Source organism: Pongo abelii, chromosome 2, assembly GCF_028885655.2.
Source record: "Pongo abelii isolate AG06213 chromosome 2, NHGRI_mPonAbe1-v2.0_pri, whole genome shotgun sequence".
Taxonomy (NCBI): Eukaryota; Metazoa; Chordata; class Mammalia; order Primates; family Hominidae; genus Pongo; species Pongo abelii.
Genome location: NC_085928.1, coordinates 113,590,346 through 113,734,524, shown reverse-complemented (window position 1 = coordinate 113,734,524; position 144,179 = coordinate 113,590,346). Strand labels below are relative to the sequence as shown.

General features: G+C 42.1%; 1 long non-coding RNA gene across 1 annotated transcript; it reads left to right on the top strand.

Moving 5' to 3' along the window:
• Positions 1-76,253: 76,253 nt before the first annotated feature.
• LOC129058587 (uncharacterized) lies at positions 76,254-116,879 on the top strand. The gene is made up of 5 exons (XR_008523781.2): positions 76,254-76,388; positions 111,435-111,501; positions 112,638-112,839; positions 114,233-114,374; positions 115,336-116,879. It is a non-coding gene; the product is annotated as an uncharacterized LOC129058587 (long non-coding RNA).
• The last annotated feature ends 27,300 nt before the right edge of the window (positions 116,880-144,179 follow it).

Here is a 144,179-nt window from a genome sequence, read left to right as displayed (position 1 = left end):
TCTTAGTCCACAAAGAACTGATAAACAAATTCAGTAAAGCTGTGGCATACAATACGAACACATAAAAATCAGGAGCATTTCTATGTGCCAAGAATGAAGAATCTGAAAAAAATTTAAAAAGTAATCCTGTTTACAATAGTCACAAATACAATTATGTATCTAGCAATTAACTTAACCAGAGAAGTGAAAGATCTCTATAATGAAAACTATAAAACACTGAGAAAGAAATTGAAGAGGACACCAAAAATATGGAAGAATATATCATGTTCATGGATTGGAAGAATCAATATTGTTAAAATGTCCACAACTACTCAAAGCAATCTACAGATTCAATGTAATTCCTATCAAAATACCAATGACATTCTTCAAAGAAACAGAAAAACAACCCTAACATTTATATGAAACCCCAAAAGACCCAGAATGGCCAAAACTATCCTAAGCAAAAAGAACAAAACTGGAGGAATCACATTACTTGACTTCAAATTATACTACAGAGCTACAGTAACCAAAACAGCATGGTATTGGCATAAAAGCAGATATATAGACCATATAGAACAGAATAGAGAACCCAGAAACAAATCCACATGCTTATAGTGAACTCATTTTCAACAAAGGTAACAAGAACATATACTGGGGAAAAGACAGTTTCTTCAATAAATGGTGCTGGGGAAAATGGATATCCATAAGCAGAAGAATGAAACTAGACCCCATATGTCTCACCATATACAGAAGTCAAATCAATATTGGCTGATGACTTATAGCTAAGGCTTCAAACTATGAAACTACTACAGGAAAACATTGGGGGAAACTCTCCAGAACACTGGTCTGTGCAAAAATTTCTTGAGCAATACCCCATAAACACAGGCAATCAAAGCAAAAATGGACAAATGGGATCACATCAAGTTTAAAAGCTTTTGCACAGCAAAGGATACAATCAACAAAGTGAAGCGACAACACACAGAATAGGAGAAAATATTTGCAAACTACCCATCTGACAGGGGATTAGTAATCAGAGTATATAAGGAAGTCAAACAACTCTACAAGAAAAAAACTCTAATAATCCAATCAAAAATGAACGAAAGATTTAAATAGACACTTCAAATGGCAAACAGCCACATGAAAAGGTGCTCAACACCATTGATCATCACAGAAATGCAAATCAAAACTACAATGAGATATCATGTCACCCCAGTTAAAATGGCTTGTATCCAAAAGACAGGCAATAACAAATGCTGGTGAGGATGTGGAGAAAAGGGAACTCTCATACATTGTTGTTAGGAATGTAAATTAGTATAACCACTATGCAGAACAGTTTGGAGGTTCCTCAAAAAACTAAAAATGGAGCTACCATGTGACTCAGCAATCCCACTGCTGGTTATAGAACTAAAAGAAAGTAAATCATTATATCGAAGAGATATCTGCACTCCCATGTTTGTTGCAGCACTATTCACAATAGCCAAGATTCTGAAACAACCTAAGAGTCCATCAACAGATGAATGGGTAAAGAAAATGTCATACTCATACACAGTGGAGTACTATTCAGCCATAAAAAATAATGTGATTCTGTTATTTGCAACAACGTGGATGTAACTGGAGATCATTATGTTATGTGAAATAAGCCAGGCACAAAAAGACAAACATTGCATGTTTTCATTTATTTGTGGGATCTAAAAATCAAAACAATTGAACTTATGGAGAGTAGAAGGATGGTTACTAGAGGCTGGGAAGGGTAGAAGTGTGGTGGGGCATGGGGACGTAGGGATGGTTAATGGACACAAAAATTAGAAAGAATAAATAAGACCTAGTATTTGATAGCACAACAAAGTGACTATAGTCCAATAATAACTTAATTGAACATTTAAAAATAACTAAAATAATATAATTAGATTGTTTGCTGTACAAAGGATAAATGCTTGAGGTGATGGATACCCCATTCTCCATGATGTGATTATTATTCATTGCATGCTTGTATCAAAACATCTCATGTACCCCATAAATATATCCACCTAGTATGTACTGACAAAAATTAAAAATATAAAATTAAAACATTAAAAAAATTTTAAACTTTCCCAAAGTTACTTTAAAAATATTACTCAGTACAACTAACAAAGTAATACAAAGTAACACATATAGAGAAAAAAGTTTAACCATTTCCACTTGCTTGCCTCTCCATTCCTCCCTTCTCTGAAAATGTCACTTCCTTATTCATACTTCAAATCAACTATTAACTATTGTAGAGATTGCTGAAGACTTCTCAGTATCCATTCTGACTCTTCATCTTAGTTTAACAAACCGCATATTTTTAGCTGGTACATTGCTTCCCAAATAAAAGACTACGTTTCCCAGCTTCCTTTGCAATATCATATGGTCATCTTTCTAAGTTCTGGCCAATGAAATGTAAGTGGAATTGTCACATGGGGCTTCTCAAGCCCTCCTTTAAAAGCGAGACTTTCTTTCTAGCATCTTTTCCTCCTTCTTGCTTCTTTGAATGTCAGTATGATGGCTGGACTCTAGCAACCATCTTGGACCGTGAGGAAAATAGCCAGGCCATGAGGATGAGGACTATATCATGGGACTTTGCAGTGGTGACCCGAAGAAACCCCATCCCTGGTGACTTTGTAGAGCCACTATACTGGACTGCCTGGCTCTAGGCTTCTTTGTCATATGGAGAAATGAGCTTCTATCTTGTTTATGTCACCTGTTGTTCCAGTCTCTGTTGCTTATGATCAAACCTAATTCTACTTGATAGCAAATATTGGCAACCTTGGTGTTTCCTTTCACATATTTCTGCAGGCCGTACAAACATGTACAAACACATATACATATATGTAAAATTTTTTATGCCCATTGTTTAAAAATGGAGTCAATAAATGTCTCTGCTTCTAGCTTTTCTCTTTTGATAATGTATCATAGATATTGAAGTATTGCTCAAGTGGTCCAGAAAGAAAAAATAAGCAAAACTTGAAACAACTTGAAAGCCATCAATAGGTGACTGATTGAATAAATTATGAGCCATCCATACTATAGAATATGCCAACATTTAAAAGAATCAGTTGTATCTATATTTATTGATCTTTTAAAGCTTATCTCCCTTGATAAAACATTTTTTGATCAATAAGGTTCTAAAGGACCCAAGAGGTTTCAGTTTTACCCCCATCTCAGGAAGCTCAAAGCTCCTGATTAAAGCAACTCTCTTCCTTAGTAAATGAAACAACGATCCTCTTTGTCCACATAATACCCAGTATCTTTCTTATCTTTATTACAGTCTTCCCAAACTACCCTGTGTGCTTTTATTGTAAGTTCTTTTGAGTCTTTTATGGGAGCAAGTGGAACACAAACAATACATTAACCAGTAATTCTGGCGTTTAGTTTCCCACTGAAACTCTCCAAAGCAATTGGAAAGATCAACTGCAAAGTTGGGTGGATGGAGATATCTTTTCACTCTTGATCTAAGAAAGTGAATTGGTTCATAGCCCTGGACATTCTACCCTGGGCTCATCTGTTCATGAGATGAACAGTTCAAGAATAGAATGAAGAATTTTGAGTCTTGGATATACCACAGAATGGTGGTTCTCACTGGGAGGGTGGGATGTCTATGCATCAGGAGCATTTAGGAGTCCCTGCCTTGCCTGCGTAAGATTCTCGTTTGTGTCCCAGCTCTTATCTTGCAGAGAACCACTGCTGTAGCGTGCTTTCCAGATGCCAAAAGAACAAGCTGAGGGCTTTTAGCCTGCTTCTTCATTCCCTCCTTCCATTCCATCCTTTCTTTATCCTCAGGCTCCTCCTGAAATTTCTCTAAAGAACCAGAAGCAGTTATTGTCCTCAGAGAGTTCTAGAACCAGAGCAGGTGGTTCTTAGCTTGAATTATCAAACCCATCCATCTATGTGGATCAGATTGACCAAATGCTTGCTGGGTCTCTGAATTGGTGAGGCTCAGTGGTTAGTGGAACACCCATGCTTCTACATTGGCTAAGCCTCCCTTATTGACTCTGGACACTGTTCCCAATCTTGAGGATATTGGGTTAGAAGATCCATTCTTGCTCCTTCCTTGGAAAAGTTGAAGCTTTGATCGGGTCCTAAAAGAATATGCAAAGGCTGATAAGAAAGAAAAATACATGTGATCATCTCTAGTGAAGATTTTTTGATTAAAAAATTATTTTTATGAAAGAGAAGTGTTTGGCCCTTGGAAAGAAGAGAACTTAATTGATAGATCTGTCTAAATGAAGGAAAAGAAAGGCTTGAAGAAGAAGAAAAGGATTTTAGTGGGTTGATAGGGTGTGACAAATGCTTGATTAACTGAGTTAAGGGTTTCCAAAGATCTAAAATCAGCAGCTGCTAACTCGACATGTGACTCAGAGTAAACCACTTTCCCGGTAGGTCTCACTTTGCCCAAAAATATAATAAGAGGATCTCTTGGGACTCTTGGCTTGAATACTGTTGGGTTGTGAGTAAGCTGTACTCATTTCAGGACTCTGAGCAGAGTTCTCAGGTCTGTAAGCCAAGCCACTTCTGTTTCTCTTTGGGTTGCTATAAAGTACAGATGATTCTACCAACCTTGACACAAATGCCCAGCTGCCCCCTGTTCAGTCCCACAGAGAAAAGCCTTGCAGGACAGGTTGAGTTTGTGGATGGGCATGGGGTAGAAGGTATCATCTCTTCTCTATCAATGACTTGGGTGATACTTCTGGCAACAAAACAGACAGGTAAGTGTTCCTAATTTGGTGTGATGTGAGATATGTCTGGGTATGGTGGGACCCCAGATGGGATGCTGAGGATATATGTGCTGCCTCAGGGGAGATGGACCAGATCATGAAGGGCTGTGCCAGCAATGGACAGAAGGGGTTTTTTGTTGAGGGAGGCAGGAAGAGAAAGCAGTAGCAGGTTCACGACTGGGGCTCTTTTTTGCATATGACAGAAATAGACTCTGAGTGATATGACCAGGAAAAGAAATTCACTGAAAGAATATTGGGTAGCTGACAGGATCCCTGAGAGCTCTAGAGACTCAGGCTTGGGGTTGCATGTGGATAGATGGTAGCTTCACTGACAGAACCACAGCCAGTTTTGTGCCACAGAAATAGGTCTGTAATGGGGCATGCCCCTGCTAATGTGAATGGGTCACTGGCTTCTGAATTCTGCATTCACACCACCCCCATCATCAACAAAAGAAATTTTCCTCTGTTTCTGCTTCTTTGGGTGGCCAACTTCCAACTGAAACTCTAGAGAGTGTGGGTGACCAAGCCCTGACCACCGGCTTGTGCCCTACCTGCATGGCTTATTGGCTTCTATTGTGAGAAATAAAATGGTGGAGAAGACCCTAAACATAGGACAACGAGCTTGGGATACTCACAAGCTTTCTTCCTCCCAAAAAGAGAGAAGCGGCATATAGTTATTAAACATGTTAAATTAAGTTAACATGAACTTAGAAGATCTTTCAAGGTTTAGAGGAAAAAAAAATTGGAAGAGACTAAAGGTCAAGTTACAAAGAAGGGAAAAAGTGATTTTGAGGGGCCTCAAGTTTCCATACATTAGTGTCTCCTTAGTTCGGATTTAAAATCAGAGCTTGGATATAAAAATGTGATCAAACCTTGTGTCCACCAGTGTTCTATATGATTAGGGTGACACATATTTTGAAATGAAGTATGACCTGGGGTGCATTTCTGTTTGAAATGTTAGGGAATTAACAAGGGTGACCTGGCACAGGGACCTGTCATCACAAAACTTGGGAGACCCAAGAGAGCTTGGCAGGTCAGGTGTCAGGCAAGGAACTTTCAGCCACTTTCATGGGGCAGGGGGAACGAAGTAACTTCCCATCCAAGTGGCAACCAATCACATGCTTATAAACAGATAGCACTTTTATGAGAAGCATGACCCCAACCTATACCTTTCTCCTAACCTTCTGATAGTGTGGGAAGGTCTTCAGGCGCTGTGCTCAGGTCTCTTAGCAAAAAGAACCACACATATGTGTATGTGCTTGTACACACCCACACACATACAGCCAGGTCAACCAAGGTGGCCAGGTCTACTTTGGGACAAAGGAAACACAAAGATGGCAGGTTAGGTCACAGGATGACCTTGAAGGGCTGTACTCATGACCTTGGACTCCCAACTCACTCTCTGGATTCCTGAGACAGAGGAAGAGGACCTCCAACAAAGAAGACATCTGGTCCTGCCCAGGAGAACATGGATTGGATTCAGAAAGGTGCTATCTGCAAGTGAACCTTGAAAGAGGGCAGGATATTTCTACTTGAGGGAGCAGGAGAGATGGCGGACCACATTGGGCGATGGGCATGGAAAAACTCCAAGTCCCCTGCCCTTCTCTTACAGTGATATTCAGTGAAGGTCTGGGCCTTCCAGTTATTCACTGAAATAATGAATTCCTGCTACTCTGATGGCTCTCCACGCCATGATTTGAAGACAAGTTAAGCAATAAAAGGTATTTATGGCAGCATGAGATTTTATACTCGGAGTTGTAAGGGAAATCTTAAAAATGGAAGAGGTTGCTATGAGATTTTCCAAAGCACCTCTGAGTTTTCATGAGTCAAGCATGGTGATGGTGTGGCCCTTCCAGAGATAAGGGCTGTACCAAGAGAATTAACAGATCCAGAATCTTAATCCTGGGATTTTCTGCCATTTCTCTGAAGGGTGATATAGCACTGGGACTCAAATTGTGGAATGTCCCCACTGGAAGAGGCCTCTGAGAGGCACAACAGGAGTGGAGGTCTTGGAGGGTGGGAGTCAGGATTTTACCTAAGGTTACACAGCTAGCTGTGGCAGGAGCAGGTATAATGTGAACACAAATATGCTAGACTCAATTCTTCCAGATGCAAGACACAGAATGTCTTGAGGAAAAAAGGTTATTTGTTGGCTTACATCCCTGAAAAGTCTAAGGGTAGGCACAGTTATCAGGGACAATTGGATCAAGGCCCTTGAAAAATGTCCCTAAGAAGCTGCCTCTCCCCTGCTCTTGGCTCTGCTACCTTTCAGATTGCATTCATTCTCAGGCAGGCTCTCTCTTATGGTGACCCCTGAAAACTTCACATGCTCATCCTTACAGCTCCAGGTTTAGCATAAACAAAGTGTCTCTTTCCTGGTTGACTCAGTAGAAGTCCCAGGATAAACTCTGATTTGATGACTTAGGTCATGTGCTCATCTCTGAGTTAGTCATTGGACTGGAGTTATGAAATATGCTGATTTGGCTGGGATCAGGTAGGCCTCACTGTCTCAAACCTTTGGGATTAAGAAGAGGGAGGTCCCTACAAAGGATGTGAACTCATCATTTTTTATGGCTGCATAGTATTCCATGGTGTATATGTGCCACATTTGCTTAATCCAGTCTATCATTGTTGGACATTTGGGTTGGTTCCAAGTCTTTGCTATTGTGAATAATGCCGCAATAAACATACGTGTGCATGTGTCTTTATAGCAGCATGATTTATAGTCCTTTGGGTATATACCCAGTAATGGGATGGCTGGGTCAAATGGAATTTCTAGTTCTAGATCCCTGAGGAATTGCCACACTGACTTCCACAAGGGTTGAACTAGTTTACAGTCCCACCAACAGTGTAAAAGTGTTCCTATTTCTCCACATCCTCTCCAGCACCTGTTGTTTCCTGACTTTTTAATGATTGCCATTCTAACTGGTGTGAGATGGTATCTCATTGTGGTTTTGATTTGCATTTCTCTGATGGCCAGTGATGGTGAGCATTTTTTCATGTGTTTTTTGGCTGCATAAATGTCTTCTTTTGAGAAGTGTCTGTTCATGTCCTTCGCCCACTTTTTGATGGGGTTGTTTGTTTTTTTCTTGTAAATTTGTTGGAGTTCATTGTAGGGACATGGATGAAATTGGAAAGCATCATTCTCAGTAAACTATCGCAAGAACAAAAAACCAAACACCGCATATTCTCACTCATAGGTGGGAATTGAACAATGAGAACACATGGACACAGGAAGGGGAACATCACACTCTGGGGACTGTTGTGGGGTGGGGGGAGGGGGGAGGGATAGCATTGGGAGATATACCTAATGCTAGATGACGAGTTGGTGGGTGCAGCACACCAGCATGGCACATGTATACATATGTAACTTACCTGCACGTTGCGCACATGTACCATAGAGCCTAAAGTATAATAATAATAATAATAATAATAATAATAATTTAAAAAAAAAAAAAGAAGAGGGAGGTGTGAGATTTCCAAGGAAAATTTGGGAACTGTTTCTGACAAAAGGGTATCTGGCTACTTAGAAGATAAACCCATGGATGCCCACTACATTAGTTTATCTGCATGTGAGCCTCATGGATTTCCTCTACACCAGCTGCCCTTTCCAGTACCCTGGGAAAGCCTGGGTTTACTTTTTATGACCAGGTGCCCAGAAAGTTCAACCAGCAGTCAGTGGTCATTGCCAGGCTGTTCAGGGAAAGGGCGGGAGGTAGGAGAACAATTAAGTCTGCCCTAATGCATCATCCTACCCCAAATGAAGAGCTTAAGCAGCTTATTGTTTTAACTGCATAGCTCATTAAAAGAAAATGTATAGTTTTATAGTCCTCCTTGATTGAGACTACATGGCTCATTAATGTTTGATACACCTGCCAAGGACTTAGAGGAAGGCAGTGAGCCTTGTGCATGTGGGCCAGCAGGCTGAGAGCCCCACCCAGGATGCCCACCCCAGGGAGCCTGAGAGCAGTGGAGCACACTGCTTGGCACTCTGGGGGCAACACTTGCCTGAGCAAAGTGGTACCTTGCAGGGAAAGACTGGGCAGGGGCAACAAATGTGAACATTGGTGCTTTCTCAAACCTCTGCTTTCTCAGAGCCCTGGTTGGGGCTGAACGTTTTCACAGGCTGTGACTGAATGTGATAACTTGGATTTAATTGTCAGGCTGCAAGGCTTTTGTGAACAGAAAATTGAGATTTTCAAGACAGGCATGACCTTGGAAATCTTCCAGCTGGGGTCCTAGAATGGGTAAGAGATTTGCTTGAGGTCACACAACCGTGAGTGCAAGAGCAGCTGGAACACTAGTGCTTTTTTTGTCACTATGGTTTAGTGTTCTTTCTGCCTCCCTAACTAGGGTATTATGATCTGGGGCCACAGATACACTGTTCCTTCAGGTGGTGTGGCCCCAGCACTCTCTGTTCTCTGATGCTCTGTGGCTCCTTACAGCAGTGCCTGAGTGCTTCCTCTGGCTTCAGGGCTATGCATGGCGAGTACACAAGGCACCAAGGAGTTAACCATCCCAGGAGTAGCCTTCAGCCAATGAGAGATGAGAAGTGGCAGATGAATATGCAACTCTTTACCCCTAGGCAGGACCACTCTGAGGCACGTGCTTCACTGTTACTCTCAAAAGTACAGTCCCAGGGCCAGCAGCATCAGCATCACCTGGGAACCTGAAAGAAATTCAGATTTTCAGGCCCCACTCACTTCAGACCTACTCATCAGAAACTCTGAGGGTGGGGCCCAGCAGTCAGTTTCAATATCCCTTCCAGGTGATTCTGACGCATGCACGAGTTTGAGGATCTACCCTTTACAGTCTCCAGCGCTTCCTCAAAGCCCTGTTTGCTCCCGTGATAACCTGCTTATTTATGTACCCTGCTTGTTCTCTCTGCTTCTCTTACTTCCCTAGTTTTTGACTGGTGCTTTCTGAGATCATTTCCTGAATAAACAACTTGCCCTCAAATCCTTGTTCCCCTGCTTCTGCAGGAAGATGAATAGTACCAAGGGCTCCAAACACATCTGAGGTTTCTTTTTCTTTATAGCCACAGCTGGTCCTAGAAGCAATGCAGGCTGATGCAAAGCCCTTGATAAGTCATATCATCTTGGGCCAGTAACTTAACCTCGTTGAGCTAAAGTTTTCTAACCGAGAGCCTAAATTTTGGTGACTGAAGGCCTAAGAATCAAAAGATGTGGGTGAGTGGAGTACAGTATTCTTTTCTAGTACACTCGGTATTTAGGGACTAAATGATGCCTCCTGGAGGAGGGCAGATCTCCTTTCCTAATACATTTCTGCTGCAAAAATTTTCCCAGAGGACATGAAAACTCTGGGAGAAAGGGACCGGGATGCTGGTCACTCACTTGACATCGAGTTTCAAAGGTAAATCGAATTATAGGAAAGTAGTTACAAGAGAGGGCTGCCTCCCTGAGGGCTTAGGACATCAGTATCAGTAAACCGCATTCCTTGAGGGTTCACTGGAGAGGACTGCTGGTCCCAGATATAGCATATGCCCAGATCCACCACCCCAGGGGCACATGCCAGACCAAATGGCCACCACTGTGTACTGTAATTGTTGTAACCTGTGTATGAGCTGTGACACTAGGGGCTCAGGCAGTCAGCTGTGGAGCACCCCTCACCGAGGGTGATACAGAGGGATGAGTGTCCTGTTTCTCACCATGGGAAATCCTCAGGATAAGAAAGAAGGATCTCTACCTGAGCTTTCAGAAGCAGGCAGCTTAGCAGTAAATGTGGGGTTGAGGAGTAAGATCTCAGTGCCAGTGGGAGGGGATGGTTTGGTAAAAACCAAATTCCTGTGATCCTGCCAGAAGGTTTAAAAAGCACCACAGATCGCTGACTCTCCCTTCCCCCCAGCAGCCTGGCACACACTGAAGTAACTGAAGCCAGAGGCTGGCAAGGATGTTGGGAGCCAGAAGTTGCTGAGCTCAGTTTCAAGTAAGGCTACCGCCATCCAGCCCTTCCGCAGGCCAAAGCAGTGAGCACTTTGTATTTTGGAGAAAAAGTTATGAGAATTTCTGGCAATAAAGTAGGTAGAGTTGTCGCAATTTGGAATATTCATGTATACATATACACACAATATACATTCATGTATATATATTCACACACATACACATATATCTGCATGTATACATACACAACCCCACTGAGACCCTCAATAGATATAAAGGCAGACAAACCTCAGCTGGCTGTAGTGGGAACTGAGTAAGTTAACAGTAGTGCAACAGCTCAACACAGTGCCTGGCATAGAGGAGACAATAAATGTCAGAAGTATCCCCATAAAGGCAGAGGGACAACCATATGGAATACAGTGAGGAACAAGAATGTCTCAGACTCATGGATGCAGGAATCTGGAACACAGACATCCAGTCAGCCAGTCTGACCTCTCGGCCCCCTCCCTCAGGTCCTCCATGGTCAGCCCAGCAGGCTCCATTCACAGATAAGGAATGCAACAGGCACCCCTGAGCGTACATGTGGTGACCTGGGCCCCCAAGATTTTCCACTTTAATCCTGGTTTCACTCTCCACTGGAGACACAGGATTCCTGGTGTTAGGTCAATGGTCATTGCTATCAAAGCCAAGAAAAAGAAAAGCTTACAGCTTCTCAGTGTTAGCCTTTAAGACCCTGAAGATACACTTCATATCTCCCAGGGCTGTAGTAATATGCTGTCCCACATACCAACATTGAAACTGGCTGTTCCAACCAAAGGCACCAACCAGTACCAATGTGTGGCCAGGCCACTTTGAAAAATGTACCAGGGTCACCAAACCACAAAAATCACTTCCTTTAAGCAACAACAACAACAACAATGCTGGGCGCGGTGGCTCACGCCTGTAATCCCAGGCCAAGGCAGGTGGATCACGAGGTCAGGAAATCGAGACCATCCTGGCTAACATGGTGAAACCCCGTCTCTATTAAAAATACAAAAAGTTAGCCGGGCGTGGTGGCGGGCACCTGCAGTCCCAGCTACTTGGGAGGCTGAGGCAGGAGAATGGTGTGAACCCAGGAGGCAGAGCCTGCAGTGAGCCGAGATCGCGCCACTGCACTCCAGCCTGGGTGACAGAGCGAGACTACATCTCAAAAACAACAACAACAACAACAACAACGAAGAGTTGCTTTGTCACATTTTCAATTACAATTAAATGAAGAAATGGAATCAGCCACCACAAAATACTAACTATAAACTTCATATTTGCAGCCCTGCGAGTGTTGCTCTTCCTCAAAATACAACCTTGCTGGAATTTTCCCCTTCTCATCCTTTATTGGCGAGAATTAGTGATGAAACACTCCCATATGTTACTGACAAGAATGCAACCTTCTAAAAGGCTAGTATTCGGCCAGGTGCTGTGGCTCACACCTATAATCCCAGCACTTTGGGAGGCCAAGATAGATGGATCACATGAGGCCAGGAGTTCAAGATCAGCCTGGCCAACATGGTGGAACCCTGTCTCTACCAAAAATACAAAAAAATTAGCCAGGCGTGGTGGTGCTTGTCTGTAATCCCAGCTACTTGGGTGGCTGAGGCACAAGAATTGCTTGAACCCAGGAGGCAGTGAGCCCAGATCGTGCCACTGTCTTTCAACCTGGGCAACAGAACAAGACCCCGTCTCAAAAAAAAAATTAAAATAAAAGGCTAGAATTCATCCAGCTAGAATGGGGATATGAGAGTGAGGGTTTCTGCTGCACAATTGAAGTCCAGTGGACTCAGTAGCCCTGGGTTGGTATAAAAATGCTAATTGCCTTGATTTATTGAGTGTCAGACAGAGTGGTACATGCCTTCATACAGTATTGCTAGTTGTCACAGCAGCCATGCAGACTGCTAATTCCTTATCCTGTGATCTTAGGGTAGGTAGGAGTTTCCAGATCTCTAACCCTGCTACTAGTGAGAGCCCACAATGTGCCACCCCCTGTACCTGCTATTAACAAGTGGTACTTCTAATATTGACCAATCTCATGGCTGCCAAACTGTAGTCTTACAAATGAGGAGAATAAAATGGAGCCGATATTAACTGGGTTGCTAATGAATGGTTACTGTAGAGGAAAGTTGTCCCTTCTATTTTTTCAAATCAGTAATTACAGAGCACACATGTTAAAGGAAATAAACTAATATGAATTACTTCCAAATATGATTGGTAAAATAGACAGTTCTTTCTAAGAAAATATATATTTTGTAATCTTGGCTTTTTAAAACAGCTTTAGCAAAGTATATTTTACATATCATAAAATTCATACATTTCTGGTGTATAATTCAATGCATTTTTAGTAAATTTATAGAGTTGTACAACAATCACCATAAATCAATTTTATGAGGTTTTCATGCCCCAGTATGATCCCTTGTGCCAACTTACAATTAATGTCCATTCCCACCCCAGCCCCAGGCAACTACCAATATACTTTCTTTCTCTGTAAATTTGAATCTTGGCTGTTCTTTATTGCAGTTGTCGGCCTCTGTGTTTTCATTTGTCCACCTGAAGATTAGACAAGAGGCAGCATGGGGTAGTGGATAAATCGTGGACCAGGATTGAAGCGAAGATCTGCTCATCTGGGACACTCACCAGGTAAGTGAGATTGAGAAGGGGACTCCTCTTGGATCTCAGTTTCTTCACTGACTAGCAGGCATTGCAAGACCAGTTTTCCAAGGCTGCTGAGAGTCAACTGTGCAAACATGCTGTGAACTAGGTAAGTGGCATCATCCTTATTTATAGACGAGGTGACCAAGGCTTAGCACGTTAATTAATAGTCCCAATGTCACTCAGTTAGAAAGTGATGGTGTTGGGATACGCACTCAGTCTTTCTAGCCTTGAAGCACATGTGTTTTCTAGTTTACCTCACTAGTCCCCAAAACTCAATACAATATCGAGCTGAGTAAATTTTCTCAAGTCTGTCAGCTGTATGGAGTAATTCCCCCTGAGCTTACTTACAGTCAGCCTTCAGTGTGAACCAGAGACTGCTGCCTCCCCAGCAGCTCTCATTGGCAGCACCCCTGGTGATGCACATATGCAGACAGCAAGCACTTCAAGTCTCTTCTAGGTTTACAGTTTCGTCTGTGGGTTCTCTAGGGTCCCAGGTATGTAGCTGCGGACCAGGCATCCAAGCTGCCTCTCATCCAGCGTGTTTCTTCCCATCACTTGGAATTTCCATTTCAAAGTGGGTTCATGGCAACTGTTCCTAATCAAGGAGAGTCACTATTCTCATTTTTGACTCTCCAGTCTGTATCCAAACATACAGGACTCACCTTCCCACAAGCACAGGCAACTCTCATAAGAGGCAGACTCACATCCTGCAATTCTGACCTTGATAATTGGACTCTAAAGTTGTTCTGCTAATAGTCATTTGCCAAGGAGTCAATCAACAGATTCTGCCCTGGGAAACAAAGGGGCCATGGCTCAAGGTTTCTGGGACTTGAAACCTCCAAAATGACTATTTTGCTCAGTTCATTTTCCAAAATGGTTACCTGAAAAATATTAAAAGCTCTAGACTCAAGGTCTCCGTGAAATTCTGAACTTGCCTGCAAGGAGTAAGGTAGGAGGTGCTGAATTCTGCTGTTGGTTCTATACTAATGCACACTTCTTTGCAAAATAAGTTTGGTCAGGTCAGTTTTTGTTATTTTGCTTTGTTTGTTATTTTTCATAGCAATTCACCCTCCACCCACCAACTCACACTTATCAAGTTCTGTTTTTATGCATTTTATATATTTGGGTTTTATGTAAGACTTTATTCAAAAAAGAATTCCACTACAAAAAAGAACGGAAAAACACTGGGTTTGTTGCTTCCAGCTCTAACAAATAATTGAAGACTTTGTAAAAGATTTCTTTCAAAACTGAGAGCCATCCCTATGATTGATGTGAAGTAGCACTTAGTCGACAAGCATTCTATTACAGCTTTCTTTACAAACAGTGTTTTAGGAATTCACCAATCCGTGATCCTTCAGGAATTTTACTTGGAACAACAGATAAAGTAATAAACACCATGGACATCTGTGCAGGACATTCAGCCATCACATTTGTTAATTTGTTTTGGTCCTGTCTCTTATGTGCAGGTTATTGAAGGAGGACTCAATAACAAGAAAGTCTCAAGAAAGCCAGTGGAAGGGATGTAGCACAAAAAGCAGAAGGCACTTCGATAAAGCTGTACTCATGTTTAAGCTAGGGACCTTGTTTATTTCTTCAGATCCAAGTTCATACACTTTCAGCCACAGGTGTGTGCAGGACTCCCTTACAGGATATCCTGGCTGTGTGTGTGTGTGTGTGTGTGTGTGCGCGTGCATGTGAGACACAAAGACAGACAGGGCTTGGGAAGGAGGGAGAGAGAAAGAGAGAGGAGAGTAAGATACAGATAAAGGCACAGAGAGACAGAAAAATATTCACAGAGAGATAAAGTTACACAGAAACAGACATAGACAGACAGAAACCAAGCCTGCAGAAACCAAGATGTTTATAGAAGGGAAGACAGAAAAATAGAAAGACACAGAGAAACAGAAAAAGATGTGGTCAGCCAAAAAATATTTGGTGATGATAGCCTAACGAGACTTATTAACACAGCACAATATATGAATCTTATTTAGATGTTGATCTGAATGAACAAATGGTAAAAAAAAAAAAAAGTAGAGTCAGTTGAATAAATCCGAAGCACTGATTCAATGTTTGATAATAGCAAGAAATTATTGCTAACTATTGAGTGTGTTAATGGTATTGTTATGTTTTAATTGAGCCATTATCTTTTAGAGACACTTTCTGAAATGTTTAGGGGTAAAATGATACAATGCCTGAGCTTGTTTCAAAATAACATGCAGGGAGGGGTGGGTGAGGATGTCAATGAAAGATTATTAAAACTGGGTGATGGGAACATGGGGGTTCCTTATATTATTCTGTAACTTTTGTGTATGTTTGAAAATTTCCGTAATATGAAGTTTAAAAAATTGTTAAATGCCTACCATGAGTCAGGCAATAGTGTAGGGAATGGGAAATACAGTGAACAGGATAGAGGCAGGGATGAGAGGGACAGACAATGGAGATGGAGGGATGGTGACAGAGGCAGACAAAAATCCAAATAGATAAAGGAGAGAGGGAGGGAGGGGGTGGGGAGGATGAAGGCGTGAGTGCTGTGCTGACAGCCATGTACAGAAAAGAGGCTTCATCCCAATGATATTAGGGTAGTGACAAATATTTCAGCATTCCAGGAACCCCAGGGTTAAAAATGAGACTTCAGCAGAAATCACTCCACCCACCACCAGCCATGACAGGAGTTCAGGTCCTGTCAAAGCCTCCCATATTGTATTTATTGGAGTCTTTTGGGAGCTTGAGCCCAAGTCCATTCAGCTGCCACACAGCTTTCCCCCAGGCTCCTTTGTCTCTTTCTCTGGCTTATGGTCCAGGCTGGGCCTCTGCAGGGCACTGCTGTTCTTTCCTCTCACTGGTCACTGGGGTTTCTCCTGGTCACCACTCCCACTTCCAGTGGGTCCTTCTCTGCATAGTGGGCACCTTCATCCTTCCCTCCTGCCGGGCACCGCAGCCTGTCCTGTGCACTGCCATGCTTTCTGGGCATGGCCACCTCTTCCAGGTTTTGCTTCTGCCTTAAACTGATAGGCCACCCTAGCCAGAGAAAGTGCTAGAGCCTTCCATATGACAAAATGCATAATGGCCTGTGGCAACATGGAGAAGATGAAGGCACCTCTCCACTCTGCCTCACACGGAGGCCAAGGACAGCCAGAGCTGGGCTGCTCATGCTCCAGTGCCTCACCAGTCTTCATTGGACAGCCCCTTCCATTTTCCCTCATAGCACTCTTTCTTCCAGCGATCACATGAATCCATGGGGCTGGGTGGGGCCAGACCCAGGGCCAGCCACTACACTGTATTCCACATCACTCTGCTTCTAATAATCACTCCACATCACACTGCTTCTAATAATCAAGGCAAAGCATGACCCGCCCTGCAGATGGAGTAGTAGTCAGGGTTCTCTAGAGAACTAGGACCAATAGACTATATCTAGATATACAGAAAAAGATGTATTAGGAAGGATTGTCTCATGCCATTATGAAGGCTGAGGAGTTCCACAATCTGCTTATTGCAAACTAGAAGCCTAGGTCACGTAGGTCCAGTCCAAACTTAAAGGCCTGAGAACCAGGAGAGCCAGTGGCATAAGTCCCAGTCTGAGTGAGAAGGCTCCAAAACTAGGGGCACTGATGTCTGAGGGAAGGAGAAGATGGAAGTCTCAGCCTAAGCAAAGAGCAAATTCAGACTTCTTCTGCCTTTCTGTCCCAGCAGGGCCCTCAATGGATTGGATGATGGCACATTGGTGAGGGGAATCTTCTTTACTCAGTGTACTGATAAAAATGCTCATTTCTTCCTGAAACACTCTCACAGGCAAACCCCAAAGTGATGTTCTACCAGCTATCTGGGCATTCCTTAACCAAGTCAGATTGAGATAAAATGAGCCATCACAGATGGCTTTCCTCCCTTGAGGTTCTGTGGTCTTCAGAAGGTCTGCCCCACTACTTCCCATCCCAAAATGTCTCCAGACATGCAGAGACCATGCTTGGCAGAAAGCAGATCCCTCCTACACACAGTTTTCAGGAAGGAGAACTCCAAGAGGGAACACTGCAATTCCTTGTGCCCTGTGCTATCACATTCCAGAGCCATGGCTCCTGCCTAGCTCCATCCTTTCCCTAGAAGTCTTCCTGTGTATTTAAATTCAAAGAGACACTCTGAGCCTGCTGGACTTACTCCTCCAAGACTTAAGGGGGAAAGATGTGTTTTCCAACAAAGGCAGAAACTTCCAGTGATGAAGAAATGATTCCTCAAACCATACTCTGAGAGCATGGATGTGTGCAAAGGGTGTTATCATGCAAAGGGAGGTATTTCAGCTTAAGAAGCAGATGCTGCCCCTTCCTTTGTATGTAAGGAGGAAAGGACACTGGCATTGACTGAGATAATATCTATAAAGCACCTGGTATTGTCCTCTTCACTTACAGGGTCTCTGTAAATAAGTGCCCCTTTCCCAAGTCCTATCCTTTCCTCCCCCCCGCCCCCGACCAGGAAGATCTCTTTTCTGTAAAGCAGGCAGTTGTCACACTTCTTCCAGGAGGAATTTGCATTCTAAACCTTCTCTCTGCATTTGCAGGGTGATTAAAGAAGGGACAGGAAGATGGAAACCAACTAAAGGCTGATAGATACCCTAAGAAAGCAAAAGAGAGCATAAAAGAAAAACTTATCTTTGGCTTAGATTTTGCAAGTGTTTATTGCACATCTTCTATGTGCTAAGCATTATGCTAGCTTTCACATTCTATGAGATGAATATTATTTTAATAATAGTATTATTATAGCAGCTAGCATTTATTGAGCATTTACTATTTGCCAACTGTTGTGCAATGTGCTTTATACACACTATTTAATTTTCATATAATCTGAAAAGGTATATACTTTTGTTACGCCCATCTTACCAATGAGAAAATGAGGCTTGGGGAGAACTATGAGTCCCAAATCCCACCTGTGTCAGTGCCTTATTGCTTTGGTCCTTTAGACCAGAGGGTTTGCTATTGTGGCTCAAAGAAAGGCTCTGGATTTTGTGGCAGTGTAACTCTGAGAAACCTGTTATGAGGCTCTGATGTTATTTGTATTTTTGAAGGCACTGACTAGCTCTGAATCAGAACGGAAATAGCCAACAAAAAGGATTTCCCTGTTGTAGACAGAGCACGTCAGCTGTATTTGAAACACCGAGACACCCTGAGAGGAGGAACCACCTTTGCCTCATCCCCCTCATTGCTTGAGCTCCCTGAGATCCCATGGTCCTCTTCAGGCCAGACGGTTTTTGACAATCCCAAATAGGGCTTTATGTCACTCAGTGGGTCAGTGTAAGACTGTCACTATCCTTAGCGTTAGGCAAAGAGCTGGAAGGTAGGAGGTGATTTCCTCCCATGTCAGTTCTCTTAACCTAGCTTTGAAGAGTGAAGTTTATATTTTACTCTAACCCAAATTCAGACACAATCCCACTGACAACCAGATCTCTCCACCATTGAAGAGATTTCCCAAATGCATGGATGTGACTTCCATCTCAGCAATCCCTTCAAGACCTAGAAGTCCGCAAGTCCTCTGTAGACCCTCCCATCCTATCTCCTTGTTGTTTCTGCCCATTCAACCAGGGAGAGGTACTGGGTATCATTAAAGACTCTTAGGCCTGGCTACTTGAAGTGTGGTCCATAGATCAGCGGAGTCAGCACTCCTTGTTAGGCCTCCAGAATCTCAGGCTGAACCAGAACTTATGTTTTTAACAAGATCCCAGGTGGTTCACATATATATTAGAGTTTGAGAAGGACCGCTAAGCCAGTGGTTCTCAAACTTGGCCGCATGTTGGAACCATCTGGGGAGTTTTTTTAAAATACCAGTGCCTGGTCCTACCCCCTGGAGATTCTTATTTTCTTGGTTTGGAGGTTGCTTGGGTAAAGAAGTAGTGAAAGGTCCCCAGTGATCCCGGTGTGCCGCTGGGGTTGAGAACCACTGGCTTAGAGAATTGGATAACACCTACTTTAGCTACACTGATGAAATCTAGACGAGTGACCCCCTTGCGGGCGTCCTATCACTTGGAGTGCCGAGGGTGACTACCTTCCAGGACTCTGATTCCAGAGTCAGCCCTGCCTCCTCTCTCCCTGGCAAGGAGGAGCAGGGACCTCTCTATTCTGCAACAAAGGGGGCTTCTTTGGCTTGTTTCATGGGAAGATGGGAGGTGAGGGAGCAGTAGTTTCCAGATGGAGTGCTTTCATTGCCCTGTGGCCAGGTAGCCACAGTCTCTGTCGAGAAAGAAGGCATTACTGGCCAGTGCATCTCAAGGTCAAAAGTACTTGAACACCTTTCCTGAAGGATGGAAAAGCAGTGAAAGGAGTCAGACTTGGCTGCTGCCTGGCCTTGCTTTTATGGGAAAAACAGAAGTTATGGGATGGGAGGAGCGTGAAGAGTGGGTGTTGCCGGCCCTCCTGGCATCACAGCTTGTGAACCGTAGCAGTGATGGGCAGTCGCTGTCTTCACTGGCCCTGCCAGGTCCGGAGATCCATGCAGGGGCGCTAAGAATTCACCCACTGCAGAGGCCCCACCTCGAGGCAGTTTCCTGTGGGCAGTTATTTTGGGAACAGGAACTGGATGTTTGGGAGGAAGAGGGGTAGCCAAGGGCCTGGAGGCAGGCGGTGGAGAGGTGAGGCCCAGCAGCTCAGCAACACTGAAAGGGCCCCAATGTCCAGACACCCAGGCAGCTTCCACTTGCCTCCACTCCCGGCACAAAGGCGCAGTCACGTGGCCGCTGGGGCTGCGACTTGAAAGAGCTCCCATTGTCCACGCTGCCTCAGGTTTCAGGGAACCAGACGCTGGGAGGACGGACTTTTCTTTCTTTTCTTTCTTTCTTTTTTTTTTTAAAGTAACAGGGGCGAAGGCCAACAGCATTTTCGACTCCGGAAGTGGGGTCTGCACATGCACACACGCCAAACAGACTTCTCCAAGTTTGTTTTTCTAACACATTGGAAACCACACAGTTCAGGAGAAAATTCATCTCACATGCTGTAGCCTGCTTTCCCGGAACGTGTCCAGAGACTGCTGTGTCAACACTGCCAAGCTCAACAAGACGCCCTCCCAGCGGAATGGTGTGATTTGCCAAGGAAAAAACTCAACCCAGAGCCTGGGAGGAGGGAGCCGGGGGCAGGCGGCTAGGGGGGATTGCGCATAGTTCAAAGGGAGGGTGGGCTTCCAATTGGACAAGGCACTTCCCCGATTACACAGCTGTCACTGACCCCTCCAAAGGCCACCGCTGCATCCCCTTGGGCTCCCTGTTCCCAGACAGGGCTGCATTTGTGTGCTCAGCTGCTGACTGTCCTACTCTTAAAGCACTCAGGGTGGGAGTGTGCGGAGGGAGGAATGAGGATGTTTCTCAGCCTTTCTAAGTTCTGCCCCGAGGCAGCTTGACGGAAGAGGAAAGGGCTTTGGCATCACTGAGACCGGATATTAACGTAGCTCATAGGTCCTAGCTGCGTTTCCCTAAAACAAGGATGAGCTCTTTCTCTTTGCACAGATATTGCAAATAGAAAAGACGCTAAGGATGGCGAAGGTGTTTACTACAGGGCAGGGACATAACAGGCGCCCACTGAATATCCGTTTCCTCCCACCGGTTTGTCCCTGGAGGTTGAGTGTGGGGTTCTATCTCTTTTAGTTGGTTTTCAGGAGATAGAGGACAGCTCACCCATAAAGGGAATGTCTTGGATATGGAATTTCACAGTTAAAGCAGCCCCCTAGACACCAAGTACAGCGACGAAACTCCTTTTCTTTCTCCCCATGGAATATAAGCCCCAGTTCTACTGGGTGGCAGGAAACATCATCCAGTTTATGTAATGACTCCAGTCATTATTAGGGTTAACTTAGGATCTGCAATTTGCAATTTGTTCACAGTCTAACCCAAAATGACTGTGGGATTTCTTGCCTCTCCCCCTGCTTTTGTCCTAACTTAGTCTCTGAGGAGCAGGTGGTGAATGGAGGTCTTCGTGACTGGATGTGTGGGAGGGAGCAGCCACCTTGACCTCTTCTACTTTGGGTGCCTGCATGCAGCATGGTAACCAGCTTCTCCATGCAGGTGGACTGGACGTGGGCAGCCTGCTGAGGAGTGTTGCTCATGTAATTCACACTCTGGGTGTGGCAAGTGGGTGGTCTGGTTTCCAAAAAGTTCTCTTAGAATCAAATCAGTCATGCTTCCTTTCCTCTACCCATCCCAACCACCATATAAGGTGCACCCTTTTTTGGTGTTTGTCTCCCTGAATTACCTCACTCATCTGGCAACTTTCAAGAGTGTGCTGACTCTTTCTGCTGGCTATGTGGGACCTGCAGAGTCTCCTCCACACCACTTGGGGGCTGAAGACAGCCTGATGCCTGCCTCCTGTACCTCTCCTGTACCAGCTCTCTAACACTCTGCTGGCTCCAATGAGGTAGTTCCATGAGATTGCCACTGTCAGAAACCTCTGGAAGAGAAGCAAAGGACTTCCTCTTCTCTCTCAGCTGTCCTCACCCCTCATGAGGAACCCTCTCCCATTTCTTGCTCCTTCCTTTGATGATGATGATAATGATGATGATGATGATGATGATGTTGATGATGATGATGGTGATGATGACAACCTCTGTGTGTGTACGATGGAATATATTGCTCCTCATTCTTGATCTTTAAACTCTTCTCTCCTCAGGCAGAGGGAAAACCTGTCTCTTGCTACCTCTTTGCATCAGGTCTGTCTAGTCTCAAACTCAGAGCTGTGTTCTTAACGACTTTAGTGTTAGGAGTCTCTGCTCTCAGTGCTGGGGAGGATGTCTGCAGAAATGGATGATCTTGATTTTAGTTTCTATTTGGTGGAGAGTCCCAACAAGAAGCCACCAGGGATCACGAAGGGGCACATTTAATTAATATCTCACTTATCAACCTGCCAGTTACATCATTTTAAAATTGACTGGTTTCAGGTCCCCTCTCAAGTTGTTCACTAGCTACTGGCAACCATCTCATGGTATGACCTTGAGCACATTGCTGCAGATTTCTGAGCTTCCATTTTCCAAGGCTGGATCATCTGTAAGTCCCCTTCCAGCTCCAAACTTCTAACATGTATATGTTTGAGATTCTGGACAAGCCTCTATGTGCTGAGCTCTGGCATCCATATGAAATACAGAGAGTCCCCATCAGACTCCAATTTCTCTAGTAATGGAGGGGAGGTCTGGTATAGATTAAATATAATCCACTGATAATCCAAAACCCCACGTTAGCCTTTGGTTTTGATCTTTTGTATTAGAGGAGCGAACAAGCTACAAAATTGACCAATTTGAATTCTACCTGTCCCTTCCCCTTCTATCCTCTCAAAGACATGCTAATTTGATCTGTAATGTGGCCAAAGGGCAGACAGTAGAAGGGAGGAGAAGCCAGAGGCATGAAAAATCCCCAAACTGGATCATCCACCCCCTGGATAATGGGCAGCTGCCTGAACAGAATGCTCAATGAGGGCTCATCTTTTTTCAAGCCAGCCCTGTCCCCATGCTGCAATAGCTATAATCTCCATGGCAAAATGCATTAAACCATTGAGTTCCTTAGACAAATTCCACCATTCCTCACTCAATTCACAGGCAGGCTAGATTTATGGAAATTGAGAAATTGGTTAATTGTCATTTGGAAGTAGCAGACTATTTAAAAGACCTAACCAAAATGCCTGTCTGGGGGCCCAGGAACCTGGTTTTCTGCTATCTGGATAAGTACAAGCAAACAGAAACTTGCATAAATTTTTCATGATTGCCTCCATAATTATAAATGTTTTTCTATGAATACCCCTTAAGCTATAAATGTACCTGACTTGTAAATATTGCTAAAATCCCATATGACCTCCTCTGGTCTCTCTCTACACCATAGTCTCTTTGGAGTGTTGGGAATACCCATTTTTGCTAACCATAATATCTCTATATATATCTCAGTTCATATCCTTGAAGGAGGAAATTTGATTGACTCTTGGCTTGACAATGGATAGGCTGCCTTTGGGTCAGAGGAGGATATATTCATTGCCTGCTGTACCCACAGACCCTGCCTGGACAAGGCTGCTCCATGTACCTTAAAATGATGACAACAGTTACTTATACTAGGAGTGGACATCTGAGCTGGTCTGTGCTTACAAAATTCTTGGACTCTATGGCAAGAGACTAAACCAGCATGTAGCAATGTCCTTCCCTACTGTGAAGAACAAGTTAGACTACATGAGACTTTGAAGGTCCCTGAAGTTTGAATGTTCTATAATTTCTTTCCTAAGCCTAAAGATTCTTACAGCCTCTTGAAACCTGATTCCAGCAGAGATGAGGACTCACCAGGATATAGTGCCTGCCATGGAACAGGCTGGAGGCCAAGAGACTCTAAGCCAAGGTTAAGGTGGTAGAGAGGACTGGGAGTTAACAGGAATGCATACAAGTCAGGGCCAGAACTGTGATGACTGTGGCCCTCAGGAAGGGGTAACAATCAAAGATCAGGTCTAAAACTGGTGTCATAGGTGCCTTGCTGGGGCTGGACACCTGTATGCTTCTGGCATATGGAATTGGATATCCCTGGTCTCTATCCTCTGATTTATCTGGAGGTTGAGGAAACTCCTGGGAAAAGATTCAAACTCTGCTCACAGTTGGAGTTAGACCCCACTCAGATTTCCTTTACCTGCTTGTGCACTCCTCCCCCAGCTCCTATGAGTGGCTCGAGAGAATTGCCTTTGGCTGAACCAGAGGTTTTGCATCTCAGCCCCAAAATGCAGCATAACTAACTTCTACAGGGCTACAAAAGGCTAGCTCCCAGCCCATTTTTGGGACTAGACTGAGGCTGGTATCCATCTGAGACCACATCCTTGATTAGCTGCTTTCTCACTCCATCCTGTTCCCCTTCTCCTGAAGAGTTTCTTTCAATAAATTGTGTACCTTGAAATTTCTGTCTCAGCTTCTGTTTCTAGAAATCCTGACCTAAGTGATATTTTGTTGTTTAATACTAGGGAAGACTTGTATTTGAGAGATTCTAAGGAGACCACCTTTTTAATACCTGCTTCTTTTATGTCTTTGGGATCTTTCATTCTAATAAGGGGAAAATGTGTTAATTCACCAAAATGGTGGATTTGTTGACTGTTACAGAATAAGATAACCACTGCTCTACAAAGTTAATTTATTTAAAGCAGAAAGATAATTTTTTTTGGTGTTAAGGGATGTTTTAATTTAGTATGCAGTAACAAAAATTTGTACACTAGCAATTGAGTTTAAAAAAAGTATTTGTGTTATTTTGAATTGCTTCCCAAACACACAAATTAATAGAAATTGCTTAAAGACTTTAGTACGGGTATTTTTTTTTTTTTTTTGACGGAGTCTCACTCTGTCAACCAAGCTGGAGTGCAGTGGCGTGATCTTGGCTCACTGCAACCTCCGCCTGCTGGGTTCAAGCAACTCTCTTGCCTCAGCCTCCCGAGTAGCTGGGACTACAGGCATGCACCACTACGCCCAGCTAATTTTTGTATTTTTAGTAGAGACGGGATTTCAACATATTGGTTGGCCAGGATGGTCTCGATCTCTTGACCTCATGATCCACCTGTCTTGGCCTCCCAAAGTGCTGGGATTACAGGCCTGAGCCACGATGCCTGGCCCTGTATAGGCATTTTTATTGTGGACACCTTCTTTTTTGTTTTCCTTATAGCCCCCTTCCCCTCTCCTTCTTCTCCTCCTCCTCTTCTTTATCTTTCTCTCCTTCAGGTTAGCTATTACCTTCTTATTGCTATACTCATCTCAAAAATTTCAGCTGCTTGAGTCATCCCAGTTGTATATTTTCTCACAAAAGTCCTGTATTCGCCGCGTCTCTTCCTTCAAATAGTGATCTCAAGCATAGTTCTTGCTCTTAAGAAAGAAACCCCCTTTTCTGACTCACCCCACCAAGCTGCTGCCAAGCGTTCCAACGACTGCTTTGGGTTCCAAGTGGTTCCTCTGCTTGTGCAGCTGTTTCATCCAGTTAGCCAGTACAGCCTTACTCTGCCTCCCTTTCCTCTTCATTTCAATCCCCTAATCCTGCCTCATACCCAAGGCTTTTCTTCCTACTTGGTTCTCCTTATAGTGGTAATGGCTGCTCCTTGATAGTCATTGGTGACCATTGGTGAGAACAAGTGCAAACAGGTCTAGAATTGCTTTATGAGTCAGTGTATCCGTTTTCTATGGCTGCATAACAAATTACCACAAACCGAAGGATTTAAAATATTTAGGTTGGTGCAAAAGTGATTGCAGTTCTTGCCATTACTTTTAATGGCAAAAACCGCCGTCAATTTGCACCAACATAATAACACCCATTTGTTAGCTCATGGTTCTGTAGGTCAAAATTCCTGGCCCATCTTGACAGAGTTCCCTGCTCAGGTCCCACTTTCAGGGGTCTTCTTATCTGGAGGTTTCAGGGTGGCGGGGAGGGGTGAGCAGAAATCCAAGCTCATTCTTATTGAACTCATTGGCAGAATCCAGTTCCTCAGTTACAGGACTGAGGTCTCCATCTTCTTGCTAGCTGTTGACTGTTGACAGGACTTGTTCTCAGCTCCTAGAGGCCAGCTGCCCGCTGCATGCCATATGACCCCTTCACCTTCAGGTATGCAGTGGAGACTCTCCCTTGCAATGATTCCCTCTTATATTAATATATTGGGTGTCTTATGTCCCCTGTCTCTAATCTCAAGACCCAGATTTAAAGGACTCATGAGATTAGGTCAGGCCCACTTGAATAATCTTCCTTACTTAGAGTCAACCGTGGCATATAATGCAACCTAATCACATGAACAATACCTGCAATCTTTGCCTGAGGACTTCAATCAGTCCATGTGGGAACAAGCAAGAAGTGTTAGGGACCCCCAAGAGCAGCCAGCAACCAATAACAGACTAAAACTCCAGCTTTCCTGCCCTTCAGTTCCTAACAGGGCATGGACTGGTACTGGTTTGTGGCCTGGGGGTTGGGGACCCCTGACCTAGGGTATCAGGTTGAAGAAATTGCTAAACAGCAAAGGATTCAAGATGTGATCTGGCTGCTTCTAATGGCCTACAATCAGATACAGGAGCAAATAAATGAGTTAAAGTTGGAACTTAAAGTTAAAAGAGAAGGAGAATATAAAAATTTGGAAAATTTAGAAATTTTGCAGACTGGCCATGTGACAGACAAGGAAAAATCATTTTCAGGAGAGGAATTCAAGCAGTCTGTGGAGCAACCACTTGCTGGAGAGATCAGCGTAACTAAAAGGGAACCAAGTGCTAATATCCAAGAGAGTGAGGAAAAGGCCTCAAAGGCATTTCAGAAATCTTGGAGACAACCCTTCCCGTCATAGGCCCAGAGGCTTAGGTGGACTGAATGGCTTCCAAGGGCCAAGCCCTGGGTGCCATTGCCCTGAGCCACTTTAGGAGTCTTCCCTCCCTATCCCTGCTGCTCCAGCTGCAGCTCAAAGGGCCTTAGGCACAGCTCAGGCTTCCACTTTGGAGAGTAATCCTTGGTGGCTTCCATGTGGTGGTAAGCCTATAGTTGCACAGAATACAAGAATGAAGTAGGGTTGGCAGTTTTTAATGTAAATTCCAGAGTATGTATGAGAAAGCTTGGCTGCCTAGGAAGAAGCCTACAGCAGGGTGGGAGCCCCCACACAGAATCCTCACCAGGGCACTGCCTAGTGGAGTTGTGGGAAGGGAGCCATTGTCCTGCAGACCCAAAAATGGTAGAGCCACCAGCAGCTTTTATTCTGATCCTGGAAAAGCCACAGGCACTCAACTCCAACCTGTGAGAGCAACCATGGTTGCTGCACCCTGCAGCTACAGAGGCAGGGTTGCCCAAGGCCTTAGGAGCTCACCTTTTGCACTAGTGTGCCACGGATGCAGGACATGGAATCAAAGGAGATTATTTTGGAGCTTTAAGGTTTAATGTCTGCCCTGCTGAGTTTCAGACTTGTATGGGGCTTATTGCCCCTTTTATTTGGCCAACTTCTCCCATTTAAAATGGGGATATTTACCCAATTTCTGTTCCACCATTTTATCTTGTTTTTTACTTTACAGGCTCACAGGTAGAAGGAACTTACCTTGATTCTCAGATGAGACTTTGGACCTTAGACATTGGACTTTGATTTGATGCTGAAACAAGTTAAGTCTTTGGGAAACTATTGAGAAGGGATGGTTGTATTTTGCAAAGTGAGAAGAACATAAGATTTGGGACCCCAGGGGAAGAATGATATAGTTTGGTTTGGATGTTTGTCCCCTCCAAATGTCATGTTGAAATATGATCCCCAATGTTGGAAGTGGGGCCTAGTGGGAAGTGTCTGGGTCATGGGGGCAGATCCCTCATGAATGTCTTGGTGCCCTCCTTGTGGTAATGAGTGAGTTCTTGCAAAATCTGGTTGTTTACAAAGGGTGTGGCACCTCCCCACTCTCTCTCTGTCTTGCTACGTGGTATGCTGGCTCCCTCTTCACCTTCCACCACGATTGTAAGGTTCCTGAGGTCCTCACCAGAAGCCAAGCAGATGTTGGTGCCATGCCTGTAATAGCCTGCAGAACTCTGAGCCAAATAAACGTCTTTTCTTTATAAATTACGCAGCCTTGGGTATTCTTTGATAGTGATGCAAAATAGATTAAGATACCTGCTGAGCCACCAGCTTGAGCAATGTGGATGGCCAAGCTCTACTTTCCAAAGGAAGCACTTCATTATAAGACAGACTTACATGCTAGAAAATCCTTCTTTGGAATGATCTGAAAGCTACCTTCCTGCAATTTCTGCTTGTTGGTACCAGTTCTGTGCCCTGGGTCAGAGGGAGGGGCAAATCTGTGTCCTTTGCCACACAGTCACTAGAGAAGACCCTGAAATGCTGAGGGGAACAATCTATTTAATCTGTGTAGCATCCTTTCCCAAGCATGTAGATCCTGACTGACTCTCTCTACTCTTCCATGCCATGTGATTAGCTGCACATAAGTCCCTTTGCTTTAAGTTCCTGACTCAGATAGTGAAGTTAATTCTTCCCTGGAAGGAGAGACAAGAGGTCATCTGATCAGGAAGAGGGAATTGTCTTTGGGTCCTCTGGAGAGGCAGCTGCAGAACAGAGTGTGGTAATTAGACAGGAAATCTCAGTATCCCTAAGAAGCCAAGGAATGCATGTGGCCCCTAAAAGCTGGAAAAGGCAAGGACATGAATTCTTCCCTTAGGCCTCCGGGAACAACAGCCCTGCCAATACTCTTGAATTTAGCCCAGTGAGAACTCTGACCTACAGAACAATACATTTATGTTGTTTTAAGCCAATTAATTTATCGTAATTTGTTACAGCAGCAATAGGAAACTAATACAGTATACAACCATGGTTCCGGCTTGCTTGGTATGAACCAAGGCACACATGAACAGATAACACATGTCAGCTTGTGTCTTTGTCTGGGTTCTGCAGAAGCAGATCCTCAAACTTATGTGAATGCAGTTGCTTATTTGGGAGTGTAAAGAAGCAAAGAAGACAGAGAGGCAAGGAAGTTATTCTTGCTGAGCAAGTTACCACTGTGGTTAATTGGGGGTGAGGCTGATGGAGGGTCTTTGGGAAATAGTGTGGGATAGGCTGCTGAAATGTACCACCTGAAGGGCAGGAAAGCTAGAGTTTTCATCTGTTATTGGTTGATGGCTGCTGTTGGGGGTCCCTAACACTTCTTGCTTGTTCCCACATGAACTGATCAAAGTCCTCAGGCAAAGAGTTGCAGGTGCTCACATTAAGAAGTCATTGGTGTACAGGGGAATGTTGAGTGCTGAGGCAATATGGTGGGCCCATTAATGTCTGCTGAGGCTGATTTCATTGAGAGTTTGCCAGAAAAAGACAGGCTGCTCCTCATTCTGCAGACTCATGTGGATCCTTTCGGAATTAACTTGGAATGTTTCCTTGGGGTCTGAAATCTCAATTAAAGAACTGAAGGGCTTGGCCAGGTGCCATGGCTCACGCCTGCAATCCCAGTACTTTGGGAGGCCAAGGTGGGTGGATCAAAAGGTCAAGAGATCAAGACCATCCTGGGCAACATGGTGAAATGCTGTCTCTACTAAAAATACAAAAATTAGCTGGATATGGTGGCATGTGCCTGTAGTCCCAGCTACTCAGGAGGCTGAGGCAGAAGAATCACTTGAACCTGTGAGGCGGAGGTTGCAGGGAGCCGAGATCACTGACAACAGAGTGAGACTCTGTCAAAAAAAATAAATAAATAAAAGAACTGAAGGGCTTGAAGGCTCAGCACTTTTACTTCTTCCACCTGTCATACCTAAGGAATAACTGGATCATGTGGGCTGTGAACAGCTGACTTCAGCCACCAGCAAGGAGAAGGCATTTTTTTTCCCGGACTGTGACCTTTGATAACCCAGCAGGGAGTTCCTGGTTTGGGATAGGGGGCATTTAATGAAGAAGAGGAGAAAGGTGTTTCCTAAGGACTTGCTTAAAGAGGGAGCTAGACGGCGTCTTGACCATGGGAGGGAGGAATAAAGCTCAGGGAAAATCAAGATGACCTAAAATTTTCATGTAAAGAGGGAACAAGAGTCTCATAAAATATACTCAGCTCTGGTAAATAAATCACCTGAAATACAAATAGAAGGACACTGTGTTCAGAAGGGCAGACAGAATCACACTATAGAAGATGACCCAGAAACTCATGGATCCATGTGGAGAAACACAGTGGAGACTATTCTGGTGAGACTAAAATGTGGGAAGAACAATTGTTTTAGGGGTTTTAGCAGCGGGGCTGGGGCTGGGGCTGGGGCTAGAGTGTCAGCTCTCCAGCATTCTGCACAAGCCTCATTCTGCTGAAAACAGGGCACATTCCTACAGTGCCCTGCTGACAACTTCCACTCCTAGACAGGCAGGGGAAGTCACAAGGGAAGAAAGATTATTCTGGAATTGATTATGACCACCAACAAAAAACTAATTGGTAAAATGGAAGCGATAAAAGCTTTGCATAAGGTGACTGTTTTACCCCAGGATTCATAAACGAAATATTAAGGATGGTAAGAAAATGGATTCTAGATTTCAGAAGGCAGATTTCCAAAACGCTCCCCCAAAATGGATATAATCCTGTGGCTAGAAAATCTAACTGGTGATATGACATAAGAAAAAATGGAGACTTTAAATCTAAAATTATTACAATCCAAGAATATGTCACCTCCAGGAGAAATGTGCCTGTACATCACGCTTTCAGATAAATTCTACTCTAGAGTATATAACGAAAAGCTAGAAGAAGGGGCACAGCCAAGGTATATGACAGAAGTAAGACATGGGCCAGGAGGGCTTCAGGAAGACTAAATTCCAGGAAAACCATTGACTACCCCACATGCTCAAACTAGTAATAACAACTGAACATTTATTGATCTCCTTCTATATTCGAATGACTGTGCAAAGCATATTATCCCATTTTATCCTCATATCAATCCTATGAGGTAGGAAGAGGAAACTGGGGCTCCGAGTGACCAAGTGGCTGGTTCAAGTCACACAGCTAGTAAGCAGATTAAACAAAAATGTTGACAAGTAAGATGGACTGACAGCTAGTTCAACCTGGCTCAAAGGGCACTGCTTCCTGCCTCCATCTGAACCTGGAGAAAGGTTTCTAATAGTTGCCAATAGGCTCTGTCTTTGGCATAATTGTGGCTAACATTTGAGTAAATGACCCTAATCTACATATCATAAAGCCAGGAGGCACAGAGAAGGAATGTTGATAGATAAAGTTTCAAAATTATTGCAAGCTGGACTTCTTAGACAAAAGTAAACTGGTGCTCATGCACAGGTTGAAGGGCCTTCTGAGGAAATTTCTGGGGTGGTTTCCAGTGGGGGCCTGATAACCACAACCTCACATGAGACAGGGTGTTGTGGCCAGTCTCATGAAGGCCTGGTGGTCTGAACATCTGCTTGGATCTCCTGCACTCACATTTGTGATGGGGTCGCTTAGGCCTGGTGGTGGCGAAGAATGTCTGGGGTACCCCATGTGGTAGCTCGATGGCAGTATCCCAGCTGAGGGTCCTCCTTCTTGCTCCTGGATTCCACTATGTTGGTCCTCATTCTGCCTTCCCTTTCTGCGGCCACACTGTCTTGCATACCCTCCCTCCTGTCTTCCTTTTCAGTGTGATCCTCTACTTTCTGTTGTTGGTGAGTTTCTCTTAGCTTTTCGTCCATTGCAAACCCCTCTTCTTATTTTTTAATGTGTTTATGTAGATATGTAATATATTATTTTTATGTTTTCTATCCTTTCTAGGATTTGGCCTAGGAAGGGCAAAATGTAATGTTTGCCCAGTCATTGAAAGCAGAAGTTGTTGCCTAAAATATACTGTTCAAACTATCTCTGAAGTCTCTGTTTGAGAGCCATGGAAAATGGGAACATTAAATTATTTAATTTCAAATCCAACTCAAAAAGCACAGAGAGCTGCTTATGCTCATTGCTCAAGTGACAGCCTTTTTAACAGACCCACATAGGTGCCTCTCTAGTCAAAGACTGAAGAGACAGTCACTATAATACTTCATCAAACACCTTCTAGACTTGGGGCAAATTTTTTCTTCATGAAATCTCGGAGGAAGCATTGGAATATCTCCCAGAACAACTTCTTATAAAATATCCAGTGAAATTATAATAACTGGAGGCTGCAAAAACTAATCACTTATTTTGATGATTACATAATGTTTTTATTTTTAAATGTAGATTACAAAAGCCAAAACTTAATTTTTTCTGCACACTTATTTGAGCTATTAAAACTTCTTATAAATGCCTTATTTTCCTTCCTTCATTCCTTTTCTCCTTCATTCCTTCTTTTCTCTTTTTCTTTCTTATATTTACAAGAAAAAAATAAGAAAAGGGAAATTAAATCAAGTCTTCCTTATCTCGTCTTATTATCAAGAATATGTTCTACAAATATAATGTGGCATAGTATCCAAATGTGGTTTTGCAGTTAGTGGAACTAGCAAGATTCCCAGAGTCCAATTTCATCCTTTGATATAAATTTCAGGAGATTTTTTTAAAAAGACAAAACCACCTTGGAGAGCTAAATTCATCAGAATCAACCATGAAAGATAGGTAAGGAAATGTGGATAATGCAGTGAGGGCCAGAACTCTTATCATGCATACAAGAGTTTGAGAATGTCTTATAGTGTGGAGAGGCCTCTTGTTGCCTGCCCAGGATTTAAGGTTCTTGATGAGCCAACATCAACTTCCCTTCCAGGCTTATCTCTCATTATTTTCTCTTGCTCTCCCTTTTTCTCACACACTCTTTTTCTCTCTACTTACGTGCATGCACACACACACACACACACACACACACAGAAAGGGGAAGTTAAACAATTCAGAGAACAGTCCTACAAATTAGGACCATATCTGCATCATGAGTATTAATATTCCGTGACTGTCATGAACCTTATTCATTTCAGGGATAAGCTGAAGTTCACCAAGATTCCCAAAATATTTTCATAGTTGATGGCAAGGCTAGGGTTGCCAGATAAAAATACAGGGTGCCCGGTTAAATCTGAGTTTCAGATGAGCAATGAATATTGGGAACTGTTTATACTAAAAAAAATTATTGTTCATCTGAAATTCAGTTATAACTGGGCATCCTGTCTTTTGATTTTGCTAGATCTGACAATCCTAATGGGGTGGTATGTCAATCAGGGTCTTGCCAGAAAAGAGATGAAACACTTAAACGGGGTAGTTTAAGGAGGGTTTTGAAAAGAGATTATTTACAAAGGTGTAGTCAGCCCCAGGAAAGCAAGGGATGATGCAGTACCTGGAGTTAGAAACAGCAGGTTCAGTTTCTGTCCCCACAGGAGCAAGGAGAGGGTGAGGCTTTCAGAACCGGAAGACAGGGAGGCTCCATGGGGATGGCTGCCTGAAGAGCAATGACTTCAACATGAGAGGCTGGACCCAACTGGTGGCCAGCTGGAAGTAAGAAAACCCTGTAATGTGGCTCACAGAGATCAGTGTCTTGGCCAGAGAGCTGATAAAGGCAGGTGGATATTGGATCTAAAGAGGCAAATAAAACACTTCCAGCATGAGACATCTTGGGGGCTCTGGACATCCAGATGACATGGATCCAGCATATAATTAGGCCACAACACTGGGGGTAGAACCCACTTGACTGTGAAATGCCTTCTTGGGAAGGGTCCCTTTGCTCTGGGACAGCCTCAGGGTCCCACTCCATGGGCCTGTGTTTCTTGGGTTTTCCTTTTCTGTGTGTGTGTGTGTGTGTGTGTGTGTGTGTGTGTGTGTATGAAGTCTGGCAAATCCAAAATCTGCAGGGTGGGCCGGAAGGCTGTAGATCCAGGAAGAGCTGATGTTTCAGTTCAAGACTGAAGCCTGTCTGCTGACAGACTTACTTCTTGCTGAGGGGAGTTCAGTCTTTTGTTTTATTCAGCCCTTAAACTCTTTGGAGGCTCACCCACATTTGGAAGGCAATCCATTTTAATCAAAGTCCACCAATTTAAATGTTAATCTCATCCAAAAACACCTTCACAGAAACATAAAAAGTAATGCTTTACCAAATATTTGAGCATTGTGGCCCAGCCAAGTTGACACATTGTGTTAGTCCATTCTCACACTGCTACAAAGAACTGCTTGAGATGAAAAGAGGCTTCATTGACTCACAGTTCCACATGGCTGGGGAGGCCTCAGGAAACTTACAATCATGGCAGAAGGGGAAGCAGGCACATCTTACATGGCAGCAGGTGAGAAACAGCAAGCAAAAGCAGGGAAAACTGCCTTATAAAACCATCAAATCTCATGAGAACTCATTCACTGTCATGAGAATAGCATGGGGAAACCGCCCCCATGATCCAATCACCTCCCACCAGGTGTCTCCCTCAACACCTGTGGATTACAATTCAAGATGAGATTTGGGTGGGGACGTAAAGTCTAACAATATCACACATAAAACCATCACAGCTGACTTTTAGTGTAGCCTTGGTCAGATGCACAAAGATTGTCCTTGTCACCCTCTTGTGGTCCAGCTCAGCTACCAAGGTTGGACTCTTCCTATATGGTTTTGGGGACAAAGCAAGAGAAAACTTGCATTTTTTTCACCCTGACCTCTTTCTTATCTCTCCTCTAGGAACCTGAAGTAGGTGCAAGCAAGTGGCCAAGGAATGGGGGGTTAGGAGTCTTGGTCCTTTCTTCCTCAATTTTAAATAGATCAGAGGAATTTTGAATAAGAATCTGCCATGGTCAAAAAGCTGTTTATCTGAAATGGTTGTTATGAGTTCTTGATCAGAGAAAATATTAGATGCCAGTGTCATAAGTCCACTAGCATAAGATATATGCCTTGTAAGTGTTTGCAATATTGGAATTAATAATGGGACATCAAGCCTAGGGTTTCTCCAAGCTTTCATGTGGACATTTCCTAGAAGGACCACTTGTATGATGGCTAGACTAACATGGTGAGTGTCTTTTGGAGAAAATGTGATGCTTTAGGGGCAGATATAAACTGGTCCTAATATTTAAGAATGACTTAAATCCTTTGTATTAGATGTAATATTCAAGTGACATTATGAACCAATTTTGGATTTCACAGAATTAACTGCAAAATGATCACCTGGAGAATATCTAAATCTGGGACATGCTGTGACCTTCAAAGTTTTATATTAGGAATTCCTCCTCTAGGTGTGTCACTAAGTCAAAGGATTTCAGCATTGCATAGATCACAGCAAAAATTAAAACTATGGCATTTTCTTTAGATAAAAGCTTGTGATCAGTGCTACCTGTAGTGTTCCAGTTGTCCCAGGAGCTACAGACGTTTTTAACTACTGAGATGAGAATGAAGGTTTTACACTGTGTTCCTGAAGAATGAATAATGGGAGCTACATTGTCATTCTTACATTTTGTGGCAGGAACTTCCTGCCATCTTGCCATGAGCTAATTATTGGTTTACCTCATGAATGGGCAAAGTCAGTTAATACATTCCCAAAAGATGGTACCCTCCACCCCCTGCCAATATTCTAGATGGCAGGATGTTCATAAAGTATTAGAAAATCCCAAGGTCAGTAAAATTCCAAATCGAGAACTCAGAATATAGTATGTTGAGTTTGATTGTGTTTTTGCAGTAATATCATTAATAATCAGCTGTTGATAAGTTTAGCCAAGTCAGATTTTACAAAGATTTAAATTCCCCAACAAGATCAGCAAGAAGTTCAATGACTCTCAGTAAAGGTAATGTGTAAGTGTCTCAGTTAAATTGTATTTTCAGTCTCTATAGAGTCTTACCTCACTCAGACTAGAGTGCTGGAATAAAGTATGTTACCAGTTCAAGGGCATCTTGTTTGATTAAATGTTGAATCAATCTCTCATACAAGGCAAGAGCTCCATTTATAGATTTCAAGGGAATTGGCAAAATCATTATGGAAGGCTTTAAGCAGAGGATTGACATGTTAGATTTGTAATTTAGAAAGGTCTTTCTGACTGTGGTGTGGAAAAAGGCTTGGAGGGATAAAGATTAACAACAGGGAGACCAGCTGGGGTTCTACAGAGAATGGAAGGGTCTGAACTGGGCCAGGAGTTGTAGAGTTGATGAGGAGCTATGTACCTGGGCATCAGTCTAGACTCACAGCTCCCCAGTTACAGGGCACATAATGGACCATGGGCACTATTGCTGTGATCTAAATCCAACCTCACATTTGTGTTGAAGCCATGCTTCCTATGAACTAACGTCAGCCAGTTACCAAGGGTGGCAGTAATATAAGTACGGGGATGTTTCTGGGAGACCTGGAGCTCCCCTAATGGTGTTTGTGGCTTAAAACTCCCCAGTGGCTTTGTGGAACATTCCTTGCACTGCACAACAGTGTGACACTTCCACCCAACCTTCTCTCCCTCTTTTCTTCATTCAAGGTCGCACTCATTGTGAGCTTCTCCTGGCTTCCTCCACATTTTCTCTCATAGATATTTTCCTTAACAAAAATCCTTGCATGTTTAACCTCACCTTGGTGTCTGCTTCTTAACAAACCTGGAACAACACAAGGGCAATTTCAAAAAATTTTTGTGTGTGTTTGACGGAGTCTTGCAATATTGGTCAGGCCTCAAGTGATTCTCTTGCCTCGGCCTCCCAAAGTGTTGGGATTACAGGCATGAGCCATGGTGCCCAGCCAAAAATATTTTAAAAGTAGAATTGGCAAAGGAATGAGGGAGAAATGAGTCTACTACCACTCCCCTGTTTCTGAGTAGCAGGAGGGTGGATGGTGGAACCCAAGAGAGGAGCAGGTTTAGAGTTGAGGATTTCTTTATGTCTCTATGGTTTCTGTGATGACGTAGGAGACACTAATGCCCGAGAGACCACTCTTTGCCTTTTCTTACTTCTAAAATGTATAAAAATGTTGCTGTTGCTGCTTCTTCATCACCTGAGGTTTGACTGTAATGGTGCAAGTATTACACTACTGTTATTAATTAACTCCATTCCACCCTTCAGTTGTAATCCCTGCACTCTTCCAAGAACATGACCATTCAGGTCTCCATGCTTTTTCTCTTGCTGTCCTCCATACTTTTTCTAGGCTGTCCTCAGCCTGGAAAGCTCACCCAGAATTGCCTTCTGAAATATTTGACCTGCTGGAAGTGGCTGTGTAGGAGAATGGGAAAGCATAGGGTTTCAGTCGCAAGCTGGGCTCTTCAGCTCCAGCTCTGCTGCTAAGAGAGGCAGCTGTGTTGGTCCTGGAGAGGACTACAGGGAGTCAAATTCTTGTTCTGTCACCCATGAGCTATATGACCTTGGACAAGTTGTGTCATCTCTCTGTACCTCGGTTTCTTCATCCATAAAATGGGGATGGCAAGAATCTCCATCTCGTAGGGTTCTTGTGAAGTTTAAGAAGTCAAGCTTACAAGATCAGGAGATTGAGACCATCCTGGCTAACATGGTAAAACCCTGTCTCTACTAAAAATACAAAAAATTAGCTGGGCGTGGTAGCAGGCGCCTGTAGTCCCAGCTACTCCACAGGCTGAGGCAGGAGAATGGGGTGAACCCGGGAGGCGGTGCTTGCAATGAGCGGAGATCATGCTACTGCACTCCAGCCTGGGTGACAGAGCAAGACTCTGTCTCAAAAAAACAAAAAAAGAAGACGACGACGAAGAAGAAGAAGTCAAGCTTAACAATGACTGGCACATGGTCTGTGGTCAATATGTGAGTGGAGAATTTTTAACCTTTTTTTAACCTGTCTGGGTCCTTAGTTGTAAAGCAAAGGTGTCAGACTAGACGACCTTATCAGATGGTAAAACCTAATTCACATGCTGCCTGACCTGCTCCCCCACTCCCACTCTGAGAGCTCATCATTCCTTCCTAGGCCTTCCCACAGTGTGCTGAGACACCTCTAGTTGGTTCTCATGCCAGTTTTGCTTTATGTTTTACTTGGTTGTGTGCAAATCTGTCTACTCCACTGGATAGGAGGCTGTTTGAGTGAAGGGAATATTTTTCCTTATGACCCCAGAGTGACCAGCACAGCAGGAACACAAAAATTCTTGCAATTAAATGATTAAGAATGGCTTCTAGTGGCAGATGATCAAAAGTGGGGTTCTTTTTAATAACAGGCATGTTGATTAAATTCTCACTTGTACCAGTCACTGTGCTTAAGTAGTTTTTAAACATTATTTCACTTAACTCTCATCAGCCCTAAAGATAGGCATTATATTCCGATTTTGCAAATGAGAAAAGAGGCTCACAGAGATTTAGGAACTTGCTAAATAAGTGGCAAAACTGGGATAGAAACCCAGCTCTATTGGCTTCTGAAGACCATGTTATTCATGCTACATTGCCAGAGTCTTTGATGCTAAACATTCCTCAAACTCTTGTAGACTAATTTGTGTTCGTTATGGTCTGAATGTTTGTGTCCTCCCAAAATTCGTGTGTTAAAGTCCTAATCAGTGTGATGGTATTTGGAAGTAAGGCTTTTGGGGGGTAATTAGGGTTAGAACAGGTCACAAGGCTGGGGCTCTTATGATGGGATTAGTGCCCTTGCAAGAAGAGAAAGAATCTTTCTCTCTTTCTATGGTGATACATGGAGGAAAGAACACGTGTTGACACAGCAAGAAGGTGGATGTCTATAAGTCAGGAAGAAAGTCTCACTAGGAACTGAATCTACCAGCACCTTCTTAGACTTCCCAGCCTCCAGAAGTGTAAGAAATGTCTATCATTTAAGCCACCTAGTCTATGATAATTTGTTATAGTAGCCCAAGCTAAGACAGTGTTGTATTTCACTTCCACCTTGGCCACACGCTCAATAAACACTATGTTGTCACCTGCCTGCCAATTGCACACCTCCCCATCCATCCCTGGCAATTTTGGTTGTCATTCCAGGGTGGCTCTCTCCAGTGGTCCATGCACTAGACCTCTCCCTCTCCATCAAAAACATCCTGTCTGCTCAGAACCTTGCCAGTTGGATGCGTTAGTGCACATTAAGGTGTTAAACACTTCAAAGGGTTGTTTCTTTGGGACAAGACTCTTGCTCAGGCTGTTGATAACTTGAACCACACATAGCAGCTCTTTGAGTTCAAGGCAGGCTGGTGGGGAGATAAAGGGGAGCAGAAGGACCTTTTTGTCCCTCCTGAATAAGATCTCAGCTCTCAGACACTGTTACTTATGCAATTCCATCAGTTTCTTGAGAGAGGTATGATCCTGGGGGGAATCTGTTAATAGAAACATAAATCTAGGAAGGTCTCAGAGCCTCCCATTTCACAGTTAGGTCACTAAAGCCCAGCAAGTTTACTCACAATGACACATCCCAAGTGGCAGAGCCAAGGCCAGAAGGAAAGCTCCGTCAAGGAAGGCACATCCTTCTTAGAGCAGGGCTCACTCATGCATGCGTTCCCTGCTTCCCTTTCTTTCTCCTCCTCTCACATACTTCCTTGTTGCTTTTGTTGAGCAGGAGGGCTAAATCACAGCCAGTTTTCAGAGGTCAGTTTTCAGGGTAGGCAGGTGCTGAGGTTATGCAGCTACATGGTGAATCATTCTGGAAGGACAGCTCAAGCACATTCTCATGTGGTCAGCTCCACGGGATGTGGCATTTTTCTACAGCTGCAGAGAAGCCAGAACAATCCTATCTGCAGGATAAAACCCCTCTTAAGAGTTTTAACTGTTTTAACCAAGCCTTTGAGGAGCTCTCCGTGCAGCAACTACAACAATCCTATGGGCAGCCACGGGGGATGTAAAAACCCTTTACAAAGATGATTTAACCCCCAAGTTTGGGTAAATAAAATGTGGATCTACCAGGAGAAAATGAATATCCAGGAAAGGAGCCATTCCTTAGAAAATTATAAGTGACCCAAATTGGCCCGAAATTAGAAAACCTGTTCAGACCAATAATTATGGAAGACCCAGAAATGTTGTCCAAGAATTAACTGAAAGAAAAGTCACCAGTTCCTGGTAGGAATATAATTGAGTAATTAAAAAAAAACTTTTAAGGAATCATTTTTTGTTATTGTATAAATTATTTTAGAACATAAAAATGTGAAAAGCTCCTCTGATTGATTTCACAAAGCAAATTTAACCCTGGTACTAAACTATGACAACTGGCATTCCCAAAAGAAAATGCTGAACCAATCATCTCATTTACAAGTATAGATATAAAAATTCTAAATAAAGAGGCTACCACTCAAAAGTATAGTGAAAAGAATATGAAGGTATGCAAGTAGGGTTCAGGGTACTAGGAATGCAAGAATGCTTCAAAATCAGGAAAGCTAGAAATAGAATGAATCATGTAAGTAGACCACAGAGCATTAACACAGTCTACATCTATTCCTGATGTTTAAATACGAGTAGAATGATATTTACTTGAGGTGCTGGTTATTCCCAGTTTTTGCTCCCAGATTTGTTTTTCTCCTCCCTTTTCAATTCCTGTTTTGTGTCCTTCTGTGGCTGACCTCCACAGACCACATCTTTCAGGCTCTCAGATCCTCTGTTTCAGACTGTGCTCAGCCATTGGGTATGGGCGGAGGAAGGAAGGTGAAGGGAAGGATGCTTGGAGTGTTTGTCCCCTCTATCCCTTTCATCCCCTGCAGTTTCAGCAGTGGCAGTGTTCAGAAGTGGATGTGTTCCTCCTCAACTGCAGCTCCTCTAGGCAGACCTTCTGGCATGGCTCTGACTCTCACAGGCTCCGGTGATATTTTTCCCTCCCTTTGTTCCTTCAGGTTTACGGGTATTAACAGATTCCCACAGTCGTTATTCCCTGGACACCTCACCATCTTTTTGTGGTTCCCTTAACCCGCCCAAATCTCTATACTTAGTTTCCTTGTTCAATTCTGTTTAGTTAAGTATTTTTCGGCATATTGTCTTACTGCCAGGATCTTGACTAATACATCCAGCATGATGAATACTATTTATCATAGATCAATAAACAGTATTATATTTATTAGAGTAATTAAATTATCTCATAATGTAATAATAGATGGAAAACCCTGAATTTTCCTCTTTGACAATTTTTGGGTCAATGAGAAAATTGAAGCTGAAATTTCAAACTCCAAGACTTGGCAATAATAAAATACTGCATGTCAAAATTAATGAAAGATGGCCAAAGCTGATTTCACAGAAAAATAAAGCCATAAACACCACATATATTAGACACCACAAATGAAAATTTTAAAAAATGTGCTCCAGAAGTTAGGAAAAAATATCACGAGTAGCATATGGAAAGCATAAAAAATAAAGTAAAAGCAGAAATTAATGAATTACAAGACTGAAAAAGAAGAAACAAATTTTAAAAATTTGAAAAAATCGTATTTCAATACGATTGAATATTGAAATAAAAAATAAAAAATTAGAAAGAAGAATTAATGAAATATACAGAGGACATTCAAAAAAGTTTCAGGGAATGTTTGGCAAACCTGGGTACAAATTAAGTTGGAACTTGGATGAAATAATTTTTTTTTTTTTTTTTTTTTTTGAAGCAAGCAAAAATGGTTTATTATGGAAATAAAAGTACACTGTAAGAGAGGAGTGGGCTGACCTGGCTGGGAACAGCCCTGAGAGTTCTGCAATGCAGTTTTTATTATGTTGGACTTTTTGTTTAAATTCTGGCCTCTGTCTCAACCCTTTGTCTTTGTCTAGTTTCCTGGCTTCTGTCTTAAGTCTCTGCCTTTGTCCCCATCTAGTTTCCCAACCAGGCTTGTGGGACCCTCCCTTACTGTTGGTTAATGTGCGTGATTGGGGCCCAGTGATCCATATGAATCCTACCTAATGGCAGTATGTCTCATAACCACCACCCCAGGAAGGTCAAATCTGTATTTATCGCTCCTGTGCATCTCTTAGGAATTCCCCTTTTGCCCTTTTTCCCCTCCTATTAGCATGTAGCTAGCTACATTCTTACAGTTTAACCACAAAACGAACGATTACTGGGCTTTTTTTTTTTTTTTTTTGACAGAGTCTCTCTCTATTGTGCCCAGGCTGGAGTGCAGTGGCACAATCTCGGCCCACTGCAACCTCTGCCTCCTGGGTTCAAGCGATTCTCCCGAGTAGCTGGGATTATAGGTGCCTGCCACCATGCCAGTCTAATTTTTTTTTTTTTAATTCTTTTTTTTTCTTTTTTTTTTTTTTTTTTTTTTTTTTTTAAATTTATGAAGTATTTATTGATGATTCTTGGGTGTTTCTCGGAGAGGGGGATATGGGAGGGTCATAGGATAATAGTGGAGAGAAGGTCAGGAGATAAACACATGAACAAAGGTCTCTGGTTTTCCTAGGCAGAGGACCCTGCGGCCTTCTGCAGTGTTTGTGCCCATGGGTACTGGAGATTAGGGAGTGGTGATGACTCTTAAAGAGCATGCTGCCTTCAAGCATCTGTTTAACAAAGTACATCTTGCACCGCCCTTAATCCATTTAACCCTGAGTTGACACAGCATATGTTTCAGAGAGCATGGGGCTGGGGGAAAGGCCATAGATCAACAGCATCCCAAGGCAGAAGAATTTCTCCTAGTCAGAACAAAATGGAATCTCCTATGCCCACCCCTTTCTACACAGACACAGCAACAATCTGATCTCTCCTTCCTTTCCCCACACTTCCCCCCCCCTTCCTTTCAACAAAACCGCCATCGTCCTCATGGCCGGCTCCCGATGGTCGCTGTCTCTTCGGAGCTGTTGGGTACACCTCCCAGACAGGGCGGCCGGGCAGAGGCGCTCCTCGCTTCCCAGACGGGGCCGCCCGGGCAGAGGCACTCCTCGCTTCCCAGACCGGGCCGCCCGGGCAGAGGCGCTCCTCACTTCCTCCCAGACCGGGTGGCAGCCGGGCAGAGGCGCTCCTCACCTCCCAGATGGGGCGGCCGGGCAGAGGCGCTCCTCACTTCCCAGAGGGGGCGGCCGGGCAGAGGCGCTCCTCACTTCCCAGATCGGGCGGCCGGGCAGAGGCGCTCCTCACTTCCCAGACTGGGCGGCCGGGCAGAGGCGCTCCTCACTTCCCAGACTGGGCGGCCGGGCAGAGGCGCTCCGCACCTCCTAGACGGGGTGGCCAGGCAGAGGCGCTCCTCACTTCCCAGACGGTGTGGCGGCTGGGCAGAGGCGCTCCTCCCTTCCCAGATGGGGCAGCCAGGCAGAGGCGCTCCTCACTTCCTCCCAGACGGGGTGGCGGCCAGGCAGAGGCGCTCCTCACTTCCCAGAGGGGGCGGCCGGGCAGAGGTGCTCCTCACTTCCTCCCAGACGGGGTGGCGGCTGGGCAGAGGCACTCCTCACCTCCCAGACGGGGCGGCCGGGCAGAGGTGCTCCTCATCTCCCAGACGGGGCGGCCGGGCAGAGGTGCTCCTCACTTCCCCCCAGACGGGGTGACGGCCGGGCAGAGGCACTCCTCACCTCCCAGACGGGGCCGCCAGACAGAGGCGCTCCTCACTTCCCATACGGGGTGGCAGCCGGGCAGAGGCGCTCCTCACTTCCCAGATGGGGCAGCTGGGCAGAGGTGCTCCTCACTTCCTCCCAGACGGGGTGGCGGCCAGGCAGAGGCGCTCCTCACTTCCCAGACTGGGCGGCCGGGCAGAGGCGCTCTTCACCTCCCAGACTGGGCGGCCGGGCAGAGGCGCTCCTCACTTCCCAGACTGGGCGGCCGGGCAGAGGCGCTCCTCACCTCCTAGACGGGGTGGCCAGGCAGAGGCGCTCCTCACTTCCCAGACGGTGTGGCGGCTGGGCAGAGGCGCTCCTCCCTTCCCAGATGGGGCAGCCAGGCAGAGGCGCTCCTCACTTCCCCCCAGACGGGGTGGCGGCCAGGCAGAGGCGCTCCTCACTTCCCAGAGGGGGCGGCCGGGCAGAGGTGCTCCTCACTTCCTCCCAGACGGGGTGGCGGCTGGGCAGAGGCACTCCTCACCTCCCAGACGGGGCGGCCGGGCAGAGGTGCTCCTCATCTCCCAGACGGGGCGGCCGGACAGAGGTGCTCCTCACTTCCCCCCAGACGGGGTGACGGCCGGGCAGAGGCACTCCTCACCTCCCAGATGGGGCGGCCGGACAGAGGCGCTCCTCACTTCCCATACGGGGTGGCAGCCGGGCAGAGGCGCTCCTCACTTCCCAGATGGGGCAGCCGGGCAGAGGCGCTCCTCACTTCCTCCCAGATGGGGTGGCGGCCGGGCAGAGGCGCTCCTCACTTCCCAGACGGGGCGGCCGGGCAGAGGTGCTCCTCACTTCCTCCCAGACGGGGTGGCGGCCGGGCAGAGGCGCTCCTCACCTCCCAGACGGGGTGGCCGGGCAGAGGCGCTCCTCCCTTCCCAGACGGAGTGGCCAGGCAGAGGCGCTCCTCACCTCCCAGAGTGGGCGGCCAGGCAGAGGCGCTCCTCACTTCCCAGAGTGGGCGGCCGGGCAGAGGCGCTCCTCACTTCCCATAGGGGGTGGCAGCCAGGCAGAGGCGCTCCTCACTTCCCAGATGTGGCAGCTGGGCAGAGGTGCTCCTCACTTCCTCCCAGACGGGGTGGCGGCCAGGCAGAGGCGCTCCTCACCTCCCAGACGGGGCGGCTGGGCAGAGGCGCTCCTCACCTCCCAGAAGGGGCGGCTGGGCAGAGGCGCTCCTCACTTCCCATATGGGGTGGCAGCCGGGCAGAGGTGCTCCTCACTTCCCAGACAGGGTGGCGGCCAGGCAGAGGCGCTCCTCACCTCCCAGATGGGGCAACCGGGCAGAGGCGCTCCTCACTTCCTCCCAGACGGGGTGGCGGCCAGGCAGAGGCGCTCCTCACCTCCCAGACGGGGCGGCCGGGCAGAGGTGCTCCTCATCTCCCAGACGGGGCAGCCGGGCAGAGGTGCTCCTCACTTCCTCCCAGACGGGGTGGCGGCCGGGCAGAGGCATTCCTCACCTCCCAGACGGGGCGGCCGGGCAGAGGCGCTCCTCACTTCCTCCCAGACGGGGTGGCGGCCGGGCAGAGGCGCTCCTCACCTCCCAGAAGGGGTGGCCAGGCAGAGGCGCTCCTCACCTCCTAGACGGGGCGGCCGGGCAGAGGTGCTCCTCATCTCCCAGACGGGGCAGCCGGGCAGAGGCGCTCCTCCCTTCCTCCCAGACGGGGTGGCAGCCGGGCAGAGGCGCTCCTCACATCCCAGACGATGGGCGGCCGGGCAGAGGCGCTCCTCACTTCCCAGATAGGGCGGCCGGGCAGAGGGGTTCCTCACATCCCAGACGATGGGCGGCCAGGCAGAGATGCTCCTCACTTTCTAGACGGGGTGGCGGCGGGGCAGAGGCTGTAATCTTAGCACTTTAAGAGGCCAAGGCAGGAGGCTGGTAGGTGGAGGTTGCAGCGAGCCGAGATCACACCACTGCACTCCAGCCTGAGCACCATTGAGCATTGAGTTAGCGAGACTCCGTCCGCAATCCCAGCACCTCGGGAGGCCGAGGCAGGCAGATCACTCGAGGCCAGGAGCTGGAGACCAGCCCGGTCAACACGGCGAAACCCCGTCTCCACCAAAAATACAAAAACCATTCAGGCGTGGCGGCGCGCGCCTGCAATCCCAGGCACTCGGCAGGCTGAGGCAGGAGAGTCACCGGAGCCCGAGGCAGGGAGGTTGCAGCGAGCCGGATCATGGCAGTACAGTCGAAATAATTAATTGTCTTAGAAAACATAGAAATTACCAAAATTCACCCTAGAGAAAATAAGAATTCTAAATAGACCAATAATCAGAAATTGAGACTAAAACATCCCCTAATCACCAGGCCCAGATGGTTTCTCAGGTAAATAATTTCAAATGTTCAAGGAACAAAGAATTCCAATACTTAAACTGTCTCAAAGCACAGCAAGATAAGAAGAGCTTCCACGGGAAGCCAAAAATAACACCACCACTCAAATCAGAGTACAAGGAAGATGACCAAACTCATTTATGAATATTGCTGTTAAAAATTATGAATAATAAAAATTAGCAAGTAGACTGAACAGATAAAAAAAGAAAAGGTCTCTGTCATGAAAGCAAAAAAGAAGATGGGATACCTTGGGAATAAAAATTCTGCAAGTTACTGGGATCCAAGCAGTCCATTTTGATACCCAGAGATTTGCAACAGCTTAAAAAAACTTGCAGATGAATCATATAGCCTACAAATATGGAAAAAAATTAAGTAAAAGTTAGGTATGTAATCGATGCAAAAAATATATATAGATGGTAGTCTATTTTTGTCATTTACTATCATAAATTATACTCATCTATTATTAAAAGTTTAAATCTATCAAAACTTATGCATACACATACAGACCATACATGGAGCCTTTTGAAGTTGAGAGAAATGTACATATACAATATTAAATCATAACTGCATGAACTTAATTATAATACATACTATGCTACTGTAATAATTTTGTGTTTACCTCGTGTTACTATTGGGTCAGCTCCAGTGTTGGGAGTATCTGCTTAAAACACCATGTGCTGCTAATCATCTCCTTGTGAACAGTTTGTCTCTCCAGTAAATTGCATATCACATTAAAAAATGATCTCTTGTGGTTTGCATGTATTTTTCATATTGCAATACCATAAACCTTGAATAACATCATGGGACCCATACAAACGTGCCAGTACTTGAAGTGCTTCCAAGTGTCAGAGAAAAGTCAAGACGTTACAAGAAAAGACAGAGTTGCTTGATATGCACCATCAATTGAGGTCAGCAGTTGCAGTTGTCCACCATTTCAAGATAAATGAAACCAGTGTAAGGATCAAAGAAAGAAAGAGAAAGAAAGAAGAAAGAAAGGAAGGAAGGAAGGGAAGAAAGAAAAAGAAAGAAAGAAAGAAAAAGAAAAGAAAGAAAGAAAGAAGAGAGAGAAAGAAAGAGGAAGGAAGGGAGGGAGGGAGGAAGGAAGGAAGGAAGGAAGGAAAAACAATTTCATGAAGCCATCACTGCATTTAAAAAAAGTGCATGAAACCTTGCACTTTTTGTGAAGTACTTTATATCACATATTGAAAATGTGGCTTTTCTGTGGGTGCAGGATTGCTGTAAGAAAGGCATACCTTTATACTCTAATATGATTCAAGAAAAAGTGAAGTCATTATATGAAAACCTAAAGCAAATGGAAGGCAAAGAATCTAAAGCCTGAGAATTTAATGCCAGAAAAGGATGGTCTGATAATCTTAGAAAAAGGCCTGACTTTTAAATGTTAGACCTAAAACTATAAAAACCCTAGAAGAAAATCTAGGCAATACCATTCAGGACATAGACATAGGCAAGGACTTCATGTCTAAAACATCAAAAGCAATGGCAACAAAAGCCAAAATTGACAAATGGGATCTAATAAAACTAAAGAGCTTCTGCACAGCAAAAGAAACTACCATCAGAGTGAACAGGCAACCTACAGAATGGGAGAAAATTTTTGCAGTCTATTCATCTGACAAAGGGCTAATATCCAGAATCTACAAAGAACTCAAACAAATTTACAAGAAAAAAACAACAACCCCATCACAAAGTGGGCGAAGGATATGAACAGACACTTCTCAAAAGAAGACATTTATGCAGCCAACAGATACATGAAAAAATGCTCATCATCACTGGCCATCAGAGAAATGCAAATCTCAAAATCACAAGGAGATACCATCTCACAGCTGTTAGAATGGCGATCATAAAAAGGTCAGGAGACAACAGGCGGTGCAGAGGATGTGGAGAAATAGGAACACTTTTACACTGATGATGGGACTGTAAACTAGTTCAACCGTTGTGGAAGACAGTGTGGCGATTCCTCAGGGATCTAGAACTAGAAATACCATTTGGCTCAGCCATCCCATTACTGGGTATATACCCAAAGGAATATAAATCATGCTTCTATAGAGACACATGCACACGTATGTTTATTGTGGCACTACTCACAATAGCAAAGACTTGGAACCAACCCAAATGTCCATCAGTGATAGACTGGATTAAGCAAATGTGGCACATATACACCATGGAATACTATGCAGCCATAAAAAATGATGAGTTCATGTCCTTTGTAGGGACATGGATGAAGCTGGAAACCATCATTCTCAGCAAACTATCGCAAGGACAAAAAACCAAACACCACATGTTCTCACTCATAGGTGGGAATTGAACAATAAGAACACTTGGACACAGGAAGGGGAACATCACACACTGGGGCCTGTCGTGGGGTCGGCGGAGGGGGGAGGGATAGCATTAGGAGATATACGTAATGTAAATTACGAGTTAATGGGTGCAGCACACCAACATGGCACATGTATACATATGTAACAAACCTGCACATTGTGCACATGTACGCTAGAACTTAAAGTATAATGAAAAAAATATATATATAAAATAAAGAACAAGTGAAAAATTATGACATATATAAGGTATTAATAAAAGTGCTTCTTAACACCAAAAAAAAAAAAGAAAGAAAAAGGCTTGACTTTAAAAATGTCAAGATAACAGGAGAAACATCTTCTGCCAACTAAGAGGCAGCAGACAAGTTCCCAGACACCTTCAAGAAAATCACCAAGGAGAAAGGACATTTGCCTGAACAGATTTTTAATGCAGATGAAAGTGCCTTATTCTGGGGGAAAATGCCACAAAAGAGATTTATGAGTAAGGAAGAGAAGTAAGCACCAGGATTTAAGGCAGAAAGAGATAAGCTAACTGTATGTTGTACAAATGCATTCGGGTTTATAGTCAGGACTGCCTTTATCTACAAAGCTGCTAACCTCTGGGCCTTGAATTGAAAAGACAAATATGAGCTGCTTGTCTTTTGGTTATACAACAAAAATGCATAAACAATGAGAACGCTTTTTCTGGATTACATCCATTGATGTTTTGTCCCTGAAGTAAGGAAGTACCTTGCCAGTAAGAGACTGCCTTTTAAAGTTCTTTTGATATTGGACAATGCCTCTGGCCACCCAGAATTCCACAAGTTCAATACCAAGGGCATTAAAGTGGACTATTTGTCCCCAGATACAATGTCTCTGATTCAGCCTCCAGATCAGGGGATCATAAGGACCTTTAAGAAATCATTACACATAGTACCTTATGGAAAGGATTGTCAATGCTATGGAAGAGAACCCCATTAGAGAGAACATCATAAAAGTGTGGGAGGATTACACCAATGAAAAATGCCATCATTGTCACGGGAAAAATCCATGAAAGCCATCAGGCATAAAATAATAACTTTCTGCTGGAGAAAACTGTGTTCAGATGTTGTGCATGACTTCACAGGATTTACAACAGAGTCAGTCAAGGAATTCAAGAAAGAGATTGTGGATATGGCAAAAAAAAAAAAAAGTGGTGGGTGAAGGGTTTCAAGATATGGATTTTGGAGAAATTTGAGAACTAGTAGACACCACACCATAGGAATTAACAGATGATGACTTGATAAGGATGAGTGCTTCTGAACCAGTGCCAGATCATGAGGAAGAAGATGTAGAAGCACCAGTGCCAAAAACTTTAGACAATCTGACAAAAAAGTTTTAATTATTCAAGAGTACTTATGACTTCTTTTGTGACATGGGCTCTTCTATGATACAGGCACTGAAGCTAAAGCAAATGGTGGAAGAATAATTGGTACCATATAGAAACATTTTTGGAGAAATGAAAAAGCAAAATGTCAGACAGAAATTATCATGTATTTCCACAGTTACACTAAGTGTGCCTGCCTCTCCTGCTTCCCCTTCCACCTCCTTCATTTTGTCTGCCTCTGCCACACCTGAGACAGCAAAACCAATCTCTCCTCTTTCTCCTCCTTAGTCTATTTTAACCTGAAGACATCAAGGATAGAGACCCTTATGATGATCCACTTCCACTTAATGAATAGTTAATGTATTTTCTCTTTCTTACTATTTTCTTAACATTTTCTTTTCTCTAGCTTTATTGTGGGAATACAGTACACAATATGTATAACATACAAAATACATATTAATCAACTGTTACATAATCAGTAAGGCTTCTGATCAATAGAAGGCTATTAGTAGTTAAGTTTTGGGGGAGTAAAGAGTTATATGATTTTCAACTGCATGGAAGGTCAGTTCCCCTACCCACTGCATAGTTCAAGAGTCAACTATATATTAGTAGAATAAGTATCTAATTTTGGAACACTTTCATCACCCCAAAAGAAAACCTATACTCATTAGAAGTCATTTTCTCCATCCCATTCCCACATACCCTAGGCAATCACTAATGTACTTTCTATCTCTGTAGATTTACCAATTCTGGACATTTCATGTAAACGGAATAATACAATATATGACTTGTGACTGGCTTCTTTCATTTAGCATCGTGTTTTCAAGGTTCATCCATGCTGTAGCACCTATCAATACTTTATTTCTTTTAGTGTTGAATGATATTCCATTGTATGACTATACCACATTTTATTTATCCATTTATCAGTTGATGGACTTTTGGGTTGTTTCTACTTTTTGCCTATTATGACCAAGGCTGCTATGAATATTGCTATTTGTGTACAAATCTGTGTGTAGAAATATGCTTTAATTCTCTTGGGTATATACCTATGAGTGAAACTGCTTGGTCATATGGCAACATTGTATTTAAACTTTCAAGGGAATGCCAGACCATTTTTCAAAGCAGATGCCATATTTCATATTCCCACCAGCATTGTATGAGTATCCTGATTCTTCTACATTTTTGCCAACATTTGCTATTTTCTGATTTTTAAAATTATAGCTGTCGCAGTAAGTGTAAAGTAGTATCTCATTATGGTTTGATTCACATTTCCTTGATGGCTAATGGTGCTGAGCATCTTTTCATATGCTTATTGGCTATTTTTTGTATATTTTTATTAGATAGATATTTATCCAGATCCTTTGTCCCTTTTTAAATTGGATTATTTGCCTTTTTATTATTGAATTATGAAGGTACTTTGTATGTTTTGGATGCAAGAAACTTAGATGTGTGAGTTGCAAATATTTTGTCTTAATTTATAGATTGCCTTTTTTGCTTAATGATATTCTTTGTAAAAAAGTATTTAATTTTGATGAAGTCCAATTTATCTTTTTTTGTTGCTTGTGCTTTTGGTGTCATATCTAAGAAACCTTTCTTCAACTCAGGACACAAAGATTTACTTCTATTTTTCTGGTAAGAATTTTATAGTTTTAACTCTTACATTTATGTTTATGATCCATTTTGAGTTAACTTTTGTGTATGGTAAGAGGTAGAAACTCAATATCATTTTTCAAATGTGAATAACCAATTGTTCCAGTATCATTTGTTGAAAAGATTTTCTTTCCTTATTGAACGTCTTGGCACCCTTTTTTAAAGTTGATCACAAATGTCAGAATTTCTTTATAGACTCTCAATTCTATTCCATTGATCTGTATGTCTATTCTTATACCACTACCAATCTGTCTTAATTACTGTAGCTTTACAGTAAATTTTGAAATAAAAATGTGAAGTCTTCAACTTTGTTTTTCCTTTTCAAGACTGTTTTGGCTATTATGGATGCATCATATTTTCCTGTGAATTTTTGAATCAGCTTGCAAATTTCTGCAAAAAAGTCATCTGGGATTTTAATAGGGTTTACACTAAATCTGTAGATCAATTTGGCAAGTATTGCCTGACTAACAGTGTTAAGTCTTCTGCCACATAACATGAGTGCATTTCCATTTACTTAGTCCTTTATACATTTATTTCAACAGTATTTCACAGTTTTCACTGGACAAGCCTTGCACTTTTTACATCTAATTCTAAGTTTTTAATTCTTTTTGATGCTATTGCAAATAGAATTGTTTTCTTAATTTCATTTTCAGATTGTTTATAAAATTAACTTTTGTACGTTGTCCTTGTATCCTCCACTCTTGCTGAACTTATTTATTAGTTATAGTAGTGTTTTGTGGATTCCTTGGGATTTTCTATATACAAGATAATGTCATCTACAGATAGAAATAATTTAGGTTCTTCCTTTCCAGTCTGGATACTTTTCATTTCATTTTTTTGCCTAATTGCCCTGGCTGGAACTTTCAGTACAATGTTGATTGAAAAGTGGTGACAGTGGATATCATTATCTTGTTCCTGATCTTAGGTGGAAATAATTTAGTTTTTTTACCATTAAGAATAGTGTTAACTGTGGGTTTTTCATAGGTAATCTTTATCAGGTTGAGGAAGTTCTCTTTTATTCATAAATGTTGTTGCTATCTACTTAATCATCAAATGGGATTGGATTTTGTCAGATATTTTCTCTGCATTTATTAAAATGATCATGTAGGAGGGTTTGGTCCTTCATTCTATAATGTGCACATTAATTGATTACACTGATAGAGTTTTGGATGTTAAAACAACTTTATATTCCTGAGATAAATTCCACTTGGGAATTTATATTCCTGAGATAAATTCCAACTTTTACATGTTGCAGGATTCTGCCTGCTAATATTTTATTAAGAAATTTTGCACCTATATTTATGAAGAATATTGGTCCATAGTGTTAGTTTCTTGTGATGTCAATTTTGTTTTGGTATCAGTGAAATACTGCCCCATAGAATGATTTGGGAAGTGTTCCCTCCTCTTTTTGGTAGAGTTTGTAAAAAAAAATTAGCATTATTTCTTCTTCAAATGTGTGTTAGAATTCACTAATGAAGCCATCTGGGTCTTGGCTTCCCTTTGGGGATAACTTTTAAGCTAGTAAATCAATCCCATCATTTGTTATAGGGTGATTCAGATTTTCTATTTCTTCTTGAGTCAGTTTTGGTGTTTTGTGTCTTTCTAGAAATTTGTTCATTTTATCTAGGCTATCTAATTTGTTGGTGTACAATTGTACATAATATTTCCTTATAATTCTTTATATTACTCTAAGATCAGTAGTAATGTCCTCTCTTTCATTTTTTTAGAGACAGAGCTTCACTCTGTTGTCCAGGCTGGAGTGTAATGGCACAACTTTAGCTTACTGCAGCCTCAAACTCCTGGGCTCAAGCTGTCCTCCTACCTCAGCCTTTCTTATTCCAGATTTTGGTAATTTGAGTTTCCTCTCTTTTTCCTTGGTCAAGCTAGTTAAGGGTTTGTTGATTTTATTGATCTTTTCAAAGAGCCAACTTTTTATTTCATTGATTCTCTCTGTTGTTTTTCTGTTATCTATTTCATTCATTTCTGCTTCAATATTTCCTTCTCTCTGCCTGCTTTCAGTTAAGTTTGCTCTTTCTTTTTTCATTTCTTAACGTGGAAGGTAAGGTTATTGATTTGAGATTCTTCTTTTTTACTGTAGATATTTATAGCTATAAATTTCCCTGTGAGCACTGCTTTTGCTGCATTACAAAAGTTTTCATTTGTTGTGTTTAGTTACATGTATGTTGAAGTATTTTCTAATTTTCCTGTTATTTATTTTTTGATCCATTGGTTATTTTGAAGCATGTTTAATTTTCACATATTAGTACATTTTCAAGTTTCCTTCTGTTACTGATTTCCAATTTTATTTTATTATGGTTAGATAACATACCTTGTATGACTCCTTGAAAATTTATTGAGGTTTGCTTTATGTTTATTGTTTATTCTGGAAAATGTTCCGTGTGTGCTTGAGAAGAATGTGTATTCTGCTGTTGTCAGGTGGATTACTTTCTATATACATCTCTTAGATCTAGTTGGTTTATAGTTTGTTCAAGTCTTCTATTTTCTTATTGAGCTTCTGTCTATTGTTGCATCCATTATTGAAGTTGGGGTATTGAAGTCTCTGTTATTGTTGAATTGTCTATTTCTCCTTTTTATTCTGTCAGTTTTTCTTTCATATATTTTTGGGCTCTGTTGTTATGTGCACATATGTTTATAATTTTTACGCTTACCAGATATACTGAAAATTTATCATTATAAAATTTCCTGCTTTGTTTCTAGTAAAAATTTTTGTTTTAAGATGGATTTTGTCTGATATTAATACAAACATTTCTGCTTTCTTTTGGCCATTATTTGCATGATGTATCTTTTTCTGTCTTTTTACTTCTAACCTATTTGTGTTTTGAATCAACAGTGGAACCTTATAGCCAACAGACTGATGAATCATATTTGTTTAAAATCCATTTTCCCAACCTCTGACTTTTAATTAGAGGGTTTAATCCATTTACATTTAATATAATTGTTAAAATAGGATTTATGGCTGTCATTTTGCTGTTTGTTTTCTATATGCCTTATGACTTTTCATCCCTCTGTTCTTCCATTACCGCCTTCTTTTGTTTTAAAAGGATATTTTCTAGTATATAATTATAATTTCATTTTTAACCATATTTTTTGAGTTATTTTCTTAGTGGTTGCACTGAGAATTATAATTAACATCTTAACTTAAAACATCCTACTTTGGATTAATATTAACTTAATTGTATTAATATCTAGAAACTTGGTGTCAATATTGCTTGATTTCATCTGTACTCTTTTGTGTTTTTATCACAAATTAAATCTTGATATAAGCCCACCCATACAATGTTATAATTGCTTTGTGAAACTGTCTTTTAAATCACATAGCAGAACAAAAGATTACAAAAAGTATATTTATACTGTGGTTTACATTTGTCTATGTAATTACCTTTACTGGTGCTCTTTATTTCTTTGTGTGAATTAGAGTTACCATCTAATGTCCTTTCATTTCAGCCTGAGGAACTCTGTTTGTTATTTCTTGTAAAGCAGATTTACTATTGATAAATTTTCTCTATTTTAGGTTGTCCGAGAATGTTTTAAATTCTTTTTCACTTTCCAAGGGTAATTTTGCTGTATGCAGATTTCTTGGTTAACAGACATTCTCTTCCCCTCACCCTCTCATACTTTAAATATGTCATTTCACTGTCTTCTGGCCTCCATGGTTTCTGTTGAGAAGTCAGCTACTAATCTTATCAAGGATTTCCTTTATGTAATGAATTGTTTTTCTCTTGCTATTTTCAAGATTCTGTATTTGACTTTGGCTTCCAACAGTTTGATTATAGTATCTCCTTGATAGTATGTTACTTAGTGTTTGTTCAGCTTCTTCAATGTGTTGATTAAAGATTTCTCTTTCTCCTCTCCTTCTGAAATTCCCATTATACATATTTTAATGTGTTTGATGGTGTCTCGCAAGTCTCTAAGGCTGTGTTCATTTTCTTCCATCTTTTTCTTACTATTCTTCAGACTAGATAATCTTTGTTGAATGATTTTCAAGTTTGTTGATTCTTCTGCCCACTCAAGTCTCCTGTTGAAACCTGATAGTATTTTTTCACTCGAATAATTGTATTTTTGCTCTTTTTAAAAAATAATTTTTATTCATTTATTGATATTTTCTACATAATGAGTCACTGCTGTCACACTTTATTTAATTGTTTGGCTATAGTTCCTTTAGTTCTTTGAACATATTTTTAAAATTTAACATCTTTGTCTGGTAAGTCCAACATCTAGTCCCCCTTCAGGGATAATATTCATTAACTGCTTTCTTTTCTTTGTATAGGTCACACCTTCTTATTTCTCTATGTGTTTCACAATTTTCATTGAAAATTGGGTACCTTAGATAATATTATGTGGTAATTTTGGGAATCATTTAGGGTTTGTTGTTGTTCATGTTTTTGTTGCTGTTGTCTGTATTCTTTGTGGTTTGTGAAGCTTCTGCTCAATTAGTTTAGTGATTAGATGATGTTTGGCCAGAGATTTTTTTGTTTATTTGTTTGTTTTGTTTTTTGTGATGGAGTCTTGCTCTTGTCACCCAGGCTGGAGTGCAATGGCATGATCTCGGCTCACTGCAACCTCTACCTCCTGGGTTCAAGTGGTTCTCCTGCCTCAGCCTCCTGAGTAGCTGGGATTACAGGTGCCTGCCACCACGCTGGGCTAATTTTTGTATTTTTAGTAGAGACAGGATTTCACCATGTTGGCCAGGCTGGTCTCAAATTCCTGACCTTGTGATCTGCCCACCTCAGCCTCCCAAAGTGCTGGGATTACAGGCACGAGCCACTGCGCCTGGCCAGTCAGAGATTTTTTTTAATGCCTTGAGCCAATACATCTTCCAATTTTTGCTGAGGGACTCTGTGTTTGTAAAATCATGTCTTTCAACACTCAGAGAGTTTACACCTTTACCTTAGACTTTACTTTCTACTAGCTCAGGGCCTCAAGATCAGCCAGTGAGGAGGGATTGGGGTATTCTCAGGTCTTTTCTTCAATGCATATAGCATTGCATGGCATGCATCTTTCTAGGTCCCCAGAAATATGTTAGAGATTTTCAAGGTCCTTTCTGGCATATTGCTCCCTAGATATCCCTTTTAATTATTGGGCAGGTTCTTGTTTACCTCAACTGGTATTACAGCTTTGGAAAGCTGTGATGTTAAATAATTGACACTGATTTTTTTTTTAAACTTTTCATTAAAAACTTTTTAACTGACAAATAATAATTGTACATATTCATAGGGTACATAGCAATGCTTTCATAATAAGTATAATGAAGAATATTCAAATCAGGATATTAGCATATTCATCTCATTTATCATTTCTTTGGGATCATTCAATATTATCCTTCTAGCTATTTGAAACTATATAATATATTATTGTTACTATGGCCACTGATTATTTTGACAAAACTTCTGAAGACAGGACTTTTCCTATAGGGTGAGCTCTGAGTTAAGTAATGACAGCATGTTGCAAATGGGGTTTCTCCAGGGAACTATGAGGTAGACCACATAGTGACAACGCCCTAGGGTGGGGCTTTTTGAGACGCTCCAAACGCGGTACATGTTAACTGAATGGCTGCTGATTTTCAAGGCTACTGCAGAGTTGGAAAGACAGGAATGAGAGTAGGTCAAGTTAAAGTGCCGTGAACCCTGCTGTTCTTACTGAGGTAAGCAGTTTTCATCAAATGAATGGTCTTCACGTTGTTGCAAGGCTTTGGTTAATCTTAGAGTTCTGAAAACTTTGATTTAAACATTTTTGTGACTGTTTTATTCCTTTTTGGAAGAGCAGACTTATGGAGGCCTTTCTTTTAGCAATTTGGATGTCCAATCTTGTTTAATTTTTTTAATATTGTGAGTAGTGTGATTATATTTTCTAAGAGTTCATATAATAAAAATGAGAACAACTGCAATACAAATGCCAGCATAACCTAGACATCACTGGGAAAACAAAAGTCTCATTGACTGTGTAATTTTAATGAAGGGTGTAAGGACACATGTAACTGGACTAAGGAGATAGAGAATCAAAACATAGCATATTATGTGATATGTGAAAAAAATGTTGAATTGTGCCTGATGAGGAAGGAGACATGAAAACAGATGGACATTGAATCTCCCAAATCCAGAAAGAGACAGATATGTACTTCTAAATCAATCAAATAATTTTTCATCTCCAAACAATACAATAAAGCTTAGCTGAAAATAGTACCTGCTGAATTAACTTGAGATAACCACACAAACATGTATTGTCATGTAATTCCCTTGTTACCTGAAATTGAGTGAAATTTCCTTTCTTGATTAAAATGGCAATTAAACACAATTATAATGTCCTGTGAGTGAACCAAAGGGAAAATTTTTTAACAGATGTTGGTGTTGACCCCTTACAGTGTGGCACAGATTTTTTTCAGCTCTTACCAATGGTCATACTTTCTACCATGTATCAAATAATGCATCTTATTCTGAAAACCAGCAACAGCTTGTAGGAATTAGTTTCCAGATCTCCACAAATGTCCATCCATTTGGTAAATACAGGCTTGTTTTGGAGAGCTGGAAACTAATTCCTATCAATCTAAAAACCTGCTGCTGCTAGTAAGTAAAATATTTTTATTATATTAAGTAACCCATGCCAAACACTTTCACTGAGACTTTAGGGTATATTTAGCTTGATGTCATCACACTGAACCGATATCAGAATCAGTATAGTATGCATTTGATAAGAACAGAACTACAAGTCAAAGTAACTCTTATGTTTGACTATATTCAGTTTTACCCCTACATAAAAGAAAAGAAAAAATATCCTAAAGGTTCCTGGGAGTTCAAAAAAGCATTATTGGCAATGAAAAATCAAGGGTAAAGATACCCTATTGTATCATGGAACAAAAAGAAAAATTTCATTGTTATTTTTTATTAAATATAGATAATGTCTCTTTAATAACTACAATTGTATTATCTGTTTCTTTTCAGAAGTCCTACATTTATGTATGTTAAGAATACACAATATAGCCTATAAAATTTGAATATTGATTTAAAAGCTTTTCTTAAAAAAGAGTTTAAATAAGTTGCTCTATCAGAAGACAGAAAAAAATATAGAAATGTTATATTTTATTACATATTTATTTTATTGGTCCTATGATTTTTGCTCAGTGCCACTGTTAGCTAGTCCTATTGTTGTTTTGTTTAAATAATAGCCTTTTGTTGTAGAAAAGTAAATAATACAAAATAATATCTAGTTTCACATAAATATTTATTGTTCATATTCTATATTAAAATAGTAAAACAGGTATGATTATTACATACATTATTGTTATTATTTTATTTCACATGACTGTGTTCTGAGTTGGTTCTCTACAAAGTGGATACTATCCACAAACTACACAAAATCCTGGTCATTTTAGGGGCTTGGGTGCCCCAGGGTTGTTAGTGAAACAGAGACAGGAACCCCGCCAATCTGTTCCAAGAGCCTGGAGTGTCCATCTAGAGGCCGGGACAGCAGCAGAAGTTGGTGGAAAACTCTCGTGCCCAGAAAGAGATTTCAGGGCTGTATAGTGCCTACAGGAAACAAGCCCATGTGATACTCCCTGTGACTCAGAAATATTGGGTGGCTAGGAGGCCTTTGGAGAGGAACCTAAGGTCTTCTACGAATATGTATGGTCAAGTGCTGATAAAGGTGAGTTATTAATGTTAATGTAACTGTATTAGTTAGCTTGGGCTGCAATAACAAAATATTGTAGGCCAGAAGGCTTAAATGACAGAAATTCATTTTCTCACAATTCTGGAAGCTGGAAGTTCAAGATTAAGGTGCCAGAAGGGTTGGTTTCTCCTGAGGCTTCTCTCCTTGGCTTGCAAATGGCCACCTCCTCACTGTGTCCTCACATGGTTTTTCCTCTGTACACATGTGAAGAGACAACACTGGTGTCTCTTCTTCTTATAGCCACAGTCCTACTGGATTAGAAGCCTATCCTTATGCCTTCATTTACCTTAATTACCTCCTTACAGGCCTTATCTCCAAACTATAGTCACACTGAGTTTTAAGGCTTCAATATATAAATTCGGGGTAACACAATTCAGTCTGTAACAATGGCCCTCATTGGCACCCATAGGCAGGCAGAACCCATAGAGCAGAAAATAGTAATGAGATCAAAGAAGAAAGGGGATCAACTGAAGAAATATCAGTGGTTACACTCTCCTGTTTAATTATACAGACTCTATATGAGTCTTTGAAAGATTATGCAAACCATTAATTATGATAGAGAGGATTTGAATAATAAATCAATAAAAATTATGTAATAAGTATCCAAGGATCTTTGTGTTCTCTAAATAGAGAATATACATTCTTTTTTATTGCATATAGAATACACACACACACACACACACACACACTATTCCACACCTTTTGTTCATAATGCCACAAGCTTTAAAGTAATAACAAAAACCTCTAAATACATGGGAATTTAAAAAATGCTATCCTTAAAAACTCTTGGGTCAAAGAGAAAATTCAAACTATAATTAGAACAATAGGAATAATTAATAACATAGCAACATTTGTGGAATGGGCCCCAAAGCATTACCAAATGGGAAATCAGTAGCCCTAAATGCTGCCATTAATAAACAGACAGAATGAAAATAAATGAGCTCCCGATTCCATTCAATAAGCTCTAAAAAGGACATCAAATAAAGAAAAGAAATTAATGATGATAAAATGCAGACATTAATTAATTAGACAGCAGAAAAGCAGAAGAACTGATAAATACCTTTAAAAGCTGGTTCTCTGAAAAAGGCAAAACAATAAAATAGAAAATATTCTGACCAGTTTAACAAAACAAAAGATACAAAACACAAATCAATGAAATTGTGAATGAATAAGTGATATAACCAAAATAGCTTGTAACAGTTTGATTCTAAAACTTGTTAGAAAGGCTGTGACTCTCAATCTGCCTGGAAATCTAGTTTGTTCATTTCAATTGCAGAATTCTTTTCCAGCATGTGACTATATCACAGTATACTTATCTTCTCTGTCAATGAATATTTACATTGTTTTCTGGTGCTGCAACAAATACTACTACAATAGACATGGTTGTACGTATACCTTGTGAATATGCATAAGAGTTCTGCAAGGGCATTGATTTTCGAAGTGTGGTTCCTGGACCAGTAGCATCATCTGGGAACTGGTTAGCAATGCAAATTCTTAGGCCCCACCCCAGACATACTGAATCAGAAACTCTAGGGTTAGGTCCCAGGACTCTGTGTTTTAACAGGCCCTTCAGGTGATTCTGATGCATGCTCTAGTTTGCAAAGCACAGCTCTAGAGTGCATATCTAGAAGTAGAATTGTTGATTGCAGGGTTAAGTGCAACTCAGTTTTTATATAGGACACTGCCAATGACCTTCCTAAATGCTATGCCAATTTACACTTTAATAAGCAGTTAATAAGATTTTTGTTACGCTGTAGTCTTGCAAACACTTGGTATTATAAGACTTAAAATGTCAAAGTGATAGGTGCAAAATAGTGCTTCACTGTTTTTGTTTGCATTTCTTCGATAACTGGTGAAGTTAAACACCTTATCCTAGGTTTTTTGATCCATTGGTTTTCTCCTATGTTCATTGCCTGCTCATATTTTTTGCCCATTTTTCTGTTGGGTTGATGATCTCTTTCTTTTTTTTTTCTTTTCTTTTCTTTTTTGAGACAGAGTCTCACTCTGTTGCCCAGCCTGGAGTGCAGTGGCACAATCTTGGCTCACTGCAAGCTCCACCTCCCAGGTTCACGTCATTCTCCTGCCTCAGCCTCCCGAGTAGCTGGGACTACAGGCACCCACCACCACGCCCGGCTAATTTTTTGTATCTTTAGTAGAGATGGGGTTTCAACGTGTTAGCCAGGATGGTCTCGATCTCCTGACCTCGTGATCCACCTGCCTCAGCCTCCCAAAGTGCTGGGATTACAGGTGTGAGCCACCGCACCTGGCTGATGATCTATTTCTAAATGACATGCAGAAGTTCTTTATGTATGTCAGGCATGCATGTTGCAAATATCTTTTCCCACTATCTGGTTTGTCTTTTTACTTTAATTAGGGAGATTATAATTAAACAGAAGTTTGACTTTCTATGTGATAATAAAATTCATCGCTTTTTCCTAATTTGTGCTTTGTGGGAGGTCTTGGTCAAGAAATCCTGTCGGACTCCAGTGCCATAAAGAACTTCTCCATGTCTCTTATAAAACAGAGATAGCCTGAGAAGTAGTGCGTAAGTGTACACTTAATGAATATGCCAGAGTTCCAGAGCCATTGCCCACTGGCCTTCTTGAGCACTTCTCCATGAAACAAGAACAATTATCTTCTTTTTGTAACTTTATATTTCCATCCCTCTCCTCTGTCCCCACCTTGTTTCTGTTACCTTGTCTTTCCACTTCTAGGCAGAGACTGTGAATCCCAGACACTAACTACACATGAAACATTGATGGTTGCTGATGATGGTGGTGATGAAATTTATAATGGAAATGAGGTAACCAATTCTGAGAGGTGTAACCATCAGAGAAACACCACTGGCTGTACAGAGAACAGAAAATAAACCTAATAAAAGTCTGAGAAACACCACTGGCTGTACAAAGAACAGAAAATAAACCTAATAAAAGTCTACCTATAGAATTATTGTTTTCATGTGATACATGATTTAGAACACAGATAACTAGGCAGGTAGAGTGTTTCACAAAAGGCTTCCTAAAACTGACACTGGCTGTTGCTGACATTAACATGTCCTTCAGACAGAGATTTGAAAAAAAAAAATATTTGGGAGAAACCAAGAAACTCTGTTCACCCTCATATTGATGGATCTACCCTGTTTGAGGATAGAGAGAAAAATACCAACATGTGGGTTTTTCAAAAAATTACTGAAGGAAAAGGAAATGGAATTGCATTTAGAAGATTCAAGGGAAGAGCACCCTTCTGAAAATGATCTGTTATAGGACCCAGAGGGGAAAAAATCTGAGAAATTAGTTAGCATTCTGAATAGAGTGCTAAGTATGGAGTCTGATATGATTTGGATGTTTGTCTCCCTCAAATCTCGTTTAAGTGTGATTACCAATGTTGGAAGTGGGGCCTGCTGAGAGGTGACTGGATCATGGGGGTAGATCCCTCCTGAATGCTTTAGCACCATCCCCTTCATGAGAAGTGTGTTCTTGCTCAGTTAGTTCATACGCGATCTGGTTATTTAAAAGAGTCTGGGACCTCTCCCTTGTCTCACTTGCTCCGGCCTTGCTATGTGATGTGCCTGCTCCCACTTCACCTTTCACCATGATTGTAAGCTTCCTGACACTCTTATCAGAAGCCAAGCAAATATTGCCATCATGCTTGTACAGCTTGCAGAACTGTGAGCCCATTAAACCTCTTTTCCCTATAAATTACTCAGCCTAAGGTATTTCTTTATAGCACTGTAAGAATGGACTAATACAGAGTCTCTAGGAATCAATAGCATAAAGTCATAGACAGCAGGCTAAGGTGGTAAGGCAACAAAAAGAGAAGAAAAGAAAGTGAAATAAAAGAAATGAATGAGAAGGAAGTATTGCATGGAAACTAAAATCTCAGCAACAAAACCAATATCTCCACTGAAATCGGAAGTTATGTTATGTATTGTTTTATATTGTTATATACTTCTATAAAGAAGTTCGATACTTCTTTATATTGTTGGTATAGGGAAGTTACATCAGGGGAAATATAAATAGTAATATGTTAAACTAAAGATACTCTCCCAGAATGCAAAGAAATGTACTAAAAAGTGACACTGAAGGAAAAAAAAATCATAAATATAGAACAATGAATACAAAGATAATTGGTTTGCTTGAAGAAGACAAGACACAATGAAACAGAAACAATACTAGTTCACCCATTTATTCAACATGTATTTATTGAGCTATCTACCATGTGCTGTGCAGTGTGCTATGTGCTGCATAGGCTGCAATGAGCATATTAAATGTGATTACTTCCTTCAATTAAGTTTCTGTCTAATTAGATAGTACAGAAGCAAATACACAAATAAATATGTACTTGCAGATTTTGGTAAGCATTAAGGAAGAATGCAGAACAATAATTAAAAACATAACAGAATAAAACATTAGTGAGTTGAGGAAAGACCTCTGCATGGAGCTTGAAAGTGAGCTTTCCCTCTCAGGCCAAACCAGTAAAACAGAACTATACCAGCTAGATAAAGACAGTATCTAAATTGTCATTTTTTAATTATAAGAGAAAAAATTCATAAGGGGTCATGCAGAACAATAACAAAAAAATACCCTAACAGGACTCATCTCTTCAATGCTAAATGTCAGAAACTTCTGGATCATCTTATCTAGAGACTTTGGAAAAAGATCATGAATTTCATACCCAGTAAAGTGTCTTCCATGTGCAAAGGCACATTACTTTATCAGATAAACTCTTCAAAATATCTCTAATCCATGTATTCTTCTTGTAGAAACTATTAGTTCAACCAAACAAGAGGAGGTGAAAAAGTAAGAGTTCAAGTATGAAACTAGTTTTAAATGAGATAAAACTAAATTATCGATGCACACAAATTAGAAAACTGAAACTTTGAGGAACCACAAGGCATCCAATGTGGGTGAAGTGAGATGGAAAACATGGTAGGGAAGGCACAGGCTGCACATGTGTACTTGGGCCAGGTCCTACAGACCTTGCAGGTCATGCACTTTTTTTTTTTCATAACCTGTTCCTCTTTGAAAGAAGTATGTCTACTAAAAATACAAAATTAGCCGAGCATGGTGGCACATGCCTGTAATCTCAGCTACTTGGGAGACTGAGGCAGGAGAATCACTTGAACCCGGGAGGCAGAGGTTGCAATGAGCTGAGATGTCGCCATTGTATTTTTAGTAGAGATGGGGTTTCTCCATGTTGGTCAGGCTGATCTCAAACTCCCGACCTCAGGTGATCCACCTGCCTCAGCCTCCCAAAGTGCTGGGATTACAGGCGTGAGCCACCGTGCTGGCCAATTTTTTAATTGTTTATGCCTTTTGGATCAGCAATTCAATTTCTATGAATTTTATCTAAGGAAATGATCAAAACGAATGCAAAAACAAATACAAATGCATATGTGTGTGTATATATATGAATGCTAGTTGTTGCATTGTAATAGAAAAAAAATAGGAAACATGTCTGCTAACAGAGAGTATTTAAATACATTATAATACATCTGAAAAAAAAAGAAGTATGTCTAACTTTCTCTAAAACATATTACTCTGATAATTGAAAACAGGTCTCTGCCTCAAATTATACAAAACTTTCCTAATTCTATAAAATAAAGGTGAGTACTCCAATAGAAAATTTCTAAAAAATGAAAAGACTGGACCAAAAAGGAAGACAAAAATGTAATTAAAAATGCAAAATTAAAAAGCACACATATTTTAACATATCAAAATAAAAATAGCTGAAAAAAAGATACTCTGTAGTGTTGGCAAGGGTAGGAGGAAATATACATTGCTTATGCAATGTTTGTAGAAATGTAAATGGGAATGATTTTCCTGGAGGGCAATTTGGCAACATATGCCAAATGCCTTGCAAATACACTACTCTTTGACTCAGTAATTTCACTTCTAGGAATTTGTTCTTGTGACTTTCCTTCATAGCATTTTCCTCAGATTTTTAAAAATAAGTTTTTAATTGTATATTTGTTTGTGTGATCATATGATTAATGCCTGTTTCTGTAAAGGCAGAGGTTAGTCAATTTGCTTATTATTGTAACCTAGCATGCAGTATATTCTTGAATACAGGAATTAGAATGTTTTGAGAAAATATGCACATACATATGTACATGCTGTTGGAAAATTTTCAATGAACTGGGGCATACTAGAGCTGTCTTTTACCAAGTATCCTGAATCTTGATTGTGGTTATGGTTACACATATTTATACATGTGTTAAAGTTTATTAAGCTGTCGATTATAGGGTATATAATTTTAAAAACATAATAAAGAAGGAAAAATGTAATATATACTCAAAATTAATTACTTATTATGTTTTACTATTTCTATGCTTTTGAGGTGATTTATGTGAACTTATGGTGAGCATGCTGCATGATTGTGTGCTATGGCATTTTTATTTCCAACACTTTGTTCACTGACTTCATATGGTAACTTAAAATTGACCACGTGGGAGTATTTACACCACAGAAAGTGACAAATGCTAACAACTTAAGGTTTTTCTCTTTGGAGAGCCAGTTGTTAAATATTTATCAGCTCTCCCTTCTTATGGAGCCGGGCTTTGTAAGCAAATGTACCATGAGCATTTGGAACTTGGAGAGGAGTAAGAGGGTGGGTGGGCATAGATCCTCCATCTGCTTATTTTTCTGGGATCCTAAATGTATACAAGAATAGAGGAACTCTCTGCAGAAATGTGAAGGAGGTATAACATTTTCCCTTTTTAGGCAAAGTTATTAAACTATGTCTGAAACACAGGGATCATTGTGATGGAAGCTACCTGTTAGGAGAGGGAGCAAGACCCCTGTACTGAATATTGTTGGAACACCCATATCCAGCTGCTGAGAGTATTGGGCTGCTAATGGCTCACAGTTACCCCCTTCTTCAGAGAATTGCCCTTGACTGACCAGAAGCTGCCTTGCCTGGAAGGTTGTGCTTCCTACCCCTCCTCTGGGGACAGTCCATAGCCAACGACTAGCTTGCATGAGGTATAAAAGGCTGGATCCTTGAACCTCTAGGGGGACAACTCTGTGGTGCAATTGACTCATGCTGAGACCACATCCTTGCTTAGCTACTTCTCCTCCCCTGCCTTGCTTCCCTTATTCCCTTCCCCTGAGAATCATCTTTAATAAATTAATTTATTATAAATCCCCAATTTCAAGCTCTGTTTGTATGTATCCTAGCCTCAGATAGAACAAAGAATGATTTCAATAGGAGAGTAGGTGAAGACTTGACCAAGAACAGAGGCATGTGTTGGCTTCCAGGCCTGTCCTAGTCATGTCCCAACAGTCATTCTGTTCACAAGTGATGCTCTCAAAAAGTGGACATGTGGATGAAACTAAGATCAGAAGGTTGAATGACCAGGCAGTTTCAATCATGAAATGCCCTTATCTATACAACACACTGAGGTGGGAGCATCCTCACCACCACTCTAGGACCCATGCAACTTGGGCAGAGACTAGGAAATGCAGGATCAGCAGGATTGCTCTCTCCGTAGATTCCCTGGGTCCAGTAAGCAGTGATTATAAGCCTCAAGATTTGTAAAGACTAGTGGAGGCAGGACCCAGAGACACTCAAAATGGCGGCCAAGTTGGGATCTTGTCTCTGGCCACTGTTATGTTAGGCTATTAACAAGAAGTGGATGAGGCTCCTGGCTTCATCAAGAATAGAGGAGACAATGATGGGAAGACGTTGCAATAGTATTTATGGTTGCACATGAATGGCTGACTTCAGACTTCTTGGGGACCCAGTGGAGTTTCTGTTTCATTGCTGAAGAGTTAAAGGCAGCAAGAATGAAGAAAGAGCCCCTAGGGAGTTTTGCATGTATTCATTCAACAAATATTATTGAGCTAATCACTTGTCAAGCACTGTTCTACATTATCTTAGATTATGCTCGCAGGAAACAAGCTGTGTGGCAGAAGTTAGCCTGCAGGAGGTTTACTGGGGAGTAATTTCAGAATAACATCAGTAGGGGAGTTAGGGAAGGAGGATATTATAGGCCCCAGCCAATTCCACAGAAAGCTCTAGATTTGGAATGACCCTTTGGAGTTGTTCCAAGTTATGGTAGCGGGGCTGGGCCTTTAGGTACCCCTAAACCTATAGCTCATTGGATGTGGGCTACCTCTGGAGAAGATGTAACTTTGGAAGAGTAGCTCCCTTGGTTGAAGGCTCTTCTGGGAGAAGGATTCATATGGGAGTCAGCACTCGGAGCAGGTTGGGTAATAAGTACCTTGGTCCTGAGCATGTGATCTGGAGAGTGAACCGTGCCATCCATTAGCGTTACTAGGATGCAACAGTGATAAAAAGAGATAAACTCTTGCTTTATGGAGATTACATTCTAATGGAGACAGATAATAAATAAATGAGATTCTCACGAAAATGCTATCACAGTGATCGTTTCTGATTGGGTAAGTTCACAAGGGATTTTAATTTTTCCTATTCTTACTTGTGTGCATTTCCTAAGTAGCCAATAAGAAGTATGTATTACTTGGATAATTGAAACGTAAATATTATTTTAAAAATCTTCTAGAAGATGGGCCAGGTGCAGTGGCTCACACCTGTAATCCCAGCACTTTGGGAGGCCAAGGTGGGCGGATCACCTGAGGTCGGGAGTTTGAGACCAGCCTGACTAACATGGAGAAACCCCATCTCTACTAAAAATACAAAATTAGCTAGGCATGGTGGCCCATGCCTGTAATCCCAGCTACTCAGAAGGCTGAGGCAGGAGAATCACTTGAAACAGGGAGGCGGAGGTTGCAGTGAGCCGAGATCGAGCCATTTGCACTCCAGCCTGGGCAACAAGAGCGAAACTCCATCAAAAAAAACAAAACAAAAAAATCTTCTAGAAGAATGTATGGGTAACAATAGCCAAGATTAATTTTGATTATATAGAATCATCAGAGGCATTTGTCCTATCAGCTGTTTAAATAATAAGATGCAAGTCTGTACGAACAGATCAATGGAACCAAACAAAAATTTGAGAAAGGAACCATGCTTGATGTAACAATTTGGTCTGTGATCCAAGTGGCATCATAGTAAGGTGCTTAAGGGAATGGACTGTTGGGAATCAGAGTGTGTGTTGCTGGCTGTGTCCTTGCTCAACCTTTCTGAGGCTCAGTCCCCAGATCTGCACAGTGTTGTGAGGTTTAAAGCAAATGATGTATGCTAATGTGTGTAAAAAGATTTAGCACAATTCCAGGCATGTAGCAAGTACTGATAAGTGGTAGTGGAGATGATCATTAATAAAATCATTAATATTTGCTCTAGATGTGTTAAAGATTTTACATAAAAAAAGAGGAAGTACATTCCAGGAGAATTAAATAATTAAATGTAAAAAACTATCACTACATTCCAAATGAGTTTAATAATTTTTTAAAACCCATGCATTAACGTTTAAATGTACCCAAATCAAAAGTCTTAAAATTGTAGCTTTAAATGCAATTCAAGCAAAAAAAATTTTTTTTGAGAAATGGAATTTGGGCGTTATTAGAAGTCTCCTCACGATGGCTGGACTTTTCCCTTGCAGAATCAATTTGCTTCCCTCCAGTCTGATAGAAGTAGGAACTATGCTTCTTGTTTGGAAATTCCTTCTAAGTATCTATTTAGAATTCTGCTGTTGCAGCCCACCATTTTCTCTCCACCCTCTGCCTTGTATTTTGCATCATCCAAAGCTCTACTAATAGGAGCCATCTCCAGAGACATTATCTGACCTCCTCTACCTGAGATCTAATAACTCTGAGAGTTTTCAGATGTTTAAAGTGTCAGGCACACCATTATCCAAGGAAATATTTTACCTAGCCATTTACCAAGTTTCACAAAATCATTTTCCCAAACACTGACAGTGCTTTGTGAAGGATAAATAAGTACAGAAAATTGCGAGGATGAACCAAACATCCAGTGATTTTGTAGATGGATCATTGCCAGAGCCTCAAACTTGTTTATCTTATTAAAGATAAATTAGTTAGAAATGAACAAAATGGTTTTGACAAAATAACTGTATTTGGCATATGTTTACTCTGACCTTCAAAACCACTCCAAGTGTTTCACATTTTAATATTCTGTTTTTTTACTAGCTCTTCATGCTCAAGTAACATTAAAAATAATTTTGTATATTACTATTATTTTATTTATTGATTGTTCGTAACTTTTTAAATTATGATACTTGTATGTTATAGAGAATTAGGAAAATAGAGAAAAGTAAAAAGAGATGGAAAGTCAATATTAACCTCATGAAACAGATATAACCATAACTAACATTTTAAGATATTTCTTTCATGTTATTTTTCAGGTATATACAGAGATATAGCAAAATTGGGATTATACAGCATAAAAAGTTTTATCTCCTTTTAAAAATTAAAGATTATGTAGTAAATTTATTTTCACATCTTTAAATGATATTCAGAAACCTTATTTTTAGAGATTATCAAGTGTATGTTTATGTTGAATTACTATAATTTACCTAAGTGATTTCTTCTTTTTGGACATACAGGTTATTTTCAATGTTCACTATTATATGTAACTTCTTTGTATATATCTGTCAGTAAATCTATTTTTGGATTTTTTTATTTTGTCAAGCTAAATTTCTAGAAATGTAATTACTAGTCATATGGCATGAACATTTTAAAGATTTTTCACATGTTGATTTAGCCTCTCTGTATCTCAGTTTCCATATTGTAAAATGGGATAATATTAATGCAAACCTCACATTACTGTTGAGAGGATCTAGTGAGATAATTTATTGTCAGTTTTTAGCAAATTATAAAGTAGTATACAGTTTATTATCATTAGTCATTCCATTCCATCCCATTCTAATCCATGCCAGTAGGTTCCCAGGCAGGCTAATTAGCTGCATCCTATTGCAAGCTTGCTGAACACAAAGGCAGACTATTAATAAATTCCTGGGTAGCCAGTGGCTGCTGGGACCTGATACTAGCATTTTATTCCATTGCAAAGTCACCAGTGCTTTTTGTTCCATTTCCCTACTTGTAGTTATATGCTTTGTATGTAACATATAACTACACGGGATATGCATGGGCTAAAACAGAGCAATATGAGGAGTGGTAAAAAACTTGCCCATTTTTTGCCATTCTATACCCAAAGGTTCAGCCTAGCTCCAAGAAGATTGATCCCAAAGCTTCTCTGTTTTGTGGAATGGTGAAGAGTAACTAATAAATAGAGTGTTTTATTTTTTAATGGAAAAAGGTAACTTCCTGAATGTGTTCCTAGAATCCATCTTTATAGTCATAGATACAAACACACACACACACACTCCACACACACGCATCATATGCATCATTACCGAGTTCAACATCCAATTTTAGGGAAATCGTCAGGGACAAGGCCAGCACATCCAGGTTCATTCCGGGTGGCAGCCTGAGTCTGCACTAGGGAGATGAGAAAACGAACCCAAGAAAGCACTAGCTGAGTCCCTCTGAAGGCCCAGAGCTCTCTGACTATAAACTGTCAAAGGGATAATGAGCTTCAAGTCACAAAGTGAAGCAAAATGGAAGAAAAATTCAGGCCAGTTAAATAAAGTTGAAGTGACTGGTATGCTGAGGGACAGCAATGGCTCACAAGGAAAATCTCATTTCATCGTTAATTTGCATATGGTGAAGATTGATTTTCTACAGCTAATCCAAATTCATGACACATCAGGTGATATTTAAAGGACTCAATAGAGCATTTAATAGCCAAACATTTTTCCTGATTAGTACCCACTTGACCTGGTGGCCCAGAGATGAATGCTGATTACCCTGTCCCCCTCCTCTTTCCAAGTGGTGCTAAGCAGAATAGCTGCCAATCAGGCAGCAGAAAAACACAGCCAGACTGTAGTCAGAACATCCTGACACTTAGAAGTTAGGAACTCTCGAAGTGTGGAAGGGGGTTGGTGGAGGGGAACTGATGGGTTTGTCTCTTTTCAAAAATTACACTTGTCAGGGACTTTATAACTTTCACATCTCAGCCTCATTTATGCAGAATATACTTACAGGGCAGTCATTAGATGCTATCATTTTTCTGATAAATAATCTCAACAATCTTGATATATAAGGATTCTTAATCCCAATTAGCAAATCAGAAGACTGAGTCTCAGAGAAGTTAAGTAATCTCTTTGTCCAATCACCTAGCTAATGAGTGGTGGGGCCAGGATTGAAACTCGGTTCAGGGTGGCTCCAAAGCTTAGACGCTTTCCATTTCTGCACTGCTCATCAAAGACTCCTGGGTCACTGCTTCAGTTGGTGTTGGATCTGAGCAGAAACTATCAGGAGTCTAGGTCAAGGCATGGGGGTGACAGTAGGCAGAACCAGGCCAGAGGTCCCTGCATAAATCTAGACACCAGATATCAGAAAATTTTGATCATGGCTTTTATTTCTTTGCAACAGTCATTCAGAGGTTCTGAAGAGAACTCACCGGTTGTAGAGTCTGTGTTAATCACCCAGCATTAATATTTCCATTGCTCCATCATCAGGTGTAAGCCTGTCAACAGTGTTCTTCTCCAGAAGTAAACTTGCTCAACCTTTAGTTTCACATCAGTGAAGGCGGATTCTTTCACCAAGATGGACTTGTTTGTTCTCAGGAAATCCATACAGCCTTGGTTGAAGAGTTCAGAAACTCTTTTTATGCATAAAAAGCACCTACACAATTTGATGGTTTAATACAACAAGTTTTTCCTCATAATTCTGTGGGTCAGCAGTTTGGGCTGGGATCAGCTGGGCTGTTTCTCTGTTGGTTTTCCTGAGGACACTCATGTGACTGCTATCATCAGGCAGTTCCACTGGGGCTGGGTGATCCAACATGACTCACCTACATGCCTGGCTATGGGTGACAGCTCTTCTCCGGACCTTACTCCCCACAAGCTTTCTCATCCTCCAGCCAGCTGGACTGGACTTCTCCACACAGTGTTCTCAGGGTCTCAAGAGAGTGAGAGCAGAAGCTGCCAGGCCACTTGAGGTCCAGACTTGGAACTAACACCATCACTTCTATGCAATTTATTGTTCAAAGCAGGACATTAAGTACCCCTATTCAAGGGGGTAGAGAAATAGACTCTACCTCTTGATGGAGGAAGCAAAGGCACATGAAAACAGAAGTGGGAGAAATCTGTGACCATTTTTTGCAGTCTTTCACAAGGAGAAAATAATCTTACCTGGACAAAGAAGAGGCTTCACCCCAGTGTTCTTTCAACTTTAACATGAACATGAATCACCTTAGGAACCTGTTACAATGCAGGTTCTGATTCAGTTGGTCTGGTGTGGGACTGAAGGTATTTCTAACAAGCTCTCAGGTGATGCTGATGCAACTGGTTCACAGAGTACAGTTGGAGAACCAAGGTTCTAATCACTGACGTGGGATAAGTCCATTCCCTTTTGTCTACTAAGTGGGGCGAGTGCTGACCTGCCTAATAATGTACTGGTTCTTCCAAGGGTAGAGAGCCACCCAGCCTATGCCTATAATTTAAGATATGCAGCCAGTGAACTCAGTTAATGCGGTATGTATATTACAGGTCTACTTTAAGAACCACAGTGGCCTGGCACGGATCACATACCTGCTGGAATTACTTGATTCTCTGTTAGCTCTGTGTCTGTGTTTTCCAGTGTGGTTTTGTGACCACACTGGGAAAGATCCACAAATGTCAATATTAAAATGTTCACTTTGACTTTAAAAAATGCCATCATTGCTTTCTATAGGATTTTAAAATTAGATTTTAAATAGTTTCACATTTCAAGCCTTATTATAACAGATTGCTTAGGCCAGATGGATGGTTCTCTGAGGTCTTTACCAGAACTGGTAAAGCTTGTCTAATGGTATTCAATCACAACTCTCTCACATTTTAATTCCTCTTCCATCAGAGGCTGTGCATATCATCATATCAGGAAGGGGCCCAAGCCTGGGGACAGATACTCAGATAACAGAAACCTGGGTTAAAGTTTTTAAAGCCTGGGGCTCTGGTCACTAGGAACCCAGAGTATCTTTCTCTTTCTGATATGAAGTGATGATGCAGTTTGTAATACAGCTAAGGTGAATGTCCTGAGTGTGTGTCTGTTTCTGGCTGATGTGGGAGCAATAAGGCATTTATATACACAAGAGTGGCCAATAATTATAGTTGTTCATTTTTTTTTTTTATGTCACCAAGCCATTCTATTTTTGTCCTCCCAAATGCTGATCACCGGGGGGGAAATTGAGGCAATGCGTATAGTTCTTCTTCCAATAGTATGGTGCTGCAAATTTGAAAAAAATGATAAGAAACACAGACATAGATGATGGGCCACAAACATAGTTATCTTTCTCTCTGAATGAAAACAAATAAAAATCAGGGATCAGGTCAACACCAAGAGACAATTGTTTGTTTTTAACGGTTGCCCAGTTTCCTTTCAAAATGGAGGATTCAAGTATGATACAGTTAGATAAGGAGAAAAAAAGGTCTAGTTATAAATTAATAGAATGCTAGCATTGCAAAGAATCACAGAAATCAATTAATACAAGCCTCTTACTTTACAAATAGGAAAACTGGGGCCCAGACAGGCCCAGACTTCCATGAAGCCACGAAGCTTGCCCCTGGTCGTCCAAATTCGCTCTATTGACTCCAACAAATCATGAAGGAGATTTTACACTCTGAAGTTGCTGTCATGCTATTGGTCCTGCTTCTATGATTTCTTGCAGCTTTACTGGAAACTTCTGGTCTTGTATTTGAGATTTTCCAAATTATTTGTTCAAAATTATGAGTCTGATAAAAACCCTGTTTTCTCCTTATGGGCTGTTCCATTCTTCCCTGGAAGTTTCTCATTTCACACTATCACATTTTTATTAAAGTCATGCTGACAAATGAGGGAAATAAAACCCTTCTGAGGGTTGTTTTCCACCAATCTTTCTCTCTCTTCTGTGCTTTATTAAAATAGAAAGGACAAGAAAAATCTCATATTATACTACTCCACAGGCTTTCTGGAATTATACATTAAATTGGCTGCTTCTGTGAGGGTCCATCAGGGTTCGTGGGGGAGGAAGGGGAAGAAATTTTGTGTACAATGCTGGACACTTTTTATGTACAAGACCATTTAATCCTCATAAAAACTTTCGTCTATTTTACTGGGAAAAAGAATTGAAGCTCAGAGTAGTTAAATAGCTTGCCCAAGATTACACTATTAGTAAGGAGAAGAAGTTGGTTTGGAACCCAGATCTCCAGACTCTTTAGTCTTTGTTCTATACCAATGGTTCTCAAATGTTTGTCCAGGTTGTATTAGAATCATTGTGAAAATTTTCAAATATAAATTCTCAGGATTCACTCTCTGGCATGATCTTATAAATTTGAGTTGGGATCCAAAAATTCTATTATATATCTTTGTTTCCATTTTATTTTCTACTTCTATATATGCATGTATCTCTATCAGCTAGTACTTGATACATAATTACTTGTCCTCAGAAGTTTAATATACACCTTTATTTAGCTCATGATTCTGTGACTAGGGAGTTGAAGCTGTCCTCAGCTGGGTGGCTCTTCTGCTGGTCTTGCTGGGCTCACACATCCATGGTTGGCTGCCAGATTACTGGGGACTGGCTGGTCTATGATGGCCTCAGCTGAAACAATTGATATCTGCTCCATTTGGTCTCTCACCCTCTAGCAGGTTAGCCCAGGCTTTTTTACATGGTAGCGGTAATCAGGGGTCCCAGCAGCAAAAGAGGGCAAGTTCCAATACATAAGCAATTTTAAAGCATCTACTTGTATCACATTTGCTATCGTCCCACTGACCATAGCAAGTCAAGTGACCAAGGCTGGAGACAACGTGAGGATACCACACAAGGGCAGGGATACAGGGAAGACAATTATTATGACCATTTTTGCAACCAATATATGTCTCTAGGTAAATATAGATATTTGCTGAACATGCATGGAGATAAAAGTTGGAACAGTACTTAAGGGTATGGAAATACGTGTGCACTTCATCTAGCCCCCTTCCTCATAATCTTACTCTCCAAAGGATCGTACTTTTAACTATGTTTTTAGCTAGTGGTGTATAACTTTTTTACTGTTACTCAACAATTTGAGAAAATATTATAGTTATATGAGTAAACTTAACTTACAGAGTCAAATTCTTCAATAAAGTTTGTTACAAACAACAGACGCTTCCTTCTCATTTTGTTCCCCTCAGAGGCAAATACTTTCAATTCTTCTGGCTGATTCTTTTGGTAGTTACCTCCATATTACTAAGAATTCTTTTTTCTGTTTTTGCTTCTCAACTTTTCAGTATCTGCTGATTTTTTTCAGAAGATGACAGCCCAGACCTCTTTTACCTCACCTCTGCCCTCATCAAACCACGCACCCTTTGTACCCCATCCCTGTCAGTGAAGCTGTCTTAGAACTTTCTCTACTACCAGCCTGGGATTCAGCTGTCCCAGGTCAGTTGAGAGTTAGTCCCAATCCATTTCCTTTCCAACTTCCAAAATTTTTCTGATATTACACTTTACTCTTTCCTTTTGTTCCTATGGGTTTTTTTTTTTTTTTTTTTTTTTGTCTTGTAAAAAGCCCCTTTACTGTTGTTTTGTTGGGATTTCAAGGCAGAGTAAAAATATACCCATGTGCTCCATCTATCATCTTGATCTGGAAGTCCTATAGTATTTTTTCTTGATTTGTCAACATCAAGAAATATCTATTGATGCTCTCCTTTGAAAAGCAAGCATTTTAGGTCATTTATACTATCCCTTTCACCCTCTTTTATTCTTTTTGATTTAGATTAGTTATATTTTTATTTTTATTTTATTTATTTGGGTCAGATCCTAGGCAGTAGGGACACAGCAATTAAAAAAAATAGTCAAGGTCCCTGCACTCTCAGAGCTTACATGCTAGTAGGGCAAACAGAGTCTCAATTATACATACATACATATACATGTAGTTATTACAAACATAAAAGTATAATGTATAAAATTATAAACATAAAAAATATATATAATTTCTGGGCCTTCTACCTCTGAAGTCTTGTGTCTTTCTCTAGCTCTGGAAAATGTCTTCTATTGTTTTTAAGATATTTTCTCCCCTATATTTTCTGTTTTCTCTTTCTAGACTTTTACTCAATGAATGTTCCCCCTCCTGGTTAGACCTTTCTCCCAGTTCCAGCCCTGCCACGAATTGCTTTCTCATCCCCCTTCTCTCTCCTCTGCTCCATCCCTCTCTTGCTTAACATCCCAGGAAATTTTAAATTATAGCCCCTGCATTCAATGTTTAATGTAGTGATCATATTTTTAATTTTCCTAATGGTATTTGCGAACTTTTGTAACTATTTCTTATTCTCTTATTGCTCCTTTATATAGCCGTGTGCCCTTGTTTAAATGGATGCAGTAGCCACTCAACTTTTTCTGGGAGGCAATTAGATTTCTTTGAGGTTTTCTTCTTCTCCAAAAGTTATTTCTGCTTTCCTGGGGTCACTTGTTCTATTTGATCATATCAGCCCATCTCCTTTGTTTCACTTGTTTGCTTCAACAGCTAGTGAATCTTGGTAATCCTGTCATATTTATGAAGGAATAACTATAGCAATTACCATGAGTAAGTGGCTGGAGTTTTCTCTATTTTGTTATTTTATTTTATGAGATAGGGTCTCACTCTGTAGCCCAGGCGTGGTGCAGTGGCTTGATCACAGCTCACTGCAGCCTCAACCTCCCAGCCTCAAGCAATCCTCTTGCATCAGCCTCCTGAGCAGCTGGGAACTACAGGCACATGCCACCATGCCTATCTAATTTTTGTATTTTTGTGTAGATATGGGGTCTCTCCATGTAGTCCAGGCTGGTCTTGAACTCCTGGGCTCAAGTGATCAACCTGCCTCAGCCTCCCAAAGTGCTGGGAATAAAGGCATGAGCCACCACACCTGGCCTTTCTCTACCTTTTTAAATGTTCATTTTTATCACAGGTTGCCTATGAGTGGACCAGATGGATAAAGCAGAGACCTTCACTTGAAGGGGTCCAGCAGATCAGGTGACCACTTAATGTCCCCTGAAATGTCAAGAAAAAAAGAGTCCAGCCCAAAGGTTCAGCCTCTCCATCAGATGTCCAGGTAGGCATGTTGTTCATTGATTTTGAATCCTTCTCCTAGGACTGAACTTTGACATGACATATGCTCAGAGCAAGGGTCATCTGAGGGAGGGATCCCTTGTAGCTGGCTTGACTATGGAAGTCATGGAGACGGTAGTGTTTAAGCCAGGAATCCCTAGGCCAGGATGTATCAATTAGGAATCTTAGGTTACATACAACAGAAAACATCACTCAAAAATTTATTGACTCAAGTAACAGAAGCCTTGAGTTAGGACGGCCTTCAGGGTTGATAGATCCAGTGGCTTAGCAATGTCACTGAGGAATTTCCTCTCTTCTATTCTCACTCCCTTGCACAGTGCTGACTTTGTTCGAAGGCTGGTTGGTTGACGGTTGACAGCAGCAGGTGGTGCCTTTGTTTCCCCTTTTGTGTCCAGTGGGTGAGAGGCAATGCTTTCGCCCCAGTGTTTCAAGCAAGAGACCTTAATTCTCATCGACAGGATGGCTTACATCACATCTCCAGTCCTGGACCAATGACTAGATTCAAAGGGTATAACGTTCCAATTGTTCTGAGTCAACCAGGGTCTGCCCCTGGTGCTGAATGGGGTGGAGTCAGCTTCCTGGAGTGGGAGGGTGGATAACTAAACAAGACTGTGGACACTGATAGGGTGGAGAGTGGGTACGCGAGAGGCAACCAGCAATATCTACTGCAGCAGAAAATCACAGTTTAGACAATCCATCAGTAGGAAGAGAGGGCTGAGACTGAGCAGTATAGTCTGAGTTTGGGGGCTGCTGAATATCCCAATGTGACTACATAAAAAGTAGAGTAGCATCTTTGTGCCTATCTTTACCTGGTGTATGACTTTCCTCTCTAGGTCTTTAATTTGCTTTCCACTACTCTTCAGATTAGAGACCTTCATGTTTGAGTCAGTATCCCAATAACTCCACTGGACAGACTCAGGAGATCTGTCAATCTCATGCAATTACATGCAAAGCTGGATGTATTTGCACATTTTTCTGGGACACAACAGAAGGCTGGCACCCTATCGCCTTCTTGCTGATCAGCCTACCCTGATCCCTGTGATTCCTGCCCACCTGTATCCTAGACACACACACATACCTCTTTCTTTCTGCTTCTACCAATTTCCATGGGGTTGACCTAGTATATACTTGATCCTTTCACGTTCGTTGACTTTAAAGCAATGAGGAAAGGACAGATGGTTGATAAATGGAGTTGGGTTATCTAGCTAAATATTTAGAAAAGATAAGCCTTGCAATTTCTACACAAAAATAGATTCCATATGGTGTAAGAGAATAAATGTAAAAAGTTTTACCAAGAACATACTAGAAGACATTATACTTGAATAACAATATAATTTTTAAAGTATGAAAGGAATTCCTTAACATAAGCTCAAGGGCAGTTATCTTAAAAGAAAATTATGTAGGGATTAAAAACCTCTGAACATCAAAAAGAAACATAAAAGATTAAAAAGCAAATAAACTAAAAAAAATATGAAACATGTGTGGCCAGGGATTAATATAATTAATCTATAAAAACATCCTTATAAATCAGTAACAAAAGATGAATTCTCCAAAAGAAACGTGGGCTACAGACATGAGCAGTTAGTTTATAAAAGATGAGTTACAAAGTACTAATAAAAACAAATAAAAATATGAAAACCTTCCATCTTACAACAGAAGTAAGAAAATAAAAACAATGAGATTTTTCTTTAAAATTATAACAGTCAATAAAAGAAAGCTATAAGGAAATGAACTGGGGTATGGTCTACTGATGGAGTTTAAATTAGCACCACATTTTTTAGACTGCCATGGTAGTTTTTAGCTTATAAAACTATAAAGTATCAAAAACCTTAAAAATGTGTGTTTTTTGATTTAGCAATTCCATGTTTGGAAATTTAGTGTAATAAAATAGTCACATAGACAAAAATGTAGGTTCAAGGATATTTATTATAATGCTGTTTGTTTAGTGAAAAATGGGAACATTCCATTGTTTACTAAAAGCATGTTGATTGAAGAAATTATGGCCCACTTTTACAATGAAATGCTGTGACTATTACAAATAATTTTAAAGAAATATGTCCAAAGACATGGAATTCTGCTGAAATACATTATTGAGTGAAGAATGGGAGTCATGAAGTAGAAGTACCATGATCCTTCTCTTACAGTATGTATTTATATACAGAGATACACAGAAAATTATCCTCTGAGCAACACTGTCCAACAGAAATATAATGCAAACCACAAATATATTTTTATGTTTCCTAGTAGCCACATTAAAAAGATAAAAAGAAACTAATATAACAAATAATATGTTTTATTTAACCTTATATATTAACAATATTTTAATTTCAACATGTAATCAATCCTAAAATTATTAACGAGATATTTCACATCCTTTTTCCATATTAAGTCTTTAAAATCTGATGTGTATTTTCCTCTTACAACACATCTAAATTCAGACTAGCCACATTTCAAGTGCTTAATAGTCATGTGGGACTAGTGGTTATTAATTTGGAGAGTGCAGATCTAGAATTATATTCACCAAGCTGTTAATAGCAGTTGGAATAATTAGTGTCCTTTTTTGTTTTTTTCTGTTATTTGTATTTTCTGGAATAATCATGAACTACATTTTTAATAGGAAAAAATGAGCAAAGAAACTTTTCTATTCGCTGAAAAGAGGGAGTAAAAATAATAATTTTAATATCAGACCAAGCAGAAGCAGAAAAGAGAATCCACTGCATTGATTACATACTCCCAAAGAGTGGAACAGAGCTCCTGAGATCTCCACAGGTAAACCCCCAGTATAGTACACCCTATGAGGGTGCTTAGTTATTTCAGGGAAACTGGAATTTTGTTCAAGTAAAATTACTGATTTTAAAAATGGCTATCACCTAAACTTTGGAAATGAGAGTAATGCTACAGACGTGTGATGAGAAAAACATTTGAAACCTTTCTCCATGTGGATGGTAATCTTAAACGAAGAATTGGAAGAATCCTGCAATACACTTGTCCATTAAGCCAGATTGGTGGGTGGAATTATTCCAGAAGAGATAACATAAAAATAGAATCATTATTTAATTACAATTCAATTATTCAAATCTCTTCACATCATGTATACTTTAAATGAGGAGCTAGAAACAGCTTATTCTAGTCATTAGGATACACATGTAACACAGGTAGTGATTCCCCTCCAGCTGTAAGCCTGTGAAATCCAGCAAGGGACCCACATGAAGCAAAGTAGGTAAGCTGAGGAACTAACAGCATTCTTGCAAATAAGCTTGTTTTTCCAATTTTGGGCCTGCCAATTAATTTTCTTTAATTATCCCAAGGGTTAAAGATAAATAAGCTGTAAATTCCGTATTTTATTTGCTGGTACCTCCACAAGGTCTAGCAGAGGACCTAGTATATGATAAAAGCTTGTTACTAATTTACTTAATAGCACTATTTAGTGACTATCTATTGCATGTCAGACCCTGTTATGCTTGGAATACATCAGGGAACAAACAAGTCAAAAATCCCTCACGGAGCTTCCATTCTAGTGAGGTGAAATAGATACTAAACAATATACATGATAAATAAGTAAATTACATAATATGTTATAAAGTGATAAATGCCATGAAAAAAGTAGAGGTGACTACACACTCATGTTCATTGTAACATTATTCACAACAGCTAAGAGATGAAAGCAACCTAAGTGTTCATTGATGGATAAATGGGTAAACAATATGTGAGTAGATAGATGTGTAGATAGATAGACACATATATGTGTACAATGTGTCTTAGTCTGTTCCTGTTGCTATAACAAAATTCCTTAGGCTGGGTTATTTATAAACAACAAATTTATTGCTCTTAGGTCTGGAGGCTGAGAATTTCAAGATCAAGCTGCCAATACATTCAGTGCCTAGCGAAGATTTGCTCTCTGCTTCAAAAGGGGTGCCTTTCAGCTATGTCCTCACATGCCGGAAGGGGAAAACACTGTGTTCTCATATCATGGAAGGGCAGACAGCTCCCTTCAACCTCTTTTATAAGGGTATTAATCCTGTCCATGAGGGCAGGGCCCTCATGAGAATCATTTTCCAAAAGGCTCCACTTCTTAATACTATCATATTGGATATTAGATTTCAACATATACATTTTGGGGGAAATACCAACAAGCACATGAAAGCATTCTGGCCCCCTGAGTTTGTCCTTCTCACATGCAAAATACATTTATCCCATTCCAATAACCCCAAAAGTCTTTGTTTCAACATCAGTGCAAAAGTCTAAAGTTCACAGTCTCACTCAAATATCATCTAAATCAAATAAGACTCAAAGGTGTGATTTATCCTGAGGCAAATTCCACTCCAACTATGAGTCCGTGAAATCTAACAAGTTATGTGCTTCTAAACTACAATGGTGGGATAGACATAGGGCAGGCATTTCCATCCTAAAAAGGAGAAACAGGAAAGAATGGGGGGATAACAGGTCCCAACCAAATTTAAAACTCAACAGGGCAAACATTAAATCTCAATGTTCCATAATAACCTTCTTTGACTCCATGTCCCACTTTCTGAACACACGGGTGGGGTTTGGTCTCCCAAGGCTCTGGGTGGCCCTGCTGCTATGGGTTCCTGGGTGTGGCAGCTCTCACAGATTGGAGTTTTGTACCTGCAGTTCTTCCAGGCTGGGGTTGCACAATGGGGGCTCTATAGCTCTGGGGTATTGGGAATAGCCCTGACCCCCATGGCTTCACCAGGCATTGTCTTAGTGGGGACTTTCTGAGGTGGTCGCACCCTCAGGGTTCCACTGGGTATTGCCCTAGTTGGGGCTCATTATAGTGGTCCCACCCTTGCTGTGGTTCTCTTCCTGGGCCTTGAGGCTCTTTGGGGCATCCTTCCAAATCTAGGTGAGGGTAGCCATCCCTTCACAGCTCATCCACCCCCACACCCTGGTGGAGATGGAACCTCATAGATGCTGCCAAGGTTTACCACCTGTGCTTTCTGGAAGGACTGGACAAGCTGCACCTGCTTGAGTCACAAGTGGAGTGGCCAAGGAGTGCTGCACTGTAGTCAGGGGAGTGGAGCCTTAAAATCATTCTGCTCTCAAGGCCCTGATATTCTGGGCCTGTGATGGGTAGGGCACCCCTCAAAGATCTCCAAAATGCCTTTGAGGTCATTCTTGCATTGTCATAAAGAATAGCACTAGGCTTCTGCCCACCCACATTAATCTCTTTATCAAATGGTCACTCGGCCATGCCCTTGGTGGTATCTCCCAAACATGCCTTTCCATTCTTTACAATATAGCCAGGCTGAGAATTTTCGAAAATCTTTTTTTGCTTCTCTTTTGATTATTAATTCCATCTTTAATTTTTTTTTGTTTCTTCTTCCATTTTACTATAAGTAGTCAAGAGCAGCCATGCCACACCCCCAACACTTTACTTATTTCTTCCACCAACTATTCTATTTCTGCACTCACAAGCTCTGCCTTCCACAAAACACTAGGACATGAATACAATTTAGCCAAGTGATCACTGATCCTTTATAACAAGGATCACTTTTCCTCCAGTTTTTAATAATATGTTTCAATTTCTGCCTGAGACTTCATGAGAACGGTTTTTATCATCCATATTTCTACCAATATTCTAATCATGATCTCTTAGGTAATCTCTAAGAAGATTGAGGCATTCTCTATGGCTCTCTTCTTTTTTTGAGCCCTCACACTAATCACCCTTATGCTCTGTTCACAGCAGTGTAGGCTTTTTTCAGCATGCACCGCCAAACTCTCAGTCTCTACCCATTACCCAGTTCCAAAGCCATTTCTACATTTTTACATTTTTAGCTGTTTGTTATAATAGCACCCCACTTCTCAGTACCAATTTCTGTCTTAGTTCAGGCTACTATAACAAAATACTTTAGATTGAGTAATTTACAAACAACATAGACTTATTGCTCACAATTCTGAAGGCTGGAAATTCCACAATCAAGGTGCCAGAAGATTCAGTGTCTGGTAAGGTTTCACTCTGCTTCATAGATCTGGCCTTCTGACTGTGTCCTCACATGGCCTAAGGGCAAGTCAACTCCCTTCAACCTCTCTTATTTATAAGGACACAAATCCCATTCATGAGGGTGGAGCCTTCATGATTTAATCACTTCTCCAAAGGACCCATCTCTTAATACTCTCACACTGGATACTAGGTTTCAACATATGCATTTTGGGGGGACACCAACATTCAGACCATAGTACAGTGGGATATTATTCAGCCTTAAAAAGGAAGGAAATTCTGACACACACTACAACATGGATAAACCTTGAGAAAAATATACTAAGTGGAATAAGCCAGACACAAAAGAATGAGTACTATATGATTCCACTCATAAAATACCTGGAGTAGTCAAATTCACAGAAACGGAAAGTAGAATGATGGTTGTCAGGGGCTGGAAGGGGAGGAAAAGGGGAGTTGTTTTTTAATAGGCACAGAGTTTCAGTTTTGCAAAATGAAAAAGTTCTGAATATTAGTTAAAACAATGTGAGTTACTTAACACTACTGAACTGTACACTTAGAAATGGTTTAAGATGGTACATTTTATATTAAGCACTTTTTGCCACAATTTAAAAATATTTGAAAAATAGAGAGTAGGACCGGGGTGCTGAGGGCAGGGGGCTCAGGGAGGTCTCAATTTTAATGGAGTGGTTAGGATAGGCCTCATTGTGAAAGTAACATTTCAGTGAAGATTTGAAGGAAGGAGGGGATGGCCACATGGCTATCTGGAGGATACTTACATTCCAGGCAGAGAGAACAGACAATGCAAAGGAGAGGCCTTGGCCTCATATGTGTGAAGAATGGCAAGGAAGCTGATAGGATTGGAGAGGAGTGAGAGGAGGGGAGAGGGAGATGAGGGTAGTCAGGTGATGGGAGCCAGGTCATGAAGGGCCCTGTACAACATTGTAAGGACTCTGGCTTTTTGTCTGAGATGGGAGCCATTGGAGAGTCCTTAGCTGAGGGGTGACAAAATCTAACTTAGGTTTACAGGGGATTGCTCTAAACAAGGGAAAGGGTGGAAGCTGGGAGACCATTTAGGAAACTGTTAGAATGGTAAAAATGTTGCTCTAATAAAGAAATGAATGAAGAAACTGATAAATAAATGGAAACCATAAAATTAGAGAATTTTGAAGCTGTTATATATTATTGTGTAGTGAAGAATTAACTTTACCCAAAGCAAGTTCTGTTCTTTGTCCTCAGCTGCTAGAAGCTGATCTCTAGGTCCCTTGAATGTCTTGTTTGGTAGAAGTATTTTTGTTTGCCAAGGGTTTTTAGCCACTGGACAGCCTAATAATGCAATATGATTGGGACTTTGGCCCATGCCATATCAGTTCTGATCTTTTCCCAGTTTCAGTTTAAGAACCGGAAACTAAAACTTTTAGCCCCAATCTACAGGAGAGGCAGAGGGACTAAAGATCAGCTAACATGGGCAGTATGTGATCAAGCCCCAATAAAAACACTGGACAATGGAACTCGGTTCAGCTTCCCCAGTTGGCAGTACCCTTGAGTATTATTACTAATTGTAGCTGGGAGGAGGTAACATTATCAAGGACTCCACAGGAGATGACTGACAGTTTTCTGTTTGGGACCCTCCCAGATCTTGGCCCTATGTATCTCTTTCTTTGGCTTGTTCTGACTTGTATCCTTTTGTTATAATAAAACCGTAATTGGAAACATAGCTCTTTCCTAAGTTCTGTGAGTAGTTCTAGCAAATGGTCATGCCTGAGAAAGTCTGTGGGTAGGGACCCTTGAATTTATAGCTAGTTGGTCAGAAGTGAGGGTGGCCCTGAAGCTCTCTAAACTTCCAGCTGGTATCTGAATTTTGAGCAGATGTGGTAGTTGTGTTGGAAGACTGTGCCCTTAACTGTGAGTTTGCCAAACTCATTACAGCTATGTATTTTATTACAGTGGCTACTGAACTATATCATATGCATTCTATCACAAATTGTCACTTCCTGGATCAGAAGTTTGCTAATTACAGCCCATAGGCAAAATATGGCCCACTGTCTATTTTTACAAATCAAGTTTTATTAGAAAACAGCTATGCTCATTCCTTTACGTATTGTCTGTGGCTGCTTTCATGCTACAACAGCAGAGCTGAGCAATTGTGGCAGAGATGGTACTGTCTGCAAAGCCTAAAATATTTACTGTCTGGCTCTTCATAAAAAAAAATTTGCCAGTTCCTGCTACTGACCTGGACCTGACCTTGACCTGGGAATTGGGAGTATGAACACAGAGGGTCACTAAATATGGACATTGTCTTTCACAGGACAACATTTTCACGATGGTTCACACAGGACAAGGAAAGTGAGGCACAGTAATGGATTCGGCAAAAGAAGGGCAGATTGCTAGTTAAGTGTGGCACTATTGCTCTATTAATGTAAAATGACAGCTGTCAAAACTGGCTTCCACCTTGACCTCTGTCATCAAAATATATTCTATAGGCCAGGTGCCGTGGCTCATACCTGTAATCCCCGCACTTTGGGAGGCCAAGGCAGGTGGATTACTTGAGGTCAAGAGTTCAAGACCAGCCTGGTCAACGTGGTGAAACCTGGTCTCTACCAAAAATACAAAAACTAGCTGGGCATGATTGTGCATGGCTGTAACCCCAGCTACTCAGGAGGCAGAATCAGGAGAACTGCTTGAATCCAGGAGGCGAAGGTTGCAGTGAGCTGAGATTATGCCAATGCACTCCAGCCTGGGCGACAAGAGCGAGACTCCATCTCAAAATACATATATATATATCCTGTAGAAGGATTCTTTTTTTGGTCCCCATGACTCACATCTCTAATTTTAGGCTTAGCAATGATGGTAATTTACATTAAATTTTCTACAAACCTTGCCAACAACTAAGATAATAGGTGTTCACTTCTTTTAAACAATGCTAACTGGAGTCATTGCGTCTGAAGATTGGCTCAAATTCCATTCTGAATCCTGTAGAAAGTGAAATGCTGCCCCGATATTCTACCAGGACTCTGGAAGTTATGTCCAGAGGGTCACTCACACCGAGCACCTGTCTCTGCTGAACTAGTTATGTTCTGGGCTTCTCTTCCCACCCATGTATGTTGTTCCCAGCCTGCCTCCTTGAACCATCTCTGACACTCATCCACTTTTAGACTCACAGAAGATTGTTTCAGGTTTATAAGAACATGCTGAAAGTTAGGAAAGACAGAAGAACTTGACGTGGCAGTCAACATCGGCGACTTACAAGTAAATACTACAACACTACGTTTCCCAAACTGTGTGCGGAGACACCTTGAGATGCTGTAGCCAACTTATGGAAATGCTATGAGGGGGCTGGGCATGGTGGCTCACGCCTTTTTAAATCCCAGCACTTTGTGCTTTTCGCCATGTTGCCCAGGCTGGCCTCGAACTCCTGAGCTCAAGCAATCTGCTGAGGAGCTTGAGACGATCCTGGGCAACATGGCGGAGCCCCGTCTCCGAAAGATGCAAAAATTAGCCGGGTGTGGTAGCACACACCTGTAGCCCTAGCTACTGGGGAGCATGAGGTAGGAGGATGGCTTGAGCCCAGGAGGTGTAGGTTACAGTAAGCTGAGATCGCACCACTGCACTCTAGCCTGGGCAACAGAGCCAGACTTTGTCTCCGAAAAAAAAAAAAAATACAAAGAAAAGAAATTCTATGAGGTATTTTACATTTTCAAGGTAAACAAAGCGATATTCAGTATCTCTCAGGTACTGCAGCAGAAGTTATTAGCTCAAAGTAGTTCACTGTTTCAACAGTAGATTGCGCCACATCCTTTCAATGATATCTTTGTGAATCTGGATGTTCAGGGTTACTGAGATAAAAAGCAAGCACTGAGTGAAAATCAACATGGAACAGGAAATGAGGGTGGGGGGCGTCCAATCTTAGTCCAAAGTTTGAGAGGTGTGCACATCCAAGGTACACCCGTCTGATTAATCAATCATTGTAGTTATTTAACAATAAAATAACATTATTTTTATTTAAATTTACATTTTTATTTCAAACTACAATTAAGTTGTTAGGACATATTAAGCTTGTTGGGTTTGCTACTTAATAAAGGAACTGTTCTTTCTTGTGCCAGGGGACACTATGAAAAAATGCCAGAGGCACCAAGGGAGCTGTGAACCAAGAAAGTTTGGGAACCTGCTGTTACAGTAATTACTACTGTTGAAAAAAAGTCACTGGGTGATTTCTACCATCTTAGGTGTCAGCTCCTGGCTAAGGGGCTAGGCGTTTATTTTCTTTCTCTGCTGTTTTCTATTTCCCAGCTGCTATTTGCTTCCCATGCAGAACCCTTTAGTCATCTTTTCTGTTTCCCTGCCTCCTTTCAGACCGTGCCCTCAGGGCGCTGCTCCCTTCTACCCTCCAGCAACTTATCAAGGTATTTCTCTAAACAAAGACAATTTCCTCTCTAAAAGAAATTCTTTTACCAGCATTAAAAAAAAAACAAACTTCTTCTTCTAGTATAAATTGCTGTGCTATGGGCCTTGAATCACCAGAGCACTGGCACTCAAGGACAGGGTGAAAGGCAGGCCAAATCAAAGGTAAAATTGGTGAATAAAGGCAGAGAATAGGCCTAAGAAAAAGTTGATTGCTTCACAATTTTACTGTGATCACAAGCAGTGTGCCCAAAACACATTTAAATCTGTCCAGAGTCCAAATACAGAGCATGTAACAGATAAAATCTTTTTCCTTAACTCTCTAAACTGAATATTTTGTAACCTCAAAAGGCAGGATTTTATATCATTGGGATGCTTTATTTCTTCCTGTAATTAAATATACTGGTATAAGCTGTGAGAGCAAAAGCTGGAAATTTAGTCCAGCAGATATGTCTGTTTTCTCAAACATTTTAATGAAATTTTTCTTGATCATCATCTTTGGGCTCGGAGCATACACACCAACCACTCCTTGCCTTGCTTTATCCTTTATTCCATTCTTATTTCAGAAGAACATTATACAATTTTGCCGATCTGGGAATGTGGGGGAAAAACAACTGATTCTTTTATGAGAGCAGATTGGTCCTGGCATTTGTGAAGCCCTGGCTGCACTGAGGTCCAATGAATGAAAATATCTGTGTTCTCTCCACCTCCGGCTAGCTGCAGCAATATCCTCTTCCACATCCATCACTGTCTCATGCCTGACAGAGTGATAGACACACAAAATCATTCCTTATTGTAGTAGAAATCTCTCACCCAAATGGTTTTCTGGTAGTTACTCTGACTCAACTCTGGCCAACAGGCTCCTGTAAAATGGGTTCCACGTTCTGCTCTGCATTGCAAGAACCACCTGTTTCTAGGTTTCATTGCATTTATTTGCATTAACCTCCATAGAAAGCAGGACCTCTGCACTGCTTACAACACTCTGAGAGGCCATTTACATAAGCTTTTGCATTTACATAAGGCATAGATTTAATGGATGAGGATGAATGTGGCATTCTTGGTGCTTCTGTTGGGAATGCTTGCTAGGAATTATTTCTGGTTCATCAGTCTCAAGGACCCAAGATCTCCTGAAATTTTGAGTGGAAAGTCCATGTTTTATTTCCTATCCTAATGTGTCTAGAGATCTCAATCTGATCTCTACCAAGCATTTTTTTAAACAACTCCTACTTAGTCCTACTTAGTCCTTAGTTAGGCACCAGACTAAGTGCTTATGGTAACCCTTCTCCAAACATGGCCACCATCAATTCCTTCCCCTCCTGGATGCACATGCTTCCTCATTTGAAAAGATGAAGCTTATTTCTCCTTCCCTTGAATCTAGGCTGGCCCTTTGAGTTTCTTTGACCAATAAACATTGGTGGAAATGACACTGTGCTGGTTCTAGGTCTAACCTTTAGGAAAGCTGGCAGTTTCTGCTTCCTCTCTCTTGGGTGCCAGCTGCCAAGTAGGGTGACCAAATACTCTGATACTACCATGTTGTATGAAAGTCCAGTTAAGGCTGGGTGCGGTGACTCGTGCCTGTAATCCCAGCACTCTGGGAGGCCAAGACAGGAGGATTGCTTGAGCCAGGAATTCAAGACCAGCCCAGGCAGGCAACACAGTGAGACTCTATCTCCATAAAAAATAAAAATAAAAAAATTAGCCAGATGTGGTGTGCACTTGTAGTTCCAGCTACTTTTGGGGCTGAAGTGGGAGGATTGCTTGAGCCCAGGAGGTGGAGGCTGCAGTGAGCCATGATCATACCACTGTACTCCAGCCTAGGTGACACAGCAAAACTCTGTCTCAGTAAACATGAACAAGAAAAAAAAGAAAGCCCAATTACCAAATGGAGAGGTCACAGACACACACACACACACACACACAGAGAGAGAGAGAGAGAGAGAGAGAGAGAGAGAGTGCACCATCTTAGATGTTTCAGCCCCAACAGCCACCACACAGAGGAGAAGGAACCACCCAGCCGAGCCCAGCCTAGATGGCAGAATTGTGAGAAATCACAACTGTTGTTTTAAGTCACTAAGTTTCAGAATGATTTGTTGTATAGTAGCAGATAACTGAAACAGTGCTTAACAAGTATTATTTAAATTAATAAATATAACAATCAACCCTGTTAGGTATGAACTACTCCCCACATTTCACAAATGAGGACACTGAGGTTTTACGAATTACACGACCTGCAGGATGTCACACTGCTAGTAAATGGCTGAGCTGACACATGATCCCAGGCTGCCTGATTTCAGTCTTCTCACTTAACCAAAATACGCTCATGCCTCTCCACAGAGAATCAGGACTCCCATGTGCATGGTCTATAATAGTGGTATCCTTTGTTCAAAGGAAATATGTTAGAATTCTTGGATTAACAGATGCTAATGGCTCCTGACTATCCCTTTCATTCATGGTTCCCTAAAGAAGCCCCTATGTCAGTCTTTTTACAAAGATAGATGGTGGCCGTGTGAACCATGTCTGGGAATGACAGCTGCTGACAGGAACAAGAGGACAAGAGGACAGCTGGGAAAGGAAGTGGCATTTGTCGAATAGCTGCCATGTGCTGCTATCTGTACATGACTGACTGATTAATCCTTAGGCAACCTAATAAGGGCAGCATAATTATCTCTGCTTAATAGATGAGAAAACTGAGACACAGAGAAGTTAAGGAACTTGCCCAAAGTAACCTAGAAGTAAATAGCAAAGATGGGATTTGACCTCAAGTCTATCCCTCTCTGAAGTCTGCAGTCTTTCTGAATTAACCAAACCAAAGACCTAGGCTTATACTAGTTGTATAAGATTGAGACTTGAGATTTTTACTGTTGGAGGTAAGGAAGTTTTCAGGTTTTAAGCTTTATTTCTCAATGTACTAATTTTGCCATAACAAAAAGCCAACCTGGGGGTAAAAACAGGAAAAGCAACAACAATGGGAACTAATTAAAATGCAAACCTGTGTGGGAAAGCGAAGTCAAACAGAAAGAACTCTTGACTGCAGCCTTCTGAGGTAACCAAGCATTGGGAGGGTTGCTGCTCCGTGGAAGGTCTTGACATCAGTTGATGGGGCTAATCCTCACAACAGGGTCCTCATGCTCACACAGAATGATACCCAGTTCATTCCTCTGCATCAAACACCTACAGCAGACACTGCTAGTTGCTATAGGGAGTCTCTAAGGAATTTTAAAATGTCTTGGGAAGTTAAATCAATCTCTAAAAATTGCCCTGCATGTTCTATGGCTCCAAGGTACATTAGCAAAGATTCTAGAGTCCACAAGAACTTCTGCAGCCTTGTAGTTTCTGTCCACTTAGAGGAACCCTAGCTCAGTAGCTGAATCCTGGGACAGTATGTCTATCTTTGTGAAAACACACAGACACACACACATATACACACACACAAATACAGCTGATAAGCCTCACGGTGTGGACCTTTATCAGCAAGCCATGCACTGTTCTAGCTTCCTTTGGATTTCCTAGTTACTTAGGAGTCAGTCTGGATAGCTCTCTCTCTCTCTCTAGCTCACTCACTGGTTCTGTCTTCTCTATCAGAATAGAGGCTGCAGGACCAGCTGAGCATTGTCTGTGTTCCCTGTAGGCCGCACTAGAGACACGTGAAGTCTGCCCAGTCTGTTCCTGCATTCTGTTTCCTTCTGCCTTCATCCCTAGCACACAAGGGATGCAGGCATCTTTGGAATGCTCCCCCTTACCCAGGCCCACAGCAGGTGCTGAGGCTCTGGAAGTCTGTGGTTACTGACTATGACTGTTCCCTCTGGGATTGCCTTGGGAGAGGAAGCGTGACCAGCCACCCACATGCTGTGAGGGTCCCCTACTCCTCCTTGTAGCTAGATCCAACTAGGAGGCTGCAGCAGGGAGTCTGGAGGGGCCTTCCCACCTCTAACATTGTAAGACCAGACAGTCTTTCCCCATTAGCAGACTGCCATGCTGGGAAGGGCAAGCCTTTCCTTCCCACTCTCAAAGGCTCAGCCCTGCTGTGCCCATGTGGGGAGCCCTTCTAGGGTCATTCTTGGAGGGCAATGCATGGATGAATCTATGAGCTTATGTGGGTTTTGCTCTCCACACATAGGACTATCTGCCTATTTACATAATAAGAGGGAAGCAGACACACATGTGGGGTTGCCTTAGTAATTAGACACATGGCTGGTCCCTTCTTTTGTTGCCAAGTAATTGCTGCATCTGGTTTACCCCAAGAATGACTCTCCTATTAAAAAGCAGAGGGGAGGAAATAAAGACCTTATAAACCCACGCATATCTGCTGGTAGAGCTGCTGGAGAAGTAGGCAAATTAAGAGCCTCATATTGTAATTTTGTTTAAAGCAAAGCAGCAACAAGCACCACTCCTGCCACCCCTCTCCCCATCTCATAAATGCTTCCAAAAGCTTTAGACAACTGGAGCTTATGAGAAACTGACTAACAATATTTTTGGAGCTATGAAGTCATCTGTCACACCACCAGGAGGATTGGATCTGGGGCTCCGGGCTCCATGACCATATATAATATTAAATCTTGCTTGCTCCTCTGCACACTGAGCTATAAGATCATGTTTATTGTCCTCTCCACAGCTGCATTAAAATGATCTGTGAATCTGTCTGAAAAGGTTCTTTGCTCATCACTGCAGAGCAAGGCTCAGGCTCGTGGCTGAACAGGGAGGCACACACTCTCAGATAAAAATGGTAAAGTATGGAAGAGAAAAGACTCAGATATGGGATTTCTGGGTTGGAAAATGACTTTGGCAAGTCATGCAATCTTCCTGAGACTCAGTTTTCTCATCTAAAAAATGGGAATAAGAATAGCTAGCTCACCAGGTAGACAGCTAGATATTTGCCTTGACTGTCTCACAGGGTTATTTTGGGGATCAAATAAGGTAGCAAAAATAATGTGGATTTTTAATCACTATAGAAATATGAGATGCTATTATTTGGCCCAGCCATACTGCAAGGAGAATTCTCAAGGCAAACGTGGAGAGGAGCCTGCCTTGATTGCGTCAGCTCGGAGTTACTCTTTTAAGGACCCTTGTCCTTATGATCCTTCCCAAGGTATAGGTTGATTTTATTTTCTTCCTCTGTAAGAAGAGCAAATGCAGCCAGGTGTGGTGGCTCATGTCTGTAATCCCAGCACTTTGAGAGGACAAGGCAGGTGGATCACTTGAGGTCAGGAGTTTGAAACCAGCCTGGCCAACATGGTGAAACCTCGACTCTACTAAAAATCCCAAAACTTAGCCCAGCATGGTGGTGGACGCCTGTAATCCCAGCTACTTGGGAGGCTGAGGCAAGAGAATCGCTTGAACCTGAGAGGTGGAGGTTGCGGTGAACCAAGATCACACTACTGCACTCCAGCCTGGGCGACAGAGAGAGACTCCATGTCAAAAAAAAAAAAAAAAAAAAGAGGAAGAAGAGGAAATGCACATCTAGGAAAGCTTATAGAATTCCCAGCCCCAGGTCTATGAAAGGCAGAATAGGGTAGGAGCATCTGGGGGCCCTAGCCACTTTGGGGTGGTTCCCAGATGACAGTTTTGGTGGTTTCATCTCCAGAAGGAGGGAGGTACTTGTGTTCCAGTTTCTCAACTCATTCTCAAAGTCATTCTACCTTGACATCAATACAAAATAGGTACATGCTGAATTGGTTTAATGAGATGCTAATTAAAGCAATATAAAGTAAAATGTCATTGGGGAAGGATTATCCTAGTTAAGTGACAAAGTTTATAGACAAAGACCAAGTAGAGAATGATCAGCTCTGTCCACCTAAACTGAGGAGTTTCACAAGGTTTTCATGCATCTCTGAAAGCAGAACTGTCTCAGATCAAAGTGGATAGGAGTCAAAGCACTTTGGAGTTGGAATCATGTTTAAGGATTTTCTTCCTTCAACACTCATTTCACAGATAAGCAAAATGAGTCCCATCAAGGGAAAGGATTTGGCCAGAGTGACAAAGTAGATAAAAGGTAGGGCTAAGATGAAAACCCAGGTCCTCTATAACCATTGTATTTCCAATAAATGCAGGACTATAACTTCAGTAAAAAGTAGCCAAAGTTCTAGGCCCATATTTTCAGTTCTCCATGCAGGGCACCAAGCTATGCACCAAGCTGTGGCTGATTCCTTGATGCTTAATCATAGCCTCTTATATAGCCAGATACCAGCGTCTGGCAGGGCAGACTGTTGAGGCCTCTCAGGCACTGAAAATATATCACAAGGCTGCAAGTGACCCAGAAAGGTCTGGAAGGATGTAACATGTCATCTGGACAGTAGGTAGAAGGACAGAGTATCCTGGTAGAGGTGAATTAATAGCAAGATGTCTTGGCAGGAGGCAGAATGGGAGAGAGAGGGAAAGACAGGGAGTGTCAGGGAGGTGACATAGAATCGGTAAGAGCAAAAAAGTTCCTGTAGGAACTAAGGCAGGTGCAGAAAGAAAACCAAAACCAGCCTGCTGGAAGTAGAGTGTAAAACAGCAGCTTGCTTCCAAAAAACAAAAATAAATCAAGCAAAAAACCCCAACGGGATGATGCCCCTGGTACAAAGCGTGCAATACAAGACCAACACAAGTCTTGTGTGGGTAGAATAGAATGCCTGGCCTAGAACCCCATTAACTACCTTAGGATCCAGAAAGAGTTGGAGGGACTAGTGAGAGTGTCTCCAGTCATAGAGACTAGAGGACTACAGCAGATGAGAAAGCAGATGGATCCTGTTCTTCTATGCACTGCACCCGGAACCTATTTCATCTAGACATAAAGCAAAGGAGACAAAAGGCAGCTGAGTTGATACATAAATATTTCTAAAACATTTGCTTCCATAACACAGTCTTTTTTTAAATTGAGAAATAGTGACAGAAAAATCTAAGGGATGGAGCCCTTTTTTATTGAAGTGACATTGCTCAGATCGTCCTACAGTAGATAACCAGGATGGGAAAGCAGAGCTCTCTAGACGTGGCCCTGGATGGCATCTGGAGGAAGGCCAAAGCCACTGGGTCTCCTCCCACTTCCGGTCTTCAGTATATTTTTGGAAATATATGGTGTAGTTAAATGTCCCATTCTCATAAAGATTTTAGCCTTGAAATCTTTGGCTTTATTCTCAGCTGGACCTAGGCCCGGGGTGACCATCACTTAAGTGATTCCATGCCTTGGGGAGCCTAACTTAGGGCTTTCATGTTCAAAGGACATGGTCCATTGAAGACTTGGAATATGGACTTGCTCTGATCTTCATAGTCTTCAGTTCTCGGAGCCAAAGCAGGCTGACTTTAAAAAGGTGGCTTGTATTCTCTTCCTCTCTTCCCCACCCCCCATATTATCAACTGTTCAAGGGCAGAGGAAGATAATGGAATATACGATTGGAGGAGCTGTGGCCACACAGGCAGAATTTAACTCTTGGGCTTTTCAGAGCTTTTCTCCCCAATAGGCAAACCTTTCCTAAGACACCCTTTTGTCATGAAAAGCAAACCATGTCAGCCAAACTTTTCAACCAGACTTTGAGGGCTGGATCTGAAATAAAAGGAAAATGGTTTTGAAATCCGTATTCAGCCAGCATAGTTTGATATTCCAAATTTGCACAAATTCAGAGGAGGGTGCAAATTCTTTCCTTTCCTTGGGAGAATAACGGGGTGGGGGGTGGGGTATGGTATTAATGATTGTTCCAGGTCAAGACATCAATTTGAGCTGGTTTAGTTCAGATCAAGAACAGGTTCTAACATTTGAGACAGTCATACCAGGCAAGGAGGGACCTGCACCATTGATGAATGGCATAACACTGCAGGGTGGGTAGAAGGCACACATGTAGTGACAGTTAGAACATACGTTAAAGCAGCATTGCTTGCTAATTTGTTAGAGGCCTTGTGTGTCAGATGGGGGATAAGAAAATAGAACTGGTGCTGGAGCAGTTCAGGAAGTTCTGCAGAGGCATAGCTAGCATAGACACCTAAAGTTCACTCCAAGGGGAGAGAGCAGTGCTTCCTGTGGGAGAAAATGTGATGAGAGATATGGGAAGACTAAAGACTAATTGAACATCCCATGTGAAAAATTCTGTGCTAGGCACAGAATTACAAGACAAATACAGTTTTTCACTTAGGTATCCATCCACAAGCTAAATAATGTTTCTTATTTTACAGAAGTGGAAACTAGCTAAAAGACCTGTTAGAACTGTGCATCCAGGCCCCAAAGGCCTGGGCTAATGATGGTGCAAAGACACCAATGGACATGAACAGGAACCGCTGTAGAGAACAGCAATGGAGGAGAGGATGGATGGGGTTGGAAGGTGGTGGGAAACAGTGATGAAGGCACAGTGGGCCAAACCATAGACAGAGTTAAGTGGCAGACAGATTTTCAGCTGGGGAATTTTAGAAGAGGTGTGATGACACTAGTGTTTTATGATCAGGCTAGGAGCTACAGAGGTTCTAGCCTCTTGAACAGAGTCTAGATGGAAGGAGGAGAGATTGGAAGTGGGAAATGATGAAGAAACTGACATGGCAATCCAAGAATGAGACCATGTAGATCCAGACTAAGGTTTCTTAACAGGAGTGGAGAGGAATAGATGCAAATAAAAATCCCAGGAATAACCCATGGAACTTGTTTTTTCACTGTGTAATAAGGAAAAAAGATTTCTTGTAGTAATAGATCATATTTAACTGTTTCAAATCTTCAAGGAGAAACCACGCAATGTAAGGCCACTTCCACCTTTAGGCAAGGCTGCTCACAAGTCATCCCAGCCAGATGTTTTATTCTGAATGTTTTCCCCATCTCTCTGGAGAGAGTTTCAATTTCTCACAGCCACTGATAGTAGATGTTCTGATGACCTTCCTGCACAATGGAAGGATTGTAACTTCCTGCTGGCTACCGTGCTAATGCATGATGATTGCATGTCACTTCTATAGGGTTCCTCTCTTTTGGGAAGTGGGCTATGGTTGAGGAAGGAATGGAGAATAACCTTAAAAGGATTTCTTTTGACTTGGTGCAGTGGATACTATAGTGACCTGCTTAGATCATCTTTACCAGACTAGCACATCCACCCGCCTAGCTGCAACAAGTGTTGGCCCCTAAGAGCCCACAGCTGTCTTGTTCATTGGTCTTGAAGCCAATGGAGATTATCAATCCTCCACCCACCCATCCTTGAGCAGCCATTGGCTGACTGACCTAGACTCACAAAAACCCAGTCCCCTTGCCTCCAGGTGGAATCAGCTCTGTGGTTCAATTCATGCTCCAGAGAGCCTAAATCAGACTCCAGCTGAGACCCACATCTTTGATTAATTCCACCCCTTGCTCCATCCTACTTCCTTGAGAGCTCTGCCCCAATAAATCACTTACTCAAGAATCCATGTCTCAGACTCTGCTTCTAGGGAACCTGCCTTTAAAACACTTGGGACTCAAAAAGATTTAATGCATAACAACTGAATCCATACTATAGATCGAAACTTGTACAGTGTTGGAAGAGCTTTAAATGAGACAGAGATACAAATTAAAGATTAGAAAGACATAACCACCCATAGAGCTGGACCAACAAAGGGCAGAGATGGTGCTTTCCCATTGGTTCTTCCCACTGGTTGAAACTAATAGAAATCCAGTGGACAAGGGAGCCTGGGAAATGTAGTTTTCAGGGAACTGATGTCACATGGAGCAGAACAGGAGAAGGACAGGGAATGAATCTAAGGTGTATAGGTAAATGAACAGCATAAAATAGGGAGAAAACCACAAGTAACACACATAATCAACTATGCTGAGAAACATGTCAACTTCCCATCCCCCTCTTCATGAAGCACCAGGGAATCCATCTGCAGGAAGAGTCCAGGAAAAGTCTCTGGGCTATTTCTCTTCTCCTCCTTTCTTATACATGTCATCCTTGGATCATTTTCTGGGACCCATGCTGATCATTGGGCTGGTCACTTCCTGTAGCAGGCCTGATCACTGATATACTAACTGCAGATAATTCTGCAGTCTCCTTTTCCCAAACTTCTCACTCCAGGATTTGCAGTAGAACATTTTTATAAACTCTATCTACATTTCTTGCTGTCTTTGCTCCTATTTGGTACTACGCTATTTAATGCAAATGTTGGAATTGAGATTTACCTCTAATTTTGTAAATAAAATTGCAAAAAGCTCAGAAATGCCACCTGCCCTTTGTATTATCATGATCAAATGGGTTGATAGACCTCTCAGACTTTAGTGGGGATGGGACATCCTCTAGTTAATCCTGATACTAGTGAAACATTGCACCCTTCCCCACTCATTGCTTTTAGAAATACTATGTGTTTGCCTCCTTGTGTCACTGTCCACCCTCCCACCACCTCCATCAAGCTGTTACGTTTGCTATTTTTACCCTTTCATGTGTAAGGTAAAAATAATAGATTTTTATTAAATTAATGGATTAATCACCAAGTGTGAGCCTCAAGTCCCTTTTATGCCAGTTGGCAAAGCAATTCATCCCTCACCTTTCAGCTGAGCTGTCTTCCAATTTATGGGTCAGATGGGCCCCCTTTTTCTGTGTCCTATCCACATAGCATGGCCCAAGAGGCTCTTTCATTTCTTAGGCCCCAGGGATGGTTTTGCCGCCTAATCAGAGCTGCTTCATTGTCTGCTCACTGAGATGGTGCCTTGCATCCAGAGATGTGAATGTCTTTGAATTCAGTTTGCAAACAAAGGTCCTTTAGGGACATCAAATATTTTATATGTGCCTCATGGGTTTCTTGCTTGGTAGTCTTACTCATTCATTCAACACATATTTATTGAGCACCTACTATGGGTTTGGCTCTGGGCATGTGATGGCTACTGTAGGCAAATGAAGTGCAGAGAGTGTGCTATAACTTGACTGAGCTGCCCCCACAACACTAGCAAGACACCTCGATCAGAGCTTTGCTTAAATATTCTCATTCTGTCTTTCAAAAAATTCTAATTGAGAGAGGACTGCATGCTAGGCACTGTGCTAGGCACACATTTGATGATTAGCTTGGTGAATAGTATTATTTATCTATGATTCTTCTATGCTTCTGGTGGTTTTCTGTGGGCGAAGCTCACTTCTCCATCCCATTTACTCTGGACCTGGCTGTGATACTTGCCTTGGCCAATGGAATGTGAGCAGAGTGGACAGGGTATAAATGCGGGGCTGAGGCCTTAAGAATCATCACATACTGTTTCTCCCTCATCTTGGAGCTTCTTACCTCCCCCATGGGAAGGGACTTCTTCAGGAAGTGGTTGGGCTTTCAGGTGGGATGCTGAGAAAACCAAATGGGCAACTAGAAACCTGGAGTCTGGAGATGCACCTGAGTTGCAGCTGACCCACAGATTCATGAGTGACAGATAAATGCTTGTTGTTGAAAGCCACTAGGATTTGGGGTTGTTATACAATAATATTGCAATTTTAAAAACCTGCCTAATAAGGTAACTGCTCCAAACTTCAGCTGGTTTCCATTCACAGTACCCACTTCTTGCAGCTCCTGGTTCCATGAGTTTCAAAGGAAATACCATACGTAAGATACTAAGTATAGCACCTAGCATATATAATAAGTGCTTCAAAAATAGTGGCCTTGTCATCGTCATTAATATTAATAGCACTACAAAATTCATGTATTGGGTCCTTTTCAATGACTGTGGTATACACACTTTGCAGTAGGTTCCAGATTAATCTATGGCCTGGTTTATAAAGCCAGATCTCCCATGACACCTAAATCAGCTGGGCTCAGATCATAATTGCTCTCTGAGCTGACAACATTTTAACTTGAATTTCCTTTAATATACCAAGTGAATACTGTATGAATTACAGGTGCTAAAATTTATTACCAGATCACTTGATTTGAGATATGTGGGCCAAGGGAATACACCATCACAATCTCTGAACATCATTAAGGAGCTGGTTTTCTCAAGAACATCAGGTGAGGAGGGGAGTAATTTAACGAGAGCAATAACAGACTTCCAAATAAAAATTCAGGCTCCGAGAATTAGGTCATCCTAAGTGGAACTCAGAAACCTGGGCCTAAAAATAGACTAATTCCATGCAGGGTAAGAGACGAAGCATTTGGACCTATATGAGACAGAAAGTTAGAACTGGAATCTTTGTATAAATCCAGAATTCTCAAATGTCCCACACTCACTGACATAATGTGATGATTAATCTTGTCCATCAACTTGACTGGGCTATGGTGTCCAGATATTTGGTCAAACATTATTCTGTATGTTTCTGTGAAGGGTTTTTAAATGAGATTAGTATTTAAACCAGTGGACTTTGAGTGAAGCAGATTACCCTCCATAAGGTGAATGGGCCTCATCTAATCAGTTCGTTAATTAGGAAAAGACTGACCTCCCTGGAAGAAGAGGAAATTTTGCCAGCAGACCACCTATGGACTCCAGCTGCAATTCTTCCTTGAGTCTCCCACCTCCTGCCTACGCTGCTGACTTTGGACTTGCCAATCCTCCACTATCATGTAAACGAATTCCTTAAAATAAATCTCTCTCTCTCTTTCTCTGTCCCTCCACACACACATAGACACATACACACATACCCTGTTGGTTGTGTTTCCCTGGAGGACACTGACTAACATACACAGTGAACTAGAGAAAGTCTACTTGCCCTCAAAACAAAATGGCCAACAAGCTTGAATCTCTCCTAACCACCCTTTTTAATGAAAACGAGTCTACTTAGGAAATTTGCAAATGTATCGCAGGAGACCCCAAACCTAGAAATTAATAAAAGGTTATTCTCAGTAGGCAACATCTCTGGGGCATCTGGAAGGAAGCAAAACTAAAACTGTTTATGAAGAATGTAGGAAGCTTCCACCCTAAGATACACAGGACATTCACAAATAAAGCCCATGAAATATGAACTCACAATTTCAAATTATGAAACATATCCTGGAATAAAATGCCATGAGTCATAGTCAGGAGAATCAATTAACAGCAAATTTAGACTTTTAAGAACTTTAGACAATAAGAGTATCAAATTCAGAATATAAAAATAAATCATTTATAATATAGAATTTACTTCACTGTAAAATGTTGGGCAAGTTACTTAATCTCTACGCCTCAGTTTCCATATCTGTCAGTGGATCTCTGAAATCTGCGTTTTCACAGGATCGCTAAGGGCATCTGATGCACACTCTGTCTTGGAATCTACTGCCCTGGTCATACTACGTCAGGAGCATTGTAGGACATTAATGTTCACCTGCCTTCTGGATGGAGGTCATTCTTTCCATTGCCTGCTCACTTTCCTCTCACCCTGCACACAGGTAGGATCACTTCCTCCTGAGTGAAAGGGACGTGGAGACTCTGTGTGGTGCATTTACTATTTAATACATGCCTATTACTACCGAGAAAAATGCCATTAGGCTTGGCTGGGAACCTTGGTTGCCAACCATCTCTGCTGAAGATAAGCAAAGAAATTGAGCCACAGGATCAAGAGCACAGGTGGCCTCAGAACCAAAATATGGTAAGAGTACCAGTTAGCCACCACTATTGTTCACCACAGCAAGGAACTGATTAAATTATATTGCTACCCTAAGGTATCAGGGGCTGCAAGAAGGGGACCAACTGAGGAACAAAACTAAGGATATCACGGTAGGAACAAAATGATCAATACTAAAGCTTCCCAGTGTAAGATTTGATTCTTCAACAAAATATGTAGGGGAGTGGAGGAGAGCACACTAAGGTTGTTCAGGTTAGAAACAACTGGCTATTTCTCCGAAGGAGGATAATAAGAAAATTGTCCTCATGTACGCGAATTTCAAGTGTAGGTGGGGTCACTTGACAAGGGACAGGAAAGGGGGCTTTCTGGAAAGGTGAGTCTGATGGTGGATGCCCTTGGGTTGTGGCAAGAAAGTAGAGCCTTAATTGAGGAAAACAGAGGCAGCTACAAGAGAGGGTGGCCCCGGGGGGCCAGGGAGGTAAACACATTCCCATAGCTTCAGTGAACACCTGCATGATGATGTTGGAACCTAACTACACACACAGGGATGGTCCAGAGGTGGACAAGAGAGAGAATCATTAGGAAATCACACCCTGGGAGAAAAAGCACAAAGGAGGTGAGCAATTCACCCAGGGGCCCTGCTAACACACATACTCAAGGAAGCCAGGAGAGAGAGTCACTCCCTTAGTGGTGGGTGGTGTGTCCACCCAATGAAAAGAAGTTGCTCCCCTGAGGACACAGGGATGCACAAAGCATCACTGGCAGGAGAAAATGCAGCAGGAATGGACTATTCAACCTGGTTGTACATGCTGACAGCTGTTTTTCCTCCTTTTTTTTTTTTTTTTTTTTTGTCTCATTAGCCGGACACTATCCACTTTAGGAGTGGAGGGCACTTCCCACCCACCAGGGTGGTATGTACCTATGTCTCACCACTTGCTGGCAGAGTTTAAAGAGTAAGCTCATCTTGCCCTCAAAGAAAGGGGAGCCAGTTTTTATGATTGCTAAATATTGGAGCTCTGGGTTTTAATGAGCCAAAGTTAATTGTGAAAGAATAAAATAGAGCTTTTGTGTGTCAGAACCGGAAGGAAGACTGTGGGAATAGGAGCAAGCAAATAGGATCTGGGGTAGAGCCTGGAAGCTCGAGACGTGCTATCTGAACACCTAGAGGGGTGGTTAGTGGGGGGCCCAAGACCCCTAGTATGTGATAGGGTTAGTGATGCCTTCTTTACTTTGGCGACATTACAGAATTAGGGTGGAAATCCCCAGATACTAGCTTTTACACCAGAAGAAGACAACTTATTAGCCCTTCTGGGGATGTGAGTGGCATAACCAGGACACCAGGGGAGACAATCTGTTATTTCATAGCAAGTTGCTGACAACATCTGCTACTGACCTATCATGCACAGGCTTGTCTGGAGGGCGTATCCAGGCAAACAAAAGGCACTAAACCCACTTGTGGCTTTACCTCTTTAAAGGAGATAGCAAAAAACATTCCATCCTGTAAAACAACAATAACCCAAGTAGAGCCCAGGGATACACAGGCCTACCTCAGGCCTCTTGCACTTGCTGTTCCCTCTGCTGAGGACTTTCTGTAGATATTTGTGTGATCCCCTCCCTCACTTCACTCCATTGTCTTCTGAAATACCAGTCCCTCAGACAGGCCTTCTATGGCCATCCCAGCTGAAATAGCACCACCCTCAACCCTAAATCTGCCTGAATTTTCTTCAGAACACATGTTACTCTTCGTATCATTCCGCATATTTATTTATTTATTTTCTGTATCTTTCTAAGATATAAGCTTCAAGAGGGCAGATAATTTGTTTATTTTGTTCACTGCTATATCCCGATTATCTAGAGCAATGCCTGGTACATTATAGGCATTCAGTTAATATTAGTGAGTAAATGGACCATCAAAATAGAAAAATTAGCCCCTGCATAAATACTTTAGTTAAAACATAGGTATATTCATAGGGGTTTTATTTCAAGTCAGTGGGGTATCATTCTAGCCTAATCTTTAGCTGCTACAAGCTAAAGAAAACCAGATTGTCTTACTAAACCACTCTGCTATTAAAAAAGAAAAAGTTGTCTAGAGCCTGACTCTAGACCTGTTGGGCTGCTCCATCAATTGATTTCTCAGCCATTGATTTATCTTTGTGTAGTTGTCAGAGCTTGAGAACATCAATCAGCTAATGGCTGTCACTAATCCACAAGCAAGGAAATAGGGTCTGTCCAGTCACTTCTGTTCTTGGCTTCATTGTTTTCCTTCTTTAATGTAAATGTAATTCAATTTCCTTCTTTAAATGGAAAGCAATACAAGGATGATGTAAAATAAATTCAATGCAAAACAGTATACGATAAAAAGTAAATTTCCTCTTAACATCAGTGACCCTTGGCCTCCCTCATCAGGAACATCTATTGGTATCTCATTGTGGTTACAATTTATACTGCCCTCATTACAAAGAAATTAATCAGCTTTTCATGCTTTGTTTTGTGTTTTTTTGGCCATTTGTACATCCTCTTCTCTAAGTGATTTGTTCTGAGCCCCTTGCCTATTTTTTCACTGGGTTTTATGCGTTTTTCTTATGAATTTGTTGAACTTTACATTCCAGATACAGGTCCTCTGTCAATTTTGTGTTCCAAATATTTTCTCCTACTCTGTGGCTTGCATTTTCATGTTATTTTTGTGAACAGATACTGATTTTGAGCCCGATTTTGATAACCATTTCCTTACGATAGTCAGCGTTTTTGTTTCTTATTTAATCCAAGATAATGAAGATATTTTCCTACATTGTCTTCTAGAGAATTTATTGTTTTGCCTTTCACATTTATGTTTAAAATTCACCTGGAATTTAGTTTTGTGTAATGTGAAGTAGGGATTCAGTTAAATGTTTTCATGTTGATACCCCATAGATATCCCATTGTTTCAGCACCATTTATGGGAAAGTCTTTTTTCTAATCTTTTGTAGTACTGCCTTGATTTAAATTAAGTTTCTACACCTGTATAGGTTTGTTTCTTGGCTCTGTATTCTCTATCATTGGTGTATTTGTCTAGATTTTCACCTTAGTCATCTATACTGTTTTTGTGTGTGTATGAGACAGAGTCTCACTCTATTACCCAGGCTGGAGTGGAGTGGCACAATCTCGGCTCACTGCAACTTCCACCTCCTGGGTTCAAGTGAGTCTTGTGCCTCAGCCTCCCAAGCAGCTGGGACTACAGGCATGTGCCACCACACTCTGCTAATTTTTGTGTTTTTAGTAGAGATGGGAGTCTCATCATGTTAGCCAGGCTGGTCTTGAACTCCTGGCCTCAAGCGATCCGCCCACCTTGACCTCCCAAAGTGCTGGGAGCATGAGCCACTATCCCAACCTAGACCTTAATTATTAGACCTTTATAATAGTCCTTGTTTGCTAGAGCAAATCGTCCTGCTTTATGTTTCTTCTTCAACAATGTCTTGGTTATTCTTGGCCCTTTGCACTTCCGTATAAATTCTAGAAAGAACTTACTAATTTTCAGAAAACAAAAACCTATTCATATTTCATTTGAGATATCAATTTAATAAGAATCTTTTATGATATTGAGTTTTCTAATCGCTGAACGTGGTGTGCCTTTCACATACACATACACAGATATGTAATTTTGGGGGCAGAGGCTTTCTAGTTTACAAAGTATTTTATACTATTATATGACAATTTATTTTATTTATAATTTGTTTACCACTAATACATGTAGAAATGAAATGGATACAAATGTAGATTGAGTTTGCATTCTACGATATTGCTATTAAGTCTCATTTATTTTTAATACTCTTGAATGTTCTGTGTATATGATCATAGCATATCTCCATAATGTAGAATACATGTAGAAATGAAATGGATACAAATGTAGATTGAGTTTGCATTCTACGATATTGCTATTAAGTCTGATTTATTTTTAATACTCTTGAATGTTCTGTGTATATGATCATAGCATATCTCCATAATGGCAATTTTGTTTCTTCCATTCTAATCACTATGTATTTTATTTATTATTCTTGCCTTACTGAACTGTTTAGGACCTCCAGGAAAATGTCGACTAGAAGACGTGATAACTGTACCAGTTATTTCTTGTTGCTGATCCCAAAGAAAAAGCCTTTAGTATTTCGTCATTAAATATAATGTCTCTGCAGTTTTTTTAAATTAGATACTCTTTAATTGAATAAGGAATTCTCCTTCTCCTCCTAGCTCATTGTTATTTTTAAGATTATGAATGAATATTGAATTTTGCCAAATACGTCTGCATTTTTTGAAAAACATGATTTTTCCATTCTTATTTCTTAATGTGGCAAAACACATTAATGGGTTTGCTAATGTTCTACTAACCTTACATTTGCATTTCTGGACTAAATCTAAGTTGGTTATGATGTATTTTCTATATACATATATATGGATGTGTGTGTGTGTGTGTGTGTGTGTGTGTGTGTGTGTATGACTGGATTGTGTTTGCTAACTTTTTAAAGGAATTTTTAATGTATGATCATGAGTAAAATTAACTTACTTTTGTCTCTTATTCTGGTCTTGTCAGGCTTGGTATCAAGTTATACTAGCATCATAAAATGAATTGATGCATTTTTTTTTACAATTTTCTATTCTCCAAAAGAGTTTGTTTAAGATTGGCATTATTTCTTCCTTAAATTTTTATGGAATTTAACAACGATAGCTTTGGGGCCTATAGTTTTATAGAGGGGAAGTATTTTTTTAATTATGGATTTAATTTATTCAATAATAATAGGATTATTCAGGTGTTTAAAATTCTCGCTTCCTGTCTTTTTTGTAAATCGTATTTTTCTAGGATTTTGTCCATGCATTTTAATTTTCAAGCTATTTGGCATAATGTTTAAAAGATTCTTTCATTGTCATTTTAATGTCTGTATAATATTATATATATGTTATATTATATATAATATTTTAATGTCTGTATAATATTATTACACTGGTCATTTGTGTGACTTTTTCTCCTTTTTTGGATGAATCTTACCAAAAGTTTATCAATTTCTTTCTTTTCTTTTTCAGACGGAGTCTTGCTCTGTCGCCCAGGCTGGAGTACAGAAGTACAGTGGCGCCATCTGCAACCTCCGCCTCCTGGGTTCAAGCAATTCCCCTGTCTCAGCCTCCCGAGTAGCTAGGACTACAGACCCATGCCATCACACCCAGCTAATTTTTGTATTTTTAGTAGAGACAAGGTTTCACCATATCAGTCCGGCTGGTCTTGAACTCCTGACCTCAGGTGATCCCCCTGCCTTGGCCTTCCAAAGTGCTGGGATGACAGGCATAAGCCACCTCGTCTGGCCAGTTTATCAATTTCATTAAGCTTTCCAAATAATCAAATGTGTTGGTCCTGTTGATTTTTCTCTTTCATATGTTTGCTTTCTATTTTATTAATATCTATGTTTTTCTGTATTATTTCTTTCCATTTATTTACCTTCTTTTTGTAATTATCTGAGATGAATGAATCTTGACTTGGTAATTATATATAGAATTACTAAGCTGAGATTCAGAGAAGAAGGATGAACCTGGAACTTGGAGCCACTTTTGCCGAGGAGATAATTTATATATACATGTATATATATTCAGTGTATGTACACATAAATGAGGGAGTTTGGCTCTAAGCAACAAACACTCACCTCTGCATAACTTAAGCACAAAATAGCCACTCACAGAATGGAAGGAAGGGCTGAAGAACCAGGTTTCAAAGAGAATAGGTGCGAGGGTAGGCCAGGGATTTGGGAAGCAGAAACTAATATTTTTTTATTACTCTGTTCAAAAGTCAAATTCCAAGAAGCGAGCATCTGATCTGTGTTAAGTGCCCACCTCTTGGCTAGGAGCAGGTAGGGCAGACTGCATGCAGTGAAAGACTGGTTCCTCTGAAGCAAATTCAGAGGCTATTTATCAGAAGATTTGGGAATGAATAATGGGCAGACAAAAATAACAAATGTTCACTGTAGATAGAGAAAAAGAAATACAGCAGGAGAGACACAGGAGCAAGGAAGCAGGAGAGAAAGAAAGAAAAGTGGAGAGAAATTGGTAAAATGAGGTGCAGTGGTTTGGATCAGTGTGAGCCATCCGAAATGAGAGAATGTGCCAACCATCAAGAAAAATAATTGAAGCTCTTCCCCTACCCAGGGACACATATGACTTTTGTCAGTCTTCATGGGCCCCTTCCTCCATTAAAAATACTAAAAATTGGCCGGGCGTGGTGGCTCATGCCTGTAATCCCTGCACTTTGGGAGGCCGAGGCGGGTGGATCACGAGGTCAGGAGGTCGAGACCATCCTGGCTAACACGGTGAAGCCCCGTCTCTACTAAAAATACAAAAAATTAGCCAGGTGTGGTGGCAAGCGCCTGTAGCCCCCAGCTACCTGGGAGGCTGAGGCAGGAGAATGGCGTGAACCTGGGAGGCGGAGCTGCAGTGAGTCGAGATCGCGCCACTGTACTCCAGCCTGGGTGACAGAGCGAGACTCCGTCTCAAAAAAAAAAAAAAAAAAAAAAAAATTAAAAATTATATTTTATGACGGTATTGGTATAAAGACAAATATAATTCAGACTGGATTTATTGTTATGTATCACGATTATTATAGTCATGTTTTTCTTCTGATCTTAAAAGGAATCAAAATGAAGACATTTTCATGAACCCCTAAAAGTATCGTGGGCCCTAGATGCTCTGCCTACTCCTTCTTCTCTTCTGTAAGATGCAGCTTGCATTGGCATTTACAACCATCTCCATGCACGTCAGTCCATCTTCCAGCTGCCAGCACCCAAAGCACTTAGCCCGAGAGCTCTCCCTGGCTGCTGGAGGCAGCTGAGATTTGACATCCTTATCCCACAGCTCTTAAACAATAGGTAATGGGAGATGGTATTTAAATACCCCAAATCCTTACCCCTCAGAGGCACATGTTCTTCATTGACTCCCAGAGGACCTAAGCAAGATTAACCTCTAGTCCCCCAATGTGGTAACTTGGTTAGTATGAACTTCTCTTAGCTACTTTCCCTTTCCTGTTTCACTCCTCCACTGCCCTGCCAGTGTTTTCTGGGATCTCCTCCCCGCAAAAAAACATTCACACTCAAATCCTTGTCTCAGTCTGCTGCTGGGAGAACTCAAACTGAGACACTACAGAGACAGTTCTGATATGAGTCCCTGTCCAAATCTCATGTTGACTTGTAATCCCCAGTATTGGAGGTAGGGCCTAGTGCAGGTGACTAAGTGACAGGGGTGGATTTCTCATGAATGGTTTAGCGTCATCCCCTTGGTGCCATCACTACTCATGATAGTGAGTGACTTCTTGCAAGATCTGGCTATTTAAAAGTGTGTGGCACCTCGCTCTCTCACTCTTGCTCCTGCTTTCACGATGTGACATGCCTGCTCTCCCTTAGCCTTCCACCAGGAAGCTTCCTGAAACTTCTCTAGAAGCCTAGCAGACATTAGAACCATGCTTCCTATAAAGCCCACAGAACCAATTAAACCTGTTTATAAATTACCCAGTCTCAGGTATTTCTTTATAGCAATGCAAGAACAGCCTAACACAGCTCCACTTCATGTTAGCTTGCATTGGGGCATGAGGAAACAAAGCTCTCTAAAATATCAGCCTTACAACCAAATACAAAGGTCTAGTGCCTTCACTCTGCAGAGAGGGGAAGGACAAAGAGTCTTCTACTAATTATTTTCTTACAGAGCTGTGACCTTGTTGGGAGGGGTAATCTGGCCTTGAATATTTCCTTGGTTCACTGTTGTGAAAATATTATTCCAGAAGTTTTTCTGGTCATTGGACTTTCTTAGCCTGGCATTTGTTCTTGTTTCAATTTCATATGAAAACTTTCGTGTTGGCCAAAGAATGCTGGACTATTTAATTCTATCAAAGCCTGGTGAAATCTTTCTTCCTGGTGTTTTGGCTGGCGGAGTTACTTAATTTGTACAAACCAACAGCAACAGGGCAAAGCACTTTGACAATATAAAGGGTTATGGAAGGAATAATTCACATTAATCATCTGAGTTATGCTTTCATTTGCTTTAATGTGGTGGATTTGGCCATGGGGGCAGTAGGTCTTATGACTGCCCCTCAGAATAAAAGTTTAAAGGAATGTGTATTTATGGAAAATCACTTTTCTGTAACACACCCAGAGTTCTTTTAAAGATACTTTAGTTTGCAAAACTTCAAAAGAAGAGCCATTATTTACTTTATAATCCAAGGCAGAGCCAATGGGAAACCCTGGGAGAGAAGAAGCTGGAGGAATCATACGTGTTTTCATGGTGGAACTTTGCAACAAATGTAATTTATTTTTTCTTTAAAATAGTTCTTATGTTTTTTCCCACATTGTTACATGGGCAATCTTCATCTCTGGTGTTCCCAAGGAGTCAGATCACAAAACAGCATAATGCTTAACAACATGAGCTTCAAACTCAGAAAGATCTGGGTTTGAATCCTACCACTTGTGTGTGACTTTGGACTGGTTACCTAACCTGTCTATACCCCTGTAGATTGAAGATAATTATTTTACCCTCCTCATATACACATGAGGTTAGTGAGGGTATAAAAAATAATGCACAACAGTACTTAGCACGCACTGAATGCATTATGTCCTATTACTATTTTTTGTTTCTTGATCTTAGCCAATGTTCCCTTAACCTGAATCCCTCTAATAACTTTTCTAGACACTCATAACATCCTCAGCAACTACCAAGCAGTTTCCACTCAAGGCCAGCGTGTCCTCTGCATGGCTGATCATCTGGTGTAAGATCTAGAGCTACAAAACCCTGCCCACACCTTCAAGTCTCCTGGGAGCCTGATCCCAAGCTTCTGTCCCCTTGTCCACCATGTCAGACACTCTTTAGGATTAGGTGACTAGGGTGGGACTTGGTCAAGTCTGGTGTTATGATCTCTAAAGGCCACTAAAAAGCTAACTGGCCACCTACAAGGGATTTGAGGGCTTGCTTCAACTTTCTTGCCTTAGTGAAGGCAAGGTAATTAGGTGACAGAGTGAGCAGAGGCCTGGAGCACTGAGAGGCAAGAAAAGTAAACTTCAGTAGGGGATACTGAGGGTACATCAGAACCCCAAGATGTCCAAGGCAACCAGGGCACACAGGGAAAAGACGAGGGTAGGCCGTGGTCAGAGCTGTCCGGATGAAGTCCGGAAGTGAGATGGCCACCAGAGATGAGTATGAACTTCGACATCCTAAACAGTCAACCCAGATGACCCAGGAGCTAAAAGTAACAACCACAAAAATAGTAACACATTCTACTGGTCTTTTGCTTTATCTCTGATACGGTTTGGCTCTGTCCCCACCCAAATCTTATCTTGAACTGTAGCTCCCGTAATTCCCACGTGTCATGGGAGGGACCTGGTGGGAGGTAATTGAGTCATGGGGCAGGTCTTTTCTGTGCTGTTCTCATGATAATAAATAAGTCTTACGAGATCTGATGGTTTTAAAAGGGCAGTTCCCCTGCACACGCTTTTGCCTGCCGCCATATAAGACATTGGCTTTGCTCCTCATTTGCCTTCCACCATGACTGTGAGGCCTCCCCAGCCATGTGGAACTGTGAGTCAATCAAACTTCTTTTTTTTTTTTTGAGACAGAGTTTCGCTCCTGTTGCCCAGGCTGGAGTGCAATGGCAAGATCGTGGCTCACTGCAACCTCTGCCTCCCAGGTTCAAGCGATTCTCCTGTCTGTCTCCCGAGTATCTGGGATTACAGGCATGTGCCACCATGCCCAGCTAATTTTGTATTTTTAGTAAAGACAGAGTTTCTCCATGTTGGTCAGGCTGGTCTCAAACTCCCGACCTCAGGTGATCCACCTGCCTCGGCCTCCCAAAGTGCTGGGATTACAGGCATGAGCCACCGCGCCTGGCCAAACTTCTTTCCTTTGTAAGTTACCCAGTCTCAGGCATGTCTTTATTGACAGAGTGAGAACAAATTAATATAATCTCCATATCTGGTAGAGTGCTAACCAGTGGCTGCTTCATGTAATAGTCACCAACATCCATGTGTGTTTCTGGGGCAGAAGTGCCAAGGCAGAGCCCGCAGTCAGCGGTGGGAGATCTGGGAAGAAGTCTCCACCTCAGCCCTTCCATTCACAAGCTGAGTGACAAGGGCAAACCACACAGCCTCCTGAATCTCAATAGATTCACTCTGCTGGGCAGTGGGGAGAGCCAAATAAGGCAGGGCACATGAGCTGCTTTGTAAACTTTACAGGGTTGTGTGAATAATATATGACTCAACTTACGGTGCTTAACCCAGGGCCTGGCACCTGTAGTAAGGTGTTAATATTGAAGTTTCCACAGACACAATGAAACACAATAGTGTGAAATTCCAAAGCCAGATCTCTCATGCAAAAATTATAAGGAAAATTGTGAGGAACTGGTTTCATAACTTCTAAGTCCCCTCTTACCTACTCTGGCAATACAAAAATAGAAGAGAGAGAGAGAGAATGAGAGAATTTTGAAAATGTGTGTGAGTATGTGTGATGTATTCGTTTTTCAGAGAAAGCTGTGGTCATGTCATGAGGCTTCCCACTCCACCCATGGGAAAGAGGTAGGGAGTGCCGTCTTTGCCTCAGATTTAACAAGGAGGCTTCCACGGGATCACTCAGAAAACTGTGAAACGCATTGCCTGCATTTGAAAGTGTGGAAGGAAAGATCAGTGTCTTACTGTGCAACTGACAGAGATAAAATGGCCCATGGTTTCAAGGTTGAGGGGGTGGGGCTGGGTGGAGGTGGGCCCTGCAGGAGAGAGGAACAGAGTGGGATTTGCTTGGGTTCATCTCAACAGGGGCCCCAGGAGCTGAGGGGAGATGCTGGATCTCTAGGGGCTGTGGAAGAGGCCTCAACTGACTCCTGGAAGAGAGAAGCATCTGTCAGGATGAAGGGAACACCCAGTGAAGGGCCAACAGGAGACCTTCAAGGAGCCCCCAGATGCTCCCTAAGAAAAATGATCAGCTCCAAACATCTGCCATACCAAGATAAAACAGATCTAGTTCTGCTCACAATCAAGCAGATTTTTCCTGCTCCTACATCTCCGTTCTCCCTCTGCAGCTACCCCTGACAGTCAGCAACTGTCCACCATGTTGGTCTCTGTACAGTCTGATGGTTCTGTATTGTGAATATACTCTCCCCAGAGACACTGTTCAACTGCAGAAATCTGCCCCTGTGCCTTTAGAATTCACCAGCATCCTGGGGTGAAAGAGATCCAAGGGAAGTTTTACCTTTCTCTCTGCTTCTTGGCAGGCAACCTGGAACAACTCTTGACGCATGATCTCAAACCAGACTAGCTACATAATCTGTGGGGCCTAAGGTAAGATGAAAAGGTAGGGACCCTTGATTAGAAATTATTAAGAATTTTAAGACAGCAACAACAGAACATTAAACCAAGAGTAGGGCCCTTCTAAGTGTGGAGTCCTGTGTAAACTGCACAGGTCAGGGGCCCACGAAGCTGGCCCTGACCCCAAATTATCTCTTCCATTAGTAAGCACTTATAGAGGAGTCCGGAATGTGGCTGCCTTTGAGGGAGATCTTCCTTAAACTGCACCCTTCACAGTGAGTTAAACAAGCATCAGCCAGCAGTTCTCTTCTACCTCCTTCAAGCAGGAAACTAACGCAATGGGAGCTGACTAGTGGCCGTTGTAACAGGGGAATTCTATGAATGCTAGAAAGTCTCAGCCCAGCAATGTGGCCATGGGTCCCGGGGGAAAAAATTCCTTGGCAGGTAGTCTCCATGTGAGAGCTCGGGATGGCTGGAACATTTATTTACCTGCAATCATGAGAACTGAAGAGTGACTCTCAGCTCACAATAGAATGGGCTGGTCCCGAGCTGTTCAGGATTTTGTGGGCTGGGTGGTGTAAATCCTGGCCAGATTCTCCTGGGAGGCAGCCATATCCCCTGTGGGCAGGAAAGCCTTCTGAGAGACTAAACAGGGCAAGCTTTTCAAAAAACAAAATAATTAGTAAAAGGAGGAGTGAGCACTTTCAAGGGGTCCCCTTTGGGGTCCTCACGCCTTTAACCACCCCTCCCTTCTTGGCTCACTGGTGAGTGTCAGCCCAGTGGGGACACAAAGAGATCCCAGCTACATCTCAGCAGCTCCCAAAGCAGAAGAAAGGCTCTGGTGTCCAGGCTTACTCCTGTTCCTTCATCGTCTTAGAAATAGGGACTTGGAGGCAAACAGTCCCATTACAATGACGAAGACTACTCTCGACATGATGCACCCAAATGAATGCATTTACCAGTTGATGTCTGCCTTTCCTCCTGGTTTGTAAGCTCTATGAGGGAATGGGCTGTGCCCACCTGATTTCTTGTGTGCCAGAGTGTACAAAACATGTTTCAATGTATTTGTTGAATAAATGAATGAATTTAAAAGGGATAAGTGAATGGAAATTTTGTAGAGATTTGTCAGGGCTCCTTAAAAGGCCTGGCTCTATCTCCACTTGTCTTAGGTTGCATTCCGTAGAAGCAGATCCTGAGAAGATGATGAAGTGCCCATGTCTGTTGAGAAAATGCTCTCAGGAGAAGGGGGGAAGGTAAGCCAGGTGCAGCAGAGGACAGAGCAAGGTTGGGGTCTCAGCTGGACACTTCTTGGACCTGTTCCCACGGGAGCTCTGGAGCACGAACTGTACCACAGAATTGTCTCACCTAGAGGTAAGGGGCCTGCCTTTTGTACCCTATACCAGTCATGGATTGCATGCTTCCCCTAGTGGCAAGGTGGGGAACCTCCCAAGGACAATTCTCTGAGGAGGGCAGCTGTGATTTCCTTAGCACACAACACTCTCAGCAGCTGGGAGATGGGTGTAGCAACCACTCTCCATGAGACCACCCATTCTCACCCCCTCCAACAGCAAGCATGCCTGAGCAGGTGGGTCCCAAGATCTATATTCTCAGAAAAATTGGGAAACTAAGCTTTAGTCTGCTAGCCTAAGCCACATTCACAGCCTGAAGGGTATCTTGTCCTTTCCCAGCGATCACAAAAAGGATGCTTTATTTTCTGTTTGGCTGCTAGTTCTTTTGAACACAGAAAACTCTGTCCAGGACCCTGGAGGGGAGAAGCAAAGGGAGTTGGAGGGTTACCAAACTTTCTCTCATTCCACATTAGACACTGCCTGTATGGAGAGAGGTGTGTGATACAGAGAAGAGTCAAAGTGACTCAAAGTCTCAGCTGAGAGGTGCTACTAATGGACATCAGCTCCCACAAGCCGCTGCTGGAAACCCTCCCTGGCTTTGGACAGCACTTGGCTTAGATTCCAAACTCTGCATCCCATCACCAAAGCCTCACCTCATCTAATCACTGGCCACCTCTCTAACCTCATCTCCTCCCACTCTCCTGTTATCATGCTCCAGCAGCTCAGCATCTTTTCTGTTTGGGGCCTTGGCTCTCTCAGGGCTTTGGTGCTTGCTGTTCCCTGCACCTGGAATAGTTTCCTCCCTGATTGCCTCCCTGGAGAAGCCAATGTTGGTCACTCAGTCCAAAGAGGTGCATATCCCTAACCCATCACCACCTAAACTATCATTTCCTGCTGTTTCTCTTCTTCATTTATTGCTTGTTTATTGGATTCTCTCACCCCTCTCTAAAATGCAAGCTCCATGAGAACACAGATATTTGCTAAATTACTTGTGGCTGTAACATCAGTGACTACAAGTAGGAAAGTCAGGGAAGGGAGCTATTTGAGAGTGAAGGAGGAGGAAGAATCATATATAATATTTGGTAGAAGCTGTGATTGGTGTTCCAGTGAAATATGTGGATGGAAATGCCCAGGAGATAGCTAGAGATGCCTGGCTAGACCCAAGAGAGTTTGAGCCTGGGATACATATTTCAGAGTCCTTCCCATAAAGCTAATAGCTAAAGTCTGGATATGGAAGAGAAGACAGTGAAGAGCAGAGCCTTAGGCAACACCCACATTCTGGAGATTTATTTTATCATGTTACCTGGAATGTTCCTCCATCTCCTATTAAGCACCCCTCTCTCAAAACTGAAGTTGCAGCTTAAGAATTACTTGCCTCTTTTCCCCACGTTTATAATCCCTGCCCGCTGTTGCAGATGCAGAACAGCAACCCAAGTCCCTTCTGGAAGCAGCCCTCTCCCTCCTGGCAGCTGACAGAAGTCTCTCTGGCCAGGCCGGCCTTTTGGCTGCTCTGCATATGGAAGTTCAATTACTGTCAATGGGAGGCCCATCTGCAAGGTGAGGGCAGAATACACAATGGAGATCGGTGTACCAGATAGGCGCCTAGATCAAAGAAGAACCCAGAGTTTGTGAAGTCCTTTCATCCTCCCTGATGAAAGGTGATACATGAAGGCAAAATTATTATGATTATTTCATTGGGTTCCAATTGGAGATGGGCTATAGCTCACTAGTGCGGACAATAGCAAGCAGACTGCATGGATGTCTCTATAATATATACAGACAGGCTGGCCACGAATTCTAATTGTGTGTGTGTTTGTGTGTGTGTGTCTGTGTGTGTGTATTCATCAATAACATCACCTAAGCCCTCCTTATTGTCAAGGAAGCCCTAAAGAGAATCACAGACTTGAACTCCCTGAGTCCTATAGACACAGACATACCATGAAATATATATACTTTGTAAATGTATACAGAAAAAGCCATAAAGTAAGGGACAAAGAAAACAGTAAAGACATTTGAATTTGTCTCTCCAGAGAGAGCCCTGAGGATATACCATTCTTAGAATAAAGCTTTCATTTCACAGTGCATCAGTAGGAAAATTAACAAGCTCCCCTCATCCTGTTCCATAATTCATTCTCTTTGTTTTAGGTATTGAGCTGAGCTGGTGACTTAAAACCATGAGAAATAGCTTTTAAATACAGATCTGGTCCTGGCAGTTTTGCCTTGCCAATGACAGAAGACCAACTTGTCCCATCATTAGGGAGATAGACATAATGTCGCTTTGTCATTCAAATTCCTTTTCGATTTAACTCCATGTCCTTCACTGGTGCTGGCTGCTGTGCTGCAGAGGTTGTGGTTTCCAGGCTGAACATTTTCCTGCCATCCCAGGATTGCTACTGTGGCTGGATTTAGAGGTCCTTAGCTTGGGGCGAGGATAAGATGTGTCTGTGGGAAGGGGGAAGGGAGAGCTTTCTCTGGCCCTGTGTTTACCTGACCTTACACAGAGATTTTTCTTTCTCAGGGAGAAGTTTACTGCTGTTTTCATGGCTCTGCATGCTCGGAGAAAGAGGAAGGCCACAGGAAGGTGACAGCTGAGGCAGGGTATAACAGCAGGTCCCCAGGGTGGGTCATTCACTGGGCTGACAATCCAGTTGATGCTTGCTTGGGTTGGGGCTCTGTGCTAATTTGGATGCTGACAGCTTGGTGACAGCAGCAGAGGGAAAGTAAGCTGAGAAGCAGAGAGGGGGAACCTTGAAATGACGCCCCTAAATGATGGTTGACTTGTTTGTGACATCACACCCCTAAGGCATAGCTCTTTCCCCTGGGAGGGATGCTGAGTGGCAAGTAGGCAGGCTGGGTACATTTCCTTTTGGGATGTGGTAGCGACAGTGTCCTACAGAGTCAGACTGGTGGCTTTAACATCACAGGGCTTTGTCCAGCTGGATCCGGATATCCATTTTTCTAGATTCCATTTTCTCTGCTTCTTTTTTTATTCCAGTAGATATAGCAGGCTTTCTCCCTGTAGCCATACAGAAGAGATACAACTCAGAGGTGATTCCTCTCAAAGGACATATCAGATTCTTGAAGAGAGTCTAACAGGTTTAAGTGGGTCAGATGCCGTGACTCAACAGCTTCCCCTTGATCCTTTAATCTCACATCTGAAGCATAAGACCTATCCAGGTTACTTGGGGCAGCACCACCATTGTAACATTAAGGCTTCTCTTTCAGAAGGTTGAATAATCCATCTGCAGCACTATTTTACATTCTAGTTCAATTCAAGACTCTGAATATGATTTATAAGTATGAGTGATTATTTTAACATCAACAAGGGTTAAGCCAGGGAAATTCTGTCCTCTGGTAGGGAGCCTCAATGACCAGACCACTGTAAAGCCCCAGGAATGCCAAGAACTCTGAAGAAGAAAGATTCACCTCTAAGTGAGTTGGAGGAGGCAAAGACAAAAAACAAAAAATAAACAGTACAGGCCTTAGACTAAGGAGTGTGGGAATGAGTTTCACCTCCATTTCCAGCAACTGCCACACATAGAGTCTCTTCCAAAGATGCCGGTGGCCTCAAAGAAGAGACAGCTGCCTCCCCAGCCCCTCATTCATCACCTGCTTGCTGGCCTAGGACTGATAAGATAGATCCAGATCAAATTACCTGGCAGCTGGGAGAGCAAGGAGATAAGGAAAGGCAAGCTCAGGAGAAGTTCAGTAGAGTAGCAAAGATCAAATTGTGTATTAAATTTTCCAGGAACTAAAACATTGCTCCCTCTGCAAACCCAGGGGAGGCACCTCCAATCAGTAGCACTAAACAGGGTTCCCAGGAGAAAAGCAATGCCTTCAGCTTCTACTAGGAATTAAGAAAACAGAGTACTGAGACCAATTTATTATCACGCAGTTGGATGATAGGAAAATGAAAACAAAGCTTACAGGTGAACATTATAGAGGAGCTGAGTGGTCAATGGCCAGAGAAACTTCAGGCAACAGAAAGAACGCTGGGCTGAGCAAAAGACTTGGATTCTTGTTCTAGCTCCATCTCTCTCCCTTTGAAAATGCACTTGAAACCCTCTGGGCTATTTATTTATTTATTTATTTATTTATTTATAAAATGGTGCGGTGAGGATTTCTTCAAGCTGAGATCTCCCTGGCTTGAAGCTCTTAAAATTTCTTGTCACCACGGTCTTCCTAAGACGTTCCATCTGATGGTTTACTCTTTTGACTCTGCCATTTTACTCAACTAAACCTCAAAATTCTTGACTATGGAAGCCTCCAGAGGTGTTGTTAAAGCTTTAACTCTTTCACTAAAAGCCATATGACTTGCTTTATCCAATGGGAGGTTAGTAGATGTGACACAAACAAATGCTTGAAAGAGTACTTGCATGTTTCCATTTACGTTTCTGTTCTTGCCTTCTGTCATCACCATGACAACATGCCCAGCCTGGCTCCTGGAGGATGGGACACACAACGTGGGAATAGGCGAGTCACCAGAGTCATCTCAGCCAAGATCAACCAATAGTCAATTACCAGGAACGTGAGAGAATTCTGAGACCAGGACTGCTCAGCCACCTCTGCCTAAAATACCAACACACAGAACAGTAAAGTGAATGGATATTTATTATTCTAAGCCACTATATTTTGAGATTGTACCTCATGCAGCACTATTGTGACCATAGGTGACTGATATAAAAAGTAAGGAATTATGAATCATAAGAAAAGATGAACCAAGGCAAGAATCAGCTTTGAAGAGGTGGTAAACTTTGGGAGTTGGGTATGATTTTCTGCAATGATCTTATTTTCTTTTTTTTTAAAGGAAGGCCTACCTGAATAATTCTGTGCAGGAAGATAAAAGCAAGATTAGAGTGAGACCAATTCAGGGAGGTGTCATTTTGTGAGCAGCTCATGACTATACCCAATAATCAGGGTCTGTCTACATATCTGAATTTTAATCCTTACATATATGGCCTTAGATGAATTAAAATAATTATACGAAGTTGTGTCATTGTAGACTTTTATTAATAAACATATACCTACATGTGTACATGTTTATGCACAAGAATCGGCCTGTATAGGCATATTTACCTAGGCATATTCATTGCATAGTGCTCTCATGGTTGTGACTTGGGTGGGTGTGGCAAAGTGACAGGCCAGGATCTCACCACATAGGAAGAACTTTGGTCTGGCCAAGACAGGGCCAGATAGTGGCCTGCCTGCCATTAGTTCTGTCTGCCACCCAAGACAGAAGAAGCCAACAGTCCAAAGGGACATAGCAGTTTCATTTTGGTTCTAGTTAGTGGTGCCATAGAAGAGGAACAGGCAGATAGGATCTCATCTAGGCCATGAGACAAGCAAGAGTTCTCAAGAAGGGTAGAATCTTAGAAACAGGAGGCCAGTGAGACATGGATCTAAGAGGCATAGCCAGGTAGGAACAGGCCTAGTCAATAGCTAGAAGTATAATATCCCAATAAAAGAGGCATTCTTAGAAAGCTGGGCAGCATCTCAGGACCACACATGATTGGGGAAAAGGGGTTGGTGAGGGGCAGACCCAGCCAGTTAGGCTTGTAGGTGCTGGGACAGGGTGGGGGATGCATTGTACCCACAGAATAAAGCCATAAAGATGAATAGCAAGAGCCACATTGTGGATCACCCTGGAGCAGGTGTCAGAGTGAAGCCTGACATATGGAAGCTCTAGGAACACAATGGTAACCAGGGGAATAGAGGAAAAAAGAGAGGTTTCAAGGCCTCAATAAAGCTGAGACTCAGGAACAGCAGGTGTGCACAAGTGCTAAGTGGTCTGGATTAATTCACGAGCTGGGTGTCAATGCCTGGCTCAGCTTCTATGGGCTCCTGGAGGATCCTTAAGAGGTGATAAAGTTCAGGTAAAGACAGTGGACTGGGACCAGGCAGAGCCTGGGATCCTGGGGTCATATCCAGCCCATTACCAAATCCTGTCAATTAAACTTCCAAAATGTCTCTGAGATCTGCCTGGGGCTCTCAACATCTTTCCCACCATTGTCTCTTGTCTTGATTTAGGCAGTGGTCCTTACTTGTCTTCCTGTATGGCTGCCAGAGTGGACTTTTAAAGATATAGTTTGGATTGCATCATTCTCCCTGTTTAAAACCCTCCAAGGCTTTCTGGATTCTTTCCCAATAGTTTCAAACACTTTACTCTGAGTGTCTTTGTCCCATGCATGCCATTCTCCCCCTTTCTTGCAGCTGCAGACACAGTGACCAGGCCTTTGTTGTATGATGCCTCCAGCTCGTTTCTAAGTTAGGACCTTCACTTTTGCTCTTCCCTTTACCTGTAGGCTCTTTCTCCCGCTCCTTATGGGGCTGCCTCTTTCTCTTCGTTCAGGCCTCAGCCTCAGTGCTACTTCTTTAGTGATGTCTTCCTGGGTTACCCAATCTGAATGAGTTTTTTTAACTTCCTATTCTACACATTTATATAGAAATAGAAGTGGCTTAGAATCCCAGGCCTTCCTCCCTGCACTGATCCCATGTCCTGGGTCTCCATTACTCTTCAGGTTAGGTTTGAGAAAACTGGGAGGCAACAAGACAATATGTGTGACCTAGACTTCATGGAATTAAATAAACATCAAATATTAGCAAAGCCACAATTTGTGGTCAGAGAAAAATTGCTAGAACCAGAGGGACATTCGATAGTGGAAGACCTAAAGTGACCACAGGGGTAAGGGCCTTGAGTGATCAGAATCCTGTTGGCAACTGGCAGCCTGGATGACATTCCTTGTCCTGCTTGTCATCAGGGAGGCTCAAGCCCCTCCGTCCTGCCGCCACCTCTGCAGGGCTGAACACAGGCACTTTGTACAGGGAAACTTCAAAGACATTTTTCAAAAAGCAAAACCAGAGTGCACTTATATTTCAGGAAAAATGAGCTCCTCTTGAATTTCCAACATTTCACAGATTTATGCAATCACACTTAGGTACCAAAATAACAGAGCAACAGAAATAGAGTTGCTGAATTGTAATCAAGACAGAAAGTCTCCATATTTTAAATACTGGACATTGAACAACTTCTGTATTTAGTAACCCAGCTCAGACACAAGAAAATGATCAATCCAATGTGAGTTTGTTTATACTGATTTGGGAAAAGCCCCTTCATGGACTGTTGAAGGAAGTAAGATAAAGATGGAACCAGGGCAATGTAAGGAGATTCCAGAGCAGACATTTATCCTCAGCCTCTTCTGTCAAAAAGATGCAACCATTCCTTAAGAAGGAGGGATGGGGAGTAACCACTAGATCCATAGGGGTTAAGCCTACATATGTCTTGTAATTAGCTTACATGTATTTATGCATCTTAATGTGGGCATAATTATGAATTTAATACATGCACTTAAATGGAATTTTCTGAAGACACTGCTTTAGTGACTCTTAAATACTGGTTCCAACAGTAGGAAGTTCAAGCGAATGGAAGGGCAGTAAAGGGAGACACTTTGGAAGTGGACAGTATCTTGCACTGTTATTGATACCATCTCAAGGAAGCAGCCTTCTAGACTGCTGCTGTATAGGGTCAATTCTGCTCAGAATACTGTATAGTATATTGCAAATGCGATTAGTCTGCTGAAAAGCTAACCCCATGTTCCAGGAAATTTGACTTTCCATCACAAATGATGCTAAGATCAGGCCCCATGCCAGAGGGAGAATGGCCTGAGTGCCAGGCATTCACCCGAAGGGCAAGGTCTCTGGAGGCTGCTGCACATTCCACAGGGCGGAGTCAGAGCCCTTGCTTGGAAAGGGGACTCCTGAGCCCTGGCCTTGGGTGTGCCCCACCCCACCCCCTTTCAGCTTGCACCTTCCCTCCCCCATCTCCTAGTCCCAAGGCCAGGCATCTAGAAAAGCTCTCTCCTTGTTTTATCTGGCAGAACTTTGGGACAATAATTGGACTGAGTTCAACTGGCCAGGAAACCAAAGCCCAACAGAAAAATGCCTTATGAGTCCTGCCAACCTCCTGCTCCTTGCCAGGCCCAGTGCCGGACAAACAGCCCTGCTAGCGTTTGGGTTTGTGAGGGGAAGTACATTCCGTATGTGGAAGCTACATAATGGAAGTTATGTACTTTTCGGGAACTGTATAAGCAAGCACGACTGCTGCTCCCATTATGTGGTTCATGAAAGGGTTTTCACCTCCTGGGCTGGAAGGGAGTTGGTCTGTCTGCAACAAAGGCGTTTGCCTCTGTGGCTTTCTGAAAAAGAATGTGTGTGCTTGTCAAAACAGAACTTTCCTGCGTACTTGGAAGAGTGGGCCTGTCTGCCTGCCAGAAAGGAGCAAGGCTCAGTTTGGTTAAAAAGGGAAAAAAATTCCACTAAGCAGCCCCATTAGCCACTGCTCAGAGCAGCCTTCTTCTCTCACAAAGACATTTGTTCACTGTTGCAAAGCCGGCTTCCCTAGCAATTTCCCACTACTGCAGTTTGACTCGGCTGGAAGGTGGAGAGCTGGCATTAGGGATGAGTGTTTTCCCATCATGGAAAGGTTAAACAAAACTTTTCTCTGTGGTGGTCCAGAGCCCCAGGGCTCAGAGAAATATGAATACTGTGTTGGTAAATGCTCTTGCTATGTTTTTCCAATCATTTTTTTTTCTCCAGAGTAGGCTGCTGTTATTCCTCTAATGGTAGTGGAAAAACAGATGCAAAGATAACCTGACCTGGAGCGAGGCTTTGAAACCCCACTTGAGTTTTAATCAGCTGATTGTGGCAATGTGGCCCTCCTCCAGAAATTTGCTCTTGGTTGACCCCTGCCTGTGCAGCCATAACAGCATGTTCAACCAAAGCAAAGGCCAGGGTTCAAATCAAGTATGACTCTATGAGTAAAGTAAATCACACCAATTTTTTCTACAAAGATGTTCTAACTTCAGTGTGACCGGCGAACATTCACTTCCAGGACCTGATAGCTCCATTTCCTTAGTGGCTCCAGGTTCCCAAGGGGATCTTCACGAAATTCAAATTTGGACCTAGAAGAGGCCATCCCATCCTCCTCTGTGAATGGATCATGTTTTCTCAAGACTGGTCTCCACAATAGAACAATTGAGACTACATGTCTATTTTAAGCCCTTGATTGTGAGAATTGCATCCATTTAATTTGAGTAGTTGGGTTAACTTTCCCTAGCCAATGAAAATTACCTCCCTGGCTCCTGGGTAGAAAGGAAGGAAGAAGGCAAGCAGAACCTGGGGCTAATCTCACAATTACCTTGTTCTTTGTAGTTGCTTTGAGATGCCACAGCCCTCAAGCAACTGCCTAAATTTCACCAGTGAAAGTCCTGGCAGCATGGAGGACATTTCAGATTGAATTCCTAAAATTATCATTGGGGGCTCCAGGACAATAATTAATATTATTGCAGCTGAGAATTATTGTTTAATCAATTTATGCAAACTTGCTTAGATGCACCTGGGAGTTTCTGTTAAATAATACATGCAAACTTACAAATGGTTTATCAGTATCAATAACTCAGACCTGTGAAAGTGATTGCTTTGCTTTGTAAGAACATGCCTGATTCCTCAGAGCTCTGAGGACTAGCATGGAACACAGTACCTGGCCAATGCCATGGACTATTTTATCCCAGGCAAAACTTCATCTGTACTTGAGAGGTTAAAAATCAACAACTGGGTGTAATGATAATTAGGGACAATAAATGGAACTTCAGAAATAACCTCCTGTGTTGTACCTGCTGATCTCCAAGAGGCGTCAGCTGCTCGGAATACCCTGTGGTTCATGACAGTTTTGGGATAAAACATAAAGTCAATAGTAAGAAACTACAAGTGGGGCCAGATTGTAATTCAAGAAAAGTATGTTAAATTTAAGAAAAACAACAGCATGCATTTAGTAAGTATGCATTTAACGTGAGCTAAGAAAATGCTGTGAGTATTAGGTGTCTCCTCAAATTAGCAAGAACACAACATTCCCTAAGCAGTGTTCTTTCCAGAAATAATTAAGCCTGGATTTAATCATACATCTAGATGTAACTACCAGTTTACAGGAAATTCAAGAGATAGAGGAACAGGCTAAACAACATTATAAGGAAGAAAGAAGCCAAAACCAGAATATGAGGAATTCTATGGGACAGAGAACTTGACTCCTTCAATACAGGCATACCTCAGAGAAGCAGTGGGGTCAGTTCCACACCCTTGCAATAAAGCAAATATTGCAATAAAGCCAGCCACACAAAATTTTTTGTTTCCAAGGGTATACAAAAGTTATGTTTCCAATATATTACAGTCTATTAGGTATGCAAAAGCATTGTCTAAAAAGTACATACTGGGCTGGGCATGGTGGCTCACGCCTGTAATCCCAACACTTTGGGAGGCCAAGGCAGGTGGATCCCCTGAGGTCAGCAGTTTGAGATAAGCCTGGGCAACATGGTGAAACCCCGTCTCTACTAAAAATACAAAAAATTAGCAGAACATGGTGGTGCACACCTGTTGTCCCAGCTACTTGGGAGGCTGAGGGAGGAGAATGGCTTGAACCCGGGAGGCGGAGGTTGCAGTGAGCCGAGATCATACCACTGCACTCCAGCCTGGGTGACAGAGTAAGACTCCATCTCAAAATAAATTAATAAATACATAAATAAATAAATAAAATAAAAATAAAAAGTACATACATTAATTTTAAAATGCTTTATTGCTAAAAAAAGAAAAAGTGCTCATGATTGTCTAAGGCTTCAGTGAGTTACAATCTTTTCGCTGGTGAAGGGTCTTGCCTCAGTGTTGATGACTACTGACTGATCAGGGTGGTGGTTGCTGAAAGCTGGGGTAGCTATGGCTATTTCTTAAAATCAGGCAGTAAGGGAGTTTGCTGCATCAGTTGACTCTTCCTTTCACAAAAGATTTGTCTGTAGCATGTGATGCTGCTTGATAGCACTTTACCTACAGTAGAACTTCTTTCAAAATTGGAATCAATCCTATCAACTCCTGCCAGTTCCTCATCAACTAAGTTTATGGAATAGTCTCAACTCTAAACATTCTGAATCCCTGTTGTCATTGCAACAATGTTCACAGCATCTTCACCATAAGCAGATTCTTTTTTTTTTTTTTTTTTTTTTTTTTGAAATGGAGTCTTGCTCTGTTGCCCAGGCTGGAGTGCAATGGCTCCATCTTGGCTCACTGCAACCTCCACCTCCTGGGTTCCAGCAATTCTCCTGCCTCAGCCTCCTGAGTAGCTGGGATTACAGGCATATGCCACCATGCCCAGCTAATTTTTGTATTTTTAGTAGAGACAGGGTTTCACCATGTTGGCCAGGCCAGGTCTTGAACTCCTGACCTCGTGATCCATCCACCTAGGCCTCCCAAAGCGCTGGGACTACTGGCGTGAGTCACCACACCCAGCCACCATAAGCAGATTTTATCCCAAGAAACAACTTTCTTGGCTCATGCATAAGCAGCAACTCCTCATTCATTCAACTTTAATAATGAGATTGCAGCAATTCAGTCACATCTTCAGGCTTCACTTCTAATTCTAGTTCTCTTGCTATTTCTTTTTCTTTTCTTTTTTTTTTTTTAATAGAGACAGGGTCTCACTATATTGCCCAGGCTGGTCTTGAACTCCTGGGCTTAAGCAATCCTCCCACCTCAGCCTCCCAAAGTGCTAGGATTACAGTTGTGAGCCACCGTGCCCAGTCTAGTTCTTTTTTGCTATTTTGACCTCATCTGTAGTTACTTCCTCCACTGAAGGCTTGAAACCCTCAAAGTCATTCATAAAGGTTGCAATCAACTTCCTCCAAACTCCTGTTAATGTTGGTATTTTGACCTTCTCCTATAAATTATGAATGGTCTTAATGACATCTAGAATGGCGAATGCTTTCCAGAAGACTTTCAATTTACTTTGTCCAGATTCATTAGAGGAATCACTATCTATAGCAGCTATAGCCTTATAAAATATATTTCTTACATAATAAGACTTGAAAGTCAAAATTACTCCTTGATCCATGGGCTGCAGAATGGATGTTGTGTTAGCAGGCATGAAAACAACCTTCATGTTCCTGTACATCTCCATCAGAGTTCTTGGGTAACCAGATGCATTGACAATGAGTGGTAATATTTTGGAAGAAATCTTTTTTTCTGATTCATAGGTCTCAACAGGGAGCTTCAAATATTCAGTAAACCGTGCTATAAATAGATGTGCTGTCATGCAGGTTTTGTTGTTCCATTTATAAAGCATAGGCAGAGTAGATTTAGCATAATTCTTAAGAGCCCCAGGATTTTCAGAATGGTAAATTAGTACTGGCTTCAACTTCATGTCACTAGCTGCATTAGCTCTTAACAAGAGCGTCAGTCTGCCTTTGAAACTTTAAAACCAGGCACTAACTTCTCCTCTCTAGCTATGAAAGCCCTAGATGACATCTTCTTCCAATAGAACACTGTTTTCTTTACTCTGAAAATCTGTTGTTCAGTGGAGCCACTTTCATCAGTGATCTTAGCTAGCACTTCTGGATAACTTGCTGCAGCTTTGCATCAACACTTGCTGTTTCACTTTACACTCTTATGATGTGACGATGATTTATTTTCTTAAACCTCATGAACCAACCTCTGCTAGTGTCAAGTTTTTCTTCTGCAGCTTCCTCACTCCTCTCAGCCTTCATAGAATTGAAGAGAGTTAGGCTTGCTCTGGATTAGGTTTCAGCTTATGGGAATGTTGTGGCTGTTTTGATCTTTCTTCCAGACCACTAAAACTTCCTTCATATCAGCAGAAAGGCTGCTTCACTTTCTTATCATTCATGCGTTCACTGAAGTAGCACTTTTAATTTCCTTCAAGAACTTTTCCTTTGTATTCACAACTTGGCTAACTGGCACAAGAAACCTAGCTTTTGGCCTGTCTTGGCTTTTGGCCTATCTTGATGTGCCTTCCTCACTAAGTTTAATTATTTCTAGGTTTTGATTTAAAGTGGGAGACATGTGACTGTTCCTTTCACTTGAATGCTGAGTGGCTATTATAGGGTTATTAATTGGTCTAATTTCAATTTTGTGTCTCAGGGAGTAGAGAGGCCCAAAGAAGGAAGAGAGATGGAGGAACAGCTGGTCAGTGGAGTTGTCAGAACACACACAACATTTATACATTGAGATTACCCTATTCTATGGGTGTGGTTCATGGCACCCCAAAATAGTATCAACAGTAACATTGAAGATCACTGATCACAGATCACCATGACAGATATCATAATGAAAAAGTTCAAAATATTGCAAGAAGTACCAAAATATGACACAAAATCTGCTGTTGAAACAATGACACAAATAGACTTGTTCGTCTCAGGGTTACTACAAACCTTCAATTTGTAACAAGTGCAATAATCTGCAAAGTACAATAAAGCAAAGAACAATAAAGTGAGGCATGCTTGTACATAAACAGCATTGAAAACGTGAGAAAAGACACTTACAGGTTAAAAGAAACGAGGTGTATTTTAAAAAACAATGCATGGAATTCATTTGGATCATGATTCAATCAAACCAACTATAAAAAATTTTTTGAGATAATCTGGGAAATCTGAACAATATTAGATAATCTTAGTGATAATATATTATGGATATGTTAAAAATGAAAGTTTATCTATTTAATATACAGAAATGAAATAACTGAGATTTTCTTTTAAATATTTCAGCAAAGAAAGTGGGATATAGATAAAACAAGATTAGCAAAATGTTGATGTTTGCATAATGTGTACATGAGATTTCATTATACTATTCTGTCTACCTTTGTGCACACTGAAAATTTCCAGAATATGGTTCCAAATTAATGGAAAGAAAGTGCTGTGAGAGTTGCAGCTTTCTGGCAAGGGAATCTTGAACACTTGCTGCTGCCTTGCTTTGGTGGGGATGGGGTTGTGCAGGGCAGCAGGGTGATCACAAAGCCTGGGACTGATGGGCACGGCTGGCCTGTGGGAAACATGCAGCAAGCTGGTTCTCAAGGCAGCCCATGAGGCTGGCCATTGTAAGGTCTAGAATCACAGAGCTTGACGCCTCCCCCTGCCCTCTTGACTTACTTCTCATCCTCTCTTCCATTCATCCTTAAACGTACATCAAACACCTAACACAATGTTTCCTGGGGAAATAGAAGGAATAGGCCATGTGTCCCACTCTTAAGGGGAGGACACACAAATACTCAGAATGAGAGAGTTAGTTCAACAGTGCAAACCCTTAAGCATCTTTGACCACTTGGACCAGCAGTGTCCCAGAATATATCAGAGGCCAATCATGGTGACCACAGGGAGACACGAGGGTCAGCAGCCCTTAGAGGGTCTGGCAACTTTGGCCACAGTTAGGTGCTTCTGAATGCTGGTCAGGCTTCCCCTCACAGTGGCCTTTATGATCCTTAAACCAGGATCAGAGCAACCAGACCCTTTCTTTGCTGCCTGGCATTCCAGCTTGGGTGGCTGATCCAAGCATAGGTGTGCGCAAGTCATAGCTCCTTGGCTGAAGGCACTTCTGTATCCACCCAGTGGGCTCATCTTGCCTGCTGCCTAGGCAGAGCCTATTTATCAAGACAGGGGAATTGCAATGGAGAAAGAGTAATTCACACAGAGCCAGCTGTGCGGGAGATTGAAGTTTTATTATTACTCAAATCAGTCTCTCCGAGGCCGGATCCCGTGGCTCACCCCTGTAATCCCAACACTTTGGAGGGCTGAGGCAGGCAGATCACTTGAGGTCAGGAGTTTGAGACCAGCCTGGCCAACATGGTGAAATCCCATCTCTACTAAAAATACAAAAATTAGCCAGGCTTGGTGGCACATGCCTGTAATCCCAGCCATTCAGGAGGCTGAGGCAGGAGAATTGCTTGAATCTGGGAGGTGGAGGTCGCAGTGAGCTGAGGATCGTGCCACTATACTCCAGCCTGGGCAACAGAGCAAGTCTAAGTCTCAAAATAAATAAATAAATAAATAGATAAATAAGTCTTCCCAGCATTCAGCGATCAGAGTTTTTAAAGATAATTTGGTGGGTAGGGGCTTGGGAAGTGGGGAGTGCTGATTGGTCAGGTTGGAGATGGAATTATAGGGGTAGAATTGAGGTTTTCTTGCTGTCTTCTGTTCCTGGGGGGGCTGGCAGAACTGGTTGAGCCAGATTACTGATCTGTGTGGTGTCAGCTGATCCATCCAGTGCAGGGTCTGCAAAATATCTCAAGCACTGATTTTAGGTTTTATGATAGTGATGTTATCCCCAGTAGCAATTTGAGGAGGTTCAGACTCTTGCAGCCAGAGGCTGCATGAGCCCTAAATGATAATTTCCAATCTTGTAGCTAATTTCTTCATCCTACAAAGGCAGACTTGTCCCCAGGCAACAAGGGCGTCTTTTAGGGAAAGGGCTATTATCAATTTTGTTTCAGAATCAAACCATAAACTGAATTCCTTCTCAAGGTTAGATCGGCCTATGCCCAGGAATAAACAAGGACAGCTTAAAAGTTAGAAGCAAGATGGAGTTGGTTAGGTCTGATCTCTTTCAATGTCATAATTTCCTCAGTTATAATTTTTGCAAAGGCAGTTTTACTTCCTTGCTGATTCAATTGACAGCCCTGAGAGCATGTCATCTAGATCAACCTCCAGGAGGCACATGGCACAGGCCTGCTGGCAGCTGCCATTCCTGGCAACATCTCTCCACACCCCTGGCTGACTGAGCACATTTGAGAGCGTATCACACAAGCTCCTAAGAATAACCATTTCACACCTCCTAACTCTGTGTTCCCCTATTCCCTTCCCGCCTCCTTTCCTGACACAGACACAGCCCCAGGTAACCTCTGTCCTTCATTCCACTGCTCTTCTTCAAAAGTGTGTGACCACCTGCAGCCCAGTTATTATGTTTCGCTCACCTCTCCTCCATACCTGTTCTATTTGAAGAGCTCCAAACAATTGTTTGGGCTAATTGAAAGAACTGTTTTAATGAGAACCAAGTCTGTGGTGAATGAACAGCCAAGATAAGAGAATGTTTTGTTCAGAAGCAGTCTTATTTCTACAAAGCATGCACAGTACCTCTAACTGCTTATCAAACAGCTCCAAATAAAGCCCCCACCTGTCACACTGGTGGCTTTTAAACTGGCCTCCCTGATATCACGGGTCTCTGTGGAGGTTCTTAAGGGGCTAACACTGGCAGTGCAAGAAGAATGAGATGGTCAGGGGATATCGAAGCCTGCCGGGTCCCACCCAACCACCTCAAAGAGTTCCTCTTTCTTTGGCTACAGCTGTTAGAGTTGTGCATAAGATAGAATGATAGAGACAGAGGGAGAAAAAGAGAGTGAGAGAGAGAAAAAGAGCAAAAGAAAGATTCCTCACCTATAAAAACAAAGTTAAACACCATCACTTCAATAAATATTCTAACTCACTGGATTTATATACAGCCTTGCTAACGGGCTTGAAAAATGACCCCTTAAGATGTCTGAATATGCCGTTTGCATTTTTGTTTAATCTATTTGTTTTGTTAGCAAATCTTTCCTTCATAGCTATCATGAAAGCAAATCAGCCCAGTCCTATGTGATCTTACACAAATTTGCAGAACTGGTGGATTCAAAGGTAATTACATTTTCTATAGTCAATCTTTTCTCCAGGTGGAAGTTTGGTGTCACCAATAAGCCCACATTCCATTATGGCATGCCCTTGTGGCTGAGTGTGCCTGGTCAGACCCCGTATCAGTGCTTAGGGAGCCACCGAGTGCAGCAGGAGTAGTGGGGGTGGAGCCGTGTGGTAATTGTGTGGAGGAAATCATCTCTCTTGATCATGAAACTGATGAGTTTCCTGCTGGCAATCCAGGTTGATAAATCCAAGTGACCTCAGACATGGCCCTCCTAACCCCTCCTACTCCAATAATTCCTGCAGCAAAAGGCCAAGCAACACTTGACAGTGACAGGAAAAGTGGCTACACCATCAATCACAAAGGAAATTCCACAGCTCCAGAGCAGCATTGAGAGTTCATCACTGCTTTCTTGTCACCATTTCCAATAAAAATGATGGCAAGGTACCATCTTATAACTATAAAACTCCTTCATTTTGCAAAGCCGATAAACAAGTATGGATGCCACTATCTCTTTCTGTGGATTCTGTAAGACTTGAGGGGACTACATCAAATGGAGAAGAGGGCAGACAGTGATATTCAGGCAACGGTTGTATTCCCATTCAGGAATCAGACAACCATAGTCCCTGGCCAACAGTTGGGAACAGAGCATTCTATTTATATCAACAAATCTTTATGGAGCACACATTCCAGGCAAAGTCCTGTGATCTCACTACCGGAGCCACAACGATGGAAGGGACGTGGTCCTTTTCCTGGGAGCTTGCAGTCTAGTCAGAAAGCAAGTTTGTAGTCAGCTAGCTGTCATATTTAATGCAGAAGGTGTTAACGCCATGAGAGAAAGTGAGCAGATGCTAAGGAGGTGCTGGGAATGGTACGGAACCCTGAAGGCCTGGACAGGGGGTGTAAACCACTCCCCAGACCCTGCATTTGACTTGGGCTATGCTGCTGGGATGCTGCCAGTAGTACTGCAGCCCTTTCCATGTAAACAGTGCTGATGCAGAGCAGAGGATACCATGTTCCCAGGGACACCATGGGAACCCACAGAGACTCCCTAGATGCTGGTTTTGGTGCCAGCAAGTGCCAGCCAGATGAATGGCACTTACACAAAGGAATAATGGTCAGTAGTCTGCTTGGTTGGATTTTGAGACCAGAGAAATTATTTATTCCAAAATATATCTGTGGTTTGCCTCTTTTGAAATAAAATGTTTGTCTTGTAAAAAAAACAATAGTAATACCTTTGTAAGGGACAAGGGCTAGCACATTGGGTTGATAATAGGTCACTGACACATTAACATGCACAGATGCACAGAGTTGACAGGTTCGATAAACAAAGAGAACGTGTCACCCAGTGGCTCCTACTCTTCCTGGTTCTTCAGCCTCATCAGGAACTTCAGGCCCTTGATTTCTCCATTTTCTTCTGTAAATTATCCATTTCCTTCACGTACTTCCCTACCCAGCTGAACAGTATATGCTCACTCTAGGGAAAGTTACTGCCAGGTTACAGAGAGGTCCTTTGACTTTCTGCCGCTGAAGTTATAAACAGGCATGCATCATTTCCATCCTCTACTCGTTCCACCTTGGTAAAATACAGGAGTCCAGTGATTATTGGGCTGAGACCAGGCCTATCCCGCTGTGCTCTGGATCTCTTCTCTCTCAGCTTCCAGGGATCTCCTCCACTCTGTTATCCCCTACTCCACCCCATTGGTTCTTTCCCATCAGCATTTATAACATAATCAGATCGCTTCCATCTGAAAAAATAAATCCTTCCACAACCCATGTTAATCCTCTCCAGCTGCTCCTCAGAGCCAAACATTAAGAAAGTCTTGAACTGTAAACGCTTTCCACATCCTCACCTCCCATCTTTCCTCAACGCAATCAAGGTGGCTTCTGTTCCAATCGCTCTGCTGAATGTGCACCACTTTCCCTTGCCACCCCCTACCACATTTCTTAGTTGAAAAACCATGGCTGTCTGTTCACGCTTCAGCTCAAAGATCACTTCTTTTTTAAAGGATTTTTTTAAATTTTATGTATGTATGTATGTATGTATGTATTTTGAGATAGAGTTTCACTCTGTCCCCCAGCCTGGAGTGCAGTGGCACAATCACGGCTCACTGCAGCCTCAACCTCCAGGGTACAAGAGATCCTCCCACCTCAGCTTCTCAGGTAGCTGGAACTACAGGCATGTGTTACTACACCTGTCTAATATATATATTTTTTAATTCTTTGTAGAGACGAGGTCTCACTATATTGCCCAGACTTCTCTCAAACTCCTGAGCTCAAGCAATTTGCCCACCTTGGCCTTCCAACATGCTGGAATTACAGACATAAGCCACTGCTTTCAGCCTTAAATATCACTTTTGGGAAGCTATCTCTGCCCTTAAGACTGGGTTGCATACCTCTTATCTTTGTTCCCATAACATTTGACTTTTGCTCTTATCAGGAAACTTATTGAACTGATTTCCAATGACCCATTTGCTTCTCTGATTATAACCTCCTTGAGGGGAAGGGCTGGTTTTTGTTGCTAAGGTAACCCACGGCCTGGCACAATGTCTGGGACAAAGAAAAGTGTTCAAGGTTATGGAGCTAGTGATAGGCAATATTAAGCATCAACCCCTACCTGAAATAGGCTCTGTTTCTAATGACTCCAATAAACTGATTTCTCAAGACCAGAGTTTCTCAAGCTTCAATGTGCCAGTCATCACTAGAGCATCTTGTTAAAAGGCAGATTCTGATTCAGGAAGTGTGAGGGGAGGTCCGGGATCTGCATTTCTAACCAGCTTCCATGTGATGCTGATGCTGCTTGTCTATGGGTCACACTTAAAAGCAAAGGTCGAGCTGACATAAAAACAAGAGTTTTTTAGATTATATTAGAGAAAGAGGATCACCTAGTCTACATTCAGATCCCAAAGACAATGTAAGAGGGACTGCAAAGGGGATTCCTCTGCCCCGTCTCCTCTTTCTCAGAGCTGTCTGCTCCCTAACAGCCAATGAGAAATGAGAAATTCCTGCCAATGCAGCTATATACTTTAACTCACACTGCAATTTTTGACTGCATTTCTCACTCTAGGAAAGATTCCAATTTGACAGTGGCAGGTGAGATAAACCCTGAGTTATCAAATTGTATTTCCTGGATCTGTCTAAACAAATCCCCTTAAAACCTGCTGAGGAAATAGTTCTGCTATTTCCCCAGTAATCTGGGTAGAGTTGATATCATTCCAAACTCAGAGATCAGTCAGGGCCGTTCTCTTCTGACTGTTTAAGGTGCCTCACTCAAAGAACTCCATGCTTTAGAGATGTTTTCTCTGTAAGAAATTAAAGAGACAGTGCCCATGAGCCAGCCAAGCAAGGGACTGCCGTTCCATGGCTGGATAAGGACACTGGAGGGTACCGAGGGCTGTGATGTACCCACGTTACAGGTACTGACTGTTGAACGTTTTTCATGCCACGTATACATAGCTTAGTATTTCTTATGGAATTAAACATACACCCTTCCTTCTAAGTTTGCAGCCACTATTATCTTACTCTACCGTAACTACTCATCTTTATTAATATTGCTCTAATGTATTTATCTTATTGTGTACATTGGTACAATGGTGCACCAATGAACTGCAAATTAACAACACCACATAGATATAACAATGCAACAACAGCAACCAAAAAGTCATTAAAACAAGAGAAAATAAACAAAACTTAAGTCTCTAGGACCTTAGCAGACTTTAATTCTAAATATATCAATTTCTTTCTCCCTGTGCCAAAGTTGTCTAGGAAAGTCCACATCATAGCCAGCTGTCTTGCAAAATCCAAATTTGGATCAATGCTCAAAAAGGAGACAGAAATAAATGGAAGTCTGAATCAACTTAAGCCCTCTCTTCCATTAAGAAAATCTTTCATGTATGCTTTCCTGATGAGGGTAGGGTCAATGGCAATGTCTTTATTTGCCATATATACTAACTTTTCATACCACCTCAATTTTACATTTCTGCACAAGAGTATCTCTCCCTCCTCTGATTGCGTGTTTCTGCTTAAAACCTCAAATATTACTCCAGATCACCCTATAATCTCATTAGAATGATCACTGAGCTTCGTGTGTAGATTGCCAAAAATGTCCATTATGATTTCTCTTTCTCTCTTTGTATCCACACCTCTTTGCAACATGACTTTGCTGCCTTTCCAATCAAGAGACAGAATTAGGCCGGGCACAGTGGCTCACGTCTATAATCCCAACACTTTGAGAAGCCAAGTGGGGGTGGATCATTTGAGGTCAGGAATTTGAGACCAGCCTGGCCAGCATGGTGAAACCCCGTCTCTACTAAAAATACAAAAATTAGCTGGGCGGTAGTGGCATGTGCCTGTAATCCCAGCTACTCTGGAGGCTGAAGCAGGAGAATCACTTGAACCCGGAGGTGGAGGTTGCGGTAAGTTGAGATGGTGCCACTGCACTCCAGTCTGGGCAACAGAATGAGGCCCTATCTCACAAAAAAAAAAAAAAAAAAAAAAGAATTAAATTCCTGTTCCTAAAATCTGAGCTGGCCACATGACTTTCTTTGACTGATAAAACGTGGCAGAAGTAACACGTTAAAGTTTCAAGCCGAGGTCCCCAAAAGCCTTGCATGCCTCACTTGCTGTCTGAGGCCTCTGGCATCTGCCATCTGCCATCTGCCATGTGAACAAGCCTAGCATAGCCTGCTGGACCATGAGAAACAAGATAGGGCAAGGTCAGCCCAGTTATCCCAGCATAGGCCCCAGATATGTAAGAGAGTCTGATGAAGATGATCAAAGCCAGCTCTAGTCCACCTACTAGAGGACCACAGGTGCGTGAGTGAGCCTAGTAAAGTGAGCTAAGTCAGGCCAAGATCAAAGAAATGCCCAGTCATGGTTCACAAATATTTAGTTGTAATTTCAGTGTTTATATTTACCAAATTATGCAAACACAAAAACAAAGTGAAATAAATCTGTGCCATTCCCAAGAGCATTCCTGGAATGATAAATAAGATGAATTTATACCACATTTCAAGCTTAAGATAAATACACATACATGTATATAAACCCAGTCATGAATGTGTGACCAGGGACAGATGGCTCACCTCCCTACCTCCCCACCCCTTCCATGACAGGTCCTATGCCTAGCATAGAGCTGAGCACACAGCAGGCCTTCCACATAGACAGGGTAAATAGATATGGCTTCCTCACTTGTCTTACAGAAAACTGAATTGGATCTTTAACAATACACCGGAACAAGATCAATTCTAAATAAGATTATGCCTTCTTGACCTTTTTTTTTTTTCTGGCCTGGGCATAATGGCTCACTTCTATAATCCCAGCACTTTGGGAAGCCAAGGCCAGAGGAGCACTGGAGCCTAGGAGTTCAAGAACAGCCTGGGCAACATAGTAAGACCTTGTCTCTAAAAATAAATTTAAAAAAAGAAAATTTCCATTTTTCTGCTCACTCACTCAGGAGTTCTAAACTTCTTTTGCTATCCCCGGACCCCTGAGGGACAAACACTGTCTTAGATGATGGTGGCTCGCTGCAGATTTGTGCAGGACCCCTCCTCCCATGGTAGGAGGAGGTGCTTATCAGAAAAAGAACATGGGTGTTGTTGAAAGGCCTCTCCTCCCAACGATGTAATTCTGATATACCTCCTCCACCTGGAGAATTACCAGGCCTAATATCCCAGGGTGAATGGTCTGTTTCTAAGCCTTCCCCAACCAATAAGCTTCTAGACCTGTGCTGTCTTATATGGCCTCTAGCCACAAATGGCTATTTACATTTAAATTACTTAAAATTAAATAACATTACACATTCAGTTCCTTATAGCACATTTTAACTGTGCAATAACCACTTGTGAACAGCACAGAGAGCATTTTCATCCTGGGAAGTTCAACTAGACAACTCTTCTAGTATGAATGCCTTTCCGTAGGTCTCCGCAGCCAACCCACCCTACGTGAAATCATCTTGTTTTCTAATCCTCAGCTTATCTATTATCTTTTCACTTTCATTTGACTTATCTTTTTCATGGCTGCCCCTTGTGCACCTTTGCAGCGTTAGTTCACACAAGCCACCCTGCGCACCTTCCCCCAGGCCCTGGATGTCGGCTTGGGTATTTTTCTTTCTCTAAGAGCACTCTCAAAACCCACATTTACATTTAAATGAAGGTCCTACTTCAACCAGACAGAGGTATGCCTAGAAATAAATCCATATATTTCAGGCAGGGGAATTATCTTCATTCTTATGCTATAACCTGTCTGGACTCCATTAGAAATGACTACAAATCCACGGTTCCCTGTGCCTTCGGGAACAAAGTGCTGATGTAGTCTCTCAGCTAGGAATCCAGGTTGCAAACTCTGCTATTCTTTCCTGGGCTGTGCTGTATCTAACACAACCAATAGAAGTTTAAAGCTGAGCGATAAGTCTTGTTGCTGTGATTGGACATTGAGCAGAAAACCCAGACCTTGAATTGTGATGGGAGCATGTGAGCCCCATTACAACTCAAGGGTAAGCCATTTTTCTCTCTTTTAGGAATTGGCTGTTGCTGGGGATTTCCAAATCTAAGAGGGGTCATCTTGGCCCCCTCGTGCCTTCGGGAGACCTTGTTCATCTCTAAGCAAACAACACAAATCTGCCAACTCAGAGAGTAGACTTTATAATTTTAGAAACTTGAAGGTGGGGGAGTATAATTAATGTTTCTGGAAATGAGAGAATAAATAAGACCATTCATAGGTTGGGTTCCTCTGGAAGCAGACGAAACAAGAATTTAAGTGCAAGTAATTTATATGGAAGATGATCCCAGGAAGCTCCAGCACAGGGTGAGAAGGTGAGCGAAGGAAAGGAAGCAAGTGCAGAAGGGATTAATGGGCAGGTTACAGCTGTAGTCAACTGCGGCTCAATCTACCAGGGTCCCCTGAAAGACAACACAGACCATGCTTCAGTGTTGTTGGGATGAGGAAGCTGGGGTATATATCCTCCAATTCCCAACTGTCATTTGTTGGCGACATTAGCTGCCCATACTTCTGCCCCATCCCATGAGTAAGTCAAACACAATCCTGTGGAAAGAGAAAGCCCACAGGATAGTTTCAAGTGCTGTCAGCATACGTGAGTGGTGACACAAAGGTGCTATAGGTGGGGCACCAATAGCTCTGCCATACCCCTTTCCTTACTACAGTGGAATTTCATCCATTTCCTTAAGCAAACAGGAGGTTTGTTTCATATTACTTGGATAATTTCAAAAATCATCTTAAATTATTGTGCATGGTGAGAACCATATTATGTCATTCCCACCCCTCGAGTATTGAAGTCAACCTGGGCCCTGGAAGGTTACAGTGGGTACAGGGGACATCTGCTGCATTGTCCTGCTCAGCTTTCCTCTTTCCATCCCATGCAATTCTGGTGGAAGAGTGTGTGGATCACAGAAACTTGCCTGTGTCTGGCTGCAGAGATGTAACCTGCCCATTAATACCTTCTGTATCTGGATAGACAGAGACTGAATCCTGGTGACAACATGTGAACCCCTGGCCCCTGCTTTGCCTGAGTCAGTCCACTCCTGCCCGTCAAAGCACACAAGCCAACAAATGCCCCTACTTGCTAAGGCTGAGTTGAACTGGGCTCCTGCTACTTACTTGAAAGAGTCCTGTCCAAACAATGGGTTCAAGAATATTATGCTGTTTGTTGTTTTGAGGACTAATTCTTCCACCATCAGACTGTGATGATATCAAACAGAGAGAAGAGTGGTCACTGCATTCACCATTGGAATGTCAATGTCAGCACAGTGACACTGTGCCTTTGCTCTGAGGACCATGGGGAAGGTTATGTTTGCCTGAGCAAGAGTTTGCTTTTGTTTTGTGGACACTAAATTGTACAACTAATCTGTTTCCCTCCTTGCATTGGCTGCTAAGAAGCCCCAAGAGAATTTTTGTTCTATTATCTTCTCCCCTCATTGCCCAATTTCTTCACATATTTTATCTTCTGTACCATAGGCATTTGTGTACACCACTGCTAACCTGGGTGTTTTTTTCTTTTCCTTCTTTTTCTTTTGAATGAGGAATATTGTAGCAGATGCATTTCTACCCTTTGACTTCAGCTTGTCACTGCAATGAACTAATCCCATAATGAACTAAGCACAGCAATGTTGAGCTTCTCTCCATTTTCCTGCCTCAGGGCTTCCTCCAAAGCCACCAGGACAATCCATACAAGTATAGCCCAGAAGAGTAGGGGAGTTGACATCCCCCAGAGAAACCCTCAGTCAAAGGGGGATGGGAATTGGCATGGAAATGCCCCAGCCTCCTATTCAGGGGGACAATTTTGAGAGTGTTCTACACAGTTTCTTAGAGAGCCCCCAGAGAGATTGAGCTTCAGGGGACCATGGCAATAACTAGCTTTGATTTGCTTCAATAACTTGCCCTTTATTGACTTCTTCCTTCTCTCATCTCAGTCCCCGACTTGCTCACTTCTACTCCTTGGCATCACCTTTCAAAAATTTGCCTGCACCTAAGCCGATGTTTCAGGCTGTATTGGAGAGTACCCAAACCAAGAAACAAACAAACAAAATAAATAAATAGATAAATGAATGAATAAATAAATAAAATTAACAACCTTTTTTTTCCTTAACCCATCCTAGAAAATGTGAAATGAAACAGCATTAGATTTAAAACAGTGCAAATTTCATGTATTGGGCTGTAAAAATGGCACAGAGAGGGTCCAAGAAGGTCCCCATGTGAGGTGCAAGAATCACATCGCTTCAGCAGTGAGGGACGTGATGCAATTCTGGAGTGAGGCCAAACAATTACAAGGGACAGTTGGACATATTGCTGCCTCTTGATTGCAGAATAAAAGAGAAACCACTAAGGGGAGGAGCTCCTTCTAAACTGCAGGCTTTCAGATATATTTATATATACATACCATGCCATTATACTAAAGAGAGTTACGTTAGAATAAAAGAAAAACAAACAGAGACTCAAAACTTAAACGAAATTAGCTAATTAGTTCCACATCTAACCGTTTGGTACAAATATCTGGCAGGATATACCATTCTCTCTCCGTATTTTCTGAAGAAAATTTCCATAGTATTTGTTCTCAACAGTGTAATTTGTGAGCTGTTCACACCAACCTGATGGTTTGCTTCTATTAAAGCTTCTTACACTCACAGAAACAATTACACCCTCAGGGATGGGATGGGTCCCGTCCTACCCCCAGACTGGGAGCAATGCCTCCCTGCTCTGAGACTATCCCAAGTCCCCTGCCTGGTTCAGGCAAATGATCCCTCTGAGCCTCAGAGAAGTCACCCGGAGGCCTAATCACCAGGGACCTGGGGTAGAAGCACAAAAGTGTCGGCTTACAGGAGCAGGACCAAGCCCAGAATTCTGTTTCCACAGGAAGAGAACACAAGTTAAATGTAGCCCATGGAGTTTGGCTTCACCTCAATCTCTTTACAAAAAATTGTTGTTTTTTTTTTTGTTTGTTTTTTTTGAGACAAGGTCTCACTTTGTCGCCCAGTCTGGAGTGCAGTGGCACAAACACAGCTCATTGCAACCTCAGCCTTCCTGGCCCAAGCGATCCTCCCACCTCAGGATCCCACCTCCCACCGCGCCACCAAGCCTGGCTAATTTTTTTTTTGTTTTTGTAGAGACGGGGTTTTGCCATGTTGCCCAGGCTGGTCTTGAACTCCTGGACTCAAGAAATCTGCCTGCCTCGGCCTCCCAAAGTGCTGGGATTACAGGGGTGAGCCACCATGACCAGCTGAAAATATATATTATATATGATATAGATAATATATAAACACATATGTTCTATATAACATGTATTATATATCATATAATATATAATATATGATATTCTATATATTCTATACATCATATATTATATATTATATAATACATATTATATAGAATATGTAATTATATAATACATATTATATAGAATATATAATATATGTTTATATATTTATAATATATAATATATAATATATTTATAATGTTCACAATATATTATATATCATGATATAATATATTATATATAACTATATATAATATGTCATATATGATATATGACATTATATATTATATATCATATATATTATATATAATATATGACATATTATATATCATATATATTATATATAATATATGACATATTATATATCATATATGATATATATTATATATAATATAATAATATATGATATATTATTATATATCATATATGATATATATTATATATATAATTATTATTTTTAAATGAGAAATTAGAGTTGAGAGAAAGAGAATGGAGGAGATGGTTCTTCTGGTGCAGGCCTCCTCAAAGGGGAGCTGTGAGGCAGGGAGGGACGCTCTGGCCAAGAAGAGACCTGGGCTCTGCCTTGGCCTCAGTGTCTTCACCTGTCATTGCAGGAGTTTGCACTAACTCGCCGCAGTCCTGGGCCACAGAACAGAAGGCCCTCCAGAATTAGGGGCTTGTATGTTGGTGAGTGAATGAGGCTCTGCAGGCTCTGACAGATGGATTTAGCCAAATACACGGTCACTGAAGGGTCAGGGCTCTGAGACTGGCCTTGGCAGGTCCCGGAGCTGTCCTCTCTCTGTCTTCCCAAAACATGGGGGAGGAGCAGGTGACCACATGGTTCCTGAGGAAGGGCCCCCACTGGTGGGCGTGCGGTAATCCCAGGCCAACTTTCCCCTGGGTTCCCTCGAGGACTATCTGATTCAGCGAGCTCCTGGGAAAGTCTTGCCTTGAAGAAATCTGAAACAAGAATTGTAAAAATAGAGCCAAGAAACTGTTCGCTGCAGTGATGACAGAGGATATTGTTTTAACCATGAAAGACCCTGGCTTTGAATGCCTGCCTTACACTGAGGGGGGCTTGTGTCAAATGAGAGTGGACCTTGGGCCTTTGTTTCCTTCTGTGGTTGACGCCAGGCAGGTACCAAATGACTCCCTGAACCACCTTTGCCACAGCCATTTCCCTGACTGGGGTGTGAAAGCAGGGGTGGTGGCTCAACTCCAGGGGTTCGAGGGGCGGCAGACTCAGGGGCTGAGAAAGCCCATTTGCTTCCAATAGAAGATTCCCTGGGCCTTCCTAACCTGAGAGCAGTTTGAAGCAAGGAGGATACCAGGGAGGCTGTCTGTGTGTGAGGATGGGAGCTCTGGTTCTGGGTAACAAGGTGTCATCAAGCTTGAGGCCAGTGGTGTGCCACGGAAAGAAGAGACACAACACTCTTTGTTCATGTGGAAACAAGAGAAGGGGGTGTCAAAATCCCAGGCTGCGACAACCTGCTGTATGACCTTGGGAAAGCTTGTCACCTCTCTAGTCCCCTGAGATTTCTCACCTCTGGCAGAGTTCAGTGAATTCTCCAGAAGAAAAGGTAGTGGCAGTGGGCCACATAACTGCCAGTGTACAAAGGCTCAAGGGGCATGCTGGTACTCAAGACAGAAGGGGCAGCTGGCATGAGGGGCAAGTGACAGGGTAGCATGGGACTACACACACACACACACACACACACACACACACACACACAGGCCTTCAGTCTGCAGAAGCTCACTGACCAGTAGAGGTCAACTCTGACCACATAGCTCAGAAAAGGAGGTGCGCAGGGCTGAGGTGGTGGGGCAGGATTACGTGGAGGCCCAGAGGCTGCCACCGAGATATAATATGGGGAGCTAACTGCCATCCGTTTCCTCCAAACACTCAGCACCACTGCTCCTAAGCACTGCTCAGTGTCTGCTATCTCCTGGAAGAGCCAAGAAGGGAGACAGAGGAGGGACCACCCTGCCCAAGAAAGAACAGCACAATTCTTTTTTCCCCTGGGGACAGCAAAGCTCAGTGCTTAAGAGTTTGGGTGCTGGGGGTCAGGCATAAGTGGGTTTGAATTCAGGCTCTGGGACACTCTGAGTAATCTTGGGCATCTTAGGGATAAGATGAGCTTCATGCCTGGTTTATGACACAGGGAGATTAAAGGGAGCAACTTCAGAGGGTTAAGTGCCATGATGCAGGTATCCTGGGTGTTCCAGCAAGTAGTAACTGCTCAGTAAATGCTGGTTATTATTATTATTGACCTCTGAGGCACCCATGGTGCCCTGCACATACAAGAGGCTCCCTAAGTAAATCCAGCATACAGGGGACAAAAGTGTCAGGCCCCAGGAGGCTGGTTCCATGTGGTCTTGGGAAGGGAGGGGCCTATTCATCAAAATGTTGTAGCTCTGCCCTATGTCCCTCTGGACCTCACTGTGTCCCCACCCAACCAAGTGAATTGAATCAAGAGGATAACAAGGTGGCCCTCCTGGACTCAGGGTCTCAGGCTGAAGGTGGAAGGGGAAGGAAGGGGATTCTAAGCCCTTCCAGTGCCCATCCTTGAGAAAGCGTGAAACTGTGACAACACAGAGGCTCCAGAGTTAGAGGCCTGCGTTTGAATCTCAGCTCTCTCAATTTCTACCTTATGTGACCTTGAGACTTAATATCTGTGAAATGGAGATAATTACTCCTAACTTTGGAATTACCATGAGAATTATATGATATCATAGATGGATAGTTCCTGGGAGATGTTCAATAAACTTTAGTTTCCTTTCATTTCAAGGATAGCTCCATGAAATCTCTATGTCTCTTTCTCTGTAGTATCTTTGATCATATTTGGTTTTACCTCTGCACAGAGTCAATTGCCCAGCTTCCAAAGCAAATATCCTCTTTTCATCCGTGTCGAGCCCTATTCTGCCCAAATCTCTCTCTCTCTCTTTCTGTCTCTCCTTCTCTGTCTCTCTCTGTCTCACACCCTTTTAAAAGAAAATGTATTAATACTTCTCACTCCTAGCCAAACACAGGAATGAAGTTTCCAGCAACTGATGAAAACTGCAGACCAAACCCCAGTGTTCCCTTCCTTGTCCCTTCCTTCCGTCGCATACCTAGATGTCTAATTGAATTCAGAGGCTGTCTGCCCAACATTTGGTTTGCAAAGGAATGAGTCAGGCTCTAGGAGGCTGCTTCTCTGCAGATCTCCCATGTGCTGTCCTAGACATGTCCCTGTGGAAGACTGCCAGAGTCGCAGGTAACACCTTCTAGGTGGAAGATGGGTTCAGTTATTTGAACCTCTTGGGTTGCAGTCTATATGCATAATGCAAAAGTCAGTGGACTATTCCCTAAATGCTATTTCAGGGATTAGTCAGCTACAGTCATTCAAACTAACACACAGACAGCCCTGCTTGACTCAACCCACACACCTCCATCCATCACTCACTCAACAAACACACAGTGGAGCCACTGCAATTGCCAGACAATAGACAAACAAGCTCTGTCAGCTCCGTCCTGTCTCTTTTCCATCTTTATGGCCATGCCCAAGCCCAGAACATCATCATCTTTTATTGGTCCAGGACAACAGCCACCAAATAGATTACCACCTTGAACAGCTTGTTAGGCCCCGTACAATCTCATGGTGCCTCATGTTCAAGCCTCATCTCCAGAGCCTCTGGTCATATATCCGGTATTCCAGTGAAGCCAAGCTTCTTGTAGCTCCCACATATTAGTTCTGTGGAATGTATTAGTTATCTAATGCTGCATAACAAATGACTCCAAAACTTATGGACCTAACACAACAATTTATAATGCCTCACTGTTTACATGAGAGGGATCAGCTGGGAAGTTCTCACTTGGGCTTTCTCATGCAGTTGCAGTCAGATGGTAGATGGAGCTGAAGTCATCTGAAGGCTCAACTGGACCATATGTCCAGGATGGCTTATTCACTCACTTGTTCAGAGACTCAGCCAAGATAACCAGAACAGATAACCAGATAGGATAGCCAGCTAAGATAACCAGAAACAGAGCTAATCATCTCTCCATATGGCTAGCTTAGGTTTCTTCACAGCATACAGTCTTAGAATAGTTGGAGTTCTTATACAGTAGCTGGCTTCCCCCAGTATGTGGGGCTATATATTACTTTTTAAAGATGTATTCCTTGAACCATTGCATTTCCACTGGATTTCTGAGACTATTACTTGTTCACTTCACAAGGCATTGGCCATGAGTGAAGTGAGGGAGTTGTACTCACCTAAAACAGAAGAGCCAGTCCATCCACTGGTAAGCAGCAGTTACAAGGTAAACACTAAGGCGCCTGAGAGAGTTGGGGTCATTTAAGAATTGATTGTGTCTTTATCACTTGATGAATATGTAGTTCTGAAATTGGGGCCTTGTATTTTCAGGATTTCTGGAACATATTTAACCTGACATTCTCATCTGACATCAGAACATTTGAAGTCTTGCTTCTTCATCTGATATGAGAACCAAATCCACTTGCTTTCCATCTCACTCAAAATGGCATAATACTGAAACTCCACCTAATATAGAGCTAATGACTAGGGAGCATCTAGTTTATTTGGGAGGTGACCCCAGGAAGCAGAAGTGATAACGTGAGGAGAGTGAGGTGGGGAGGAGGAGAAGCCGATAAGGGAGATGTTAAGAAGTGAGGTGCCACTGTGTGCAAGTTGGGCTCAATTCCATTGGGACCTCCTAAGTGTCATCAAAAATAACTTCTACAAGATAGAGAGCAGGATGGTTACCAGAGGCTGGGAAGGTAGTGGGTGGGGTGGGGAGCAAGTGGGATGATTAATGGGTACAAAAAATAGAAAGAATGAATAAAAGCTAGTATTTGATAGCACAATAGAGTGACTATCATAATTTTATAATAATCAACAATAATTTAATTGTACATTTTTAAATAACTAAAAGTATAATTGGAATGTTTGTAACACAAAGGATAAATCCTTGAGGTGATAGATACCCCATTTATCCTGATGTGATTCATGCCCATATCAAAATATCTGCTGTACCCACATAAATATATTCACCTACTGTGTACTGACAAAAACTAAAAATAAAAAATTTTTGAATAAAAAATAAATATTTCCTACAA